The 121,896-nt window shown below is 42.6% G+C and overlaps 1 protein-coding gene across 3 annotated transcripts; it reads right to left on the reverse strand.

The window, feature by feature from the left end:
* Positions 1 to 10,855: 10,855 nt before the first annotated feature.
* On the reverse strand, positions 10,856 to 111,946 carry PDIA5 (protein disulfide isomerase family A member 5). 3 transcript variants are annotated; one of them, XM_064514700.1, is made up of 17 exons: positions 111,780 to 111,946; positions 100,740 to 100,866; positions 97,435 to 97,522; positions 83,878 to 83,961; positions 83,069 to 83,114; positions 76,697 to 76,789; positions 75,346 to 75,406; positions 71,410 to 71,477; positions 66,819 to 66,910; positions 66,638 to 66,709; positions 61,501 to 61,637; positions 43,739 to 43,809; positions 42,523 to 42,686; positions 39,806 to 39,936; positions 24,334 to 24,404; positions 15,094 to 15,228; positions 10,856 to 12,060 (listed from the first exon to the last, which is right to left on the reverse strand). In XM_064514700.1, the coding sequence occupies exons 1-17, from the start codon at positions 111,852 to 111,854 to the stop codon at positions 11,980 to 11,982; spliced, it is 1,596 nt and encodes a 531-aa protein (XP_064370770.1). In that variant the 5' UTR covers positions 111,855 to 111,946; the 3' UTR covers positions 10,856 to 11,979. The 3 variants fall into 3 exon arrangements, 2 of the variants coding, with proteins under 2 accessions (XP_064370770.1, XP_064370771.1); XR_010389939.1 differs by lacking the exon at positions 24,334 to 24,404; XM_064514701.1 differs by lacking the exons at positions 24,334 to 24,404; positions 39,806 to 39,936.
* Positions 111,947 to 121,896: the final 9,950 nt, after the last annotated feature.

Consider the following 121,896-nt stretch of genomic DNA (forward strand, 5'->3'; position numbering starts at 1 on the left):
CAGAACTTGAGAAATTATATACACACCTATTAAGCCTTATATATTCTTAGGAAAAAAAGGTAATATTCTCTATAATCAGGTGAGGAAATTGGCCCCAAGAGGTTAGATAAATTGCATAAGGTCACTGACGGAGGTAGAGGCAGAGTCGGAAATGGACTTACAGCTCCAGAGCTCCTGACTCCCTCCTGGTGCACTTAAATCATACCCGTTATTCAAGAATTTGCATGGCTAACAATCCAGTTACATTTAAAATATCTTTCTTCCTGTCCCGTTCACTCCCCTAAGACAACGAAGCAGTAAAACTTTATTAGAGGGGCACCAGGCACTGAATAAATTAGTGAAAGCTGCAGTGAGAGATAAAACTGAGATTCCTAAGAACTAAATCCAGTCAGTGTAACGGCAAATAAGTGAAGCAATGCAGGTGTTTCTGAAAGAGGAGAGATGGATCAGGAGGACTACAAGGCTGGAATGGACAACATCAAAGGTTAAGTGAGGAAGCTGAACTTTTAAGGACTGGTGCCAAGTAAGTCCCTGTGGTGTCAAAACCCTCTGAGATGACAATGAGGTGCTTATTCATGAGTGCACCAAAATAATGAAATACAACATGTGATCGCTTACCGTGTCATCAGCCAAGCAAAGGTAAAAACCCAACAACAGAGGCATGTTAGCATGGGATTTATCCCATCGAAGTTTAATGAATTGCCCAGTGTGAAGGTAATTGTTGCTATCCCTCCTCAGTCACTGCAGAGGGAGCCAACATGAGCAGCCTCATTTAAATGTCTAGTTTCTAGATGAGTAAAGATAGAAGAGATAAATCCCACCCTTGGGCTCTAACCGCTGTATTTAAGGACAACTTTTAAATCAAGTTTCTTAGAAAAGAAATCTTCAACCTGAGGAGTTTGTAGTCGTTATGCTGTTCAGTTATGGAGTTACAGGAGACCCACAGAGGTAAAGGTCTGAAAGGATCCTCGAAAGGTCATGCAGAAAATTGTACCTTGATTTCTTTGTAGCAAATTAAACTGATAAACACTCAGTGGATGTGGAACATATCAGATCACTGATCCACTTTGCAGCCTATTTTTTAATGGGGAAAAGTACTACCGTGCCCCTTAGCCTTCTCGGATTTAGACTAATTAAATCCAAATCTGTTCATTCTTTTCTAAAACTTATGTTTACTAAACATCTTTATAATCCCATTGCTCCTTTGTCTGGATTTTGTCATTTTTTCTATATCTTTCTAAAAGATTGGTGCCCAAAGCTGCAGCTATTATTCAAGCCGAGGCTTTAGCTGGAAACCAGACTAATCATCCCCTAGCGTGCTTCCTGCTTCTTGTATAGTAATGGCAGTTCCCATGAAAACACAAATATATTGAATCAGTTGCTGTCAGCTCATGTTTGGTACAGCCACAACGTCACCACAAGTGCTTAAAACTGCATTAGGCCTCCTGGAATCAAGGTATCAGCTAAGAACTCCTGACATCCTAAAAATTCTGCACTTTGGAAAAATTGCATCTGATTTTAGAGGTTTTAGAGACGCCTTTGTCCATAATCACAAGGGCTAAAAATATAGTAGTTGGAGTGAGAGAGGCTTGCTAATACAGCATCAGCAGAAGTGTGAGCAAGGTCATAAAAAACATCAGCAGAATATACAGTTTTTTTCCTTGCTTATTTTTTTAAATGTTTCTCCACTGATACATTCTCAAGAGTCTGTACTGGATAGAAGAGGTTCTTTCATGGAGCAATAATGTTTAATTCTCAAGGACTTAGCAAGTCTGAAGCCATCTCATAATGTCACATGAAGTATCTCACTGGTAATAAATGCAGATGTTAAAATAGCATTATCCCTATGGCTTTTGTTGCACAAAGAATATCATATTTCTGAAAAGTAATCTTCACGCTGCATCTGAATTAGTTTGCAAAGCAAGATGTTGTTAATGCATTTTTATTTGCAGGGCCATCAACACTTTGGGCTTCTGGAAATAAAACAAGTGAGCTTTTTGATGATCATGTCCTGAGCCATTCCGATAGTAATGGTATCTCTTTGGAGCTTTTCTGCTTACTTTATACCTCCTCTGGTAGAGGACACTAATCTGGAAAGCCACATTAATATACTCCTAGTGCACATAATCCCTTTAGTTCCCTACATGACTGTAATTGAACACATTGGCAGACTTTGTTTGTATTTAAATATTTTCATAGAAGGGAAAGTCATTCCAAGATGATCACTTTATGAGGCCAAGAATTTCATTAGGAGCCATTTGAACAATTACAATAAATAAGAAAATCATTATTTGTTAATAAAATTGTACCGTAAATGCTTAATTTATATTCAAAGAAGTCTTAGTCCCTAAAGACATTTGCCTTTGTTTATGATAATATCCACAACAAACTCTACTTGAGTAGGAAAAAAAATATATGGTTTTGTAATCCAGTTAGGATGTTCTATCTGAAATTTAATTCAGAAGGATATAAGGGTTTCTTAGGATTATTAGCTACTGTGATATCTAATAAGATTATAATTGAATCAGATGGAGGTGGTAGCTCACTATAATAGAAACCCACTGAGACATAGGAATATACTAAGACACAGGTCTGGCAGGACGTTCTGGGTTATCATATCCAGTCATAACCACTTACTGCAGGCCACTGTATCACATAATCCGTTGCACAGATTTTGTGAGCTTCACATTAAAACTAGGTGTGTTTTTGTCCCTATATTTTTTACACCCTCACTAGGCAAGTGCGTAAAAATCATGTAATTTCTAGCCTAAATTATTCATGGCCAGTTTATACCCACTTATTTTTATGCCTGAATTGCCCTCTAGTTTTAATATTTTCCTACCTGATATATTTACAAAGAGCAATCAAACCTCATCTTGGCCTTCAGCTGCTAGGCCAAATGAGGCAGAGTACGCAGAGTTTCCTTTCAAAAGAGGTTTTCCAGCCCCCTAAACATCTTAGCAACCCTTCTCTGTACCAGTTTCAGTAAGAAGCCAGATTTCTTTAACCTGATGATCAGAATTGTACATATTATTCCAAATGAAATCTTACTGGGGTCTTGTACAAGGGCATTCATACTTCCCTTTCTCTGCTGGAAATGTCTCTCCTTCTGCATTTTAAAATTTCAGTTGCCTTATTCATGCCCACATCACAGTGAGGGCAAACAGTGAGGGATCTTCCTATGTTTTTTCTCATTTCTTGGAGATTTTTTTCTGCTGTTAGCTATCATACTATTTTTGTGACCTTACTCTTCAAGGACATTCATTTCTTGCTCTCTGCTATTCTGAACTTTCTCTGTACTAATGATACCTCCTAACTTTGTGACTTCAACACATTTTAATTATCGAACACCTCTATTTTCCAGGTGGGTTATAAATGAAAACATTAAATAATAATCAGTCCTAAGACTGATCTTTAGGGACTCTGGATAGTTCCCCTGTAACACAGCTCAGCTTTTCATCTGACACCCTGTCCACCTTGCAGTTCCTCTACGAATCTCAGACTTGGCCAAGCAGACGTAATTTTACACATGGCTCCTCATCAGCTACTTTACTGAAGTCCAGACAGCCAGACTTTCCCTCTTTGTCTAGCGAATTAATTACTGTATCAAAGAAGACTATTGAGTTACTCTGGTATTATTTAGTCTTAGTGCCAATGCCAAATGCTAATTCCATTTTTCTCTGTTTTCCACTGACTTTCATGTCTTCTATAATTCTTTCCTTTAACATTTTTTCCTAAAGCCTGACATAGAACACTGATGTGCACAAAGCAAAATATATTGTGCCTTTTGAATGAATTTCATGTTTTATTTGTCTTTGGCGTGGATTTGTTATTTTCCATCAATATGTATGTTTAACTAACAGGTAGGGCTGAACAGGGATTACGCACATACTGGATGCCTCACTGTGTTTGCTAATGAATGTATATGCATTCTTTTTTCATTACTCTAAATGGTGCTAGGACCACTTTTAAAAAGGATCAGACTACAAATTTAGCAGCCTGCTGTCACCGGGACATGGCACCATGTGGAACAGGGTCTTTTCCTTAGCAGGTTTGTAGCCCAGTGCAAACGTGATGTATGCTGCAGTAAACCAGAGGACAGAAGGTACGGTAACATGGCGTGTAAGGTGGTCACAGGTATAAGCCTGGAAAGAAATACAGGTTCGGAAGAAATAGAGAAGAGGTGGGGAGGATTTGGCCCAGAGGTACTGGGTGATTATTCTGGATAGAGATATATTACATATGGTATTGTCTTCTTTATGATTCATTTTTATTTTTAATTATGTGTTGTGTGCAGTACACAAATTGAAAGAAGAGCCAGTAAGAAACTAAATCGAGACTTGAATTTCAAGTCCATCACTGACCCACAGACTGTGCGTCCTTGGGCAAAATGCTTCATCTCTCACTGCCTCATCTGCAAAACAGAGATAACAACACTTGTTTTTTCCCAACCTGACTATTTACATAATAAAAGCCTTTCCATGCATGACAGTCTCATATATTTGAACAGGATCTAGCATAATGAGGGCCCGGATCTTGGGACCACAGTGCAAACAATAAGCAACAATTAAGATTACATTCTATCCAAAATATATCTAATGTACTTAATACCATGGTACCTTACTGGAGATACGTGACTTCACTTCATGCTGGACTCTGCTTCTGTTTTTCCTTGAAGTATCTCATTTTATTCTGCTCGTTCACATAGGGAAGGCTTTGGCAGAGAGGTAGGTTTAATGACAAGTGAGGAGTCCCTCTGCAGAGCTCCTTAATCATCTCCTGCAAGTGGAAGGGGTGATGGACCCCAGGCCCTACCACATCTCTCAAGAGCCGTAGCTCCCACAGGAGCTGTTGGAAGTGAAGCAGAGCCACATGGAGGCTCCCGTGGCCCCGTTCTCCTCCCACTGGATCAGGGAAGGGCTGCCTCGAAGACAGTTCAGTCCCTTCTGAAAAGGGATAAAAGCCTCTGCCCACATTGTTGTTTCCATATTACCACTGGGGGAGAGAGCATCTTCCAACCAACGCAACCTCTGCCGGCCAAGCCCGGAGCTGTCCTTTCCCTTGCTCTCTCAGTAAGCAAACCGTAGGCTCTTGAAGAGGTATCAGTAAATTCAGGAGATGCAATAGGAAACGTAGGACCTGATCACCCTGTTCCACACACATACAGTGGGGTACGATAACAAAATCCCCCCTCACTAGCGACCTGATGGCTAGAGGCTGGTATTTTTCATTATCAGGCTGCACATTTTCCAAGGAAATGTTATCTCACACAATGCAGAGGTTATGCCCAGCGTGGAAGGTGGCTTTCCACACCAGAATTTTCGGAAAGGGAGGAAAGAAGAAAGCTGGCAAGTATAATTTATGAGGCAACAGGAATGTGGTGCAAGGAGAGAAAGCACTCGTGCCCCTGCAGCTGGGAGGGAGGGCTACTGCTGGCCAGTCACGGGATATTTTTTCTGACAAAAATTCTGAGATTTTTTGCTTTCTTTCACCCCTGCCTTGCATTGTGCAACAGCCCTGTCCTTCCCTTCATCTGTTCCCTGCCTCCCTGCCCTGCAGGAAACATCCCACTGCAATGAAAGAGACCCCAGCTGCCCCCTAAAAAACCCCAAACCATCTCACTGCTCTCAGTGGACTGTCACATACACAGCCTATAGAAAGCCCTTCACGGGGGGAGCGGGTAGCTCTTTGCTGCAACCCGTGTGGTCAGGGGGTCTGCCCGAATAGTGCCCTTGTCAGAGGGCCGGCTGGGGCTGTGCTGCGATCTCCCTGCCCGCCGGGAGAGAAGCAAAGCCGGAGCCTGCTCTGCTGATGGAGCCAGGCACGTAAGCGTGCCGCTGAATCTAGGCCTTGAAGCGGGGTTGGCGCCTGGGGTTGCAGTTGCTCGGCATAAAGAGGAGTAAAAGCATGCATAAATTAGCAGCTCTCCAGGCCAAGTTTCTTGTGTTGTCCCGGAGTAACTGCCTCCCCATATGCAAGTGACAATTTTTAGTGGCTCTCTTGTGATGGCAGGCAGACCATTACATTGAATTTAACTGTGTAACACTGCTCTTGCAACAAAGACAGATATTTTAAAGTTCTCATTTCAGCAGTGCTGTTTTTCCCACCTCTTTCCCTTCCAAGTTTGTTACAAATGACAAAATGAGCAAGAAAAGTGCAGATAACTATTATTAATAACACACATTTAATAACTGATTAATGCAGTTGCACGTACTGTGCAAGGAAGATTGCGTTGCAATAGGGCTGTTGTTGTTTTATGGAAACTGAGACTAGGTATCAGGTGTCTGTTACAAATGTTAGGCACAAAATTAAACACCCACACACACGGGAAGGACCATCTACATGGCAGGAAGCATTATTCATTTTACAAGCAAAAAAAAGGGCAAAGCAGAGCAGTGACAAATGCTCTAGATAAATCCAGAGCTCCAATTTAATGCATAGGATAAGGACCTCTTTCTACAAGTGAAGATTTCAACTCTTGCAGCATTTCTTACTTCTCCATCATTTAGCTGTGCACATATTTGGCATTTAGAGTGTGACGGATTTACACATTTGCTACCAAATGAGCTGCAAGAGCTAATCAGCTCATGCAGAATTGCACATATTAATGAAGAAGGCTCTTTCTTCTGCATGCCTACAATGTAGACACCCACTTAACTGGGGCACCAGAGACTAATTTGTAAAGATTTTGTTCACACAGAAGCGTTTTTCCTATGATGAATGTTTGAAGGGAATCGCGTGATGTGGATAGGGAGGGAGCAGTGTCTGCAAAATCTGACTAAATGCTACTTGTTAGTGAGCGTTGGAAGAGCAACAGGAAGGATAGCTTATTAATGGCCCAAAGCTGCTGAGGATGATTAGCACTATGATGCTTTTCAAACACAGACAGAAAACCAGCGTTCCTTAAGCAGCACTGTCCCGCTGCGCATGTGGCAAGCGCTTCGGGCAGGGCTGCAGAGGACTGGTGGGGGCAGAAATCTTCACAACCAAGGACCAATTCCTGCAGCTGGGCAGAGGCACCTGCACACCCTGCTAGCTTTGATCATGGGCTCGCATTAGAGCAGTGACTCCCAAAACTTTGGGCTAACAGCTCAGTTTTTGCCAACCTACAAGTTCAACTTACCTCCTAAGAAACTAGTCTGGAAGTTGCTGCCTTCAATACAGAGACTTTTTTTTTTTTGAGCATTGCATACACGCAACGCCTGCCAAAACCTTGGCAAAAGCTGAGGCAGTTGAGGGTGCTTTGCTGGGAGTATTTCAGCAGCTCTGCTCAGTGAGGCATTCCAGCACTCTTGGCTGCCAGCAGATAAAATGGTATTTGGACCCATTTCCTTTGTAGAAACACCCAGGTACCCTCCTTCCTTAATCAGTAAATAAAAGCAGGATGCACAGAGAAAGCAGAGCATCTTCTCATGCAAGCCAAAGAAAATAATGGGAGAAATTTTGGTTTCGGAATGGTTTCCAATCATTTCCAGCACAGAACGCTTATATATACAACTAGATTAGCCAAAGGGCTGTACAGCCGAGGCTCATCTCTTCTTCTTCCCTCACAATTACACTAGAGCCACGACACACTCACTAATGCTGGGATTTCGAAGGAGAAAAAACGCCAGCATTTGGCCCTGGTGCTTAGCACCTGCTGAGAAAAGCTAAATCCTCCCCCCCTCAGTTTTTGGAATTCACTCCTGCAATCCCAGCCTAACATTACAGACTCAAACGTGCTAAAGCAGCCTGTTAAAGCTAGGTGCATGTGGGCAACAGTCCCAACTCTGCGGACTGTCATTTTGATCAAACAGTTTGTTTCCCAGTTTGTAAAACATGTATTTGTCAGGGGTTTGGTATTAGTCTAGGAAAACCACATATAGACCATTTATTTCTCTTAATATAGCACTGTCAAGAGTATGAAGAGTGATTTTGATTTTTTAAAAAGAGAAAAATAAATTTTGAAAACACCTGTGGACTGTAGTCACTGGGTTTTGACTTTTCTTTTGAAAAGCAGTACCAGCTTCTGAACTTGAAGTCGACCATGAAGCTATCCCGTCAAACTAGACTAAAGCAATTACTTAGAACTTACTCAGGCAGGGACTTGTATCTGCTTTTCTTTTACTGATGAATTAAATGCTGTAAGAACACAAGCCTATACCCCTGTAATTTTTTTGATCATTAGTACCGATCCATCTTAGTGGATGACTATTGAAGTGGATGACTACTGAGAGAAATCTAAACCAGTGAGATTTGGGGACCTAATCTGGGCTGAGTAGGAGTTTAGATAAATTCCCCAACTGTTTTACCCACTTGGGAGTTTTTTTCTGGGTAAACAAGTTTCTGAGATCCCAAATGTAATTTTAAATGAGGGAAGAAGAAATGGTTTCTAGGTTGCTTTTCTTGATTCAGATTAGAAAGCAAGTCTCTCTGAATCTCTCCTGTGGAAGTTGTTCCAGTTTGAACAAATAAGGACATATTAATTGGGTCAGAGATAGATGGACAACCTCTTTGGAGCGGAGGCCAAAGCATCTGTTTGGGGTGCTGGGGACTGGGATATAGACCTGTGTCGTATCTAGTTCAGACCTGGGACTCCAACCTGAGTCCTCCATATCCCAGAGTATTCGCCTGCCTGGGACCTGCCGATGCTCCCTTCTCCCTCAGACTGATGTGTTTTGGTCCACTCCACAGCTGGATGAAACAAAGCACAAGTCTCAGGCTCTTTCATTAAATGGTAAAACCATTTCCTACCAGCTGCATCCTAGTCTGCACACACAGCCTGGTCCTGCTGCCCGAGGAGCTTGGTCTGACACAACAGGTCTGCACCAGACCCACGGGCTATTTGTATCTCGTTTACGCCAACGCCGAGAAATGAAGCGATAGGCAATGCTTGCTCAGCCTCTCTGCTGGGGTGCACTATTTTACCCTTCTTTAACAAGAGTTGATCTGCCTGGGGTTAACTGTGTAGCAAACATTGAAGATGTCTGAATCACACCTTAAAGGGCTGAAAGACCAAACCTATAATTGCAAAAGCAGAATTTCTGATTCACTGCGAACCATTTGTTATCAGCAATTAAATTTCTTGCTGATAAATGATTCATGATTTGAAAGACCTGATTACTCACTTTTAACCATAGCAGAAATTCCTGTGTGCTTAATGAATGCCTTGGCTGTGCATTTACTGGAACAGGCTAGAGTCTGAATATGTGAAATAACCAACTGTTTAAATGCACAAAATAAGAGCTCTTAAATATAAGATACTTTTCATTCATATTTTGTAGAAACAGGAAAAAAATTTCCATTTTAGCTTAATTTGACTGATGCAAATAAAAATACAAACTGACTTCATTAGCAAATATAAACACTAACTTTTGCATTACTGGAGCACAGATTAACATCTGTGTAACTGAGATTCAAACCTGGTCTGCTAATTAAACAGCCTTGGAAGTAAAGCTTTTGGATCATGATATACTCTAGTTCACAGTAACTAAGGCTTTTGGTCAGCCATTACATGTAATCGTTTATGGTGTTCAAAATTATATTTTTCCAAAAACATTCAGACTATAAACCAGATGACTCATGACCCTTTAACAGAAGGTAAATTATTCTCAAATATTTTATATTTGTGCATAACACATGCTTAGCAAAAAAAAAAAAAAAAAAAAAAAAAAAAAAGCCCAAGTCCATGAAGTAATTAGCAAAATACTGAAGGGAAAAATGAGAATCCTTAATTTTATATTATGGTGTAACCAGCTGTAAGGAATTACAGGTCTAAAGCACAGTGCGTAATTGTCCTATCCTAAACATTTACTAAAGCCTGTAATTCAGAAGGATCCTGGCAAGTGATGTCACCACTGGCAAGCCACAATCTTTTTGCATTTCTTTGCAATTAGCACAAATATAGGCGCAGCCTACAGCTCAAGCATTTGGGGATACCGTATTTCCTTTTCTTAATTTCAACTGCTTTGACTCAGAGATCAAAAAAGTCTGCAGTAAGTTCTGGACTGATCATACTTGCTGCTTTGTAGTCTGCTGGTAAGCAAAAAAAAACCAAACCAAACCAAACCAACCCCCCCCAAACCTTTACTTTAAATCTAATGGCATCAATACATATTACTACTTAAATTCAGGGCAGAATGCATGGTACCTAATGTGAGGATTGCTTGAAAGAAAGAGTTACCACGATTCTTATGCAAAAGCACTAAACACAGTGCGAAGTAACTGTATTACGAGAAAAGAAAAAACAGCAAGAAACTTCTTAGACAGTTTCACGCTAGGATACTATGTACTACCAGGCAGACTTTTTTTGAGTGGAGAGACTCATCAGGTGCCTAATAAGAAAAAATGCTTGGCCCAGCTCCATCCCCGTTTAACTTGGTGTCGTGGCTAACAAGTTGGCCACCACACAAGGCCAGTCCAGCTACTGGTATTCTGCATTACTCACTAATGGCTTCAGCAGCCTAACGAGAGCCAAACATACAGCGCCATTAATCAGGCAAGATTGTGGAGGAAAAGATACCGCAGCGGAGATAAGATGCCTTTCACCTCCCGGCAGCACAGCACAAGGTTGTCCATTAACATGGGCTTCACTGAGGAACCAAACTAGCAAAAGAAAACACGACTGGCAGGCTGAGGAGCAAAAGGAAGATTTCGGACCCCCAAAATAGTTATTTCTTCGTTGTAAAAGGCTCTTTGATCCACCCACCGAGTGCCAGGGTGAGCGGCCCACGGTGCTGCACAGTGCGCCCGGCCGCCGGGCTTCCCCGGCACAGGGAGCTGGGCCCGGCCACGCAGCGCCTCGTCCCTTCCTACCAGCACCAGCTACGGGTCTGTGCTCGGGCAGCCCAGCGGGGAAGAAGCTAGATGAGGCCGATTAACAATTAATTTTTTTTTTTAATTTATTTGTAGTTCAAAGTGAATCACAACCTCCTGCCCCTCCCTCTCCCCTCCTATGAAGACGTAAGTACCTCCAGATCAACGTAACCTCTTCTTTAAGCATCCAGAACGTAACAAGTTTTGACTGCTGCTTCTAATACAGTTTTTACAGTGACGACTCTTTGTCAAAGAGAGATTCTTTATGCAAATCCTTAAAAAGCAAAAGGAAAAATCCAACATACGAATACAGACAAAATTTTCGAATGTAAACATGTAGCATACATAATTGCTGCATTATCAAAAGTATTATGCCTTTATCAAAACAGTCAAACATAACACTTTCCAACACACACTTCATATGGCCCAACCATAAATTTTAAGGGCGATCCTGTAGTCTATAAGGTAATTCCTCCTACTGTCATTTATCAGGGCATTTAACAATACTGATGCCAAAAAAGGAGGATTTAGTTTGAATCTTATCCGTGCTGTGCTGATTTCTGCACCATTAACTCAACACATTCTATAAAAGGTATGTAAACAGTCCTGGTAGAGAGACTAAAATAAAATCACTAAATCTGGACTGGTCAATGTTAATGTCTTCATTAACTCAGATACTTTATTTATCCCTGAGCACCTTAAAATTGTTCCCTCACATCTCACTGAAGAACGTGTAACTATTTCACAAGAACTGGAAAACTGCATTTGGATAAACTTGTTTCTTACAAGCCCCACTTTCCTTCACTGGTTTAAAAAACACCCCCCCCCCCTTTTTTTTTTTACATGTACTGCAATATCTTAAAAAAAAAAAATCACCCCATCAAACAACATCACCTACAGACACACACTACAGACTACAAAAATATTGCATAGGAGTGTCAGTGGGCATAGTCTCACAACATGAGAGAAAATGCTAAGTTTTCTTTAAAACATTATGGCAACATTCTAATTTATTTTCCTTTTAAAAATCAAGTGGTTTCATTTTATTTCAAAATTGTACAAAATGGCCATGGCTGTTTGTAAAAAAAAAAGTCTCTGTCTTGAGAGTATGTGAAGTCTCAGGTGCAGTAACAATAGACCTGGAACCATTCACAGTGCAGCGGAAAGCTTCCTTTGAGGCAGAAATTACAATTCATCCTTCTTCTTTCCTACTCTTTCATGGTCTCTTTCTCTAAGGGTTCTCATGAAAGTGATGAATCCAGACTCCTGTTTTTGAAGAAAGAAAAATATGGGTCATATTTTTAGACATATACAACCAAAACAATGCGTCAAGAACACTTTCAGCTTCTGTATCGCAGGCAGAAGGAAGCTGGCAGACTATAAACTAGGAAACAGTTATTGCTTCTGCACTGCCTCATCATGTGGTACTCTGGTCCAATGCTGCTCCATTGAAATGCAAGGGAAAAGTATCCACAGGCTCCAAACTCGACCATTTTTCATGAGTTGGGGTACATAGAGAAAGCGGCCCTGGAACTCACAAGACGAGGTAAAATCTGTCTCTAGAAATGCCATCAATGCCTTTTTGTTGAAAAAGCTCAAACACATTTTCGTGCTGCATGTGTCACTTTAAAAGCAGTTAGTACATCATTTGCTGGCCGTACACACATTTACCACTGCTCTTCATCCTGTAATAATTCTGCTTATGATTCTCTTCCTTCTCCATGCATTCAGATGAAGGGAATTATTTTTTTTTTCCAAGTCAATACCAAAATTATAGTCAAACAGTTTCAAATGTGGATGCCTAAATGCTGCCCTCTGTATTTTGACAACTTGCGATTTCCAATTTTCAGAGCTGCTGAATGCCAGCAGTTCCTGTGGTCTGACTCCAAGGAAAGCTCTGAGCACAGAGCACGAAACCTCACAGGCATTTTAAAAGGCTCAAAGATGTAACGGCGTGGGCACCCGGGTTTGAACACACTGCCCATTAGTACACAAACACTGTAGCTGTCTAGGCAAATAACACCGTGACCTTACCCAACGTGATGCATTTTTATTGTTAAGCAATCCTGAAACACACCTATCAAAAGTGGCAGTAAGGTAGGAAAATACAAAGAGGTAGAGAACAACAAACAGAAGTAAGAGTTTGACAAAAAAAAAAGAAAAAAGAAAAAAAAGAATGAGCACCCAGCTGGGAAGCTTTTGAGAAGGCTGAATGACAAAAGGCTCTTCTAAAAAGAATTCACTAATTTTACATTGAAAAAACTGAAGTGACAGCTTCTAGCCATCCGTCATTGGAAGACATTTGGCAATCACTAGATCCCAGGGGAGGACCCCACTTTTCACAGCTCTGGATCTGAAGGCCATTAAAAGCACACTTCAGTTAGAGGAAGCCCTGGCTCCCCCTTGCTCGAGTTGCTTGGGGTGAAGCGCCCTAAAATCTGCCCTGGCACAGCAGTTCCCTTGACGGTGTGGAGGACCCCTTAGGGGCTACCACGGAGGGTCATGCTGCCCCTGTAGCCAGGGTGCCAGAGCAGCAGGGAGCTGATGGCTCCTGCTCTACCTGCCCTGGCTCCTGTTGCAGCACGTCACGTTGCTCCCATGGCAGCTGAGGACACCACCTTCCATCTTCCCTGCCCGTGTGAAATTGTACTGCGCCAGCTGCACCACACTGAACATGGACATGTACCAATGTAGTGGCAGCATCAGGAACAGACCACAGGTCCCCTGGCTCTTACTGCTTCCTCCTGAGACCTTTGCAAGGTACGAGGCAGTAGGCTGAGGTGCTTCAAGTGCTGTTGTCATGCTGATGAAGAAGTCCCTCTACAACACAATCCTTTGACACAAACAGATGTGTGAACAGACCTAGAAACTTCCATGGAAGGCCTTCTGCTGAGTACTGCCTCCAGCACTACCATGATAGGAGGTACCAAAACCTAATTTAAAGCTGCAGAAGCAGAAGACCACAGGGCCCAGGAAAGCTGGAGAGGGAACACAGCTGTCAGCCACAGAGAGTTTGTGACATTCTCTTGGGTAATTTAATTCTACCCAATAAAGCATGCAGGGGATTAGCTAGTCCACTTTCCAACACAGGGATAACCATCTCCCAGCTACTGTGGCTTCAGAGCACTCCTGTCTTGCTAGCTTATCAGCCACAACAGATCCCTCCTTTCATATATAATTTCTGTAAGTATGAGCAACAATTACAAAGAATATTGTGGCTAGAATTTTACTTGTTGGCTACTGCACCCATCTTTACCTTTAAGAAAACACACACTCTGAACTAAACACAGTATCCATTAACAACGCCTGGATCAGCACAGTACAGTAATTATTGTGATCCTAAAGCTGGAGAAAAGTGGGAGGCAAAGCTCCATGAAGACTTCCCTAAGCTCCTGACTGCCAAAGTACTTGAGAATTTGGCTTTTTTCTTCACGTTCCTCTATAATTTGGTGAGCTGTAATAGCAGCAATGACTTTCAGCCAAGGCTCTTTCAGCAAATCATCACTGGATGGTTTGAAGACCCCACGTTTTATACTGTAGTCCCTAATCCCTCTAGGAGATCAATCACTGCTGAGAAGAAACGGCCCTCTAAGAGATTATGACAAAGAATGCACACAAATAACTAGATCGCTTCCTTATTCTCTGGCATTTTACAACCACAAAAGGCACTGTGCCATATCTGCCCATTGTACTCACGGCATTAGCTGGCCACAGGAGGACAAGAGGGAAATTTCAACCCATGGGCTAGATACCACAACTGGTTTTCCCACCCTGAGCTCCAGGAATGAATGAGATTCAGTGAGGAGGAGCTATTTAGCTTCCCCCAGTCTTCAAAACACAGTTTTGGCCTTGCTATAAAACCAATGGTCTGTCACAGTTTGGCAGACTGGTGGAACTATTAACATGTTTGCTGTATATAAGAGATCCAGATCCAGAACTGAGAGGAGCAACTTAAAGATTTTCTGGCCTTTCTGCACCCAACAGCAGCCCATGCAATGAATCCTTCACTTGGTCCACGTTCACTTGCAGGCTTCGGCTTAAAGAATAAAACATGCAACAAAGCATTTCCAAATCCACTCCTTTGTCTTCTCACGTTCCCAAAATAGACCAAGTATGTTCCTAACACAGAGATATATAGGGGTGTGGTACACAATGATTCATCCATGTAAGTTAGTAAAAGAAGCAGTTAAACATGTTTTCAGCATGACAGAAACACACTCTATCTTTCATTTGCAGAGGCAGTACAGGCAGAGGAGGCCTTCCTCCCTTTATCAGATGACATCTCTTGCTTTTACTTACCCCTCTCTCTCCAGTATATTTTTCCACAAATTTCCCATAGTTGTAATAGTTAAAGGTGGGGTAGCCATCAACCCCCTCCTGCTTGCACAGGTCATGGTTCTGCTCTTTGGCACAGTCCACCGCAGCATAGGCGATCTGAAATGCAAAAAAGCAGCATAAGGCAGGAGAAGACAAAGCAAGACTCCACTTTGTGGCAAAGCTGCTGTTGCAGCTTAGACCTAGCACTAGAAGACACTCATGTCTTCTGCCAAAAGTGCAACTGCTTTTGTAACCCCTCAGCTGTGGAGGAAGATCAGGTGGTTATCATCAGGTCAAGCCTGAACGTGAACATAAGGGCAGAGCTCCGTCCCTCCCGAGGAAGCGGCGCGCTGCACTGCCTTGCACAGCACCTGGCCTGCGCGGCTGCCAGGCGTGTTTGAGCCGCAGGGTAGAAAATCACCTTCCTAATCTCCACGTTCAGCGTTATGTTAGACTCCAAACAAAAAAGTTAAAGGATGCAACAGCAAAAACAAAATGGAATCAAAGCACGTCAGTCAGACTTCTGTCAGTCTGGCATGCTTTTCCTGTGCTTTGGTGCTAAGTGACAAACAGTGACAGGGTGACCTTGATAACCGTAATGACCCACCTAATGCAACCTTCTTCCTGTGACACGACAAATGCCTGGAGATGGTACCTCTTCTGTTCATGGACAATCATGGCTGATCACTTATGCAGGCTATTAACAGATTAATGATTTCTACCCCAAACACCTTTAGTGAACGCCACTCAGTTCTCCCAAGGTCAAATGGGGATGGGTGAGAAGCCAGAACGTTGTCTTCTGCATAGTGCAAAGAGGGAATTAGGTTGCTTGCTTGCAGTCTTAGCCTGGGTCTATATATTTCCTTTCCTACCTTTTTCTCAGTGTGTCCTTTGAAGTAGGGACTGTACGTTATGTACAGCCATTAGCAGAACGGGCTTCCAGTTCCTTTCGAAACCTCTAGATGCTACTGTCACACAAACAAACTGCTGGTAGGAAACGGGCTGCCATGCTCTCAGCCTGCTTGCAGCACAGCAGCCCCCTCCTTCCCTGCCTGCCTCAGGAGAGACAGCATGAGGAAGCACAGCCCTGGAGCCCTACAGTATCAGCTCAGGCTAACCCTAGTTTAGAGCATTTGACATTTGAAACCTGAATTATCAATTATTGAGAATAGGCTGCACTTAACATTTTTGAAGTTAAGGCAAAATGCAGTTCACAGGCTTTTACTTACAGCAGCCTAGCCCTCTGCTGTGATTTCACACTGACCCTTCCAACAGCAGATACAGCTCTAAACTTATTTTGCTGTTTATGCAGACTTGCCTTTGCAACCCCGCGGTATGCTTTGCTGAAGAGCAAGCAGGTTTAGGTACAAGCTACCTAAAGAAACAGCAAATTAGAGGAGGGATTTTTGCAATTGTGGGTTCCAATGTATCAAGTGCTAATTTCACAGCAACCACACCTAAACTTGACATTTCCATTCCACAAGCCTGCTTCAAACAGTCTGAGCAAAATACCTTTTGCTCGCATGACTTCAGGGTTGCAACTGAACTGTTTTTCCATAATTAAAAGATCACTTAATATTCCAGTGCCCTCCAGTTTCATGGTGACACTATCAAAATGATGAAAACCTGATCTCATTATCCTAGCAGCAATTAAAGAGATTTGCAAAGCCAACTTCAGTTAATTTGCTTGTTTTGTTTTGGCTTTGAAAGCCTAACAAGACAATGCTCAGTAAGATCTCACTCAGGTCTATCTTCAGTTGGAAAGCACTATATCAACTGTGCAATGTTCTTACCTTAAACATCTGGTTTCTGTTTTCCTGTTTTAAACATTAATAAGGCTATTACAGAAACAGGACTCTTGAGAGCTGTTAAAAATAAATATGATCACACTTTCCCCCCACCACCACCTTTTTTTGGTAAACAGAAAAACTCCTACTCATTCCAAGTCAGTTAAAAAGAAAGGTTAGGAATAATACACAGCAAAAAGGTTTCATCCAAGTATTTATGCCTTCCTGACCTTAGCAGCTAGCCAAAATTTAGAGCCCTGTGGCTTATTTCTGTATATAGGAAAACTTGCAAGGGAGATTAACATTTTTTGATGTCACAGTATTAATTCACAGAGAATACTGGAAGTCCCGGTTCCCTGAAAACAGGAAGAATAAATAAAACTGTTTTTCTCAGTACTCTAAACATTACAAGGGGAGAGATTATGGCCAGAAGAAGGGGAAGGTATATGTGCGCTCATCCGGATATTTGCAGTTGGTCTGAGGCACAAAACTGTCATGACCGATGACCCATCTGTTCTTAGATAATGCCGTGGAGATTAGGAAGACAAGTTACTAAGACACTGGAAGGAAGAGAAGCCTCTTTGTCTGTATGTCTGTGGAAACATCAAGACTGCCCTTGGTTGGGCCAAAAAGCCCAATTCCATTTATAAAAGGCTTTTGTGACAAGATTCCCCAGTGACGCCCAGGAGAGGGTACAGCAGAGGAACACTAAGCTATAAGCCACTGTCAACCCTGTTCAGCATATATTTGCTGTCTCAAAACAGGTGAGCGATGGAATATAAGAAGGTGGCTTCTGAACGAAATGCTTAATAGACTGATGGAGGTACAGCTCTATTCTGCAGCACGTGGAAATGAAGCTGGTAAATCTGCGTTGTTGTGCAGTGCGATAGGGCACACTGAACCCTCTCCAAGTCTGCCTGCAAGAGCCACATTAGCCTACTGCTATGCCTGCTTAGTAGATCCAACAGTAAGAGATGCATCCTACACCCAGGGTAGTGGCTGGAGGACATTCCCATGGTTTGTCATGCTCTGAAGCGTTCCTGATGCAAGCTCCCGCGCAGCCCCACAGACTCGCTGCTGCTCCTGCAAATGTCATTTTGAGCCCAGCTCGGCAGAACATTCATGTTCAGTTATTTTTGCAGCCACTGAGAGAAGAGAAATGGCAATTTTCAAAAAACTTGCGGCTCATACAGACCTGAGCAAAATTTCAGAGAGACATCTAATTCCTAAGACTGTATCCTGAGGCTGGATTTCAAATGCCTGCTGCCAACAGGAGCAGAGTAAGAGTACTTACGGGAGTTTGCATGATTATTTTAGAGTGGAAATGTTAAGGCAGCCTAAATATAGAGGTTGCTACCGTCTCTATGCACTCATTACCATAGCATCAGTTCTAATTGTCTTGCCTGTCTCACAGTGGAAAATCAAATACAATACATTAAAAAAGAGAAAAGTAATGCTGAAACACACTTCTTGCACCAAAACACATTTCTAGATTGAGGGCCAATTCTAATCTCAGTTCTATCAAGTTTTAGACAACTGAACTCCAAGACATCCAAGAATTTCAGCAAAGAGAACTGATGCCCTTTGCTTCATTCTGATTAATATCCACAGTCCATGAAAACAAACTCCACTCCTGATAGAAAAGTTTCTTACAACAGTTTCAGCTAGGGTGAATCACTTTATGACTACGCTGAAATACTGCACACGAAAAGAAGCAGCCCACCGCTCCCCAGAAGTGTCTTTGCTTGAGTCCTGTCTCAAGTGAGCAGTGATACATTGCAGGGAGGTTTTCCTCTCACTCTCAATCTTCTTATCAATGGTTAGTTTTTCTGTGTCATTAAAGAAGAACACTGAGTCAGGCACAAGACCTCTCTCACAATTTGGTCAAAGATTTCTGGGGAACATTACTCTCAGAAATAACCTTCAAATTTAACCCTCAGCAACAAGTTGCATGGATGTTCACTGAAAAGCATAGCTTAGCAAGAGCTACATGTGCTGCCTCGTAGAAACAACTATATTTTAACCAAAAATTTCAGACAGATTAAGCATAAGACACCCATGAAATGTATCCAGCAGCCAAGGAACTCTGCACCATCTCTCATGAATTATGTACAAATCTATCCTCATCAAGAGGAAAAAAATTCTACAAATCTCTGAGAGCAGGAAACTCTCCTGACACTGATGCAAGATGCTTAGGTACATATTTGTTCATTATGAAAAAAACAAAAAAATCAGCATAATAGGAGTTTTTAGAAGAAAAGCTTGCATTTCGAGTAGCTTTTGATTATTAGGGCTAACATTTAATTTCTTGAGCCTTGTTAACTTTCCTGTCCGGAGGAACAATCAACTGAAAAATCATTTTGAAATACAGAAAAAACAAAACAAAACAAAACCTGCAAGTGCTATTTCTGCAATACTCACAAAACTCTACAGTGATATGGATTCTCCATAACCCAAAGTTGCACTGCCTTAAATATTGACAATGCATTAAAATTCTCTTCCCAGAGGCTCTGCCATTCAGGTTTATCACCACCCTAGCCAATGACTGCAGCAAGAACAAAATAGTTATCAAATGAAAAGACAGTCAATTCGAAGACTTTGGACCGCAGAGGAAACTCCTTGGAGTACATCCAGCCCTTTTGATGTTACTGGTAGCTTCACACAACTTCTATGTAGCTTTACCAGTCAGGTTTTACTATGATACCAGGCTAGCATGCGTTTCTCCTGTATTTCATAGTCAGCCTAGTTCAACAGGACTGTAGCAACATCTGGCACTGGAAAATATTTTTGTCTTAAAAGAAAAGTCCTGTAGCAGCGTTACAGTTTTACCAAAGAAGTGGGAGCTCAACTGTAGAGTTGCCAACTTAACTCTGCACCGCTTTAGAAAGTGACTGATGTACAACAAGCTCCAAAGAGCTCTTAAAGAGGAAATAGAGCGTGGCATATTGTTCAGATGAAGTGGTCTGAATTTCAAGAATGCCGAGCTGTTGCAAAAATTCAGAAGTTTTCATTTAGGTACTTAAATAGAAGTGGTGCTCTGCTGAAAATGTGACCACTGATCTCTGCATGCCACAACTGTACCAGAAGGATGATACCTTATTTTTTCCATGGAAGTGTTAGAAGGAAAAAAGTATTTGCAGCATCACCTAATCACACATCAGGCCTCGCAGTTCCAGCAGAATTACAAAACAGCTCTTTGTTCTAGAGGGATCTTGGAGGTAAAGAACACAATTACATCTAGCGGTTCAAACAGACGTGTAGAAAATTGAAAGTGGGATCCCTTGACCTCTCAGGTAACTCCCCTTTTTGATTCTTAAATCCCTTTCATTTTTAACAGTGTGTCTCCCAATCATCACGTGATGATACACTAAAAACACCTCCTGCAATCCTAGTTGCTCTCATTAAAATATGTGCCACCACACACTAGTTTATTGATTCAAGGAAATAAATCTCTGCTGCAGCTAATATTGACTTTTGTTATGAAAATGGAAGTGAATAACTAACTGAATATTGATTCAAGAAAGGAATGATACATGATAAGCTTAAAAAAATTAAAATAAAAGTAAATTTTCTGCATGGAAATGAATGATATCAAGCAACGGTTTTAGAGCACAGTCAATTCCAGATGACAAAGTCTGTTGTTGCCAAATGTCTTAAAAGCATCTACAAATAAGACAGATGCACACTCTTTTCTATGATTACTCTATAGGGTTCTATTTATATTACCTGTTATGGATCCTAACAGCAGTTACGAGCTAGCCTGCTAAGGCTTGTTATGATTCGGCTACTGTTTTCAACATGAATGGCCTTGCAAACGCACGATTCATTATTAGATGTCCTGATGTACACTAGCAGCATCACCATAGCTGCAATTCATCAGCTGTTCTCAAAGTAGGTCTATTTGCAAAAGGAAGATCCATTAGTAGTCACCACAATGTGCACTACTAATGTTACCATATTTAATGAGTCTAATTACAAAGAAATTCATCACATGCTTTTTAAGCAAATACAGTTCAAATTCTTGGCCAAATTCAAACACTAACTCATTTGCACGACTCTGTACAGTGATTTGATTGGTGTCGTAATTGTAAACCATGTTTCAAATCTAAAAATGTCTGCAAAACTGGCGTTCCATATGCATTGGGGACTTACCAGTCTCATTACTGAATTGCAGCTCCTTGCTAGCAAACCAACTCACCCAGTAAGCTGTGCTCTTTCCAACAACATCTGCTACAACTGGTTCTGTACAAACTCACTATATCCCAATTGCAGTGCTTTGATTTAGATCAGTGCTTACACATGTGAACAGCCTTCTGTAGAACTGGAGAAGAAGGGTCAAGCAGCAGTCCCTTTTAGGAAATTCTGGAGATTTGTTAATGAGGGGTCTTGAAGAGTCAATAGCTTTCCTTCTCCAAATCCAAGTTGGAGCATCACAAATCAACTCCTTCAAGATGAACTTTAGGATCAGCCAAAAGGCAGAATGCAGATTTGTGAAGACTTAGCTGGTGCCCTTTCGTAAGTCTCTGGAGCAGTTAGGAACATGCCTTCACGCTCTTCAATCTGTTCAGCAGTGACAATCCTCACATTTGCATTTTCCGAAATACACCGGTCATTGCCAAAACTCTAGCTGTGAAGCACGGGCCAAAGGCTTTTCCCTAGCAGCTGTAAGCAAAGGCCACAGCTCCCCAAGGCAAGAATGCTCCAGATGCCTTTTTTTTTTAAAGGGTAACTGGAAGCAATGTGCTAACTGCTTCACTGGACTAGCCTCTTCAGCGCCAGTAAGACCAGGCCAGTGAATTCCTCCAGGTATGTGGAAACATGCAGAGCCCTGATTTATGCCAGAGCCCTCACTGGTTACACCCAGAGCTGTTTTGTAACAGCCACAGCCAGCTGCTCTAGGAAAGCACACAGACTCAGTATTTCTGCTAAAACCACCAGCAGTGACGTGGCCAACAAGAACTGACATTTGGGGCCGATGTTTTGAATGCTGCATTTTTAAACTCTGACTCCAACTGTGCAGATGACGGAAAAAGTACCCAGCATCACACACATCCCTACAGGGGTGCGGGGGGAAATTCTGCGCCAGATTCACCCTGCTACTGTGAATTTTCAGAGCCAAAGACACATTTTAACAGCTTTAAGTTCTGCTCATCTTCAAAATTCCCATGTAAAGACTCAAAGTCTCCAAAAGGTTGCCTTTTAAGATACCATTTATAACTATTAAGGGCTGGAATGTTTTTGACTTTTCTTTGGCTTCTGCAGAACTAAGTGTTTAATTAAAGGACCACCCCTACTGAAAAGATGATACTGTTTAAATGCTATCATGCTCTGTTAAATTGAAAAGCTTTCTCCAGAAAAAGAATAAAAGCCACTATTACAGACTAAAAATGAAAATTAGTAATATTTCCATATTTTCGAAAGAAGAAATACTACTTCCCTCTTCTTTGAGCAGCGATTTTATAGAAGTCTGAAATCCTACAGAACTTAACCAAAGTTTTAAGGCTCAAGTCAATTTGAAACACGGGAATAAGCCCAGTGCTGTTTGTGGGAATAGCCATGTGCCCTTCTGAGTTATAAATCAGTTTATTTTCTTTTCCACAAGGGCACAAACTGGCAGGAAGAAACACCTTGGCAGGTTATGGTTGCACACAATCAAATAGGGTTCCCTAGATAATCAGTCCCTGGCACTTTCGTAAGTCATTGGGGTGGAATAACATTGTTTTCTCTAACTGCACACACTGCTTTGAAACTGCACTAGCCTTAATATGCCCTACTGGCTCTCCTGTTCCAACTCATTGCATTTTATACCTCCCCACTTCAGCCTTAAACCGAAATCAAGAGTTGCAACCGTCAATCACAGCTCTGCTCTTTGAGTCCTTTCATAACCTTCTGCAGTCTGAACTGAAAGCTTCACGAGCCTGCACGTTATGTTCAGTAAACTGCATTATGATTCAGATTGGTTGTTAATACATCCTGGGGCTCTAATAAGCAAGTTTCACATTGTTTGGTACTTTTGCTACATCCCCTCTGAGTGAAATTTTAATGAGTTTAGGAAAGAGGCTTCATTTAGAACTATGAGAAAAGTGGGAAAACAAGGATCCATTCTTAAAGATCTTTGAAACAAACAAGTAACCGAAAGGTATCTGAACACATAAATTTATAGCAGTAAGAGAACTGACAGCTGTGTGCCTCTAAATCTTCCATGTGTGACCTGTGCCAGAGGGCACAAGTGATGGACTTCTAGTTTTATGTATTCGGTGCTACAAGAATGATTTGTCTCTTGCAAGCCTATGCATCTTGTGCGAGTTACAAAAAAGATGGGGGAAAAGAAAGAAAACCACCACAGAAATTCTTTCCTCTTATGGTAGCAGGCAGATTAATGTTTAGCTGTTTCAAAGCTAGCCCTTCATTTCCTTATTAAATTGCCAAATCTTTTCCATGCTACATCTAAATACAAGGCATTCGTGAAGTTAGAACAAATACTGAGATCAGAATGGAAATGGTTAGATAGCAAGCCACATGCTTCAGTACATTAATGAAAGACTCTTTCTAGCTATTTCTTTCTCATCATTTTACTGAGTGAGAAAAGCTGTGGAATTTCAAAATATAGCAAGAAGTGAAGGGAAAAAAACATAGTGGGGATCCAGAATACTTTTTTTTTTTTTTGATTACGTTTCATCAAAACTCAACCTGAAATACTTCATTGGAGAAGTATTCCCCAGAAGGATTCTCAAGTGCACGGCCATACAACTGAGCTATTACAGCCAAGCAAGTTACTATGAATTGCTGAGTTGCCATAACTGTGCAAATCCTTTTAGTCTGGCACAAATGCAAGGCACAAGGTAACATGTCAGGTGTAAGATAATGTTTTTTCTTTAATCCCAGATATGCATGCACTCAGTTAAAATAGCTCAGCTGATGCAAGGGAATTAACTTGTGTGCTTCAGGCACCAGATGTATTATCAAGGCAGAAGCATGAGGGACCTAGAAGGGCACAGCATCCCAGCCAACTTACATAAATATATTGTATTTATACAAGCAAAGATTAGTTATATGAATGAGGTCTTCTGGATCTGTCACACAGCTTGTGGTTTCTCCACACGCTCCATTTACAATTGACAAAACCTGACAGGTAACGGAGAAGATGTAAATTATCTTTGTTTCTCACTGAAAGATTAATAAAACTGTTTTGCTTTATAGAAGAGGATTCTCACACAAAGAATTAAACGGAAAAGACAACAAACAAAACAGAACAGGTTAAAAGTATAACTCAGTTTGACCACAAAAGATACAGCCCCTAAGATACAGATACACCTCTATTAGTTTAACAGCAATTTTAACTACAAGCCCACAACCTTATCAGTAAGCAAAGCCCGTAAAGTACAAATGGTGAAAAGGTTCTTAAATATCTCAGAAATGATTAACAGCAAATTACCTTTCGGTCTTCTTTAAAGACTTCAGCAGCAGTTGTAAAATGCGGAATGGCATTTTTACAGTGTGGGCACCCTGTTTGACACAGGAAGAAAAAACCAGCATAAACATTTGTGGTAAATAAGATACTGGGACAAACTCAAGACACACAGCATTTTTTTTAAGTACTAATTTTCCACTAATTCACCTAGGTAAGAGTCCTCCCGGTCTGGGAAGAGCAGGACTAGGCATCTGTAGACCATCTGTCAGCTATGTGAACCTAAGCATGTGTTTAAAATATATCTGACTCCAAGCAGTTTAAGTGTGTAGTTACAGTTAGGCAACATCCCATAGAGGGACCATCGCACGAGCATCTTTTCTCTATCTCTGGTCACCTAAGAGCACTGAAAGATAACTAGCCACAAATGGACAAACCATTTTCATGCTGTTGTCCTTCCTGATGGATATTACCATGTAGGTTATTACTGTTGTTGCCACGGATGCAAGCCACATTTGGTAACAGGAATAAAGACAGGGTGGTTGTGAACAGGAAGAGGGGGAGTCCACAATGAATCATAAAGGAAGTCGCTGGAAGACAAACTCCACATTAAAAACCAAGATGAGGGTTTAGAAGTGTTTGGGAATTGCTGGTTTTAGAGCCAACGCACTGGGATCACACGGGAGGAGGAGAAGAGCAAGTCCAACAGGCAACGCATCTTTCACATATAGAGGACAGAGATCCAGTCTCGGGCTAAGATTACTACTGTTGGCCTTTCTCTATTCCCTTTCTGTTTACTACAAAACGCATCAGCAGGGTTTGAAGGGACTGGCAGCCCCAGATGAGTTTTACAGGCAGCAGGCAAGGACCCAAAGCTCTGCATGGAAGACTGGCTAAGACCTGCTGGTACCACAGCAGTCTTTGCAAAAGGCCAGTCTGTCCCTTGCTTGCTTTCAAGTATTCTGAATTTATTCAGACGCTTTAGAAGCAGCTACCCAAAGGGAACAAACTGCTCTCTTGATTCAAGATCCAGATTTGAGCACTCTTAATTCAGAAGCAGTGCTTATTGTCTATGATTAATCTGAACTACTCTCAAAATGCTCAGTGCTAAGTAAGGCTTTGAAAAGGAAAGCACCTACATATTTGTAACAAATTACTCTTCCAAACTTAGCATAAAAAAAATTGTACCCAAGCAAACTATCAGGACACTTTTTTTTTTTCGATTAGATGCGGGGGGTGGGGACAAACTCCTGTCAAGCCTGTATAATTCTAGCAAAGGCACAAGTGTTCATCCTGCTATTATTTTTGAACAAGAATGAAACAAAGCACAGGTGAGTTGCTCACAAGCTCCAATTATGGCTTATGCTACTGCTGCTCTTCATTGTAAAATACTAGTAAACAAGTGGCCACATTATTTAAGTCAGTACAGAACAAACACCTTCTTTTGAGGCTTAAAGCCACTGTCTCATAAAATGCACCGTCTTTTCGGTGACGAGAAAAACAGTTATCTCAGCACAAACGCCGCACACCCCCTTTCACAAAGCATAACCTGCACATCCCTTTCATCACAGCCAAAACGCAATTGCATTGCTTACGTGCACTGCTTTGAATTTTTGAGTATTTTTTCTTCAGAAAGGGATTTTAAAAGCACTGCAATGACATACAAGTGTATAAATGCTACTGAAAATCTATGGAGTAACTAACGAGTAAATCCCACTGAAAGTCAAAAGGACAATTCGTAAGAAATTGAGGCACTTCTGCAAAGCCACGTTCACAGCCTCAAACTCTTCACGCAGCATGGTGACAGCAGTGGTCTATCCTGAAGGCAGCTGAGTTTCAGTGGGAGACAGCGCATGTCCTCTGCAGCTTGCAAACTATTAACTTTGTTGAGCAGTTTGGCATTTGTCAGAGAGAAAATGGTCAAGAAAGAAGAGGAGGAGGAGGAGGAGGAGGTTAACGCTCCAGGCTACCAGGCGCTGCTCCCATGTCCATCAACCCATTTTGCTGACCTGTTTTTTCTCCCACCGTTTGCCTGTCCTATCTGCCTGAACAGAGAAGCCTTTGGGTCAGGGCTGTCTCTTGACACATTTTATATAATACCCTGTACTGCGGGGTGACAGCCTTAGCTGGCCTGTTAATATTGCTCTGAGAAAATAAATCAAAATCGGTGACAATTCTGTAAAACAATTTCAGAGACAAAATATGAGCAAAATCAGGGTCCCCTAAAACAGTAACACTTCTAGCCCATAAGTTTAAACACTGCAGTTTACAGGAAAGCGTGCCCAACGGTTACACAAAAATGCAAAGGCTTAAACCTTTCAGAGCCCTCTTTCTACTCATGATCCTGAGCTTGAGATTTAGATTTCACCAAACAGCAACTTTCAAACCCTTAGTGAAAGATACTGCAAGAGCAATATAAGACTTCAGGTCTTCCTATTTCCCCACCATGCCCCAAAACCTTTGCAACACATCAAGGTCAACGGGTTTTCCAGCCTCCCATGCGCTGGATCTGTAGAGGACAGGGCATTTGGTAGATTCTCACTCTAAGCCCCCAGCGAAGCTACAGCAGGTTAGAGCTTGCTGTGAGCCACACTCTTCAAGGGGGCCCAAACGTGAAACATCAAGCATGTTCTTTCAGACACAGAAAAGTCCAATTGCTATTAAAAAGGCAAGTGGGCATTTTACAATGGCCAACAGATGGCCATTCAGAAAGCTGCCGGAGTGCCAGAGTTTTAGCTGGTAACTTCTCAGAGGAGTGCCAGCAGCTGTTCGATGTCCCTTCCATCCTAGCAAGCAACCACTGCTGCACAGCGTTCAGTAGGTGGCATCAGAAGGGCTTTGAGCACAGCTCTCAGCAAGGATGCACATCTTTTAAGGCCAGAAGGAAGCATATAATTATCTAGATTGTTACGGTATTTTGAAAAAGGTAGGGCAAAACCAAATATGTTCTGAGGTTGTGGTCAACAGCACTACACAGAGGAGGTGAGTGCTGTGAAACTGAAAACACCTAATAAAGGAATCTATGTTCACAGCTTTACTTGTGCTTCTCTGATCTCCTCCTTATCTTCCCATTCTGATACCAAACTCCAAAAATTACCTTCATTTACTGATCTGAAGCTCCATCCCTCCTCCCTTCACTTCTCATTTGGCCCAGCCTCCTTTCTTTACTGCATTGTGGTTGCAAAACCAAAACACAACCATATGGCTTTTGGCAGCGTTAACTCCAAGTCCAGTAGGCATTTTGTTAGCCTTGGACATCTATTCACAGAGCAGATGTGAATGCTGTGCTGTATTCCCAAGGAGTTTCAAGGAGTCACCAAAAAAAGAGGGAAGGAGCATATCATATGGAATAGCAGAACTTCATCTGTTACAACTTAAAACGATTGCCAAATGCAGAAAACACTTGGAAGTCACCCAATTCAGTCATTCTATTTAAAGCACACATGCCAAAAAAAATAAAAGCAGAGGTTGATGTCTTCATTTTGACAGACGGAAAACTTGTTCTTCCCATTCCCTTTTCACACCCACTATCACACATTTATTTTAAGTGTTAATGCTATCCTCAAGATTTGAATGTGAAAAGAAAGGAAATATACAGTGCCTGGTAGATGAAGAGAGGAAAGCGTATATGAAGATAGGAAAGTGTGCAGATCTCTTGGAAAGCATTTTCCAGATGGGCTGCAATGGAAAGCGATTAAACTGGAGGCACCTGAAGGTGCAGGTAAGGTGTCAAGGATCAAAAGGGTCTACCTCCTTCTTGGTGGTACGTACAGGACAGTGAGTCACTGCAGACTAAGGAAGTGGGAAGACGCATCCCATTCCATTGCAGTTAGATAATTCGGTTGCTAAGGTAGAAGCACATGTTCCTCTGAGGCCAAGAGGTGGACTTCTACCCGAGCAGCTTTGGAAGTAGCACCGAGTAGTCTGGGAGCAGAGCCCTCCAACGCAGGCGCCAGTGCTTTGTATTACCAATTGTTCTTTATTCATTTTTAGATCACTGTCAAATTTGATCTCATCAGGGTTAACAGCAGATGTGAACTGAACAGTAATTTCCTGCACCTGACTTGAGAAAGCTGAAAGAAATCTGCTCTTAGAACATCCAGCCTTTCCACAGGATCCCAACACTGGCTCTCAAAACCTCTAACCGCTCTTGAAAATCTTGAGCTATCTTCATTTCCTAATGCAGAAACACGCTTGCATTGCCTGGCAGGAAAACAAGAGAGCCCTGCTTGAAGTCTCGCGCACATGCAGTAGCACGTGTTAAGGCTATTCTCCATTCCTGATCTGCAAATGATACAACTTCATTACAGCTCTGGCCAGATGTTCTCAACTGTCTCTGCGCCCGAAGTTTTGCACTTCACTGGCCCTCCTGTTCGGCCTGCGGTGCACAAACACGACGGGATCTGCTCTGCCTGACCACTGAAGCCTTCCAGGTGACCAGGGCTGTCTCTCTAAACCACAGGTCCATGGATGTGTATAAGAACACATGCAGTAGGAGGGTTCTAGGTTTTACTTAACTTTGTACTACAAAGCTAAAGTTTTACTGCAACTGAGTATTTTCTACAGGTTTTTTTCCCCACCAGCCACACTGTAAATTTGGTAAGGCACACTGTGGTACAGTCAGAGGGGACAGTCACATTTTCTGACCTTGAAAACTAAGTAGTTCTGGACTTATTTAGTATATGAAAAATACTGTTGCTATGAGTAAAAATTTGAGAGGAATGGCTGACGAGCAACAGACGAGGGGAATCAAGTAAGTGAGGCGGCTTCATTCAGACCCATTATCACTGCGGGCTGGACAGGGAGTCAGGTTAAATCTCTGCTAACTACAGAGGCATTTAAGAAGGGACAGTGTTTCATGGAAGCTGAAGTGATGGAAAATACATGACCCAGCTTATTCTGTGTGGATTGAATTTACTGATATCAGGAACAACTGCATGGTACAGCATCTTCTCACAACATTTTGAAGAAGGAACAAATGAACAGGCTTTGATTTGAACACAGAAAAGCACTGAAAGAGGCTGGCATAGAAGCAAGATACATCCTAATTGAACCACAGGCTTGAGGATGCTGAGAAATACCAAATGTCAGACTAGGAGCAAATTTAAGAACTGCAGGGTAAAGCTGGATGGGGTTTCCAAAAACAACACCACAGAAATTTTGTGCAGATGTTAAAACAAAGCCATTACACATGCAAATAGAAAAATTTACTAAGTACTAGTGTCACCTTGCAAACTGATTTTTGGGGGGAAAGGGAGACAAAAATCAGACTGAGGAAAAATAATATAAAACATTTGTCAGGTAAGATAAGAAAAACGCAAAACTGATATTAAAAAACAAGTGCACAGTGCCCTCAAATAAGAGTAATCAAGCATATGTTGTGCTAGTAATTCATTAAAACTCCAGAAATAATGTATCATATCCATAATTGTAAACATAACTGCATGCATCCCTGTAACTGCATGGCCCCATGGGATGCAGATGGGATGCCAAGAGGATTTTAAAGAAATGGAACAGTCAAGTGAATAATCTGCATGTCTTTACTAGGTTTAAATGGAGATTTTTTCATTGGCCAGAGTTTTTTTTAAACCAAGTGAAGTGTGAGGAGGTGACAAAAGCACAACAGAAAAACTTAGACATTCTGAAAACTCCAGTGTAGAAAAGTATTAGGACCAGATGGCAATTACAAAGATGTCTCCAACACAGTATGTGAAACAGATGCACCCTGTTGGACAATATTCACCTTATTAAATTTAAAATAAAATTGTGCAAAATTTTCAGAATTGCCTAAGGAATCAAGTTCCATATTGAAAAGACAAGTTTCTATTTGCTTAAATATGAAAAGAGGCCTTTAAGTTACTTTATGCTTTAATTTGAAATTACAAAGCCAAGTGATATAATATAACCTCTCTACATCTGAACAATAAAAGGTTAATTCAATTTTCTTAGAAAAGTGGAATTTGTATTAGCATAGCACATGGAAGAAAGGTGAAGCTGTTTTTAATGAATATAAATCAAAAGCTAACAATTTGTACAAAATAGATAAAGGAAGAAAATGGACATCAAAGCAGTGTCTACAGCCAGCGCAGCTAGTAATGATGTTTTAAGTATATAAGGCGCTTTAGATATATTAAAAGCAAAAGAAATCCAAACAATACTAGCAATATACCTTTAAAAGAAAACGATGAAGTTGTCAGAAGGAACTTCACTGAATCCATAAATGAAAATATTTAAGTAGGAGTGGAGAGGGCCTCTATGCCTTCCATCTCCAAAATACTGTTTGCAGTTTTGGGTCCACAAACCAAGAATGAGTTCAAAAGTTGGAGGGTGCTTAGGAAAGACCTGCCAGAATGACAACAGGACTGGAAGGCATGTTTCACGGCAAAGGAAGTCAAGAAGCTCAGAGCATCAACAGCTTAAATCCAAAGGCTAAGAAGTGACAGAAATCAAGAAGAGCTCGCTAGGTGACAAAGGCCACATAGCCTCCAAAGCCAGCTGGGAGCTGAAGCCAGTCAAATTCAAACAAGAAATTCACGTTCCTCATCCATTTGATTTGGAAGGGAACGGTTTTCTAAAAGCGATGCTTCCACTCTGTGGCTGTCTGCCTGATTCGACCGCAGCCTGCCCTCGGGCAGGACCTGCTCCAGAGGTGATGCGGCTCTGCTGTCCCTGTGCCGGTGGCAAGTGCCCGGGTGCCCATAGCGTGACATCTCTGCCCTAAGGCCAGGCAGTCCCTCCTGACCCCGGCTCCATCAGTACCGAGTAGGCATTTCGACTTCAGAGAGCGCTAGCCCATACCTTTGGTACACCATTAATATGTAAAATGTACAACCTCACCCACCTGGTTTCTGTGTTTACTTTTAGCATCTTGTAACATAATAAAATGTGATAACTAAAGTAGCAAAGCTCCGTGCATTTATTTTACATGAAATGTTTTTCAGATAGATAGATTAAACATGCATAAATTTTAATACAGTAGACTGCTTCCATAAAAAATTTACTAATTTTAACCGTTAGTATTTTCATAGCAAAGTCCTGACCAACTCCTCAGAGGAGGAGATCTGAAAAGCTACCAATCTGTAAGACCACAGCATTTGTGCTGCCTGTGCTCAACCCTCTGCACGCACAGGAGCTCTTCTCCCCCGTCGGCCCCCAGCTGCCTTTAGCACCTCTCAACGGGCGATCTCAAAAATGCTTTAACCAATATCAATTAATTAAGCCTCAAATTGCCCCTAAGAGAGACAGACATGATTATCCCCCTCTTTCATTACAGCCAAGGTTAAATGGAGTCAGGAAGAGGTTAAGTGACTCTCCGGGTTCAAAATTGTCTTCGACAGGGAGCACGGCGAGAGGTGCTGACTGCGGAGCCACACGGACCTTGAGCGCTCAGCGCTGGGCAGGATGGAGCCCTTGGCGTGCAAATTGCAGAGGGGGGAATGACTTGCTGATTCCCTGCCCTTGCTCGAAATAATCACCATCTGAATAACAGGGGTAGATAGGGCCCTCCATTACTGGTTTTCAAATGACTGCAATTCCGCACAAGTGAAAGCGGCACATTGTACAGCAATCACAGCAAACGGGAGCTTGCAGATTGCAAAGCAAAGCCTGTTTCCATTTCAAGAGTTCCAAGTGATTAACTAGAATTAAAAGAAGAATATTACTCAGTCAGTCAAGGAAAGACAGGCCATAGACAGTACCTGCAGAGATAAGAGCTGAAAATGGATATACTGCTTAAACCAACGCAATTCCTGTGGCCACACAAGTTATTGTAACCACGGGAAGATTTGAGAAAGGCATGTGGAGATGTTACTGAAAGGTTAATTTGCTTTTGTTCCACCAGTACAGAACGAAGGGCCTTTTAATGAGTATCTGGAACCAAAGCTCATTTTATGACATGACCTGACACATAACATAATCATATTTCCAAGACACAAGATATTAATAATTGAGAGGAGGATTTGTCCTTTGATCTGAAAAAGGTCATGAGGTTTTCAGTTAAGCATCAGGTCAACCAGGGCTTGCCTCTACTCTCAACAATGACAGGCAACCTATACCAATTTCACAACATGCTGGTGGTCCTCCCCATTCCCCCCAAGCTATTTGAACTTTTACTTCATCAACTTTGAAAAGAAACTTTATATTCTGGTCTGGACTTTGAGGGAAATCTTTAGATAGATGACTGAAATGCAGCTGGCTCTCCTTTGGGGTATCAAATCAACTAGATCTTTTAGGTTCCTTTCAAACCTATTTCCTGACTTTATAAGGGAAAGGGGGGTCATAACCACTTTCCCAACACACACACACCACAGAAACCCCCCCCAAACGACGACATGCACTCAGCTTATACTGAAAGCCAACAGGAGCGAGGGGTCCAATTTACTTCAGTGCTTTTGAGCATCTTGGACAAAAATACTATTCTCCATAGCAGAACTGTCCTGCCTGCCTCCCAACCATTTGGGACAGGAATGACACACCCTTAAGTGGTCTGCAACCATGTGCCTACTCAGAACCCCCTCTTACTGGTCTCCAAAACCCTACTCAGTTAAAAGTTTGTGTAGCACGAAACTGGCAGAGAAATCACCTACTGGCTGTTGGATTTTCTTAATCCTTGAAGAATACTCATTCACAGACTGAATATAACATGCACTGAATAAAAAGAGCCTTCCCTATGCGCTTTCTCTGTGCAAAGTGCATTAATGTCACTTCTGTAGCATGTTGTGGGTATACAGAGGAGAAGAGGGATACGTAAACTCAAGTCTTTAGAAACCACAGCCTTAGACACGAACAGCAGCAACAGCATCATCAGAACAGAACAAACTGCAAAGGTGAGAAGAGGGAAAAGATCCAGTCCCAAATCCCTGGACTGTTTTATCCACTGCAAAAGGCAAGGATAGAACTAATTGCAGTGAATGACAAATAACATGACAGCAACTGGCACTTGGCACCAAGCAATCCTTTAAGATGCAAAGCTGTACAGCAAGCAACCAACGGACTGAGGATTAAGAGCAATAGTTATATCCAGAACAAAAATAGCATGTCAGTCCCAGAACACCGGGATTTTCCAGATAAACTCTGTCACCACCCAGCTGGGCACAAACCTGAGGACAGCAGTGGTAACTGCAGTTTTAGAGCTAGTCTCTGCTCTGAGCACTTCTGCTACAGCTACGCGCAATCCAGTGAAGTGCCTCAACTTCTGAGTTAAGGGTGGTTAAAACCTGTTCGCCTGGTACTAATTAATATCCTCAACACAAGCACTAGGGCTGGCAGCAGCTCTCACAGCCTGATTACAAAGACCAGTCTATAAATTCATCCTTTACCAAACCCAGCCCGTTAACGGGCTCTGTAGCATCAGCACTGTTTACACTGACGGGAAGGCACGTCGCTAGCATGAGCCTGCAGCGAGAGCACCACTAATACCTGAGAGAAACCAGGCACAAATCGAAATTCTGCAATGCCAGCCCACGCAGGATCTGAAGCCTCATTATCAGAGGGCCCAGACCTAGCTTCTCCCTCAGTCAACAACCAGAAAATCCTTCCTGCAAGGGTTTTTGCCTCAAAATGGGATTCTTTCCGTTCAGCATGTTTTAAATAATTTTTGATAGCTTAAGCTTCATTTATAGGTATGCACATTTTGCTCATACTCTCTGATAGAGCCTTCTAATGAAAACTTAACAAGATGTGGTTGCAAATGAAGGGAAAATTGCTTGTTGTAAGCCATTCTGAGGCTGTTACAGGATACTGACTTCATCTGTGTTGCTGCTTTGTTCAAAAATTACTGGGAGGTGGGAGATCATTCAAACAAGTGTTGCTTGCAGTTCAGTGCATTTGGACCTACTAACTACTGCATATTTTAGCCCCTCTGTGCTTCCTATGCCATCTAGATAAACTATAAACTATGCCATCTAGATCAACTCTCAGTGCTGAGACCTCAGCCGGCGATCTCAGGCCCATCAGTCACTGGCTGAAGCCTCATGGTCAGTCTAAATTATTCTGCTTCGTTACAGCAGTGAGGATTAGCCAGAACACAACCGAATCTCACCAAACCCTCCTGCAAGCGGTGCAAAGGCAGGAGGGCAGAGATGGGGTGTAGCCAGCTTTGTCCCAGCCTACTTCGAAATGGGAGGAAGGAAAAGAAAACATAACTGCTTTGTTAAGAAAAGCTTTTTGATCAGCTCATGTTAGAAGCAAGCCAGCAGGGCTGGAGGAGCAGACAGGACCTGTCTGTTAGCATTAATAACCAAAATACTATCTGCGCATGTTGTGCACACAGGGCAATCCACTCTGGCACAGACTCTCAGCTAAAAGCTCTTCTGATATCGTATATTCCTCGATGCATAACCTGGACACAAGAAACCGGGAAGAAGTTTTCTTTTGCAAAAAGACAGAAGGAGCATACCAGCTTACAGGAATAGAGTACCAGGATGAACAACATTTTGAACAAAACCTGTGGGTAAAAATGAATGCACGTTGCTGTAGCTTTCAGCATTTTATGTACTACTGATTAGATGCACAGGGATGGGAAGGGCTGATTTATAGTTTAGACTAAAAAAGAGTTCCCTATCTGATTTCTTACTGTTTGCTATCCACAATAATATCTATCAGACAGTGATGATGCCTCTCTGTCAAGATTCCTACTTGACTTGGAGCCAAAAAACAAAGTTTACTTTTTGTCAGAATAATACCCAGTTTTTTTAAAAAAGATTCAAACATCTTCCCAAACTCTTTTGCAATGTTGTCAGGTACAAAACAGATGAAGTGCCCTCGTTCACTTCTTCCACCCTTAAAAGAAAAAAAGCTTACAAAAAGTTAAGCGAAGAGCCAAGGAGGCATGCATGTCCTAATTGCACATCTATTTGTCACCGCACAGCCACTAACTCAGTACAAAAATACCCCATTAAAATCATCCTCAGTAAGGTTTATATCCTGGGTGTTCTTTGCATAACCCCTGTGGGTCAGGCTGCACCAGAGAATAACCTTTTCCAGCTGACAAAAATAATTTCAAGTGAAGTGAAAGTTTTGCTGCAGAACAGAGAGGCAAACCAGAAAGCAGCTCCCAGCAACAAGGTATTTATTAAAAATATCCATTCTCTGAGCCCTGTTGAGTCCCACAAATTGAAGTCCTTTGGCAAGTTAATAACATTGGCAACTGCTATCCTTACAAACCATTAAAAGGGAGCATTTTCCCCCTATTATTTCTCATTGCTGCTGAAAAATTTTGTTTTTCTAAGAACACTTACCTTGTGCTTTTACAAAACTCGGAACTGAACGTATTTGCTCAGCACAAAGCCCTTCCCCTAGAAGTGTCTGATTAAAAAGGCAAGCAACTCTCCCCGTCATTCAGACCCGCTAATTACTGGATTCTGTTATGATACAACTACTGCTCCTGACACGGGTGATTCATTTGTAGCATCGCTGGAGGTAGCTCTCTTGACACAAAACAATACAAACGTGTTTTCATGTTGGTCTTAATTCTTAAGAACAACCACCGCTGGACAGCTATTTACAGAAAATGATAACTAGATGGAATGGGTAAAAAACACCCTTTAAATTTGAAAGTCTAGTGCTACTGTTCCTAGAATCAACGAATTGCTGAGGATGGGAGGGATGTCTGGAGATCGCCTAGTCCAACCTTGAACAATTTGCATTTCTCTATTTCACTGAAAAATGCCGACCTAGATTCACTCCATTACAACTTTTTCCTTAATTCAGTTTGAGTAATGCAGCAAAAACATCCCCAGCTGAGCAGACACTATTTACTGCAATTTCTTTGCCCTTTGTGATTCTGACAACTAATCAACAACTGATTGCTTCTGTTTTGCAGTTCTCAGTGCTACAGTAGAAGCAGGTTAAAATCTAATGCATTCACAAAGTCAAGTCTCAATTATCTGGGGTAACAGAGTGGAGAGAGACCACATAAAAGTAAAAATGCAGAGAACGAAGCACATTCAGATAGGCTACATGAATAAACAGTGAGGACATAAGAGAAACAAGAAAGAAAAGTCAACCTGTTGATCCCAGAAACAGCACCAATTCAAACTGGTCAGTCCAGAACCCTATGCATTTAATGCTGCGGGTCTTGAAACAAGCACGGGACGTAGCCCCATGGAGTACAGCACTCTCACCTCTGGGCTCAGCCGGGTAAGCCAGGGGGCTAACATCACACTTCTCTGGGCTGGATAGAGTCTCATCAGTTTGGCCCACTTCCTGATTTGGTCCACAGCCCCCAAAATCCAGTCATCCACACACCAGGCTGTGTGCACACCAAACCAAAGTCAAGGCTAGTTGGCTCCTCTGCTCTTTTCTGGACCAAGTCAATCAGTTACAAAAGGAGACTTGGAGTAGTTGGTCATATCCACTACTCCAAGGGCGGGTCTACAGAGATAATATAGACACAAGTCCCACAGAGTTTAGACATCTCTTAAAACACCTCTCGAATGCTGGTGCAACAAGCCTGGTGCTCTCAGATGCCCCTCAAACCCCTCACACCAGGCCCCAGGACACATAACATGCGCCTGTGGCACCATACTTCCCTTCAGCAGATTGCATCATTGCTCTCATTACTATAGGCATTTTGAACTCAGGGATGAGGAAGGGGGATGACAATCGCAATCAGGCATTACAGTGCATGGAAATGCCACGGGAGAAGGATGCAACACAAAATCAGGAACATTATTCTCACTGTGGACGCCAAGTCCATGGCAGTGAGATTTTTCCAGTGATTTCAATGGTTTTGATTCACATTCACAGTCCGTAAAAGATTCCCCAAGCATCAGGTTTAATCTTTACGCTTTGACCATGTTCAGGGGGATGGACTAACAAGTTCCCCATCTTTTCCAGTTGGATCTAGCAGTATTCTCTTCTGGAGCTAAATCACTGCAAAGCACTGCTCAGTACCATTAAAGCATCACTCAGTTCAGTCCAGAGTTATCTGCACAGCAGCAGATCGATGGTTCTCTTATACAAACTAAGTGATTTGGGCTGGAAGTCGCCACAGAAAAGCCAGATCTCATTTTAAGTTGCATGTAAGAGATAAATCAGTGGCCCTTCCCTAAAGGTTTGTTGCTCTAACTGAAAGCTTTAAAAAGGTCAGAATATTCAACTTACTGCTTTAAATTCTAATGACAGATGAGAGATACATTTCTTAGCATAAATATTTATATATAAACACACTTTATATACGCATGTATACACCCCCCCAATCTTAAAATATCTCAGCATATGTGTAAGTGTAACAAACACTGCCATAGAGTCACAAGTGAATGGAGTAACATACTGTGAGTCTGCATTGACCTAAGATGTGGATCTGAATAGAAAAAGAAAATTATTGGATATAATGGGACCTGGCAATTTTAGCAGTGCTCCTTCTGCACTAAAATAAGCAAGTTAAGACTAATTGGCAATGTAAGCTCGAAGAGGTCTCAGGATTGAGAAAATGATACACAAAAGCTAATCTATCAAATTTAGCAGGAGGCACATTATCACTGCAGAAAAGCAGAAAAATAGAATGATTCGTACTGTTCTATTGCATTAATAACTATTTCACAGAAACCAGAGACTTAAAATATTCGTTTCCTACTTCCCTCTGCATCCAATAAAGGATAGGCTTGTTGCACTCCAGCGTTTGTGCGTGTGTGTGTGTGTGTTATACTTTGCACGCAGGCACTTTTAAATTTAGAGAGAACAAATGTGACACATCAGAAACTGTGCATGACCCACATACAGACAACACAACAGCAATGCTGTCTTAGGAGTTGTGGGAAGTCCAGAAGTGGTGGTTTCAGTTAACATCTGTCTTGCATATAGGTGGTGTCATGCAGCACTGTATCCAAAGCAGTGCAGGAAGAACACGCCTGAAGGGCAGTCTCAATGAACCCAACAGTCCCGCATCATGCAAATCTTGCTCTTACAGCCCATTAGTACACACAGGGCAAGCCTGATCTTTATTCACTACTCCTGGAGTAAGGGTGGAATTCAACCTTCAAACAATGGTGTCATAATTTGCCCATCAGGCAAGTTGACTCATGCTTTCAACCCTGAGAGCTACATATTCATTGCACTTAGTGTCTTTGTTATAAACCCTGTCCATAAAAAAACAGAAATGACAAAAATCTTAAGTGCCTTAAAGAAATGCAGCTGAAGAACAACAGAGGAGTAAGAGCTCTCTCTTCTCCATGGAAAGCATCTCATGGGTAAGGAGAACTCGAGAGACAGCAAATTTCTAACTCTTACTGTTTTGTGTACAGTCATTTGCTTTTGCAGCTACAGCTTGCTCTTAACCAGTTGAGCTCCATGAATCAGAAATTCCTGGCACATGGGCAATTTTTAGTCAATAGATGGTGGGAACTGGAGTTGAGAAAGGAGTAAGTCCCTTTCCCTTTTCTTTTACAACCTTCCAGAAATCTCCCTTCTGAATTCTACCCCTCCCTTTTCTCCACATCCCACATCCAGCAGGGCTTTGCAGGAGCCCAAAAGCATTCATGTTTAATTCTCTAACAGAAAAGCAAAATAAAGGGCTGACTGATTAAAAATTAAGGGCCTGAGCCTTTTTTTCCTTTCTGGAAAACCCCTTCATTTTTATGGGAACAAGTTAGTAACTGCTGTCTAAAGGTTATCAGTGAATTGCAAGGATGGTCGTATGATGGGGAAGCATTTTGTTCCTGCAAAATTAATCTATTTAATATCAAGTGCTGGATTTATCTTCTCCCTTCGACAGTCCCCTCAAAAGTGAAGAGCCTGGATTGAACATGTCTTCTTCCTCTAGGACAATACAGAAAAATATAAGAGACATTTTGTCTAGTTTCGGTAATAGCACGGGAATCAGAAGGAATATCCAGAGACAAATAGTACCTGCATATGGCATATATCTAAATAAGTCATTTAAAATGAAAGGGGGAAAATCATTTTCCTCCCATTCACCTAACTTATGAAGGGCTTGATTCAAAACTTCACTGGAAATATGCTCAGGGACTTCAAAAAGGCAGTGTGTGGGTGCTGTATGCAAAACAGTTTGGGAGGGAGAAACTATGCCCATAATCCAGGTGGTGATTTAAATGTAGATTTATTACTGACAAAGTTCCATCAAAATTTGTTCTCGGCCTGTGGCGGACTGATTCTCCCTGAACCACTATATCGATTTCATTGCTGAAGTGCTGCACTAATGAGCCAGGCTCTGTGTGTCCATTGTACTATTATAATGGATCACATTTTGTTACGCAGACCATAAAATGCAGCAGAGGAAAATACATTCATTTTCTTTTTGTTTCCCTGCCTGCTTTAGTGTCTGCATTAGCACAATAACTCTTTAAATAAACACTGTGCATTGTTTTGTTTCCCATTTAAGAAGATTCATACAATAGCATCAAGGATGGTCCCATGCAGCTACATTCAGAATTGGCCTTTTACCCCTACATAGTCTGGGGACAGTGAGTGAATTAATTCAGGATTATATAAGCTGTAGGGTTTAATCAAACCCAGACCACACAGAGAGGTTTTTACTCACATGGGGCATAGAACATGACAAGGGTATGCTTCTTCTTCTTCAAGGACTCCCTGAAATCTTCTCCAGCAAGGTGGATAACACTAGTTTGTTTTTCCTCCCATGCAGGCTCAGGCGGAGGTGGTGCTTCAGGACTAGAAAAGATGGGGGATGAGATTGGTTTGAAAGTGTTTCTGAAAGCATGCGAAGAGGCATCGCAACCTGGTCACAACTACTATGGGGGAACCAAGGTAGAATAATCCTTCAGGCTGCCTCTGCAGTAGAAAAAAAAGCGCTCAATATTTCCAATGCCAGGTAACAGCAAAAAATGCTGTGTGTTAATTTCTGTACGTCAGTAAAAACACAATTTAAGTGAGCCTACTCAGGCATATCAGATGGCAGAATAAAGACTTCCTATATTGCATCCATTATCTGGCAGGAAGAACATTGCTCCTCTATTACTTTGTCCAGAGGTATGAACTAAGAACAGCAGGTAGGGGGAATCAAAAGGCAGCTGACACAGGGCAGCATCTTCCATTCGAACATTTGCTGCATACTCTCTTATCACTATCATGCAAACTTTTATAAAGAATATCATGACCTTCTCTTGAATTCTAATATTAAAGTATGGATACAAAAATCAGCATCGTTCCATTTGGAAGACTGGGGGTAACTGAACTCGAATATTTTATCTTGATAAAGAGAATGTCGGGTTTTCAATTATGACTGCACATACTGACTAGATCAGAGCAACGCTGCACATCTAGAGCACCTCTAACAAAACTTCCGCTATTCACCAGCTCACAGACTTCTCTCAGACTCATTAAATTCATTCCTGCTGTATCTTAAATAAGTGATTACTTATATAAAAGCACCAGAATGGAGCCAAGGTATAAAGACCTTCATATGTTGCCTTGGTAATAAATTAGCTTCTCAGACTTTCCTGTCACTTTGAATGACACCATTTTAAGTTGTATCAGGAACATAAAAACTAAGTGGAGAAAACCTCAAATTTTAAAGTTCTATTCAAGGTCATTTGGTGGACAGCCATCATATTTCCATCAATACTGATTTGCCCCTTCTTAGAAAAAAGAATTAGGACAGCTAGTCCAAATCGCCACATGAACACAGTTAGTGCGAGCTATCATCGATTGCAGCTAGTCAGAGGTGTGATTTCATCTCACACAGACCTCCCCAAGCCGGCCTGAAATCAGCTACTCAGATACCGATAACACTGTAGTGAGACAGTGCAGAGTACAGACACCACAAACAGACTGGGGACCAGAGCTGAAACCTGCACTGCTGTGACTAGACCACTCATCTGGAGAGGTTTTTCCACAAACGTTGCTTTATTTCCACCTTGCACCCCAGACATCCCTTTTTCCATCAGGTTCAGCGGAGCTGTGACAATTTTACCCCAGGTCAACAAATAAGGAGCCTACTTTATTTCTATCTCTAGTTGGAAGAGCAGCTAGTGGTTAGGGTGCGAGACAAACCTATATTTCTCCCTGTGTTACTGACTGCCTGAGGCTGCAGACAGATGTCTTCCAGTGGCACGGCTGGATCTGGAAGAGATCACCACCGCTGCCCTCTTCATCACTGCTTCTTTACCTGGACAGCTACGTGTGAGCTCTGCTTAGCCCACTGGAGAAAACTCAAGTAGCGTAGATCACCAACGTGAACAGGCAGCACCAACCTGGCTGCCCAGCCCAATACAAATTAGCTAGCACTCAAAACGCTCCAGCAAATGCCTAGGGGAAATAGGACAGTGATTAATATCCATTACTGACAAAGCATTCTAGAGCCTGAATAAGCAAAGTGGCCAAGGGAATGCTGGGTGCAAATGTAAAAAGCAGACAAAACTTCCCAACATGCTACAAAGATGCTCCCCGGCTGTATCTCTTACCTGATTTGAGGCACTCAGAGATGTAGATTAAAAGACAACAACGACAACAAAGAACAAACAAAACCAAACGGGGGGTGGAAAAATTAGGATTATATTCCTCATACCAACTACACTTAATAGTTAAAATAACTTTAAAATATCACACAACACAGATACAGGTTTTTTTCATTGAATAACATGGAAAATATACTATGCTTACAGCACTTAAACGAGTTACATATTTCATTCCAAAATACTTAAAAGAGAGAATTATACCAGCAATTTTCCTCTTTCAAATAAGATTATTTTTATCGTACATCAAACAATTCTGCATATTATAACACACCTCCCAGGAAAAGTTAGGAAGTACATGAAAGCTGCTGTTTTGTTGGTCTCAGTGGCTTTCCTTTAGTCCCACATATAACTGGCCATCTATGCATTGACTCTGAAATTGCTGGAGAGGGAAAATACAGCTACAGAAATTCAGTAGCTAAATAGTGAAATCTGCTGCTTAATATAAAAATGGAACAACAAATATTCTGTTTATTTTTCAGAGGCATTGGTATGCCTTCCCCAGAGAGAGGCTTAGGGTATATTTGAAAAATATTTATTTGGGGAAAGCATTACCAGGACAACTAAGAAAAACCCCACAGCAAATAAAGGATTTGGTGTATTAAAGACCATAATTATCATACATGTTTGTATGGCTTTGGATACTGGAATTCAATTTGGTTTTGTTAGCAAGGGATTTAAGCAGTCCATGAAGCCAGGTTTAAGATTTACTTCCTTGCAAAAACAATCTTTAGGAGCCAATAGCCACGAACCTGAACACCATCTCAGACTCTTTAATACTCACTTTAGCAGCCAGTCGATGATCTTATTCTTTGTTCTGAGGTGTGGCAGAGTGTATTTCTCCTCTCCATCCTTAAAATACTTCAAAGTAGGAAATCCTGAGATGTGGTATCTTTCTGCCAGTGCCTTGTTGACGGTAGCATCTACTGCTGCAAGGACACCTGGACTCTAAAACAGAAACCACCACCTGTAAATCACAGCAACACACTCGCGCACAACTGCGCACTCCAGGGCGATCACTTACAACATAGCTGCCTTCATTTTCTCAGGCACATGCTATAGGTGCACAGAAAGACATTGCGGGCCGATGCAACACCAGGAAGGGTTATCTTATGATGCCAGTGTAACCTGGGTATTACCTATTCTCTTCCTCTTTTCTGGCCAGATTTCCCTGTCACACAAGTCACTTTGTAAGAGCCTAAGAGCTGCTCCTGGGAGCGGCACTCCCTCCCACCAAATCCATCCACTTCTTCCAGAGAAAGGAGCATTGTTGAAAGTTTATTTCAAGACAAACCCACTTTTCTCTAACTTGCAGGCATCTTTACATCAGACACCTTTACAGTCAAAGGAGAAGAGACACTCCTGGGAGGCGAGATTCTTTTTTGCACATCTCCCTCTTCTTCTCCAACAACTATAAAGGGAATGCAGGTATCTCCGCAGAAGATACCTAAGGTTTGGGGCAGATGGTTCCATTTCTGTTCCTTCGCGGCATATACGGAGTGAGACTGAATCAGTAAGAGTAATAATCATGTTACCAGGCCTCTGTTCTCCACCCAGTCATGCTGATGGAGCACTTATGATGAAGCTAGTGGAGTGACACAACCATAAGACCTGGATATTTGAGGGATGGACCCCCTTTGCTTTTTCCCCCCAAATCTAATTCAGAAATGAAACCCTATTCATATTCTAATTCATAAATAAAACCCTCCACACTCAAAGTGAAAAAAATCCATTTTGGATTTGATCATATTATGTATAAGGCCTACAGCAGAATACATAAACATTTTTCAATTTTGTTTTCATTCAAGACAGAATGTTCTTTCTAAAACTTTGGCAGGGCTCATGCATTAGCGATGAGACTGTACTTTGGAAGCACATTTTGAAGGGTCCTGTGGGAGGATGAGAACAGCTGAATTTGTTGTAGGGAGGAAAGTCACTTTTATTACTCCAGTTATTTATTACTGATTATTTGAAGGATATAATAAAGAAAATTAACTTACATCACTGGCTACATGGAGAAACTCTGCAGCCTTCTCATATTCTGGTTTCATTTTCTTACAGTGTCCACACCCTGCCAAAAAAAAAAAAAAACAAAAAAAAACAAGATACATGTCATGGTTATTCATTGACCCATCCAATCATTGTCAAAATCCAAAACCATGTGGTAGAGATTTACTGGAATTTAGTATGAGTTTACTTGATTCAGTTTTTAAGCTTTAGTATGATTTAGGATCATTTCCAAAGTAGTCACCACAGCTTAAGCAAAGAATTTAATTTATTAAAAAATAATAAAGCCCCCTGCATTCACACCCACACTTTTTCCCTACTAGAACGTACTATGAACACAATACTCATCAAGATCATTACTTCTAGCATGCTCTTGGGCAAGACACAACCTCACCTATTTCACTTTCCAAATCCTTTTCTGCATTAAATAGAAACAACACAGACTCTCACGTGACTTGCTCAATTTAAGCTGAGGCTTATACTAGCACAGCTTAATTAGGTAATGTAATTTGAATTAAACTGCACTGATAATAAGCCCTACTTTATATTGGTGCAGCATGTCCCTGTAGCAAGGATTTGCACTGATTTAATCACATCAGTGTAATTACACCACCACATATGTTCTCAGCATAAGCAAGGCCTGTAAAACTGAGATAATGGTGCTTTCTCGCTTGTGCGAAGTTCTCCAGAGATCTCCCATTACTTCATTGCTAAGTGCTGACATTACAATAAAGTAAAATGAATGCATGAGTGAGAAAAACAGATTTAAAGTAAGTTATTTGGGTGTAAATTAAACTGCTTTCATCTGGTGCAATTCCTTCCAAGGCTTCCAGGCAAGCTGCACGTTCAGGAGTGGGTGAGATTTCAGCCCCAACGTCGAGCTACGCTTGAGCAACGACGGCGCGGTCTTGCGCGCAGGCGCTGGGGGCAGCCTCCTTCATCGCCCTCCCGCAGATCCCTCCACGCCCACCAACCACCACCGCGGTTCCCGCAGCCGGGTGCCAAGGAGGACGGGGCAGCGCGCGCGAAGAGCTGGGGCTGGCTCCTGCAGGTGGGCTGGCGCTGGGGGCGCGGACAGCTGTAATTAGACGTGACCCAGCGAATGCAAGGCGTTCGCCGGCCCCTCTCTCCGCAGCCCCTCGCCGTGCTGTCCTCCCTCGTTTACAGCACTCTGCTTTTCTCTCTCCAGCTGTTATGGCTGGAAAGCGTGCTTGAAAGCCCACACTTCAAGGAACTTTTGAAAGCCGTATCTGAAAATGCAGCTAGAAATCTGCTTCAATACTGCTTCAGCAAAAGTGGTTTCTGAGGTATACAGGCAACAGGGCTACGACTATTTTTATACCATTGTATAAAGGAAAATAAACCAAAGACTCCAAATCTCAGTGCTGCTTTGATTCCCACTAATGGGATGAATGACAAAGTCAGCAGACACAGACCTAAATCTGAACTCAACCAGACGAGCCCGAACTCAGCCAGACAACCATGTTTTATATAGCACAAGTTGAAGAGTATTCACAGCCTGGAAGTGACAGGACATAAAGGTGCAACTTCTCTGAAGCAAAAAGGGACTTCAGCAGAGCTCCAGCCACTACAGCGCATCACAAAATACTTTCCGGGCATGTTTATAAGCACAGTCATTGCTGCGACAGCAGCACTGGGAAGATATAACTGAATAAAGTCTATAAATCCCACCTGAGAATTATAGAAAATACCCAAATGGCTTGTCCCGCGCTGAACTCCAGTCTGAACACTAGCTGAGGTCTGTGCTAGTCAGGAGTTTGGGTAGCGACTGCAGCATTAAAAAGCCCACTTCCTTCTCGTGAGCAAAACCAGGGTTTTCATGTGGTAGAAGCCGCAGAACAAGCTGATCTCAGACGCGCTGGGAGAGTTGGAGGACGACGACGTTTTGCTGGGTTTTTGCGTGGCAGGGAGAGCACAGGTGGCCAAGCCTCAGGTGACAGCCGCAGAGGTGAACTCAGGAAGAAGCTGGAAAAGGCTGAGGACAACTTACTGTCTCAGCACTGCTCTTGGTTAAGAGCATGGAAGTGGGTGGCAAAACGATTTATTTGCCACCCACAGAAAACTTGCAGGCATATGGCTTTCTGGAATGGGCTGACAGTTCCCTTTGACACCTGCCTGAATTGGATTTACTTCTCCTTTTAGGATCAGGGGACTTTATTCATTTTGTGTTCTTTCCCACTTATAACAAAGGTGAAGTTGACTCTATCACAGCTCAGACACCTGGGACATGAATCACAGCTCAGGTACCTGGGAACTTCACTGAATTAGCTAGCTCAGATTTGTTAGAAGATTTTTTGCGGGGGTACCTTTGCCTTGGTAGATTTTACACAGTGCGTCCCCCACTGAGGATAAACGTCACGCTGTGTGCTCTCGCTACTGCATGCGCACATGACCTAAATTATATTCCACAATCATTAATATTAGATCTGATCGTGCAAAAGCAACCACCCAAGCTTTCACCATATCTATGCACTGAGGAAGTGTGTGTGGGGGGGAAGTTAGGCACACTTTGTCACAGAAATTAAACAATCCAAAGCATTTGAAATGCATGTTAAGGAATATCTTGGAAAAAGATATTCAGACCATAAAGTATCACAGCTCTGGATTCTTTCACAAACGTTACATTAATACAGTGCTACGGACTTCCATAAAGCTTACTCACTCACGATGAAGGGGAAGAAAGATCTGGTTTCTAAAGATGTTTAAATACAGACTCAGGCCCTCAAATCTTTCTCATGCAATGCTTGTTCCACCAATGACAGAAAATAGCATGATATTCTAGTCCAGAAAAAAACAGCATGTTCCACTGAATCTGAAATGGGAAAAACAAATCCCAAGAGCTTCTCCCACAATTAAAATGTTTACCTGGCCATCTTTAAGAGATTTTTGCTATTCCTTTCTTTTGCATTCTACTGCCTGCTTTCACCTACCATTGAGAGGAGCGGCGATTTGAGTTAAAAGTCAGATCTACACACTGCAAATCAATTCATCTCTCCTATGATTATTTATGCTACATTTCAATGATCTTCTGAGATTACCATTGAATTCTCAAGCCCAATGAAAAAGTCATTTAAATGAATTCCAAGGTCACTACCTTTCCTTTGAATGCTACATTACGCTGTTCAGCAGCAGCTGTATACTTCTGTGCTAACCTCCTCTGCTTTCAGACATTCTCCATTTATAATAGGGAACATGAAAATAACAATCCTGCAGATGCTCCAATGTGCTGCTTAAGGTCTGCTGGGATTGCGGATGGAGGCCCACAGGTTTCGCAGCGAGCACCTTTGATAGGTGTGTTCTTAGAAGATGCATTGTTGTGTTAAGTCTATACTGGCATTAAAAGGAAAAATCTAAGAAAGGGAAGTGATCTGTTCAATCCTGGCAGAGAAAGAAGGTTACAATCAACAGCAAGGATGTCCCACGACCTCCTGTGACCACTGAAGCCCTCCAGGTCTCTCTTGGTCAAGGCTGCTGGGAGCAACCAAGGGACAGTAGGGAGCTGTAGGCAACTGCACAGGAGGCTGCCCATGGCCTCATTCTCTGCTTGCAGAACACAAGGTGCTCTCCCACGAGGTGAAAATAAGAGTTACTCTTTGTCCTGGGGGATGAAACCAGTCCTGGGCTCAGCTCCTGGCTCTGCAGGTTTGCTGAATGATTCTGGACACTCTCAGTACATCTTACTTCACTCACACAGAAGGACACCCAAGTCTGCATGGCTCCATGGTGCCCAAGGGGAAAAGAGTACACAGCATAAGTGTAAAGCAGCTATATTACAAAACAGGAAAAAGCTTACAAAAATCAGCGCCAGGACATCTGGTAGAAGACAGCCTCTTGCTAATTGTTTTTAAAACAGATGCCTAAATGAAGTAAGAGTTCTTGTTTCCCATTTCATTTACAATCAGTGTTCTTATTTGCAGCACACAGCCAGGCAGATAAACAGCTCCTTCCTTCCGCGCAGTTGCTGTCACATAGCTCAGCTGCATCCCCAGAGCGGTGGCAAGCAAAGGTCTCCAGCTTGTTCCAGCACAGAGATCAGTCGTCTCCCACCCAGAAACCCACCGCAGACCAGAGGACGCTGCTCAGCCTGCACTTTGTCCTGCCCAGAGCGAGGCCGTATCTGAGCGCAGAGCCAGAGGCAAGCGTGGACAGTGCGATGCTGCTTTTGAACTGTGAGCAGCACACGGACAAGAAAACGCTAACTAACGCGCCGAGCAGCTCGCATCTGCACAGCTCACTACAGGAGTTACACCAGTTGTACTGACTAGGGTGCAAATAAAGGCAAATAAAATTTTCAGTTTCAAACCTTAAATCAAAAGGCTGAGTAGCAGTTTCTCTTCCAGCACAACGAATCACACACAGATGCCAGGATGGTGGTGGAAGCAGCAGAGATGTAAGTCGCGGTTACTGGCCCGCCACCGTAGGCAGGCAATCAAGGCAGAGGACCATTATTAGAGGACTTTGAGTATTTCAAGTCTTTCCTCTCTAGGAGCAGTGTAACAACAAGCTCACTGCCACACTTTCCTCCTCACCTGTAAGCTATGTATGTAAGCACACACCCTCCTCTACGGCAGCTTCCATAGCTTAAAGACTTCAGGGACTGAACTCAGTCTCTTACACAGAGAAACAGTTTTCACTAAACAGAAATGCAGCTTTTTCCAAATAAATACCTGTATTTGTTCATGGCAACCTGTTTGGCACCACTGTAGAGACTCACAGTACAAAGCGCAACTGCTCCAAACTCTTGCTGAAGTGAGCAAACACTTCTATTGTTAAAAATGCAAAGTTTTGTCTGAAGAGGACAGGCAGAAAACTGGTCAACCATCAACTAAGCTACTGCATATGCAGTCTTACTGCTGTCCCCAGAACATAAATCTCTCTGCTTCTTTGTCATTTATTGTTTACTTCTTTCAGGATATTATTCCTATATAAAAACAAACACCATGCTTTCAGTCACGTCTTCTCATTTTAGCACAACATTAGCAGAGGATCTGAAGTGAAAGAAGGTACGTGACAAGCAAGAGATAAAGGCCAACATCCAGGTGACTGCAGATAAGGAATTTCTGACATGAAGAACCCTAGAGACAAACTAAATTGCAAATAAAGATTTTAAAGAATCATTAAATTTCTGCTATCGGCAGGCTGGTTGGGTACTGCTATCACGTACCAACCATTTATTGTATCATGCCATCTCCATGTTCATCTACAGCTGCATACTACAAATACTTCTATTAACCTGATGGGAAAACATAAATTTGAAGCCCAAAACATGTCCTGCATTCAGCAAGCAGGTCATTGGGAGTTCAGACTACATTCATGGAAGATTTACGGACAACTTGGAAGAAAAAGAAAGACCCCCAAAACTTCAGATCCACCTCAGTTCCCTAAACACATAACACAGGGGTATCACTTCGATTTCTCCATTCTTAATCCCAGAGCAGTGATTTCTTAACACAGCAGAATAGCCAATGCTTGTGTGTACCCCATTTTTAACTTTGAATCATATACCTATACACATAGAGCAACAGTAGGTAGGGAGGATGGGGGGAAAAAAATACTATTCCTTGGAGCTAGGGCAAGGACACACAGTCCCAGCCTCTACATCACCTGTGCAAGAATACAAATGTATTCTCCTCTGCCATGAAAGTCCTTAACACGCAAAGATTTCTTATGCATCATATAACAGAGTAGCTCTAAGGTTTGACATGAGACAGCTTACAATTCTTCTATCATTGTAGGAGAGCATAAACTATAACGGCTGCAGATTCCCTTGCATAATTTAACCTTCTGCATTGCACACATCTGACAGGAAATCACCCACAAATTTGTCAGGAAAGGAGGCTGCAAATAAATGCTGAAAGCAACTCTTCCTTCCCATAACCATAGGTATGCATGTGGAGCTGTGCTGCTTCCACACCTACTTAATAGTTACAACGGTCCATGAAACTTGATTGCTGTATATATAGGTCATAATCAGATCCCCAGGTTTTTGCTTACAAGTTCACCTGATAAAGGATCAGAGGCTTAAGAAATTTTATGTATACTTCTCTCTCTTCATATCTACTCTGAAATATACTTTCTTTAAAAAAAAAAAAAAAAAAAAAAAAGCTCCACCAAACCATCCATCTCCCTCCCAAGGGCAGCACTGCCCTCCCAGGTACAATTCCAGGGGACTTGATACTTGCATTGAATTCAAATATTCATCAACTAGATGTGTATGCACACATACACAAACTGCTACTGTACTTTAAAGAGTAGACTTAATTTGACCAAGTATTACATTTCTTAGGTATCGGTGACAAGCAAACAGCTTTGTGGTTTTACAAGAGACCAAGCCTGTAGAAGCTCAGCCTGGAAGGCAAGGTTCTGAGCAACTAAAAACATGGAATTAGAATGAAAACACTTCAGCAGTTTAGATTAGTGCAGTCACATTACATTTACGCAGTTGCGGCCGAACTGTTTGGCTGCGTGGGCTGCACAGTCCATCCTAGCGACAGGAGAGCAGCAGGGCACCTCATCCTCACCTATACCACCAGCTGCTGGGCACGACCACGGACTCACAGCACACTCAACCTGCACGTGCAATGATCTGCGCAAATGCAATGATGCCCAGTACTCACGCACACACGAGGAATTCCCTCTCTGACACTCAGACCACTGCATTACGTAAGATAAATAAGATCAAACTCAAGAGAGAGCTTAACCAAATGTATCCTCCAGGAATCCTTTCTGCATTCATGCCATTTTCACAGCTCCAGCAGAAAGGCTCCCTTCAGCCAGCAACAGACCGTGGCAGGGGAAAAATCAGAACAGAGAAAGGTGAAATAAGAGCGGATCTGCATACAGCTTTCACAGGATTTAAAGGAAGATGACTTTTATGACCTCCTGCATCACACAGGACAAGAAAATTCATTTCGATGTTCCCGCCTTCATTTCTGGTCACACTGGACCATGTCTTTTTTTGACGTAAAGGCTCAGGGGAAAGGGCAAATGTACTCCAAAGCTAACTTCAGCCACTGGCTGCTACCTCCCACAGCTCCCTAAAGAGTTACGTGGAGACAAATTTCTGCTCTATATTGCCCTCAGAGAGTGGTCTCTCTCTGCATTTAACTCTACAGGGAGCCCTGGCTGAGCCAGGTTCCTGCAGTTAGCCTTTGAAAAATACACCCTCCTCTCCCATGGCACAGACTCCAGCACATGTCCAGGAAAGCTCTTTAAGGCTAATATTTCTCTTTAAATAAAAGAAACAAAAACAAAAAAGTCATACAGTCCCTTATTGCCACTCCAAATCTGGCTTCAGCTTCCAGCTACTGGAGCTTATGCTACATGTATATAGCCGGTTAGTCAAAGCTGTATGGTGCAACTGGTAGAAATCAGTGTTGGGAGAGGATGGTACCTCCTACTATCCCCCTTGGGTGGGAAAAGCAGTGAAGGAAGGTGGATCAGCTGGCACCAGGAGATATGAATTACACTTCCTACACCAGCTTGGAAGATCATGGCCCTGAGTAGGTGTTGAAAATCAATCTTCCCCTATTGAAATGCGAGAGACTACAGCATGGCTGCCTTAAGATGAAATCATCGAGAGTTCATGAAAAATACCACCAGAAGGCTTCCTTCTTGATTAGACCATAATTATTCCACATCCAAAAAAATAGTCCCCCTGTCGAACTCCCCTCCCCCCCCCCACACACTGCCAGATGATCAAGAATATTTTGCCTTAGGTAGGGAAAAGAAGCTGTACTGCCTTCCCTCATATTCCTGCCCCACTAAGAAAGATTTTACACTTTAGATTTAGTAATGACAACGTCACATAAGGGAGGTTAGACCACGGAGTTGTGACTGTCCAGCTCAGTGAAACAGCACAGCAAGCAAATGATCAGCTAGGATGCAATTTGTACAAAACATCAGCTAAATGGGTGCAATACAGAGATCTTGCTAGGAAAGCTAACTATATCCCAAAGCCAAAACTGAAGATTTGGGGGTAGGGGTGTTAAAGCAACATTCACATTGGCCATTACTAGAGTTATCAATAAGAGGAGGCAGCAGGAAGGGGCACTATGCAGAACATGCGCTTTTTGTCCAGAATCGGAGCAAAAGTAGTTGCCAGCTGAGATACATTCACCTACCTCTCAGAAGTGTGGTGGGATGCTCACTAATCACAGTCAGGACCCCAGAAGATACACCCCCACCATCAGCACAGTACATTGATATCAAAGAGAGGGATTCATATGTGAATAACTCATTTCTGACAGCGCCACTTGCCAAGTCATCATCCGAAAGGGCGCAAGGAACAGACAGACAGGAAAGCAATCCTTCACTATAAATTTCTCTGCTTGCTATTTGCCCTTTAAAGTAAGTTCCCTACTCTCCCTTCCATAGGATAATAAAAATTCAAGCCATAAATTATTAAGGAAGATAAACTTGATAATGAAAACTCTGCTGGTAATGTTTCAAATAGCAGAGATATTGTAAGGCACTTTCCAAATGCGAGCGCTGCACTGTATATTAAGTTCATCCAGGCAAGGAAATTAATTTATTTCAGAAGAAATAACCCTGGCTGCTTTAATTCTTAAAACTAATTCTCACTGTTAACAGTCATTAGAGGCAAGCAAAGTAAACCTATAGAAATAAATTCCGCTTCACTCCTACCAGAATTTAAGGGCTTACAAACACACTGGGGTCAAGTTTGCGGGAATAAAGTCATCCGGTCCACACACACACAGAGACCACAGCAAAAGCCCAAGAAAAATCTCAGCGCTCCGGGTAGTGCCTCCATACTTCATGCCCGTTTCATCTCCAGTCGAGCTGTGCATGTTCAGTCAAAACAAACACAACATCACCCTACTGAGCTGACGTTAATCCATCAATAAACAAGACTTTCACTAGACAAAAAGGCAGTTACAATTACAGCAGTCCTTTAAAGACCACTCAGATGAATAATTAAATAATCTGCTGAAACATCCTAAGAAGGGGAGGAGAACAGGACGAGTCTTCCTTCTGCCGCCACCTTTCAGTTGACCCCATGGTTCCCCAGGAGCTGGAGCCAGTCCTCTGCACTAGTCTCAGTTAGACAGTAAGGACTTTTTAGGAGAGAGGAAAAGCAATAGTAAAGGGAGAAATGAAGCAGCAAATCCCCAAAGTAACTGATGTTCCCTTCACACCACCTGCCACACATTCACAGGAAGATTTTTTCTGATTAGAATGGTCTTCCTAAATGTCTTCATTAATAGACAACTAATTGCTCCCTATTGGAGGCTGGCAGGCAGCAATGCATTTTGAACAAATCTCCCAAATTCAACAGAGTCTAAGTATCTATGGTTCAGCTCCATTCTCTCCTCCTCTACTACCCTTCTGCTTACTCTTACCAATTCCCAAAATTGCTAATAAGCAAGTTATTCAAACTCCACTTCCAGTCCCCTCGCTGTCTCCAGAGTGGCATGGTGACACATGCAGGTCACATTCCCACTTACAGGCAGAGCGGCCGCAATAGTGCTGAAAAGCTGGTTTCGCTGGTCTTCCCGTTGTGAAGCTGAACCCCAGGAAGCCCAGGCTCCTCTGTCGTGGTCCACGCGTGGACTTCAGCCAGGCTGCAAGCCATCAGCCCTAGTGGCGATGGCTGCATTTGAGCAGGGCACTCTCCCTGGCACACGTGGCTCTTCCTCAACACGGCAGCCAAGCCTGTTTGTCTTCAACAAGTCAACGAACGCAGAAGACACAATCCTACATCCTTCATGTCAATCAAGTCTTTGTAATTTTCTTTTTAGTTACAATATGCCCTCCCTAAATAATTATTGCAAAAGCAGAGGCTCTCAGAGTCTATACGTAGACCACTACATAAAACTCTCACACAAGTTGAAACGTCATCTCTGCTTCTCAGATTGGAAACAGACAAAGATCTAGCGAGTTTGGTCATGGTTTTATAAATTGAAGCAAGGGAAGGGACTAAATGTGTATATCTCCAGGCCAAGGTTATCATTTTTATCACTGGATAATCCTCTTTTATGACTTCACTCTGCTCAAAGAGCACAAAGTACTTCAGAATGACAATCATCTTATACAAACTGTATGCTACACAATCAAAAGACTGACAGAAAAGAGACAACAGACTGTCTCTACTGTCCTCACCCCTTTCATTAGGTATCCCATCCATTTTTACTGCACAATCTAGTTATTAGAATTTTTATACTCTCCTCTTTATTTACATTAAGTACCACTAAAACCCCACATTGATTTTTATTTTTAAACCCTCAAGAAATGTAGGTGGGAGGGTCATTAAAAAAAAGTTACTATGTCAGGTTCTTCATTCTCCTGGTTTGCTGCATTTTCAATAACTCCTGCTTTAACATGTGTGCCTAAAAGCCCTGCTGAAAACTGTTACTGTAATTAGTTTAATGAGGCACATCATTGCATGGAACTGTTTACATTCCCCAAGATTTCCTTTGTTGATATTTAAATACGTATACTATCAAGCAACACCCTGTTGTAGATTATATGCTTTTAAATATTGATCAATCTAGTCTGGGTTTTACAGTCCTTATCTTGCTGAAATCAACAGTCAAAACTTGTTCGTCTCACTAGAAGCAGAATCAAGAGCCAAGAATTTATCTGGTTGATGTGAAGAATCTCTCTGTTCTCGGAGCGTGCCGGTAAGGGTGTTCAGAGTTCAGCTAAGAAGTATATACATACAATGAACAGAAAGTTGGCACAATTTATGCTTGTCCAGGAATATAGTTTATTATACATTCCATTAAAAATGCATTAAGGCAACATTAAAGTTAAGCACCTAAGGCATGCAAAAAGTCAGAAAATGCTATGCCTGAACTGAAGTATATCTCTTCCTTTCACCTAACTATCCAGACTCTTAAAACAGCAATACTCCTCATCTAAGTGCCCTTGCACAGCAATTCAACCTTGAAGTGATCAGGGCATTGCAACGGGTCCCCAAACCATCTGGTGATATGCACTTTTCCACCAAGAAACGATACACAGTCAGGCCCTGCCTACAACCTAGGTGATGGTCCAGAAGGAGTTTACCTCACTCAAAGCTTTCTCCAATTACTCTGAAAGCAAGGACAGGACTTTCACTGGCTCTGCTAGGAGCAGGATCAAGCCCACAGCAAGCACCTTGACATGTGCATGGTCCCTGTGCACAGATCAATGGACCAGTAAGTATAGCTGTATCAGGTGGGTATGGCATCTGGCAACCCTACAAATATACAGCCTTACACACTACAAATTTCCAGTAATCCTTTCAGTCTGCAGGTACTCAGGCACAAAACTGCTTACCTTCATTTTCTTCTCTGATTATAGCATTACTGAATAATGGTCACAAGTATTTTTAAAGCACTGTCCATATGAAAAGTCCAACTCAAAAAGCAGAGTTCATACATGAGATTGGATTGTGAAGGCTTATAAAAAGACCTTTCAGGAAACTCAGAAACAAACTCCTGAATGAGGGCTACATCCTGTCAAGCTTTCAACTTAACTCCCTGCCCTTTTGTACAGTTAAAACACACTTTGAAAACACTGGTCTTCTCCATGTCCTCAGTGCTTCTATAATGTAATAAGCCCTTCTCATATGAAGCTGTCTTCAACCAAGGAATGATCAAACTTATAAAGCTGAAAACAATGGCAAAGAGCACAAACGTGCTACTGCTGACACTGCTCCCAGGAAGCCGAGACCTGCCCACATGGACATCAGTTAGGTGCACACCTCTTTTCTGAAGCTGCCTGACTCGGCTGATGCCAAGGCTGAGGTTTGAAGACAGACCTTCGGTGATGAAAGACAGTCTTTTCCACCTGAACTAAAATGATACCATCAACAAAGGCAAGTTCAGGCTTCTTATGAAGAGCAACCACTAGAAGATGGCAAAAAATTAAGGAGTCTCCTAGCATGGGTTCTAACAAGGACAGCTTTCCCCGCTATCTACTTTTTCCTTCATCCTAGAGGCTGTACACTTGAAGGCCAATAGCAGAAGTTGTTCAACCACAGAATATAGCCAATCGTTTATTTCAAATTAATAAGTGTGTCAGATATGGCAAGGACAAAAGAAATTAAAAGGTATTTCCATCCACTCCACATTCAATGCTGTTTATTTGGATAACCCAAAACTCTTTAGCCTCCACTGGCATCAACTACATTGCTTTCCATGGGGGGGGGGGGGGGGAAGTGTCTTAGACTGAAACATGAATCAGCATGGAAAAAACTACAGAGGATTTTATTTATTTATTAAGGGCTGCCAGTATCACACTGCTGCTGACCCGTGCTGGAAGGGCTATTTAAGTCCTGCAGTAAATTAATTCTTCAGCCTTTTCAACCCATGGCCCTTCTGTAGAGGCTGCCAACAGAGATACCAATTAGTGCTAACTGCAATGGTAGCTTGCTTTCACAAGGAACCAGTTGGGGTCTGAAAGGGAGACTTATTTATAGTTGCAACACCCAGCTAAAAAAAGCAGATTTGATTTTGTGTGCACATTTTGGTTTGCTTTATTTTAAATGTAAAATGGGCAATAGCTTCCCATATTCTAGTCTCTCCACACGCAGCAGTAGGAAACAAAACCAAGTTCACTGAAACCAATGATGGTACGCTCTCAGGGAGACATCCAGCCTGCTACCTGGTTAGAGGCTGGAGGCCCTCATCTTGTATTGGGTTAATTGGCTGGTATTCTCAATAAGGAGCCCACAAAGTGGCTTAAAAGCTTGAGTTTTAATGGATGGAAGGGAGGAGGGAAGGAGAGAAGGGTGCGAAATGTTTTTCAAAGCTGAATTGATAAAACAGCTCCCAGTGCAATTAAAAACCTGTACAGCTGAATACTTGGCTTTGGAAAGCATCAACTGTGAAATTTATCAGGCTGGTTTACAGAGGGAGAGAAATTATCTGAGGAATTTCATGGACATTTCAACAACAAATCGAATCCGCAGGGCACTTTATCATCTCAAGATTTATTCTTGCTCTCCTTTCCACTACAAGGGAGCAAGAAGAGGTGCATCAGAGCTGCATCTCCAAATCAGTTTCCAAGAACAAATTAGGGAGAAAAAATGTGGGCCAAGTATTCCCTGCCTTCCTTTCTTATCAGGGAAGGAAAACAGTGACAGCTCCAGTAACACACTAAGGGCATCAACAACGTTTTTTCTAACCCTAGGTCCGGCAACTGCAGGTTACATGATGCCTCTGAAGAAGTCCTATGAAGAGAGCTGGGTAGAAGACAGGTTTAACATGAATGTAAGCTTACCTACAAGGCAGAAGTGTTGCAGGAAAAATAATCTTTCTGTTTAATCCTTTAAAAAGCAAATGTGCACTCCTGATAACAGTAGGGCCATGCTGCCTTTTTTTCTCTCCATTACCTTTGGCACCACTACAGGACCATGGACTGTTATCTCTGATGTGGTGTGATGAGGGAAAAAGCAACCCTGAGCAACCAGAGGTTCCTGATCACTCATTACCAACAGGGACTGCCTACTAAGATCTGCACTCGCTGAATATAACAGAGGAGGTTAGAGCTCATGGTGGTGCCAGGAGGTTACTCTACATGAGGTATGGGAACAGTCACACTCTAAAACGTTAGCAATGTCATTTGTGTTAACAAAACATAATGAAAAGTAACTCCTATGCATGAAAAGTAGACACTTAAAACCCATTTCTGAATTGATTTTAATTTCAATCCCCAACTTTAAACATCCTTCAGCAGCATCTGAATTGACTCATCAGTGACTTGGTTAGATGTATTTTGTGCAAGACTCGGAGGTGCTTTGGAGAGAAATGCTAGGAAAAAAGCAGAAAGGTAAATTTGTGGAGCTTTTGTTCCTTTGACAAAACCCAATCCAAAAGACAGCAGGTTCCACTAATCTGGCAAGTTTTTTGACATTACCTTAAAAATTGCATTTCATTCAGCAAGTAGGTTGACATGGACAACAGGAAAAAAAAAGTGCTTTTTTTGTGCTCAAGTGTTTTGAAAGTGTAAGTTCCAGCAAGTCCCTATCTCACTAAAGCACCTAACAACATTTGACTGGCAATATAAATCAAATTCAGAGATATTCAGAACCCAGCTCTCATTTTGGGCATCTAAATAAACTGAGCAGCCTACAGCACGGACATCGAGAGGCACATATGGACACGGAGCCTTTATTTTCATTGCTAACAGAAGACAATAAGTTGCATAGGTGCCTCTATTTATGTCACAGTACATAAATAGCTTTGGTTGGTGTGATCCGATTCCAAAGTTGGGTGAATCCATGCTAATTCACAATGATACATCTTCTGCCACGGCCTCAGAAATAGGTCTGTTACCATAACCATGCTATCTTGTGTTAGCAAAAATGATCAATCCATGAAACAATTTCAAATCCTTTGGGGGCAGGGACCACTTATTTGTTGTTCTTTTGTACAGCGGTACATACCAAGAGATCCCAGTTGGATCCCATAACCAAAGTTTCTGGGTATAACAGCAACACACAAAGACACACTTCAGAAGTCTGCAAGACAGTAAACAACTTCATCAGGTGTTACATGTGATGAACGGCTATACTGAACACATTCTCAGGATGCCCAGACGCATCCAGGATAACAACATGCCCACCAGCAATTAAAAAATTCCAGCAAAATGCTTGAATTAAAAGGCGCGCAGCAATGCACGCTCCTCTCAGAACTAGGGAGGAAGAGTGCCTTCGGACTCACAGCTGGCTGAGTTATCATTTACCTATTCTAAATATTCAGATTTGCAGAGCATCCTCTTAAGAGCTTTAACAAAGGAGTTTCAGAAGGTTAAAAATCCTGCTTCATGTCCCAAGTGACCTGCAGAATGAAGCGGGATGAATTCATCCCATCCACCCACACTCACCCACATTTCTCAGGGCCAGCAGTAACGACTCAAAACAGCCTATCTTCTATGTCACGTCTGTTCTAAGTTATTTCAGAAAAGCTGTAAAGTCTTCGATATCAAGAGGCGCAAGCTGCATGTAACAGACTTTCCTGATACATTTAAATCACACATAGCTGCTCTAGCTGAACCAAGCTACACTAGTCTGCACTTCATGCAAAATGTGGTGACATCTTTAATTGGGCTGGTAAGTGCAACTGATTGTAAATAATTACAGTGTTATCCACAGGGACGAACACTGGGAGCCACAGGCATGGAGACACAGTTGGCCATAACCATCACTGTGCCTTATTCTGCAGGTAGGAAATATTTTACCAGGGATGTGTTTGGTTCAACTGCATCTCCAGTGCTAAGGTGGGGGGGGGAGGGGAATTTCCTAGACATTTTTAATGCTACAGTCTATTAATGCTTTAGCCATCTGACTATGAAACTGTAATTAAAGCATCAGTGCTATAATTCTGCCTCTAGCAAAACGAACACAAGATTTATAGTATAGTTAAAAAAAAAAGTCACGTGTACCCTGCATGGTGACACAGAGTTTTAAGTACTTGCTAATTCCAGGCCAGTGCTGAAATCCCCTTGCTTATTCTTAATTACATAGGAGTATATCCTGATTTCTTGGCCTATTTTGTATGTTTGTCTCAAGATTTTTTTTTTTTTTTTAATACTTAATTTTAAAAGAAGATACTCTCACAGTCTAAGTTTTATCAAGGTTAAAACAAATAAGATACCCTCTGCCTTTACCACTTCTTTTACTGGATTAATTTATCTCCTAATATTCATAAGGTGACTCCACTAGCAAATTTAAGAAGTGCTTGGAGAAGATCTTTTAATCATGGAGATAACTGTTTATGATAGCTGTCTGTTGTTAATTAGTCTGCAAGCCCACTCGTTGCTGAGGATGCCCGGAGAGGATTCTCACAAGTGCAGATCTCTTACACATTTGCAAGCTAGATTCTGCACGTAGGCATGCCACTACCACCTGCCTCTCTCTAGTAGAGATTTTCTGAATGTAAATAAAATGTATTAAGTTGCTTATGCCCCAAATTTTCAGGCTGCATTTAAGATAGAGTTGTTCTGATAAGGAACACTCTTTATTCCAGTTCTGAGCAGCTGGAACATGTTATCAGAAGATTGCAACAGCCCAATTCAGGCAACTGGTTTCTTTTGAAACATTTGCCAGAAGTACTACTGTACCTTAGCACAGACTGCCCCTTAGTACAGAATGAACCTACTTACAAGTGCCCCATCTCTCCAAATGGGTCACACAGCATTGTTATCCCTAAAACAGTATTATTCTTTTTTTAAAAGACATTAGAAAAACCCTAAATATTGTTCAGATTCTTAATAACTTGGATTTACTAGAAACTTAGCTATAGCTGTGTGTATTTGTTTATTTCTAATTTGACTTCCAAAAGGGATAAGGGTGGTAGGACCAACCTGTTGATTTCTGCCCTCCCTCCCCCCCAAATACATTCCTCAACTCCTTTGCCCCTTTTCAAACTTAAAAGCTGGCAGAGCTTTCAAATACAACTGAATCCCTGCAAGTTTACAGAAAACTGAGGCTAGACAGAGAGGATCCTTTTCCCAAACCACTGTCCGCAGAGGGGGGAAGAAGGGAAATTCAGCAGCTGGGTTTCTGTTTGGCAGCAGTCGCCAAACCAAACCAGCAAGCGCAGAGCTCCAGACGAGCAGCAGCCTCTGCTGTCTCCTGCACGCCGGGGGCACACGGAAGCCTGGGGGAAGGAAGGATTTGGGTAACGAAGGGTGACTCCCCAGCAAACCAGGCTTCACCAGTTCTGCTACTCGTGCTTTGGTTTTCAAACTAGGTGTTTACGTCCGGTCCCACTGGCACTATTAAGCACAATCCAGTTGACACGGCAACAAAATAGCAGTCAGTTGCCTGCTTCAATGGATCAAACCCCTAGACATTTCATTAGGCAAAAGTGAAATTCATTATGGTATGTTTTTCGAATCAGTCTTATGGGCAGATCTTCAAAAAAGTGCTAACTCCTAGTGGATTAAAGGGAAGCAGGATTTCAGCCTCTGTGCCAAGACCCTCAGTTGTGAGCATGCAGTCTGCCTCCAGAGCCCTAGCCTTAAATCTGTGACCAGGAAAATGAACATCTCATCTAAATGCAACTGGCAGCACAGTGCTAAGAGGAGACAGAAGCTATATACCACCCAGCATAGCGGATTTGGGTCTGAAGCTTCAACTGCAAGTACAAAAAATTGGTAGGGTCGGCTATGTAGCTGTAACCAGTTAGATCATTAGTAAACAAGCTTATTAATGCACTCTTCCACCCTACAGCATACAGGAGGACAGCCTAGTTGGAACAGCTTAATGAAGGCAGTCTCTCAGGGCTACCCACTGTGTTTGTCTTGCTCAAGGTAAAAGTCTGAAGTCATCAAGAAAAAATCAGCGCAATTCATTTTCAGCAAAACAGGAAATAGTATCACTACCAGCTCTGCATTGCAGCTTTCAAAAGTCCTGGTCACTTTACGAACTTAAATAAAGCACTGGCATACTTCAGCGCAATATATAATGACCACGACCCCTTATATTGCCGGAGAACAGAAACTGCAGCAGAGGAGTGAAAAGTGAGTCCCTCCAGTGCTCAAAATGAAGCATTAGCGGCCACAAACAAGGAAGGGTTCAGGAGCTCTTAGTTCTTAAGCTCTGTCCTAAACTTAAAGTCAGCAACTTCACAAGCATTTAATGCCTTGTGTACAAGAATCAACACAAACAAGAGAAGCCTGGACCCTGGACTCGTGGCTTGGTGAAACCTGCACAGAAAATCATCATTGATTTTATTAGTAAGCATTTGGATCAGGTGTGGAATAGAAAAAGCAAACTCACACGGTGCGTGGAACATCACCAGCACAGATGAATGATCTTTTATAAACTTGTCGAAGTCCTCATCAGTCAGGTGATAAACTACATTTTCCTCATCTGCCCAAGGAGTCTCTGGAGCCTGTGGCTGAGGTGCCTGTGGGCTGTAAGACAAATAGATACAGCTGAAAAGCAGCTCTTTGCTGCTGAACAGCAATCATTTTTGCAGGTAATTCTGCAAGAAACCACTTTGTGCAAATGCCAATGTATGACATGCTCTCCCTACTAAACAGCTTCTATAATTGTTCCCACTCAGAACTGATAAGCGCTGAAACCTAGATAAAAATAGAGGAGGAAGAAAAAGAAATCCACAAGAAGCTCATAAGGACATATCAGAAACGGAAGCGGATAGAGTGGGGAGATAAACAGACTGCTTTGTTATTATATTATAAAAGTCAGATGCATTTTCTATTACTCTTTTAACCTGCTCAGCAGGATGCTCCCTGGTTTCACAACATTTGCACTTACTAGTTCACAGGAGCCATTGCAAATGAAAGAAAAAGAGTACCGAGTGAAAACAGTCAATCTAACCAGCCACCTTGAATACCTACAGCAGGATTAGGGCTGAGAGAGAAAATGAGAGAAGCAATGTTGGGACCATGAGCTAGCTGTCTGCAACCGTCATTGGAGCATTTCCCCAGGAATATATGAGTTTGTTCTCAACAACCCTATGACCTGGGGAAGCATCACTGTGTCCTCATTTGGCAGCCGGGCTTGTAGGGCTATGGACTTGCAGGCCTAATTCAGCAAAGCTACTCAATTGCACGCTTCATCTAAAAGTGTGCCGCTGACTCCATGTGAGCTTAACTATCTTTGATGGATCAGAGCCAGAGCTTAAAATGACTGCTCAGAGACACACTGGCAGATCTGGAAATTGAACCCAAGCTCCTCTGGACCAGTTCAGTGCTCACCCTGCAAGACGATTGTTCTTTGCTTTTATTAATGTACATTAAAAAGAGAATTTAGCAGATACGAACTAAACTACACTGATTGGGCATTTAATTTATTAAAGTACTGTTTGCATAAAGTACACCCAAACATAGGAACATTTGGAGCCAGACTATGAAGCTACATTATCCTTGCCAGCTGTAGTAATGAGTCCCAAATACCCTAAAGGAATTCCCCAAATTCCTTGGCAAAATTCAGGTCTGGATGCGGTCCCATCTTTGGTGAAAGCAGATTTACTATTTTTGATTAAAATGTATTATTGTGTTAGCTGCCTGGAACAAGGAATGGCAAGCGGATGGTAATTCATTTATCCTGCCTTGTTCATTTCTAGGCTGAAAGCCTAGTTTGATAAAAAGCAGTCGAGACATATACAGACGAGAGAGTGAATTCTGTTGATGTATGCAGCAGGTATGATTCAAGAATATTAAGCAATCCATGCAAAATTGAGATGCACACCTCTGATGCTGCTTATATGATAAATGAACCAAGAAAAAACATCAAAGCAGGGATCAGAGCTGTGTTCTGCCAAGCAGCCTACAGAGGAAAAAGAGGCAGGTCCCTGCCCACAAAAGCTTACTGTCTAAATGGCAGAGGGAACCCACAGTGCAGGGGAGTGATGCTTCAGGAGGCTGTGGTCACAACGTTTAGCCGACAATCAGTTTGCTTCTTGCCAAACCTATAGGAGACAGCAATAATCTGTAGGCATCCTGACAGAATGAGGGCTTTCCAGATAGTATCATGATACTTAATGAATTTGGGAGGGAAGTTTGTTTCTTAAGAGCAGGCAGAAAGTGATGAACATGGACACAGTCACCATAATGCACTGGGAGAAAGTTGAAAGGAGGGCCTGGCATGACCTATTCCAGTAAGGAATTAGTAAAAGAGGGCACAGAATGTTTATTCAAATGGCCCAATTTAAAATGCTGTGCATGCTAATAAACCTACACAGGAGCTGCTAAGAAGTACAAGGCCTGGAGCAGACAATAAGCAAAATCTAAAATGTCATTTAAAACTGAGACAAAGCAAATTCAGCACCTAAAGACCAATATAAGATGACAGAAGTCTGGAAGAGTTATCAAGAGCTAATTAAGAACAAAGAACAAGTACTTGATTTAGCTGAGTAGTTGATGCTAAGAAAGTGCCCAAGAGAAGTTCATGAAAAAAACCCGAAACAAAATAAAACAAATCCCAGCAAAACAAACTGAGCATCTGTTGAAGGCTGCAAGAACCTGTGTGGCTCGCCTGCCATCCAGACTGATACAGCTGTGTAAGTAGAGTGATTTTAGGAGAAGAATTGTGGTACATACAAGATAGCATATTTTGTGTCAATAGTGCTGTGTGCTGGAGCAAGACTGTATGATGGTTTCTCTCTATTGCCTCCTAAAAACATCTGAAACTTCACTAGATAGTAGCCAGTGTCTATTAGGAAGATAAGAGGGGTTAAGTATCTGTAGATTGATGCGTTAGGGCACTTTAGCTCCAGAAAAAAGCCACCTTCAATAAGTAGCAGAAGAGGTGTTGGAGCCCACCAAACTACCAGGTCTTGTTCTGAGAGAAAAGAGCATGAAAAAACTGTCTGGCATCCTTTCCATATTTTAACTAATTCTAGCCTTTATTAAGTTATATAACTTCTTCTTTCCCCCCTCCAAAAAATTAGCATGGACTAACTGCTTTCAGCACTTAACCAGTACCTCTTTGAAGGAGAAAAGGAAGAAGGGGAAGATGGAAAACCGTTGCTCCTTTGTGGTGCATACCTAGTGTCCACAAATAGTTCATTTCACAAGGCTCATCTTTGCTGGATTCGTTTTTTCTTCTATATGAAAGAGCATGTGTCTGCACAGCATAAAAACACCGTGGTTTTGCTCGCCACAGACTGCAATGGACGCTGGCACTGCCATACACCTCTGCTGTTCAGCGCTATCAGTATCTCTGCTCATCAGATCAGCATTCCTCTCCAAAGAGGCTTCCTAACAGGAGCAACAGTCTTGGCGGGGGCCTCTCTCTACCCTCCGGCTTTACCAGCTCTGAAGTGCCTCTCACATTCAAAACAACAGAGTTTGGGACACCAAGAACTACCAGAACTCTTCCCGACTACTCCCAAATATTCCAATATTCCCAAAGTTTAGAGACTGGCTATTAGATCCAGGATTTTGTCTTGGTGCATGTCTAATGCATACAACTCCTGCCTGTTTCACCATACTTCTGTGTTTTTCTGAAAAGGGAGCCAGTTTCCCCCATTCAAATGGAAGTGAGAGGACAATGATCAAGACACCACTATTACAGGAAATATCAGAATTAAATATTATCATTTCTATTGAGAGTTATCTGGTAAGCATTTTAATATTATAATGTTCTGAAGCACAGAGCATACACCCTGCAGCTATCTAATTACAATCTTTGGCTTCCCTAAAATCCTTGCCATACCATTTGACAACTTGCAGTGCAGATTCCTCAGAGTAATATAATATTATGTATGTAGCTGATTTACCCTCTGTGCAGTTTTAATTGCAACATCATTTACTGGCAAAATTCAAGCATGCATAATTTCTGAATATGGTTTCCTTAAAAGTTGTATCTATTATAAAAAAACAGGGGCAAGAGAGCTACTGCTCAGATCATGTTCTGGGAAACTAATAAGCCTGCACTGAGCACTAAGTGAGGACAAACAGCTGTCTTTAACTCTGGACTGCTGAAATATCAGCCAAAGCCCACAGTGGCTTGTTGGCAGAGATTATCATTGGAAAGAGCTTGCAGCTGTTCTGCTTTGCCTCCAGTAGCTCTGTTCACTTGCTGTCACAGCACTGATATAAAGGCACTGCATGTTACAGGGATTATCTGGATATTATGTGGGCAGACAGAGGGGGAAAACTCCCACCCTAAGCATCTAATATTTCACATGTGGTAGCCAAGAGATAACCACATCCTTGCAGAGCAGAAAAGCGTAATAAAGTACAGGTGATGAAGTCACATATCCTTGCTCCAAGGGCTGATCATCTCCTCAGCGTTGCTGCAGTTGCCATACTGATCATTCATGTGTGGAGGCTAAATGGCCTAGAAGAGGCTTAAAGACTAGTCAAATTTCTCCTCTTTGATCCACGGGACAGTACTCTCCTTCAGCATTCGTGCCTCTGATGCTAACAGGAATACTACCATCACTGCACTCTTGGGTGCCGGCATACTGGAACATTCCCAGTCCTGAACCAGTTAGCTCACTACTGCTGAAGACCCCAGGCTGCCTGCAGCATGTCCCTAGCCTATCCCCACTAGTAAAGTGAAACACATTCACTCTTCAGCCAGTTTTGCTAAGCGATATGGTTTGCAGCTGTCTGTTCCTTCTCATGCTTTTGTTTGCTGTATTGGCCTCATTTTAAAATTATTTCCTTGGCTGCAAACAAGGGAGGGTTTCAAAGATGACCTAAGGCCCAAGAGCCAAGGACCGGGGCTTCCTGCTAAAGGCAGTTCGCAAGCACCACGGTATCTAAGCACTCTCCAGCTGCTCTATCAACTTTACAGATGATGTGCTCCTTCGCATCAACTGAAGATCAACTATACATGCACACACTATTCTCTCCCTCTCAACTGCTAGATCCACAGGCTCATTCAACACCCGAAATATTTATGACTGCAAATAGCTGCCTTTAGGTAGAACAAGATGCTTTCAACACCACTTCATGTCATGACAGGAAACACAGCCTCCTTTTTCTAAAGGACTTGCAATGTGAGGTGCCTTGATCTTCTGCTTGTCTTTGAGACACTCTTAAGGCTCCATCTAAAGGTTGAAGAACCAATGAGAACTGATCACTTGATATATACGTTCTAACAGATCAACAAAACCCAGACCTTTTACAGGGTATCAAGCTCAGGCACCACAGATCACTGGACATTTAATGGAAATGAGGTCCACATTATCTGCATTTATTTTGGTGCACAGTCCCCTGTTACACATGAAATGCAACTGAAAAATGCAAGGCATACATGCTAAAAAACAGAACTTACGGCAGTCTCTCTGTACTAGTTTAACCAATCTCAGTGGGGTAGTTTTGTTTGCTCTCCTGAGCAGAGGGAATGAGGGAGAGATGGCTGTTCCTAAACTGTTACATTCTGCAAATACTGAACAGTACATAGGAGGTGGAGTGCACAAAGTTCAGTGCCTTACTTTTTCAGCCACTCTGCTATATCTGTCGCGGTAGCACCATAGTTCTCAAAGTGGAACAGGAACTTTCCTTTCCTATTAAAGGAACAAAACCAGTTTTAGTACTTGTCCTGGAAGATCAGAAGAACACACAATTGTAGCGTTGAGTGCAAGATTTCTAAGGTAGGAGCAAAACATAACTGACTCAAAATAGCAGATTGTAGGATATCCCCGGACATTGTATTCTTCCTTTATCCTTTCAAACTCAGCAGAGTAAACATTCATCCCTGCAAGTACCTGAAAAAAACAAAACAAATCAAAACCAGAACAGAGTCATATTGATTCTTACAACATAGTAGTAACATTACAACTTTAAAGAGAAGTAAAAACAACTGAGCCTTGGGCAGATACTGATTTCATTCACGTTGCTGCAAAGGACGTGGGAGGCTCTGTAAAATGCACCGAATTTTTTCTGATTTTGTGCAAGGGAAGAAAAGGCAACATTTGAGTCCAATCCACAGAAAGAACACACCAACTAGCTTGTCACCCCTCCTTGCCCTGTCAGTATCCCCCTCCCCCCCCTTTTTTTTTATTCACTCACTAACAGAAATACCAAAAGGAAATTCTCTCAGTAGCACTGCATTAATACATTAACTTACCTGGCTCACAGGGTGTTCTGACAGTAGGAATTAGCCTTGTTCCACAGATGTGGAAACAGGGCCATGGAGGTGCAGGAACTTTTTAGAGTAGCAAGTAAAACACAAAACAGGGCTCGCCTTCCCTTTCTCCACCGCCATCCAGCCCATCCTCCAAACATGCCCTCACCCCTCACCTGAAGTTCAGGCTCAGAACTACTGCTCCCTATCCTATGCCCTATCCAAATGTCTCTCAAAGGATCTTGACCCTGGAGATTTGAAGACGGGACTGGTTCTGAGTTTCTGTGGGTGCAGGATTCACACAGAGCTTGTCTGAAGAGCCCATTGCTGAGATATAACTTCAAGATTAACTTAGTTTTAATGACATTGATGACCTAAATAATTTTAGTAGCAGGTTCTTAATCCAAACTCCTCCTCTTCCCCCCTCCAAAAACAGGATTTTCTCCTTCCAGCTGAAATACCATATCAGAATTTAATACTAGGTTCCTAACTGCAGCAAACTGCATAGACCAACCAAATGTACTCGGAGCCAGCACAAAATAAATCTTAGAGCATAAAATCCTCATTTGAAGGTCAACCTTTTCTAAGAATGTACTGTAAGTCACAAAAAGATATTTTGTTTTTTCTTTCCTATCCTGAGGAAGTATAATGAAAAGCTAACTCAGAGGACAGGAGTACAGAAATATGATTTATCATGGCTGGTCAAATCTCTTAATTTGAATTTTCCTTGCAATTCTAACAACCAAATTGACTTAGTTCATGAGATACCTATACCCAATTCTCCCCTTCCCTTTTCTTTTATGTCACCACTTGAGGACAGGTGAACGCAATAGAATCAAGACACAGCGGTTGCTTTATATGGTAAAAATTAGGATCATTAACTAGTTCCCTCATACACATCAGCTTACCAGACACAGCATTTACCTTGAAATTTCAGAGGATTTCCTGGGTTTTACACGGGCATTCTTGGACATTTTAGATGCTCTGCTACAGCTTCTCCTTGTCCAACAGAACTGCTGTGATTGATCTAAGACAACAGTGTGTCCCTGAACACCAGATTCCAGGTTCTTGACTTGTATCAATGTGAGCTTTATGCCCCCAAGGACTCTGGTGGAGGCACAAAGCAAGTCCAAACTTGCTGTAATGATTTCCTTAGGGTTTCCTAAAACAAAACTACCTCTTCAACCCCTGCCCTGCCTCCCCCCAAATCCCATTACAGTGGAATTCAGTTTAATGAGTAAAGTTGTGCCATTGCTTTCGCTGGCCTATAATGACAGAACCATGTAACATCAGGCTGGCAGGGACCACCAGAACCAGGCTGGCAGAGACCATGAAAACACACCTACCACCCCGAGCCAGAATCCTCCTTATATACCTAAACCGCTTCGGCTAGATGTTTAGCTAATTTGCTTTTAGCAAATGACTAAATGACCTCAAATGCAATTTAAGCCCATTGCCTCTTAAAATATCCCCAGCAGACATGAGGATCAGTTTATTTCTTTCACCTCTGCAGCGACACTCAAGATATTTCAACCCTTCTCCACTCTCCACCTAACCCCCTATAATCCAAATAATCCAAATCCAAATTCTGAACCTTTCTTAGCTGGGCATGTCTTCTGGGCTCCTGACCGTTCCTGTTCTCCCCTGAACCCCCTTCTCACTTGCTTCATACTTTTCTTGATGGGATATGTCCAAAACTGGTGCATTATACCAGCACTTAAATCCTTCCTAGAATGCAGTTCAATGACTAGTCAAATAAAGGAAGCCTTTGTTTAATCATCTGAAACAAGAGTAGGAGCTTTGTGCTTCTAAAGTCTCAGATTTCTACCAAAAAAAACAAAGACAAACACCAAAGCAGAAAAGCACTTCAGTGCATCCCCCAATCTGTCTTTGCCGAGTAAAGCACTCTGGCATGCTCATGAAGTCAACAGGAATTAAGCAGGTGCTTAAATGCTTTGCTGACCATCAACTCCTCCCTGCACTGGGGCCGCAGTGTGCCAGTGACAGAGTCATTCACCAGAGTCCACCCTGTTCAAACCACAGGCATCTCTTGTCTCAAGGATAAAATAAGTCATCCTTTTCTGCTTTGGAGCTGGTCTTTTTCCTCCACACTGGGTGTAATTTAATGCAAATTCTAAGCTTAATGAAACACTACAAATGCCATCCAGCTTTCCTTTCAGTAACAATACTGACAAGGAACGACCAGTCCCAAAAGAACGTAGCAACCAGCCACAGGTACAGTTCACCTTTCCATTTTTACAACCTATTATGTAGGCAACACTCTATTTCATTTCCCAGCTATATAATAGCAAAAATCACTTTTGAGTCTGGCACCTCCTGACAGTTAATGACAGATCAGGATAAAAGGCCAAACCCTCCGCTCAACCAAACCAATCATAAACTTTCCAGCAACGCCTGACCTGGAGGTCAGCATCACTTTAAGAAAATCCGTGGATAACCTATGATGTGTACAGTGCATCTACTTTTAGAAATGGCAAACTGAATACACATCCCACTCAGGAAGTGAATTAGGTCAAATTTAGACCAACAGACTGATTTCTGTGCAAGAAGCCGGGGGAGTGGCATAACTGGACTTTCCTCTGAACTGATCCTGCACAAAAAATACCCTGATGCAACTCATCCCTGGCCTGCATTGCGTCCAGCACAGGTATTGCCCTGTGCCAGTCTCAGGGCTGGGCCAGGGCCCTGTCACTCAGCTGGGGAGAATCAGGCCAGATCTACAGAGAGACCATTCCCAAGAGCAGGAGAAAAGAAACAAACTGGACGAGACCTGGAGCTTATACTCTCTGGTCTGAATTCAATAAAAATGGAACTGCATGTGGCAAGGCAAGAGATAATCGAGAAATACAGAGTTCTTTGGCATGCATTCCCTCTAGCATTACCTGTGTAGGTGATTATTTTTCTAATTCCTGTCCCCTCCAAGCCTTACGATGTACCTGCCCTGCAAGACAGGAACAGCTTTCCAAAGGACTCAGTATACCTTCCACTGCAGCGAGATTTAACGTGAATGCTGCCTGGCCAGATCAAAATGCTCTTGAAAATGTCTTTGAGGCTTGTACTGTGCCCTAAATAAATCTGAACAACTCCCACTGAATTTAGCCCTAAGCAAGCAAGGATTTAGAGAAAACACTTCTTAAAAAAGAAAACAAAAACCCCACACAAACAGCTAGTTGGGAGAACATGGGGAAGTCTGACAACATTCAGTGCTTATGAGATGTGTTGACCAGGGCTGCCCTAGCAATGAATCTCAGTGCTTCATCTTCAGCCTCATCACATGCTCCCTCTCCTGAGGAAACCTGTAAACTCTGACAAAGTGAGTGATAACAGGTAGAGTCAGACCAAATCCAAGTAAAGCCATGAAACAGCAATCATTTCTTTTTTCACTCAAGTGTTATTGGTGTAAGTTGTAAATAAAACACATTACAAAATCTTGAATTGAGTGCCTTTGACTTGCTTAAAGAAATCAATATGCCTTATTAGTTCAAACAGATAACTCAATTATTGTGACTGCTAATAGATTTAAGGGTCAAAACTTATTTTCATTTCAACCTGCTATGAATACCAACTTTGTTGACACAGCTATAATAAAATTTCAAGATCTATAAATGCTCATGCTCACGGGCTAAGAAGCTGAACAGTAGCTAACGTGAGAGCAAACCCCCCCCGCCATGACACTATGATTCTCCACTGAACATTCAGATTAATTATTACTGTAAGGGCTGCCATCCTAGATCCCTCTATGAAACAGCAGGCCCAAAAGCTGATCAACCCTAGTATGGTAAACATTTCCTTATCTGTACCTAAACGAGTCCAACAAGACTACAAACTCACAGATTAGAAGCTAGATATCTATCATAGGGTCGGAGTCACAGTGTATTTCTGACAAGTACTCCACTGGATCTAAAAGAATTGAGTAACACCTCATCCTCCACAGTTTAAAAAAGAATAAAAACCAAAGAGACTGAATCCTGAAGAGATCTGGAACAGCCTTTTGTTTCTGTTTTTGTTTTGACTTGCTTAAAAATTCCCCACTTTAAATATTTTAATTTTTATCATTAAATACTCAAAAAGTGTTAAAAGGACTTTTTACATTTATATAACTCTTATCTTCTCACTTACATATTTACCCTTCAGCTCTGTGGCTGCCTGCTGGTAGGACGGCATCATTCTCTTACAAACACCACACCCTGATTAAAAAAGAAGAAAAAAGTAAGTAATATGCAACTCTATTCAGACTGTTCTACAGGATCTCACTGTGTTCCAAAATATAATTGAAAAATTTTTAAATATAAAGATGTAGGGTTTTTTTAAAACATATTTCACTAAATATTTCAGATTATTAGTTTCTAAGGCAGTTACTTTTCGCTATGTACAGCTATTTTTGCATGTTCTCATGCTATTCCATTTCGAAGTCATTTCTCATCCCAGTTTTGGGAAGAATAATACCATCTCATATTCCCCAGGCTCTGAGCTGAGCCCACAGTGAAACACAGGATGAAACTCGCGCACATTTCAAAAGTCAATGAGAGGCGTTGTGCTTGTCAACTCAGGCAGAAAGCTCCGTGCGTTTCAAACACGCACTCTAATGACCAAGTCAGAATATGGTCTTTAATTGGGGGGGAATGAGGTACTTCAGATTCAGCCTAACTTAAGTCTTTGAAACTCAGCTGAGACACATTTAGACACATTAAATAAACATCAAAAGTTAGGCAGTGCTACATTAATTGAGGAAGACAATAACTCAGAAGCAGCAACACCCCTTGTAAAACAAGAACTTTACGTGCTGAGGAAAAGACAAACGGTGAGTGAGGAAGACTACTGATGTATAGCTGGAGCATGCTAAAAGCTGTCTGATGACACTGGAACGCTAAGCAGATTAACAATAAATCACCTTGTAAGCCAGCAGGTTTTACCCTTGCTAAGTAAAATATGTATATACGTGTTGAAAGGGGAGAAAGGGCAGAGAGCATAAAACAAAGGAAGCAGCAGTCAAGCACTTAAATATATTGTAGAGACTCTTGGGTCTACCATGGGACAACAGTCAACACACATTTTTCAGTGAAGAAACAGCTGCAGGAGTTTTGAAAATATCTTCCTGAAAGGAGGAACATATTTTGCAACTACTGGTTAAGGATCATATCAGCATGTCTGGGAGGAACATCCTTTAATCAGAGGAAAAAGAATCCTTATTCCTATGGTCTTTCCACTTTTGATCTCTCTGCTCAAATGGCCCACAAGGTTAGTGCTGGTTAAAGCGATGATTTCTTGGTGGGCACAAACCACTCAGATGAGGTCTACCAAGATCCTACGACTTCATCCAAACCACTGGACAGACATCAGAAGATATGAGTTGTTAACACTACATCTTCTGAAGGCTCTTTGTTTCTGTTCTCTTCAAGAGCCCAAGGCCTCAAACACCCCCAACTACTCATCTCCCTTCTCACTTGCCCTCTTCAACCTCCTACGGTTCCCTGGATTCCCTCCTGGAGTACAGGCACGTACTAGCCTCCTCCATCCAACTATCACCCATATCGTCCTTCTGTTCCCAACTCAGCTGCTGCTTCAAACTCGCCGATTCCAAACCCACTTCAGTACAATTTCTCTTTGCCCATGCACTTCTCCATTATATGGTTTGGACCTCTATCAAGCAATATATGCCCCTATATGGCCATTTAAGGGTAACTTCAAAAACCTCCCATTTTCATCTGTTATTTATTCTTGCATTTTGACTTTTCCTTTTTAAATCACATGCATATTAGTTTTTCAGTATTTAACACATCCATTTTTAAAGCACTGTTTTCAATGACATTATAAACAGCTCATTTTTGTTGCTAAATGCAGACCATTTCCTGTAGGAGCCATCTTAGAGAGTTACACTACAAATAAATCTGAATGCCTGCAAGAATACCTGATTTTTCATATTTAGTGCTGTCTGACTTGATAATATAGGCCAAAAAGTATAGTGAATGGTCTCAAAATGGCAGGTAATATCTTCTAAGGAAAGCATGCCTCTGCTCCGAGTAGTTTCACCCAGACCAAGCATTCCTGAAATATTAAAGAAATGACATTTACGTTTGCAGTCCCTTTCACCTCCCTCTGCACTGGTACATAATGAAAAAGCCCACTTCCTATGAATCTGCCACAGTGAATCTAAAACCCCTTGCTTCCAACAAAGCTGAGAAATAGTGCAGCTGTCTTGCCCATATCCTTCTAGACAAAGGCTCCGATGTCCTCTCTTGCCAAAGATCTCCCTGACTCACCCATTAGAAGTAATAAGCACAGCAGAAATCCCTTTAGTGACTAGCCTTGATTTGCTACTCCCCACTATGAGAGGTTACACCTGTACCAAAACACAGTAACCCATAACCTCAGCTTACCAAAGTCAGTCTTTTAATGCAACTGCTAGATGCCTTTTGTCTTGAGTAAGTGGAACAGAAGTAAGAAAAGAAAAATTGGACAAGAACCAAGTCAGATGGTCCTGTGTGTTAAATAAAAGATGAGGGAGTGAAGAACTGTGAAATCAGAGGGGGAAAAAAGTGTTACAAGTAGACTTCCTTCACAGCAGTTTATAAAGCAGCAGAAGTATTACAGCACTGAAGACTAGCAGGTATTTTGCCACTTCAAAAGATGAGAAACTGGAAGGAGGGTGTCTGGGGGAATGGTTCAAAGAGAACGAAGGGTTAGGTAAGGCACATTTCAGGAAGAGACTTAGTTGTGGAAAACAATTATTCGTGATGTGGGTAAACTCTGAGAGCACTCTGGGCTGGAACTCTCCCTAAAGGGACAATTTATGGGCAGAGCAGGCATATCATCTCCCGCTGATGCTAAGGCGGCAGCAGTGACTGGGAGTTACAGTGCACCGTGCCAGGCCACACAGGACCACACTGCTGCAGAGTTTGAAGGCAGAGAGCTGCAACAAATTTAATTAAAGGAAAAGACATTCTATTTGTGATGTATCAACTAAGTCTTGGCTACTTCTGGCCATCTTGGCAGTACTTAGATGAGACTAAAATGGGTAGAATGGCTTTTCAGGCTATAATTACCAAGGAAATTCACTGAGTAACACCAGAAAATGCTGCCATGAGACACTCTATAAGAGAAACAACTAGCAAATTGCCAGTGATGCCTAACGTCAACTTCACTATCAGGGCAGAGCTGGGAGGCTTTTCTAGCTTAGGTCACACTTTCATTCCTTCCTCCTGGCTCCTCTGCTTTCCAGCTGAAGAACAACTCTAATGCAATAACTCACTTTTAAAGAGCTGGAAAGCCTCTTGGTTGCCAGTCACAAAGAAATACAAAAAAAGCAGTTGGAAATTTGCAAATAAGTGGCCAATGCAGTGACAAGACAACAGCAATGCAAGGTCAAGGTAACAAAAGAAATTCAACAGCTCCAATGTGTTCTTTCTTCCCTGCTCTGATGAAACCTCGCTTGCTTGAAGATGCTTCTGCCAACATGGGGAGGAGCCTCCAGACTGTCTCCTGAATGGAGCAGGAGAGTCTCTTCCTCCTGAGCAGTGCATTGCTTCCTCTGTCTGCAGTTAGGCAGGACACACAGAGCTTCTTTCTGAACCATGGTCTCTTCTGGAGATTTTTTGCTTGTGTGGAACTAGCTTATTATATACTATGATCCAAGCTGCAAAAGTAAAAGCCATGTGCTCATAGTTCCATACAGGCCAGAGGGCTAGACAGACCTTTTAAGATTTACATGCTCAGCATACCTTATTTCTGTCTAGTACAGCACAAATTTAGAAAGGACAAAGGAGATACATAGATAGATATAAAAAGTGGCAGCTTGAAAGAACAATGACAGAGTCATCATCACAAGAGAAAGAGGCAAGACTGGGATAAACGGAGAAAATACTGATAGTCTAGAAAGCAAGAGATGGACAGCTAGGGAAAACTGACGACAAACGGGCAGAACAACACAAGGAATTGAATGATAAAGATGAGATAGGATGAGATTAGTGAAAGAAGCACACAGGAGGTCACCAGTCCGACACTGACATCTCTCAGTGGAGACAGGGAGATGTGAGAGGACGTTGCTGGATTACTTACATGGGGCATAGAACATCATCAGAAGCGGTTTGTCTTCCTTCTTCAGAAGCCTTCTCAATTCCTAATGAATGAACCAAAGATAAGTTATCAATAAAAACAGATATATACACAAGAACACCTATTATTACTTGTGTTAAAATTTTAAAAGGTAAATATATCCATCAGTAGCACATAGGCTTGTTTACTAGGGCAGGGGAAGAGGGGTTATCTTTCCTAGAAGACAAGATTTGAGTTACTTTTCTTTGTTCAATTTTAACTGGGAAGGAGCTAGCACAATTTATTATAGATTCAAATAGTTACTAAATATCCCAGACCAGTATCTTCAGTGTTCAGATGCAGAAGTTGTACTACTTTGTCGATTCTAACTGAAGAATCTGTGACTAGAAACATTTCTTTTCCTGACTCCATTGTGGGGGGTGGAGGAGTACTCTAATTCATGAAGTCAGACAATAATAAACAAAATAAGTTCACCTTCCACACTATGAAACCTTGTCAGGGCTATGAGAAATCATGAGAATAGATTTTTCAGTACCAGCATGGCACAGAAGCCAGATAAGTTTTAAATTGAACACAACCCTTGCAGGGCTAGTAATAAGAGTACAAAAGGTGAACATTAAAAATTAATCTTTCTACAAAAACTGAATGTCAAAATAACTGTTCCTAATATCAAAAATGAAAGCTAGAAAATTGAAAAGGCCCTTTATGAAATACCAGCTAAAGTCCAATCAATTAAAGTTTTAAAAAAATCAATAGATTAGAAAACTGATACAAAATACCAAGCTGATTATTAAGGAGAAAATAATGGTCAGCTCTGTGGTGGCACTGGCTTTTTAAGGCAATTTTATCTTATTCACTGCTTTCCTACTTAACACTGAGCAGAAAGTTACCGCAGAAGGTTAAATCACTCAAGATCTGGATTCTTTCTGTTCCTACCTGCTCCAGACTTCCTGAGACAACCTCAGGCACATAAGAGACTCTAAGGTTTAATGACAACCTGTAAGACCAGCATTTTGCCTCCAATTTGCACCTATCTTACCAACAGCTGCTACGCTTTCCTGAGACAAATGGGCCTCTTCCACCACAACATCTGTAATGCTTTGATATTTACTGCGTAGCTGGCAGACTAACACCATGACCACATGCAGGGGTGAGGACGAAAGGAAGCAGGAGACCTTGCTCTGTATTATCATAATGCACAAATTTTCTCAAGTCACTTAAAACAATTTGGTTGCTTTAAATTTCCCTTCCAAAGAAAGGAAATAATGGTGCTTCATTAGGAGTTCACATAAACATGCACACTCCTTACACTTCACAAGTTTACAAAACACATTGCGTCTCTCCTCTGATGTACCTTTTCACTGTCAACATGCACAACGTCTTTGGCTTCGGGATCCTCCTCCCACAATGGAGCACCTTCTGGATCCTTGAGAAAGGCCACCATGGACTGTAATGAATAGAAAGAACAGTTTTTAAAGCAAACAATGAGAACCATGAGACCTTTCATCCCAAATCCATCCTGTCATGGGAACAATAGTCAGGACTCTTTCCAGTCAGTGTCTTTGCTATTCTACTCTTACACTCATCTGCTATACCACAGATGAACAGACTACTTGCTGCTGAACAAATAGCCTGGGGCATATCTTCCTCACAACTGATATCCCACCTCACCAGTGCCAACTTCCACTGTAAAACTGGAGAGAGCAATGTGGAGGTAGATCAGCACACAGGCAGCAGCTTCAATGATCCTTCAGACTACAAGAGGGCTCCTTCAATGGTACCAGAGCTGTAATATTTCCACACCTACTCCCCAGCTTAGCAGGAAGTATTTCTTTCTATGTAGAGGTCAGGTTCCCGTGCCCTTCACTGTTCCCAAGTAACCTTTGAATTCAACAGGACTAGTTGGAGGGCACATTGCTTTTGCTCAGGGCGAGTAACAATGAAATCCAGACTTACAGAACAAACTGCTTATTTGGTCAAAAGAAGAATAATCTACCAGCAGTTCCCCCTGCGACCCATTTACCTAGCAACTGCACTCAGTGGATTTTTATGTAGGAGTGTAACAAGGAAACATGACAGGAGAAGGGGGAAATATAAGACCCTATGTTTCTGCAGCTCCCATATTCCACAAGCAGAGTACAGGCATACGCATACTTTATAACTGCTCTGCCCAACTGACACACAACCAGCCATCTCTGTTTTGGCAGATCACAGATATTCTCTTTGTCATAAAGAAATACTCTCGAGCGATTCTGATTTCAGACTGAGCCTGAGGGAAATCCCAGCCCTCCGAAGTCAGCGAGACTCCCTCCATAGGTTCCAGTGAGTAGCATTTCCCCCCATTTCCAGCTGTATATGGGAACTGCAGGCTCAATCACTGTTATCCTCAGATGTCTGTGCTCTAGGAAGCAAGCAACTTAGATTTCTATGTTCATTCACTGCTTAGTCTAACCCTATTTCTTTCTCTGTGGTATTGTACGTAGGACCCAGTACACATCAAGTCCCAGGCAGGATCTCTGCCACTCCAGGAATGCAGAGAGGTCCCTGAGCAGCTTCCTCCATTGTAAGAGTAGGGGGACGATACTACAACAGCACTGAATGAACTTGGAGTTAGAGCAAAGAAAGAGGTATGTTGTCCCATTCACTGAAGTCTTTTTCAGCCCATGCGACATTCTGCCAAAGCAGCTCCTGTTTGAAAAGCACAGTTGTGTATACACTAACACACACCAAGAGCATCCACCTTAAAGCCCATGTTTGCACTCCACTTCTCAGGGCAGGTTAGCAGTGCACCTGGTGACACACACCACCAAAACAGCCTCAGAGATACTTCTGCCACCTCTCTGCCTTTGGTGAGGCTGCTCTGGTACAACATCCCAACAGCTTATCAACTGAGAGCTCATTTTCCTGCATCTCAGTTGGTTCTGCAAGACTTGGTAGGATTCAGAGCTTACAGCGAGATTCATTTATTGCATTAATGTTTCTGTCTACTCACTCAGCTAATACTGAAGAGATTTGTCTTATCACAAGAGGCAACGTATATTAGTCACTAGACAGCAAGCAAAGCACTTAATGTCCCCCGTGAGAAGACCTAAGTGCTGAGTTTGGTGGTGTTGGAACCACAGACACTTTGAAGAGAAGAAATTTATTTTAATGTGGCGTTAACAGAGAAAGGAGCTAGCTAGAAAAAGAATCAAGTTATAGCTGTAAAAAGCACTAAAATTACAGGCATTAACATCCCAACCAACGCTGGAAGAAGACTTAATAATATATGGTGAAAGGAGAGAAGAGGACAAAACGGAGGAGATACTCTACATTTAAGAATGTTAAATGAAGTTCTGCTCACTCTCAGTCCGCACAGATCTCAACTATACACAGAGGGGGAGAGAGAGAGGGGTCAACATTTTAACAGCTAATGAGTGCAATTGACTCTGCTAGTTTCAAGAATTCCTGTGTGCCAAGTTCAGTCATGTAGAAACAGATGTGGTTAGAGGATGGGGGATTAAAGAGATTTAATTCATCCAGTTTCTCCCTCTCAGCCAAAAGAAAAAAACATTAGATGTGTAATGTCTTCTGGCAAGAATAGGCAGTATACTGCCTTGCACTCATTACTCTGCTCTGAAGAGCTAGCATTTCATCTGCGCCTTTAAATAGGGAAAAAACCCACCCCACAAACAAACCTCAACATTTCTAATCACAGAAAATCAACAGGCCCCAGGCTGCTGGGTTTGAGTTCAGGGCAAGGTCCAGTCCACAGCACAGCAACCCCCACACGGAGGAAGCAGCTACACTTCTGTCGGGCTACAACGCGTATGGGACCAACAAACCATGCTGGGCTGCAACTCTCTGCTTGAACCCACGCAACGGCTTTGAACTTTAAACACCGACTCAGCAGAACCCAGGGACATGCCTTTGTCCAGTCCACTCTGCAAAAAAAATCAAGCAAGTTTTAACAGCAGTGTAGCTGGCCATACTATACGACCTGGCTGTTAACCTGGGAGAGGCAGAGGGCAAAAATACATCCCTGTACTTTTCACTCCAGCAAAGTATAATGCAGTAGGGATGCTAATAACAGACTTCTCTTGATTTCACTCACACATACCCCCCCTCTTAATTTTGAAGAGCAACCTACAAGAGCAAACTTGAAAAAGACTTTAGAGCAGGACTAATTTATTGGGTTAGTCTATTCCCTTTACTAGTACTAAGCGGATTTGTATTTTAATGAGTTTTCTCCATTTTAGGAGAGAAAAATTTCCCTGTACTCTATCCTCCTGGAAAGGCTTCAACTTGTAATAAAGACAACCTGGCTACTGGCCTTCTGCAAGTATGGAAGATCAGCAAGCAGTGCAGCTACAACAACGTAACAACAGACATACCTGTTAAGACCCCACCTAAACTCAGGTCTCCAACAGCAGCTGGCTGCAGATACCTGGGGAAAAACTACACTAGGATCATTCTTATACAACGTATACTAGTATGTGTTCTCAATTTCTAGCAACCCGTAAGTAAATTTATGGACTCGGCATCAGCTGTTGTATTTGGACCACCATGCTTGCTAAGGGACCTCTTCCTTATGGTTTTCTAATCCTGTTTTAAATACCTTTAGATTCTCAGCTTCCACAACATGCGGCAATAAGCTCCACAAAGGAATTCTGTCATGTAAAAAGTACATCTGTTTCAAATAAATAACCCCAAATGCCCCTGTTTATCCCCAAGTTTTGAGAAAAAAACAGGTAATCATTCCCTTTTTGACAGTACTCACCACTGTACAAGTATCTATCATAATTCCCTTTAGTTGTCTTTTTTCTAAACCCAAGCATCCTAATGCAAATATTAAGCCATCCATATCTCTGATCATCCTTACTGCCCTTCTGAAGTGCTTCTCTGCCTGCAGAATAGACAGGGCAACCAAAAATCTCATACAAGGTACAAGGTGAAAGAACCCAATGGATTCAGATAGTGGAATAGCATTTTCCTGTTCCATTTTCTGTGCCTTTTCTATTCATTTGCTTTTTTAACCATGGCTAAGCACAGGGCCAAGGATTTCAGAGCAGCCACTGTTCTGACTGGTAACTCAAAACCCAAGACAACTGTATGCTACTAGTCCAGCACAGGAGGAGTTCTGTTCCTTCCTTTCCATGTTCATTGCCCTGCAAGTTACTACTCTCATATTGACAAACTACTCAGTATTGTGAGAACCCTCCCAACTTTGTGCAGAAGGGTTTTTTTTTTAAAAAAAAAGAAAGAAAGGAAAAAAAAAAAAAAGAACTATGCCTGGTAATTTTGTATCAAACTGCCATCTTGCTGTTCACCTCCTTTATCAGATACCCGGAACAGCTCAGATCCTAACAAAGGTCTCAGCAGCAGGAGGTTCTGACTACTAAATTCCCCCCACTGTGCACACTGAGCTATTCCTTATTCCTCATCTTTTTAACAGTTAACCCACAAGGGGATCTCTGCTAATTACATAAGGATTTAGTTTAAGAAATGAAAAGCTTTTCTCAAAATCCAAGTATACTATCAGCTGGATCAGCCAAATCTACGCAACTGCTGATTACTTCAGAAGAAGCCTTTCAGAGTTGTGAAGCACTCCCTCTTCAGAGCTGCGTCCATTATTCTCCAAAACATCCTACTAGTTAGTATGTCCAGCGGATGCCACAGAAGATCCGAGTTTTCTTGCCATCAGCTTGCTGAATGATGTGAAACAAATCCTTTAATCTCCCTGCTCTTCAGTCTGTCCACCTGTCCATAAAAAGGGTATGATACTCTGTGTAACTGTGTCGCTTTGCTGTTCACTATATGTCATGTACTGAGAGACTCTTAGCAAACGCAGCTGAAGGCAAGAGAAATGTCACTGCCTGCGCACAAGACAAGTAGAGGACATAGTATAAAAGGAGAAATAAAGATAATATTCAGATAGCTGTGAGCAGCAGAACAAGTAAACAATCAAAGGAGTTCAGTGACCAGTGCCAAGTTCGGATGCACTACCTAATCTGTAAGTTATTGGTAGCTGGTTTCACAGGAACAGTTAAATTATGAGAGAACAGAGCTCCTGGAGTGTGCGTGCACGCAGAAGGAGGGAGCTTCAAAACCCCTCTTCCACCTGTACTGGAATCACACCTCCCTGTCCACAGGCTCACCCCAGAGCTGCTTCATTTTCATCAGCAGAGAGGAAACATGCCTCAGGACATGAGGGAAGGGGAAAATGCTCATCGCAAAATAGCAACTAAAAGAGTAAGTGACATGGTTCCTGTCTTGCTGTGATTGCATCTTGGCCAAAGCACTCCTTGGGGCTCTGCAGGTACCTTCCAGTTGGTCTTATCTGTCATGAAGAATCACAGCGCTAATTCCTGGTTGCAGTGCTTGACAGAGGGCAGAAAGGAGATTTCAAGGAGCCTTCAAACCACCCAGATTTAGGCAACTAACAAGTCTCTCTTGCTCCATCAACCACCAAGAGGGAAAGAAGTTTATTAACTGCATCTCCTCATTAACTACACAAGGAGCCTCAGAAATTTGCTGACTACGCTGGGTATCTAACATTGCCCTTCTTTGTCCCAGGCGAAATTTCTACTGCAGGAGATAGGAAGATATACAGTCCTATTCTCCCAACCTCATCCGTGCTCCCTGAAGCCTGTATAATGCATAATTCAGCCAAATACAGGCTGAATAGCTGACACAGCCACTATGCATTTCTGAGACAGTTCCCCTGGACACACATCTACCCCACAACAAGTTTGGCTGTAAAAGGAAGGTACAGAGAGCATGCTTAGGAGCAGCCATTCTGAAAGACTCAGATTCACACAGCACCTCACACAGGTCTTCCTTCATCCCAGTTTAAACCTTAGAACAAACCAAAAAAGGGAAGTGAATGTAATTATGTCAGCCTGGGTTGACTTCACCAAGTCTCCACAACACTGAGGATGGTGCAAAGGCCGGGTTTGTTTGAGAGGGAGGAGGAAGATAAAATGAGAACTCTGCATCAGAGCTGGGCAGAAACTGTTTCTGCAAGCCAGGTCAGCATAGGGCTGCAGGTTCATGCAAGGATAATCACAGCACTTCGCCAGCACCTCCTATGAGAAGGTCATATACTTGCTGCCTGTTTACCGTGCTTTTAGTCTATTGTTTCCGCAATCATTACAATCTACACATTCAGTTCAACTTGCACATCTTTTTCCTTCCCTTGCCCTCGCAGAACATTGCTTCCTGTTGCTTTGTGTCAAAGCTTGAAGGAAGTGGTCATTTTATCCCTGCTGCACTCAGGGCATATCCATAGGAATCTATACTCTGTAATCAGATCAAAGATACGGCCACTCAGCTCTTTTTAAAGTTTATAAACACAAAGACCTAAAAACCCAGAACTCCTCATCAAAATGCAGTCCAGCTAATACTTTTAGTTATACTGCCATCAATAGCATCTTGTAATCAGAACAAACAAAAAAAATCCCTATTTGTTACCAGCCTGCAAGTAAACTGTAATGTAGTTTGTGAGCTGAACACAGGTTCAGTGTTGTTAATAATACTTAAAAATCCAGCTTTTCTGGATCTGCGGTTGGCAGATGCATAAAGACACAAAGATCTTTAGGTCACTCTGAAAGCTGTTTATGATGATTAAACCCCTCCCCTCCTGTCTTCAACATGAAACAAGGTACCAACACCCATTTTTAATCCACAAATGTCTCCCCCATATCTAGCAAAGAACAAAAAATAATAATCAAATATTTAAATTTACCTTCAATGTGACAGCTCTGTTATATTCAGTATGAAATGCACCGTCCCTGTTGAATAAGGAGTGGAGAATAGTGTTAACTTACAATAGTGTTACTGGAAATCATACAGCTGTTCTCCCAGGTATCTCACTAACCAGGATAAAATCCTGCCAAAGCCACAGAACTAAGCAGAATTTACTGTGCAGCAATTTAAGAAAAAAAAAAAAAAGTGAGGAAAAGGTGAGGGTGAAAAATCGAGTGTAAAGCAAACAGGTCTCTAGAAAATTTCTTCTCTGAAGCTTTAACAAGAACATCTACTAAGAGCATGATCTTTGGAGATGCAGCTGCTTGGTGTCTTACATTTGCAGTTACTCCTATTATTTCCAGGAAGAAAGACCTCCTGCTCTCTCATTTCCCTTGCTTTTCTCCAAGTACTTTGCAAGAAGTACTGTCTCAGGTCAGGACAGGAGGTACACAAAGTTGAAGCAACCTGCCCAAGGCACATGCCAGCAGGCTAGTGCCAGAGAAAGCAAGAGCGCTGAAATCTCAGGCCTCAGCCCTTTCTATTGGGTACTTCAAGTCTATTAGGCATCTCTCCTAGGCTCAGCTCATGCTTTTTGTGTACTATATTCAACAGCAGAATAAATTTATCTCAGCTTCTACTGTAACATATGCTTACAAACTGAAGAAACAGCAATCAATTTAAAATGTCAAAGGGTACAGCAAAAATCAAGAAGCCCTCATGCTGCAGTAGAATGGAGCTGCGAGGAGAATGAATGGCCTAACAGGGGCATGAACAATTAGGAGCTACAAATCCCAGCCCAGCACTCACTTATAATGGAGTAATTCCACTCCTTTCTCCTTTGAATTAGGATCTACTTTCATCTTCTTGCATAATTTTCGGCTTTCAGTATCACTGCAAAAAACACATATTGGAAGAAAAGTGGTTACAAAAAAAGATATCAAATGCATTCAGTAGTGAAAACTTCTTACTTTGCTTCCTCACCAGCAATTAGTTGCAGCTAATGGTAATTTAGAAGCTCTTCAGCTAAGTTTGTGGGACAAACATTGTCGTAATCTGCATTATCCAATTTAAATTTGCAGTTTGTTTGGTCAGGACAAGATGAACTATGTTAAAACCAGTTCATGGTCATGCTCCAAAACCAGGCCCTGCCCAGTAGAAAAGGAATCCATGCCAGCATATCTGATTACCTCACTAGACTTTGCATCCATGAGATTAACAGAAAGTTTAGAAGTCAAATTTTCAAAGACCCATAGGGGGTGGGGGTGTCAAAAAGCAGCGTTTGTGAAAAGACTCAAAGAAAAAGAGCAGGTCAGCTTTTGTATCTGGTAGAAGGGAACTCTACAACAAAAAGAAACATCTTCATGATCTCTTCAAGCCCAGAGCTTTCAGATGCAGAGTGGCTAACTTTAAATAGGTGCCACGGAAAATAAAAACCTATTCAAACTCTGGCTGGCCAGCCATCCCATTCACTCTAGGTACAAAGGAGGCATTCTGCAGCCACATCTGACAAGTGGAGTAAAGACCCATCTGTCACAGCTCCCGGAAAAGAAGGCAAGTAACAGGCAGGGAGCAGACTCTGCTGAAGGTGATTTGTAAACTGGAGTGAATTGCTTCTAGTACAATCCGGATTAAACTAAGGAAAAGAAGAGAGAAGGGCCATGGGAGACTTAGGTGGGCAGGATAAGGGTCTAGGAGACCTAACTGCTGTCTTAAACGAGGTAGAAGTGTAGCTATAAGGATCCTTCAAACTGAAGCAAATATGAAGGAACTCAAAACCAAAATGAGAGGAGTGAAACAGCAAAACTACTAAGAAAAAGAGGAAGATTCATATTGGCAAGTCTATTCTTTGCACTGACAAACAGCAAGACTAAAAAGCTTGGAAACTTGTTTCCAGCAGGGGACAACTTGTACCTTTCACACAGATAAATCAATCTAGAAAATGAAAACACTGAAAACCCATCAAGTTTAAACTGATTAGAGACACTTTAGAAAGCTGAGTTGCAAGGGTTGTAAGGGCCCAGCCAAATTACATGCTGGCAGCTAATTCTCCCAATGTTCTCCAGCTGCCTTTCTGCAAGTGTGAGGAACAACAAACAGCAAGTTAGCAGTGTGTTGCACAGGAGAGAGTGCCTTTTTGGGGACATTTCCCAAATACTTACTGTAGATGGAAATGAAGATAGGGCCTATGGGCACATACATCAAGATCAGAATGGTACACTGAAGACTAAAATTAGCATTTTAAGGAACTAACAAAGCATGCAACTACTTCACCAGCAAGGAGCACCTGCAATCTTAACAGTACAGAAGCATGTTTATCCAAGGAGTCTTGCTCAATGCATGTTCTGCATTTTCAGAGTATAGGCAAGGCCAGCCATTGTAACCCATACATGCTTTCTTTGCTTCCCCAAGAGGCTGGAGATCCAAGCAAGGACAGATTTTCCTATGATCTGCTGCATCTTTTTTTTCTCCATACTGCAGTGGAAGATGAAGCTAAAACATGTCAGCTCTCCATTGAATAGCATAAACATCCTCCTTGCAACCAAACTAGGTTAGAAAGCGAACAGCCTTGATTTAGACTTCTACCCAGAGGTTGATTTGCAACACACAGTTTGTACAGAAAGCCTGTAATAACACCAAACACATCAAACCAGAACATCCAGTTTCCTCTCAACTGCAGTCCTCCAACTGTCCCATGCGCTAAATCAAAGGGACTGGAAGGTCACTGAATCTCAGAGGGAGCATCAGTTTATCAGACTACCTCCTCATCTTATCCCAGACACAGATCTAGGGACATGAAGAAAAACTTAGGGCACTGCTGGAGTTGACTGTTTGGTGTCCAGCTGAAATCTGTTGACAAATACCACAGCCAACATCTGTAAATACTACTCTAGACACTCCCAAATGTTTCCTATTCTGGACATGTATTTGTCTAAGCTGACCTATCTTTGTGGCTATTTCAGCCTTGTCAAGAAAAACGTTAAAGGGTAGTCCAGAGGAACAAGTACAACGGCGATACCTCTGTTGACATGGTCTGCCTGACCCCGTGATGTGAAGACACGATTTCTTGTTCTTGGAGCTTTGTTCTGGGACCAACAACTAGAGGACCGAAATCTGCATTAGGACAAGTCTGTTGCCAGTTCTGCCACCGATTCAGTGCAACTTCAAACTATGTGGGGGAAAAAGAGGAAATTTTCCTTATTTGTCATTTAGAGACAAGGCTTACCCATCTTAGGACAGTTTTGCACGGGTTATAGTTGAAAAAGGCTACAAAATATTACTACTCAAACAAGATGTGCATGTGAGCAAGCAGCTAGCAGCTCTTACCATTCCAATTCCAACTCCTTTCCTTGCTCACATGCATTTCTATTAAAAAAGAAAGATAAGAACAGCTGTTTCACCAGAAAGAGACAGACTCTAAGCCTTCCCTGCTTTCAAGATTGCTCCATTTGTAGAGATCCATGTAGCTGCCTGAACGCACATCCATTATCACAGGTAAGGAAAGCAGCAGTTTGCTCCAGTGTGTGTCTCACTATTTATTGGACAGATTCTCTGCAACAGTGCATTGGGAATTCAGTCTGTTATGCACTGATGCAAGGAACGGAAGAGGAGCAAATCCCTAGAATAGGGAACGTCTAAATATGTATCATTAAATTTTTCATGCATCAGTGCAGATTTTTGCACATGCCAGACCGACCAACTCAGATGCTCCACTAATTTTTTTTATGTTTTTGTTTGGAGTTTTTTTGGAAAAAGCAGAAAAGGAGATGTACAGAAATAGCAATGATGGATCTTTTCTGCTTTTTCATCTGCTTTCACTCACAGGCAGACAAAACAACAGTAACCTGCAAAGAGCAACCTGCTCTGATGCTACTTGGTAATGCTTCTTATCCTCAACAAGAGTAAATATCAACACAGATGTAATCTCTGCTCTGAGATTCACCTCCTTTGAACCTCAGCCAACAGCCTCTCTCTGAAGACGAGTTCCTCACCTCTCACACGGGAGAGGATAATTAGGATTCCAGCTCTCACAATTTAATTATATCATTTGAGGCAGCAGAGAAAGACTTTGCTATAAAGACAGTGGGGATGGGGGGTGTGAAGTAGCCACCCCCAAAATCAGGACTCTACCACCCAGGCCAAGACACTAAAGTCAAGGTATCAGGCTCAAGAAATGCTGGCTTGAGGGATGAGATCAGTGATCATATCCCCAGTAATGGGGCTTGGCTCCCTCCTGTCATTTCCATCCAGAGCAATTCAATGCCAGCAGATCCCTGCTGTGCTAGTGCCGAGGGGCTTTGCCTACTGGGAGTCCTACAAATAAGCCTGATTTCCATGGAGAATCATCCAAAACATCAGCCTATTTGCAACACAATAAAAGCCCTAGCCAGCAGCCATCTACATGGTAACAAGGGCAAGCCTTAAGCAGGGTAGTGGTCTGCAGAGACAGGGTAGCATGGCTTCCTTCCAGTGCCACAGACACCTTCCCCACGCTCCCCTTTCCAGCTAAACCCAGGCTCCAAAACGCGTCTTTCCTGAGGCAGCAAACACATAAGGCAGCCTGTTAAACAGAATGATAAAACGAATGATCCAAGACGACCTAACTAAGCAAGAAGTCTAAACACCAACAAAGGCGGTGTGGACCGCAGATTACTTTGCCCTTCTGCACCCACATCCCAGTCTGCTTTACTGGGACAAGTTTCCGTTCTCTGGAGGTTACAAGGGAGCTGGCAGGAAGCCCCTTCTGCACTGCTCCCCGTAAACCTCTGGAGTCCCCTATCAGCATTAGCATGCATGAACAACCACCTTGCCAAGCCAGCCATCTGTCTTTGGGGCAGGAGGAAGACAAGGGACTTGCTACGGAGATCTCAGCTCCTTTGGCCCACTACCAGCAAAGCCAGAATCCAAAAGGGATGTGCCATGGGCGTTCCTCAGGGGCAACGCAGGATCCTCCGCCTGCACAGGGCTGCCCGCAGGCCTGGGAGCTCACAGCTGGCAGCCAAAATGCTGGAGAATCAGCAAGACATACCGATGGCTGCCCTCGATGGCAGAAGCTACCCAGGGAAAGGTTTCTGCAGCAGCGTGGCACAGCAATTTGGAGAGAGACAGAGAGAGAGGGAGAACAGAGGCTAAAGCCAGATAAGAGGAACAGAAAGATAAGGTCCAGGAGTTTGGCTGCAGCAAGTCCACGCAGGTTTCTAAAAACAAAACCGTGTTTGCTGGATCCTGGATAAGGGACAGTGCCTGGAGGTGGCAGTGCAAAACATCCTCCTCAGAGCCAAGTCAAGGATTGCCCTGGCAGGTGCTGATGGAGCAGGACACGACTGAACATCCCAAGCACCATCCTTTCTCCTAAGCACAGACAAGAGCTTCTGCAACCCCCTCTAACATATTTGCCCTATCTTGTAACGTTGACCACTGGCTTCTCACCAGGAAAGGAGAACAGCCCTACAACCATACTGGCCTCTGGGGAGGGAGGATCTGACTGTCAAATCTTCTCTCAGGAAATAGCAAAAATGCCATCAAAAAAAGTTTGCATCTCTGGTTGACAGCGTTACAGTGCTGCATGCACGTGCCATGCAGCTGCATCACTGAAGATGGTGCTGGCATCAGCTAACACTTTGCAATACGGACCAGACCTCTCTTTTTCATCTGCATCCCCAATGTTCCCAGGCACAAGAGAAGCAATTAATGAAGACACTATGACAGCACAGATTTAACTAAGGAGGTCAGTAAATCTGCCTGCATAAACAGTCTTGCTTTCGTATCAGCTTATCGCACAACCACAGGTGAACCACAGATTTTATCTGTTCTATCTGTACATGTCTCAATTCGAAACAGGCGACTAACAATTCACATAAATAATGCTCTGTCAGTCACTTACATTAGTTGCACCTGCAGACTCCACATGACTGAGGCCCTGCTTTATCAATAGCTGTACAAGAAAAGCACTGTCAGTGTCTTGAACAGTCGGAAGACGTAAGACTGAACAGGTAAGGAGGAGGAACGGGACAGAGAGCAGGGTAACACAGCAGAACAGTGGCAGGGCTGCACATAAAACAGTATTTCCCAATACTGGGAAAAGCTTTCGATACTAAAAGGAAGATATTGGTCATGGGTGTCATCATGTTATCAGCGTGCTCTCACTTTTGCCTCTGTTGTTTAATTGCTTTTAATTTCTTACGTTATGGTGAAAAACATCATACAGATGATGCAGAATAACTCCAGTTATAACTCCAGGGAACTACAACTGCAATTCAGACTAGCCCTTAGAACTGAATCAAACAACAGGGTTTCCCGGCCCAATGCACAGCCTTCGCAATGCCCTCTGGCTATGTTCCAGAGAATGCCCTCTCCAGACAACAGGCTGATGAACATCCTGAGAAAGCATGGAGCTGAGATCCTGCCAGACAACTAATTGAGCTTGTGACCCAAAAAGCAGCAGTCAAGAGGGGTGTCAATGCCAGAAATTTCCTCAAGCCACATAAAAATAAAAACCACATTCGCACTAGCAAATCTAATCTGAAAGAGGAAGTCATTAACAGTTAGTCATAGTCAGATTTGCTCCCACAAGGTTTAGAAATCAAAAATGCAACTCACTAGCTGTTCTGTTTTGGACAAGGTGGGATTCTGACCACACTCCTTCCAGTTATCAATCCCACTCTCCAACAAAGACTGCGCGATCCATTTACATTACAGCACTCGTGTACTTTGCTGACCAAAAGAAGATAAACTAACCACTGCAAAGCCTTCCTCCCTTCAGACCGCAGCCATTGCTTCCATATCATCCTTTCTCTTCCTTCCCAGTCTGGGGTGGCAGCTGCTACAACTACTGCCGCTTACAGTATGTCACATTTACAAGGCTCCTCATACTCTGTAATGAACCTAGACCTTTCTGTATCACTCTCAAGACAGATCTGAAAAAAGACATTAGAAAAAAAAACAAAAAAAAAATCACTTCTCAGAAACTGTCAGCCTAGCCTGCAAGAGCACTTCTCCAAAGAGCTGTGCTAAGCAGCCGCGGGACGGTAATGGCTTACATCCTCTCAAACAGAAAGCACATATGCAGCTCTTGGTGCAGACAGGCACTTAAACCCCACTCATCAGCACAGTACCTAAGAACCTGCAGGCAGAACCCAAGAGAGATGGGCATGGAAGTAATAAACACAGGAAGCTTAAAACACAGAATTTGTCTTCAAAAAACAACACAGCAATTTGCCACCATTCTAGGTTCCTCGTGGAGATTAACTTACAAAAGTAGTAACAATAGCAACAGGTTTCCATAGCAAAAAATAAGCGAGCCTCTAAAACAATGCAGTGGATTAAAAGCTTGACTCTATTAGGGGATGGGGGAGCAAGAAAACACAAAAAAGGAAAAACTACTGCTGGAAAGAATCAAAGATTAGGATTAGCAAACTGACAGGGCAGTCTCACCTGAAATTAAGGCTTGGTTTTTTCCCCCCAAAACTCAGCAGAAAGGCCCTCTGTGACCCACAAGGCTATCATAGCTTTCTGCTCTGAACACTCCCCTGAAATGTGCCAGGACTGCAAATGCCATAATCTATATGCTGTGGAAACCCAGCACCACCAGTCATCCAATAAAAATGATTCTGTGTGCCCATTAGTCAATTAGAGCGCCCAAGAATCTATAGGAACCAGATCGAAAAGAAGTATTTTCCCAAAATTAAAACTCAGGAGATTAGTCCTCCTAAAAGCAAAAGCGAGCAAAAGAGCAGAAAGAAATCCAAGATAGAAAGGTAACACAGGTATCACCGGACAAAAACAATTAAGAAAGGGAAAATATTATACAGCATAAGCTCCAGCCCTGCAGAAAGTCTGGAAGTTATAATGAATGGTATTTTCCATGGAGACATAAATTAGTAAGGTGCACTCAGCAACACACATGCCTGCACAGAAATACAGCGAACACGTTCAAAGGAGCTACAAAGGCTATGCAGGAACTTCCAGAAAAGCAGAACGCTTGAACTATCTTCTTTATAAACAAGAAGCCTTCCTCATTAGACGCTATCCAGACCTCATCTAACCCATGTAATCAGGGCACAGGAGGATATGGTGACACTGTCCTAATCTGGGACACAGAGGGCTAACACTGTATCTTTGAATTCACACTAAACTAAGCTCTACGTGAAGACAGTTTTACAATGCATTATCCACATGCATATGAAAGCTGTAGTATACTGTACTTTGTTTTGTCTTTTATGATTTTTAGCTAAATTATGGAGGATGTTTTAAATAAAGTATTAAAGGGAAGAAAACTGAAGTACTTTTGATTAAATCTTAGCTCATCTACTATTCATTTTAGCCTGAAAAGCAGCAATGTTAAAGATTCACAGTTAATTAGCAATTCTAGGCAAAATAATCATGGAATACATACGGCTGGCTGAAACTATGACGTGAACCCGGTCTTGTACATGTAAGCATTCCAGGGCTTTTAGGTAAATACTCTATATTTCTGAATTAGTGCAATACACCCAACTCTAAATAGGTTTACCTTTGGCACTGAGAGCTTGTTTCAAGAAGGAAATTATTTCAGAATGAAGCAGCACTTCCTGAATGGTCACTCTTATGGTAAAACAGAAGGGCTTTAACATGAACTAGCATTAACCGCACAGACAGGTTACAATAGAGACAGGAGGAGGAAGGGACTGAAAATCCATGCTGCAAAGGCACAGCTTGCCTCTATAAAATGCACCCACATGAGGATCACGTTGCCAGGATGACGACACTTGCAGAGTGATCCTTGTGCATACCTGGCTTGCGACCTCTAGATGGGCTGCAGACCGCCCCCAACACCACTCTCTGGGCTGCCACGTAGCATTACTTGTCACCCGCTCCTGAACAGCCGCTGCCCGTCACCTGCAAGGCGGCTGTAGCAAAGGACACAAATCCAGACGCACAAGTCTACCTGGACATAAGGAGTTGCATCAATGTGAGACCACTCCTTTCTTCTTCCTTTTTTCTCTCTCTCCATTAGATCTGGTCATTTTTATTTGCAATTTCAAAGCTTTTCATCAGCTTTAAAATTCAGCTATAAGGAAGAAAGATGAGTAGACTTATTTTCTTAAATAAATCCTACTTCTCATCGGTTTTATAAGAGTGAAGGTAGAAACTAAAGAGGAAAATGACACTTAATGTCATCTGTACCAGTAGCCTTATTCGTAAAATCTCTCCCCCCTATTCCAAGGCATTAACCAAATTCATTTCTGATTGTGTGTGGGTAAAGTCTTTTTATATCCAACACATTAGAAATCTGGGGAGCAAGATTTCATCTAAAAGGCAGATAAACATGGAAACTGGGGGAAATCCCAGGAAAGGAGACGTTAGATTTAACTCTCCTGAGCCAGCAGATGTTTAGCTGTGTAGCCTTGAAAGGGCTGCTTTTCCAGCCAAATGACCATTTGGGTGGGATACTGAAGAAAGTATCTCACCTTTACGGTAAGTGTCACAGGACTGTAACAACTACAAACAATTATTAGACCTGTGTCTGCAAGGGGACAAAAAGAGTGACACACGGGACGTGAAAGCAAGAAAAATGGGATTACACCCAACAAAAAATTAGTCAGAGATTTTGGCCAGATGGCATTTCCTCTTAGTAGCAGTTTGATGTGCTAAAGCCAAGCACACGCGCTATGACAGCAGATGGGAATCGCACAGCTTTGTCTGCGTTAGGGACCTACATTAAAGGTAACCATGCAAGTCTGAGTAGGGAACAATTACCCAGAGCCAAGGAAATGGGTGCTTTTATGAAAATACCAGCTTCCACAACCAGGCAGAAGTTACTGCTAAAATCAAATTCACTAGCGTGGAGTTACAATTAACCACAGCTTGATTTTGAGATTATACAAAACAATATACTAACACCTTCTCTTTGCAGACATCTTCAGCTTTCAACTCCCTGTTTCACTTTGGAAATGGTAAATTCTGAAAATGAAGCACTTATATTTTCAAAAGTTGTATTGGACTGCTACTAAAAATAATTCAATAAATAATCCAATCCTCTGCTTGCTTAAATGCCTATCCCAACAGCATCTGAATGCACTAAATGAATAATAGTTAGTTGTGCTGCTGCAGCATTTTTCCTTTCAAAATTCTCCAAACTCTTTACAAACACTGACTAATGAATAAGGCAATATTTACCCAGTTGCCTGGAAAACAAAGATATACGGTTTTTCAACAGCACAAAATAACAACAGTGAATCAATGGCAGAGTCAGGAACAGAAACTGGGACTTTCAGCTCTCATTAACAGGGTGTCTCTCCGAACATGAGTCCCAGTACACTTGCTTGTCAGAAGCCTGATCCATCTTTTTGGGACATCTGGAGGATTTAGAGCTGCAATGTTGTGCTCTACCAATGCTACTAGTCAGCCTCAATACAGAACTGAAATACCACATATTGCAGGGAGGAAATAAATAAAAGGTAAGAGAAAGCTCTCTGTTTAAACTGACACAATAGTAAAAAAGTAGAAATTGCACAGATCAGACATTAACAGAGATTATTAATTCAATATTCTATTATCTCTCACGCTACTGTTCAGTCAATATCAGTCACCTCAGCAAGGACTTCCTAACTAAAACATGGGAAGGCTAAAATAAAATGTATTTTTGCCACATCATTTGTGGCTCTTTTATTCATAATTGAAATAGCTTCACATTTAATTACATACAGAGCCATGTATGCTATCTCAGCAGGCAGGAGCAAAAAGCGACCACTTTAATGCTGCAAACCATTCCAGTGCTGCCCATTCATCTTCAGCAGGAGTCACCTTCCATCTGCCTGAACGAACAGATTTAGATCCCCGGTGGAACAAGGACTTCTCTGCAACATCGCGCATGGAGAAGTTCCCAAGTGCGTCGTGTTCAGCATGGCCCTGCTCCAGCACGGCACTTAAGCACAAGTAAGCCTAACTGCACGGAAAAGGCAGGGACCTGGCACTTCCCAGCCCCGGCACTCATAGCTGAGCCCAGGCACTCTGGGGGACCTCTGCTATGTTGCAGCACAGCTAAAAGTAAGTGGCAACCTCTTCTCTTCCGCTCTGTCTCACAAGAAACCACCTATTTCCCCAGAGTACACTGGAAGACTAACCTCCCTGGTCTTTCTGAGGCCACTCCACCTGGAATTGAAAGCTCAAGTCTAACCTCCAGCTCTGACCACAGACCAGCAAAAGCCAAGAAAAGGGAATGTGGTTTCCATGTAAGCCAGCAATTCAGGCAGCCAGCTTCCTGCCACAAACCTGCACGCTCGCCTCTGCTGCATGAAATACAGAACACGCTGACCAGACTCGGCAATTAATAATGCTTTTCATCAGTGGAACAATACGTTCTTGAATTCTCCTGAAAATTAGGGGGAAAAAAGGGAATTATAAGAAAGAAAAAAGCCTAGCCAATAAAGAAGAAGAAAAAGACTGCTGTCATCGCCACAGGGAAGCAGAGAGACAAACCACAACTCTGCATGTATGCCGACCTTGCCAATGCTCGGAGCTGAAGGCAAAGAAGTCCGCTACAGCGGGGTGTGAAGAGCACAGCCAAAATTCCCTGCGAAATATTGCTGCCAAACAAGCCATTTCTTGTCAATATTTGTAAAACAAATTGAGCCTGTGCTGTAAACATCCCTGCATCTGTGCGCTGTTTGTTTCAGCATGAAGACTTGCAAATAAGCTTCACAGCGCACTTGCACTAGGAGAATAGCTTGAGCACCTCTGGTAGGACTCAGCTGTTCAGAGTCCCCACAAATGGCCCTTTGTGACCAGTGGCAGAGGGCACTACTGCAGCCTTTCAGGCTACTGCTGGGACAGGGGAGGCAGCAGTTCGCAGCCACCTGTAGAAAAATTAAGCAATAACACACACACACAAATCTTTTAAACTTTTTTTTTGCCTTGAAAGTTACATCAGCACATACTAAGAGGTTGATTTCAGAATGCTTTAAAGGTATAGCAAGAAATCAGCCAAAAACCTTGGTTCAGATTCGGATCCTTCTCGTCTGCATGTATCAGGACTTCCTTTGTCACAAGCCAGTCTTCCAGCCCACCTCACCCCATCCAACAGGTTCAAAAATCCTCGTTAGGATATCCCTCTGCAGGAGGGCTTAATGGAACAGAGACCCCTGAAAAATTTATTTAGTTGGACAGAACATTTTCTTTTTTTCAGGTTCTTCCCAAACAAGTGATCTGAAAGGAAGCACTGCTCAGCCTTTTAAAAGCAAATTGCATCTACTGCCATGTTTACAGCATCCTCTCTATAGCACTGTTTGTCACCGAGCAAACAGCAATCCGTCTTCCAAAGTACTGGAATCAGAGCAGATTTGAGGAATCTACTGTCTATTCCCAGGTCTGCCAACCTCTTATAGCATGACCTTCACCAGGCTGCTTCACTTCTCTAGGAATAACTCATCTTTCACTGTGGATGGGAAGCTTAATTGGATAATAATTGCCCAGAAATTTATGATGGTCAGACAAATGGCAGTGCAGGTATCAAATTTCCTATGAAATGTATTAAAGCCTGGAAGAGACTTTAAAATACATTTCTCGCAAGTAATTTCCGTAACAAAGTTTGTTTTAGGTGCCAACACTTGGCAAGAAGGAAGAGGGAGAACGTATTAGGACTTGAGGAACTGTAGTTTATTATACAGCAAAACTAAGTAATACCTTTCCTCCCCCATCACCACCACTTACAAACTCAGGACCAGAGACTGACCTGTTGAATTAAGTGCCAAAACTTCCTTGGATTTCAAAGAAAAGCAGTACTGGATCTAAACACTGAATATTTTCTTCCCAACCCAGAACCAAAAATAGACATTAGAGATGGTTGTTTCTTAGTTGTATTATAGCAGCATTTTGAAGGACCAGGACAGAAATAGCCTCAACCATTCCAGGAGTTGTACATGTGAGCACATACACACATGCGCACAGTAAGCAATGAGCCCCACAACATAGAGGCTGTCTACAACAAAGGGGAAATAAAAGACGCAAAAAGGTAAAGTGACCGTTTTACAGTCAGGGAGGCCAATTAGAGACTGAAGTCAAGAAGCTGGCCCAGAAGCCTATTCACTACACTTACTGACAACCTAAAATTGTTTATCAATGCTTCGGTTAGGCAAGGAGACTGGATTTCAGAGGTATGCCAGATTTCCACACGGCTTTCTTTTCTTCAGGGTCAATATAATTTATTTGCTGGCTTCTCAGCAGGTGGGGACTGGTACAGGCTTCACTGACCTCGGAGGAGCAGCCCCGCTCTCTGCCAGCTGATGACTTGGAACATTGTCCCCATCAGCCGGGCAGGCTGGAAAATGCCTGTGCTTTTGGACTAGCCCAGCAGAAGGCACACAGAAGGCAGACACATAGGACTCCACAGGACAGCTATTTGCCTGGGGGCAGGAGGAAGCAGGACAGGTTAACTAACAACAAGAACACATTTATTGGTGAATCCAAGTTACTTACTCTGGGTCCCTGCTTTCTGATGGATGGGGGTGGTTTCAAAAGTGTGTTTTTAAGGGAGCTACATGCTTTTCAGAGATGACTCAGATCCGTGCACAGGATACCACCTGCTCACACCATGGCAAGCCACCCAAGCGCACAGGTAGGCAGCGACCTGTTCCTCTGGAGAGCAGGAAGTGGAATTTGCCACTTGCTGGCAAAGCTCTCAAGCTACAGAGAGATGCTACAACGCGCACGCTGAAACCACAGGCAATGCGTTATTGGACAGAGCCACAGCAGAGGCTTTCAGATCTGCAAACCAGAAAGCACACACCTGCTCATTCCTCCCTAACTAAGCAAACACTTACAAAAACAAGTCTCCCTGCCTTCACACTAAAAATCATCATGAACCTACCAGCACAGGGGAAGCTCCTTAAAAGAGAGCACATTTTATTGAGACACACTAGTGGGTGGACACTTCAAAGCCAACAAAACAATCCTATTGTTCATGCGACATTTGCTGCTAGAGCAGAATTGCACTGCCCTCCAGCAGAGCCACCACACATGGGAGTCCTCCTCCTCCCTGCTTGTGGGAGAGCTGGAATGGTCACAGTCTCCATGCTGTGTGGCCCCCATGAAAGCAGATGCTAGCTGGGGTCTCCAGCTTCTAGCAGAAAAACGTGCTGTCAGAGAAGAAGTGACAACAGCCACAGGGAAGAAATGATCCCCTACCAATGGCCTGAGGGTGGAAGAGAGATGGTCACACATAGGTTCCCTCCAGTTATGAAGAAACTGCGCAGGGTGATGTGGGTTCATTTTTAGGCAGCAAGATTCACAGCTATCAGAAAAAGCTAAGTCAGCAATAAAAGCCAAAAGGGGAGAGGGGAAAAGGGAAGAAGAAAACAAACAAACAAAAAAACCCAGCGTGTCACATACCCACAGTCTATCCAGCTGATAGTGCCTCGTCCCTTCACCTCCTGGGCCACACTGGACAGTAACCTGAGCGAGCTATCCGCAGCAGCAGCTGAAAAACCAACAGCAGCATTATTACTCCAAGTAGAAAAACACTACAGTTGCACTCCTTTGTTCTGAAGCACTGGAAGAACATTTTCTCAAGTTTGAAGAAACCAGTATGAGAGAAATGAGTGAAGTCTTTCCTAACCTAGAAGGAATGCCAGCTACGACTGAAGTTTCATGGCTTTTTCCCTTCTCCTCCTTTAAGAACAGAGTTATATCTTCAGGCAGACATCCTGACCTATATTTATGCAGCCATACTGTGTCCTCTCCCAAAAAACAGCTTCCATCCATCACCGCCTTTTTCTCATGGCTGGGCATTAACTGATTTGTACCACTGTCTGGTAATTAGAGCACTTCATTTAAGACCTGCCTCTGCTGTAAGGGCAAGTCTTTTAGTGTTTCTGACAGCCTCAATTCCATCCCTGTAATACACAGATACACAGTACACTGTTATGCTCCTAATATCCCTGGGAGATACCGAAACCAACAGCTGTGAGGAGCTCTAAACTGTTAGCCAAGAGCACCCAGAAAAGGTCCTTCCAAGAATATATAAATATCCGACTGAGATTTTTTTTTTTTTTTTTTAAACAGTGCCATGCCACCTGTGTAAATTTTGAAAAACATTTACAGTCCAAAACACTGTTATAAAGTGGTATTAAAAATAAACAGAGGAGAAAAAAAAGGAAGGAGGGCTCAGGAGAGAAAATACAGATTCAAACAAGTATCAATTCCCCCCAAAATATAATAGAAACTATTTCCCATCCCAATAAACAGGAAACAGAAATTCAGAATCTTCTCCAGATCCACTTAAACACCACTGCTGTTCCACAACTAGTAAAAATATCTGAATATAAGAATGGCTATACTGGTTAGATCAAATGTCCATATAGTCCAATAACTTGTCTCCAACAGGGGAGAAAGTGAACGCCCATGGTCAGATTAGAAGAGCAAAGCAAGCATGTCATGATAGTTCCCCTTAAATAACCTCCAGGCCTCCACAATTTATACCTCAGTCTTCTGAGCCAGAAATGGTTTTTTTATTCAACAGCCCTTGCTTGGGCCTGATGCCATCAGAGACTCCAGCCCACACACATTAGCTGTCAGGAAACTCTCCTACCCCCAGTGCTGATCCCATGCAACTGCCACCTCTCCTCCAACACAGGGATGTAGATGTGCGTGGGAATATTTCGTATGTAATTAGAGCAGAACAGTTTGACAAACATCCTTTAAATAAAGATGGCAAATTAACACAAGTTTTTGGGATCAGACTCCCTTAAGACTCACTAGCTGAGCAACCCTGGCAGGATATCCATCTGGTAGGATGAACTAAACATCTCCTGTAAATGAGGACATCTCCTGGAATCAATGAATTTTCTGCATGAGGTAGGAATATTGATCTAGTTTTGCTCAACTGAAAAGCAAAGACCTCTTTCCAACAATATGATCAGTTGTTGGACAACATCTCATCACAGCTGGGTGATGTATACCTGGGATTAGAGCTGTGCCTCTGTTCTCATCTCTTTTTTTCCTCCCCTCTTTCTTAACTGGGTGGCAGTAAGGCAAGAGCTTTCTAATTGTGCAAGGATCACTGTTCTAGAAGGAAACATTAATCACACAGCCAATTCTGTATGCAATGCTTTAGGCTGCTAAAACCAACCAATTAAATAATAAAAACAGGGAGGGGGAAAAAAAAAAGAAAAAGAAAAAGAAATCTCCACAACATGGCTTTTGAAGGATGCCCACAGGGCAACATTTATTTGATGAGTGTCAGAGCCAAAATGTTCTGGTTGTCCTACTAAAAATGAAAGCAACTACCACTGAAAACGTTAAGCATAAAAAGAAAAATTTCCCTTTAAGAAGCTGAATAATACAGATGCTTTTTTATCTAAAGTGTTCCTTTCAAAATCAGAAAGTGTTAGAAACTCTTTTATGGCTTCCACTTTGAACTTGTTACTACAAAATCATTTGGCCAAATTTGAGCACTCAAAGTTTCCGATTATAACAGAATCTAAATATTTTAACAAGAATTAAGTCCCATACTCTCATTCTAGTCATTTCAAAATAAACACATCTCTAGGAAATAAGATTAATTATACCAGTATCTCCATGTTCTTGTCGGCAAAATTCTCTTACCTCACATGTGGGGGAGGGAAGGGGGGAGAACACTGGATCACCACATACTGCTACTATTTGCCACACTATAAATCCAGAGCAATTCTACCGATGTCATTGTGTTTGCTCGAGATACAACCATTGCACAGGCTAAAAGGGAGAACCCAACCCCCAAATAAAATATTATCTTCTATTGTTTGTTCTGCAGGAAAGAAAAGGAAACAACAACAACGCAAAGCCTATACATCCAAACAATATTTTAAAAGGCAACTTAGCTATGACGTTTCCTTTCTGCTATTCAAGGAGTTCCATATCTGCAACAGCATTCTCCACTCCAGTGTGGAGCTTAAAGACCAGCTCTTTATTTTACATGGTGCCAGAAAACATCCCCCACAAACAAGAGGACAAATGAAAAAAGGTACAGCAGGAGAAGAAGGTACATGAGGTACAGAGGACAGAAAGGAGCAAATGACAGAGCAAAAAGAAGAGACAAAAGAGTAAAAATGAACAACTAGAAAAAATAGCCTGAATGAGAGAGGACATAAAAAAAAGATGCAAGGGGACAGGTGGCAAGAGGTGAGATGTGCCATTTCTCCCTCTTACACAAGAGGCTTATTTTTTATTTTTATATTTTGTTAAAATTGAAAGACAACCATGGGATCCCCAAAGACGCCAAAGGGAAGATGGTTTCATTCTTGCATTATAACTTTCGCGAAGCCTTCCAGTGCCACCAGGAGATTGAAACTTGCAAACTACTATGACAGCTATCAGCCTGAGCTGTGTGTTTATTACAAGCAGCCATTTTTTGGAGACAAAGCCAGAATAAAGTACATTTTCTCCAAGGTGACAGTGCAATTAGAAGACCAAATTAAGAGCCTTCAAATTCAAAATCCCAGGAGTCTGGGTTAGAACAAAGGCCACTGGTCCTAAAGAAGCCCCTATGCTATAGTGTACAGTCATATAAGACAACAGTGGACAAACAATAAATGCAGGAGAAAAGCTTAGTCATTCAAATACGTACACAGCTAACTGAAAAGGTGCAGAAATGTTCACAAACGCATGCAACCTGCTGGGCGGAAAGAGTTGTGACATTCAGAAAAAGGAGAACTTACCAGATTTGGAATATAGCACTAGTACGTTATTCCGCGTCCTGAGAAGCTTCTTGAAATCCTTGTGGTCGCTTATTTTTTCTATGAGTGGGGACACCTTCAGCGAGGACAGGAACGGCGGCAAGAACGCCTAGAGGCACAAGAAGCCAGAAACGTTAGTAACGGCTTCCACACTGAGAAACAAAATGCAAAGGCAAACTGCTTTTGAAATTGCCTTGACCTTTTTGACAGTCTTGAGATGCACTTCCTTAAATAAATTATCATATTGATTTGATCAGCAAAAGCCAAAAAAAAAAAAAACCATACACATGATTTATTGGAACTGGAGCAACATCACTCCCAGAAAACATCCTTAAGTGGAAAGATGAGATGAACACAACATCAAGAAATTTGTTTTTGTTTAAGAAGTCAGCTGCTTTACAAGTTTGTTCCTTAATCGGATAAGAATTCCTACATAAATTTAATATACTGTCGCAACAGAAGCGGCAAATTACCACTTTGAAAGTACTCTTGCTCCTAGATCTCCTTTGCAAACCTGATCACGTACTCGCACCACAGAAGACAGAGCCACAGAACTTGAGTAACCAGCTCAAAATGACATAGGGCAAATGAAGGAAATCAAAACAGAATGTATAGGTAACGTGGTGCCCACATGAAGGCACTAGCAACCACAGGCCCCAGCTTTGGCTTCCACTGGCCACATTTCCACTGTCCTCACAGGCAAGTCATTTAATCTCTCTGCACCTCGGTTCTGCACCTATGCAAAGAAATTATTTCTTTTGTTACACCTTTTGCTTTGTTTAGATTATGATCTCTTCAGAATAGAGTCCATCTTTCACTCTACTATAAAGTAAAATTCCTAGCACAATATGGCCATTACCTCGGCTGGGGATTTCACTACTCATTTGTACTGCAATAATCTTCAATAATAATAATCTTATCCATCAGGCTATGCCGCCTCCCTTCTGCACTGCAACTATTTCATACTAATGGAATGATTATAGGAAGTTTAGCTGGAGAAATTATCTAGTTTACATTCACCTTACAGTAAAACCGTAACACTTAATTGCTTGGCTAAAAGCTTTAGTTCATTTGCCTAACACACAAGAGGTTCAGCATTTCCTTAATTATAGTACTAATTTTTACCATAGCTCATTCCAACCGGGCTGTAAAATTTGTGTCCAGGGTGAAAAAGGAAGAGCCCATTCTTCCTGCATTTCATGTATTACAGATTGCAGCATTCAGAACAAGGCACTAAGCCAATCAAAGTCAGAACACTCAGCCCGAGGCACTATATTTCATTACAAATTCAGTTATTTGCAAACACCACGTTGCTGAGGCACGGAAACAAAACCTGCATCCTGTGAAACATATTTGGCAAGTGCCAAAAGTTTCTACATGCTGGATTGGGAAGAGGGAGTTTCAGAATGCATGCAGTGCAGTGAAAAAGCTAAGCTGAAATGGCTGCAGTGCTCAAAACTGGCTCAGGACGTGTTTGGGAATTTGAAGTTATAGACGATATTACCATAATGTAAAATATAAAAGCACAACAGGCTGCACAGTCTTAGAGTGAACGAGTTATCCCACTACGCACATAAGACTCCCAACACAAGAGTCCTGTTGATTAGATGATCTAACTGTTAAGAGAGGAAAAAAAAAGTACAACATTTGCAAGTCAGCCACTACCTTCAGTATAAATGTTCTTGATGCTTTAATTCAACTGGCAGACACTCATTCTTTTAAATCCAGATGTCCAGAGCTCAACACTTCAGGCTGATGCATGTGAGTCATATATATATTTCTTGAGATAAATTCATGGTGTTGCCAATCAAAGGAGACAAATATAGTTGTGCTAAGTGAGGTGACACACACATGCAAATTCAGGCTCAAAGCTCACTGCAATCAGAGGCTTTACAGCAGGGATTAATCCAACATGGACTTTATGAGCAGATCTCTTTAATCCCGAATTTTTTTTTAAGAAATCGAGGTGAAGAAAAAAGTTTTCTAACTTCACATCAGGCCTACCCAAGTGGCTTAGAGTTTTATGCCTGGACTTACAGAAGGCCAAAATCAAACTCTGCTCAAACCAAGGATGAACACAAAGGAAAAGAGCTGAAGGGGGTTTTTTTTTGGCTTAGAAAACTTGAATCAAATAAAGATATTCTAGTCTATGAACTCACTGCTGAAAAGAAAGAATTGAACTAAAAAGGCTACCAAGGCCATTTCCAAAGTGACACCAAATGGTATTATGAACTTTGTTTAAAGCATCCATACAGGTTTACCAATAGCTTGAAAGTACACACACTTCATGTCTTTTCCAGATGGAAAGGCTGTTTAGACAATTTCAGCATTTTTTTTTTTCTTTTAATGGCAGAGCTATAAACCTTTTGGAAAAATTGGATTCTGGAAACAACGACAGCTCTAACTACTGCCTTCTCTGCGTTGCCACTAACAGGAAACTTGCTGTGCTGGTGGAACTGCAGGGCTTCAAGGGAGAAGCCCCTCGCTCTGCATACATCCACTGCTACTTTGCCCGATTCCCCCCATAGCTATCGATACGCATCATTCATTTACCTCCAGTGTTCCTGCTGCACCTCTCACTGATGCTACAGTTTCGGCCAAAGCACACTGGAAAAGGCATGATGTTCACAAGCACGTTGATCAGCCCTGCTGAACAAATCATCATCTCCCTCTAATTAAGATTAACGTTGCAGCCTCTCCTGGTTATCAAAAACAAAGGTCCAAGCTAAAGGCATCAAGTTGGACAGAAATGCACTGACTGCACATCTAAGGCTGCTGCAGCAACACGGGGGAGGACATCCGCTGAGCCTACAAGCTCACCACCCCCCAGTAAACATTTCCACTACACTGTGCTGGCAAAGCCATAAGGATTAACTAGGTCTATATTCTCCAGCTCTCTCATGCTGGATTAACAAAGATCCTACCTGGGCATGAAAAAGAGTTTTTCCTCAAATCTCCCAGAGAACACCTTTGCCACCAGCTCCGTTGAAGGTAACCAACGGCGAGCAGTCATCCGAACGAGATGCCAGGCCCAGAGCCACTAATGGTGGCAAGAGCATAAAATTAAGGGGGAGCTGGGAAGCGAGACTCCCACAGCGGGAGTTACGCACCCCTCTCCCACAGAAGAGGGACACCCTGCTCCTGCACGCTCCCCAGGCAAAGCAGCGGCAAGGACAAGGCTCGCCTGCCTATACTGCACTGTCCGACTTCAGTTGCAAGGTATGACTCACGGGTACGTTTACTCCACACATTTTGCAGAAGTCTCTGCAGAAGAGCTCACCAGCAAAGCAGCATCCTATCAAGCACATGGTATTTTGTTTAAATCCAGGACACAGGAGGAGATGAGCTCATAAAAAAGTCAGGAAAGGTGACAGGCTCTCCTGGGCAAGAAGTCTCTTTTTATTTGCTTCAGGAAGTGCTATATCCACACATATGGAATTTTATAAATAAGAGACAAGCTAAACTCTCTTGCCACTTCAGCATCCTAAAGCTTTAAGATCTATTCACAGCAATCACTGAAAAGCCAAGAAAGAATCCAAATGCTTTACCTGACTGACTATTTCCCCAAGAAGCTGCCTGCCTTGGCACCCTTTAAAGTAGAAGGTGTATTAAGAACAACCCACAAAACATCTATGCCCTGCCTTCCCTGCGTCAACTAAGCTGACAAGAAATTGCAATACAACTGGAGAAAGGTCTCTTTCATTTCAGGCTGTTTTTGCTCAGTGCCTAGCATGTTGGGTCCTCACCCATGGCTGGATCTGTGAGCTGTAACCACAACAGCTACCCGATGTCCTCAAAACCAAGCAGCTCTGGTGGAGACCTCAGAGAAAGGCACACCTGGGGCCGACTATGAAATGCAAATTTGGTCACACTTGTAGTCTGCGGATTTTCCCCAGCTCAAGATCTCAATCTGAGTTTATTTTCACAAAACTATTGTGTAGGTCGCACATTAGTCACATGGTTGTAGTGTCTGAGCTAAGATGCATCAAGGATTGTTATGTAAAACCTGGGTGAACCAAAACCTTCAAGACAGTCAATTCAGAGCTGCTGAGATACACTATTTGAATACAAGATACAAAAACACGTGTGCTCTAGCTCTGTCTCTGCTCTTCAAGTCAAAGCATGTTTTTAGATGTACAATCTTGCAAGTTAGGCGGAGGAAGTCTCATCTGTCGAAAAGGTTTAGTTATCCTTTCTTCCCCACACTCCAGCAATTCCTTACACGACTGCAGGACACGTGCAAGCGCTGAACAGCAGCAAAGCACCCCACAGCCCCACCCAGGGTAGAACTGGCACCCAAGACATATCTGAGTTTTCAGAAAGCCGGAGAAAAAAAGAATACAGGCAAATAACTATGTTAATTACACTTCCAGGACTGATACTTTTGAAAAATGTAGTCCCAGGCCAAGTTTTCCCAAAATCATCAAGGATCTAAGAGAGAAGAGTTTATTTCTCAAGTTTTTACTTTTCTCAATCTCTTTTCACAATGAAAAAAGAGAAAATCTTTCAAGAAGCCATAGAAATATCTTTCCATATATTCCATTTATGATTAAATTTAAGTGTGATAAATCTTAATCGCAGTTCCCACACAGCCCAGTTCAATTTGTGAGTTGTCCCCCACAAAAGCATCCGGACAGCAGTCTTTTGCCAAGGATAAGCAGAATATCTGGATGAGAAATTTTATCAAAAGCAAGAAAAGTACAGTTAAAAAAAACACAAATCAAAGTTGAACAAAAAGGAACAACCAGAGGAGCAGCTTTGTGCACTAGACAGAAAAACTGTCCTAATCCAGTAGCAATACAGACTCCCATTTCCAACTCAAGAGCATGAAATATGTATTTCCTCAGACACAAATTATGCATTGAAAAATATAAACAGATATGTGGCTGAAAGTGCCTGAATTCATACATCAACATACAATTTTTATGTGCACACTAACACTTGCATGTATAATTAGCTAGACAATTTGCACATCATTCATCAGGAATAGCTGGAACTGTTGCAAACCATGCTGATTCCAGCACAATTGCTCCTGGGCAGGAACACAAGCTTACCCCCACCACAATTTTAAAAGCCCATTTTAGAGCAACATATTGATTTCAATTTCTGTCTTAGCTCCATCACCCGCTGATGTTGTTCTTATTTTGGGACAACAGCATTCAATCCACTGTAAATATGATCAATGAGTAACCCTGTATGAATGAAATGGACTGTGCCTGAAATGGCCAAGGCATTTTATGGGAATTAACCTGAACACCAGATCTGCCTCAAAATCCAAGCACTAATGGAGATCACAGACTTTAATTTCATAATTAATTTCTTTAGGAGGGGAACAGTTCAGATTCTGGGCCACACCATTCTAAAAAAGTGTCTCACTTGCTAGATCAAAATGCAGAAAGAAACCTAAAACAGACAAGCAATTTCAAGAACAAGACTGGATCTCACCTTCCCTATCTAGTCTCCTAAATAAGCCTTGCATTAGAGTCTGTGCTTACCTGCAGAAAGCGGGTTTGGAGGAATATCTGCACAGCAGTGACTGCAGCTTTGTGAACCCACAGCCCAGCCAGCGGCACGGCCACGCTCCTAGGGCGCAGGCAGCATGCACTTACTGAAAATACCAGGTCTAAGGTATCTCCAGGTAACTACAACAGCAAAACAAAGCTGTTGTCCCCCTTCCACATAATTTGTTCTAACGCAAAAATACAAGGTGTTCAAATCCAAAGCCCCCTTGTTTACAAGAACCACAGTTTGCAGATGTTTTATCTTCCTTGTTCATCATACAAACCACACTTGACCTTGTGCAGTAATTGCTTGCTTTTCACTCACCAGCCCTCCCTCTGCTGCTATTTACATTCAGGGTTGTGCTGCTTTGATCACTGAGCCATTTGTAACAAATGTCTTCCAAGATGGATAGTGATAAGTAGGAGAGCCCCCTGTTTTCATTCATGATTAATATCCAAAATAGCTCTAGAAACATTTTAATTAAATCAGATGAGGGGAGATGGGGTTGCCTCTGTTAGCTAGTACTTCAAGGTGCTGGAACTTCAGGAAAGCCTGCTAAGACTTTAATATTTGGGAAGAGGGGGGCAGGGGAAGAGAAAAGATGACACTTGGGTGTCAGACTTCAGTGGTCACAACTGAAGTAGCCCCTACAGTCCCACTGGGAGCATAACATGGTCTCTTCCTAACCACAACTGCAGGTGCTCTCAAAATACAACCTGCTGACTGCTTACAGCACAGAGGCCACAGTACACGGTCTGCAACCAACTCAAGGAGCCATCTACAAGCTCAGCGCAGAGGGGTGATTCCAGGGGCCTACAGCCGCGTGGGACAGTGAGGAGCCATCCAACGGGGACTCTGAAAGATGAAGAACTTTTGCGTTAAAGACGGACAGCATAAACTAAAAAACAAAAACAACCCACCACCACGTTCTTGCCCGATACAGATTTACATTTGTAGACACTGCTGTTGGACATGTCTTTTTGTTTTTGTTCAATTTCTATGATCTACATGGAAAAATATGCTCTTATTTGCCATATAATTCAGATCAATTAATTTACACCTCTAGACATTCAAGGAATAAAAAACCCCAAGAACTAACATTTTATTGTGGTGGGCCATAACTGAAAGAGGCAAGTGTCATATCTTCTTTTGTTCAAGAAGGAAGGCAAATTAAAATCCTGACAAAGAGTGTCTTGGTATTCTTTAAAGTTACTGAAGAATGCTACAAATAAGGCATTCAACTTAATATGGTACTTGCAATGTTCACTTTCCAAATATAGAAGATAGCAAAAATACCATGGCGACATCAAGATTTGACTGGTCTCTACTGTTCATATTGTTCTTAAACACTGGTTTTTAAGGAATACAAGCCACAGGCATAATAGTTTGTATTAAAGGTTGTTCCAAAGCTCTGCCTAGCCAATTAATTATATGGTTTATCATTGGTTTTAAAATGCATAGTGAAGGAAAACCTGCACAACTATTTACTAATTAATGGCTGACTGTAATACAGTCAATTACTAACACTGACAAAGAAATTTCTCCTTATTATAAATGTGTAGTTCAATTTCTCTTCAAACCAGGCATTGGTGCAACATATTATTTCATCAACAGCCCGTTTAATATATGTTTCAAATATCACTTCTGAACAAACACATTTGGATAACTTCAGAAACTAATATGCCACGTTATCCCTAACTAAAAATTGGGTTTGAAGAAGTATCATCTATTGAAGAAGCATGTAGGAGAGACTATAAAAAGATAACAAAACCATTATTAATGGGACTTTAAAAGAAGAGAGGGTGAAAAATGGCACCTGAAAGTCCCTAGCATTTTATATTGCACTTATGATCTTCAAAGCATTGCACAAATATTAACAAAATTAATCTTTGCTGTTTTCCTGCCAGGTGAATAAGGAGAAGAAGCTTAATTTAAACAGCTGGAGTAACATTCACAGAGAGAGGAACTGGTCTGCCAGAGACCAAAGGGAGGCAGCATTAGAGCTATCCACCATTCTCAAGTTCCCAGATCCCGCTACACATGCTCACGGTGTGTGAAGGAGTCTATTCCCAGTCATCCAGCAAATACACTATGTGACTATAAACTCCCAAACAGAAAGGACAACATCAAGGCGGCCACAAGCGAGATTGCTTCCGTTATCTTTGTTCTGCAAGCACTGTAAATCACTGTGCCCTCCAGATATGCTACCAGCTACTCCGAGCTGGCCAAGTACTGAAACTTAAGACTTGCTTTGCTATCACGGTTCTCTCCCATTCATGAGCTTCAAACAGCGGCAGGATCAAGGTAAACCATAACTTACTTCCAAAATGACCCTGTCCGCATCCAGAAATTTAAGGCAATGCTAGTTTGCAATTCTGGTTGCAAATTGCATCGAGTTTTTCCATTCACAAACCTCCAAACAGCCCTGCGATGAAATGTTAGTCTCATTACCCCCATTTTATTGATCAAGAAACTCCATCACCGCAAAGCAAGAGAAATGGCCAGTGGTGAGCAAGCAGCAGAACCAATACCTCTTCTACAACTGATTGCCCATGACATCGGGAAGGTATCCCTGGGCAGAAACATCACTTTGGATGACCCCACCACTCTTGAGGTGGTATCTGAGCCCCTCTGAAGTAAATGGGAGCTTTGGCACCAAAGCCAACAAATTCAAAAAGTCATTCCACAAGGCATAGACCCAGGTGACAAAGCCAGTCCTGAAAGCCAAGCTTTGATTTGGGAGAAGCATCTGAGAGGGCAGAGTATAGCCCATGTGACAAGGTTTACAAATCCGTAAATAGAAAACTGAGACAAAGTAGGAACAATATTTTTGCACGAAGGGGGACAATAAGTAAGGAATTTACTATCTGCAACACCCTCCTTTGACTTGCGGAAAAACACTTGCCAAAGCAGCGCCTGCTGCACACACAGTGCCTGCAAGGGAAGAGGCACTCCCAAACTCAAACCCCAGCCCTGACACCCACCTGACACCAGGGAAAACGGCATCTGAGAGCTCCTTTAAAACCTTTCTTTGAAGAGACCAGCTTTGAACAGCACTCAGGTCAAAGGCATTCAAGTAGCCTGGTGCCTCCACAAAGACAGCTTAAGGACTTCCTGAAAGCTGGAAGTTCACAAAACTTTCTTGACTCAGTTTTTGCCATTAAACCAACACTCAGATGACTGACTGATCTTTGCCGCGTTGCTCTGTGATAACGTTCGGTCAATGTTTGCAAAGCAAACGTATCCTGGATGTGTAACTCTGCTAGCAGCAGTGGTTGGCCTCTGCTAGGGAAAGGACAGTACCTCATAATTTACAGGAAATGGAAAATCCACCTTGCTGGTTGTGAAATTCATTCCCAATGCCTGCAACAGTAAATTCGGTCCTTCAAGCACGAGACTTAGTCAACCACTTGACATACCAAATAGGGAAGAATCTCTGAAGTTAAACCACAACTTCCCTATGACTCACCAGCTCATTCAAGAAATAAACCTTTACAGCAGGCAGAGATTACTACAGTATCTTCCTCATTGTGTCACAGATTCACTATGATTTAGAAGATCCCGAAGTGTTTAATTCACCCAGCTTTGTAGTTTTCCTTTTACAAATGCAGGAAGTCTCACGCAGATAAGGATTTCAATTCTCAGAAGCCACCTCTTATTTTGAGTTCCTACTTTAAAGATGAGCCTAATTTTTCAGAAGCTCTAAGCACAAATATCTGATGTCCTAACTGCATCACAGGCACACAGCACTTCCAGAAAAATAATCATATTTGGGCACCTGAAGAATTTGGTATATTAACCTAGACTGTAAAGATAGCACCTCTGTTCTACCAAACAGCTTATATTACCTTTGCTTTAACTACACATACCAAGTATATCCTGGCTTAACAGCCTCACTGACTTTGCAAACATTGACTTAAGAGAAAATCTAAAAGCAGGCTTTGCAATGTCACAGCTGAGGGCTATTTTTTTTAATCCTGAAGTACAGCGAGTTACATATTTCGAGATGAAAAATCACACCTTCAAGTGCAAGATAATGCAAATTGGAAGAAATCATTTAAACTACTTGTACACAGCAAAGGGGAAAGAATTAGCTGAATCAACAGCTCAGTGAAGACATCTGCTCAGCATGCAACATCACAGAGCAAATAAAACATCGGGGAAAATTAAGAAGGGGAAGAGAGAATAATGTGGATAAATTATAACGGCATGGTATAATTTCTCTGACGATGGCAGGCTCGCTCTGCTCATCTCAGAGATTACAGGTCTGCAGTACGAGAGGTCCAAAGGAGGGCAATAAGAATGGTTAGAAACGAGAGATTCACATGAAAAAAAGATTTATTTTATCTGGAAAAAAAATCTTTTAATCCACAAAGATAAATCACAACCAAACGCTTACGTTGACAGAAAGAGAATATTACAGTAAGATAAAGTCCGACAGTCTCAGTGGACACAGAGGGAATGTTACAAATAATTCCTTGTGTTTAGCTGTTTAAAACGAAGGGAAATTCAGTGTGCTTGTAACTCCACTTGGACCACAGCATATACTTAATCCAAGGAATACAGCGCCACAGCACCACCGAGGAAAGTATTTTACACCTCAAAAACCAGCCCCAGAAAAGCAAAAGCTGCACTAACCTCTCCAGCTGCACTAACCTCTCCAGCATGTTAGGAAAAGTTCAGTGTGACTTCAGTTTCTTAAATCTAATAGGTAAGTTACGGATAGCAGAGCCCCGTGCTCGCAGACCACGCTCAGGGCAGGACAGGGCAGGGCAGGGCAGGGCAGCGCAGGGCAGGGGGGGGCCGCCCGCGCCCGGCACCTCCCGCCCCGCTCCCGGGGGCCCGCGGGCCGGGTGGGCGCGGGGCCGGGTGGCGGCGATCAGCCCCGCGCCCGGTCCGTACGGATTAGGTGGCTACTGCTAGGTCGCCCCATTCCGAAATGCATTTCAGAACCGTGCGCGCAAGAAAATTAATGTGATTTTTCATTAATTATTAACTGTTTGGCCGGGCAGAAGGAAGAACGGCAGCTCGCGGCAGTAAAGTAAATAAAGGCGTGCTTTGAAGCGTGCCCTAACCAATATTTTAGGTTGTATGTGCTGAATTCAGGAGGGGGGGTCGGGCTATAAGACGCTGCTGTAAGTCACGAAGTCTTTCCGCGACACCACGAAGGCGCCCGCCGCCCCGCTCCGCGGAGCCGCCGCCCCGGGGGGGGGGAAGGCAGGGTGCCCGCGGCCGCCGAGCGCCCCCCGCAGCCCCGACCCGAGCCCCGAGCCCGGCCCCGCGGGGCTGCTCCGCCGCCGATTTCCCCCTTTTTTTAAAGGGGAGGCAGGGAAGCAGCGCGGCCGCGGCAGGACACGCGGCACCGCGACCCCGTGGGGGGGGGGGGGGGGGGCGCGGCCCGCCCCCAACTTTCGCCCAACTCCGCCGGCCCCGGCCCGGGCTGGGGGGACGCGAACCCGTCCGCCGCCGCCGCCGCCGCCGCCGCCCCGCGGGTGGCAGCGCGACGCCCCCGGCACTCACCGCCAGCCCCAGCAGCAGCAGCGGGAACCGCCCGCGGCGGCGCGCAGCCCCCGCGCCCTGTCCCGGCACAGCCATCGCCGCTGCCCGCCGCCGCCGCAGCCGGACCCGCCGCCGCCGCCGCTGCGGGCTGCTGCCACGTCTGGCCGCGCATGCGCGCTGCGCCCTGCCCGCCTGCCCGCCCCGCGGCATGCCGGGACTTGTAGTCCGGCCCGCGCCGGGAGGCGGCGGGGGGGCGCGGAGCCGGGCGGCGGTCCCTGCGGCGGGGCTCTGCCGGGGCGGCTGCGGCTTTGCCGCGGTGAGGGAAGGGGAGGGCGGCCGCAGGCGACACGCCGGGCTCCGCGCGCGGCGGTGCCCCGCGCCGCTGCCCCCGCCCGCCCTCGCCCCCAGCTCGGCCGCAGCCCGCCGCGCTGACGGGGGCGCCGCGCAGCAAGGGGCCGCGACCGCCGGCGTCCGCAGTTAGAAAGCAGTTCGCGATTTGTTTCAGCAGCGCTGAAAGGAGAAAGAAAAAGTTCCATCCCTTCTTGAATGCCCCGTTTGCCTCCGCTCGAGGACGAGCTGTACGGTTGCTCTTGGTGCCGTGGCCTCGCCCCGCGCCCTGGACAACCCTCCTCGCCCACCGCCTTGTCCTCGGTGCCCTTGTCCTTCTGTGCCGCCCTTCCAGAGCTTCTGCCGGTCTTAGATCTGGGGCAAGAGGCAGATAAGGGAAGGGAGATTAAGGGAAGGGGGGAGAGAGTTAGGCAGAAGAAATGCTTAGAAACAAGGACCTGTTCTCCTCCTAAGCTGTTCTCACTGGTTATCGTTAAAATCCTGAGGCAGAGCCCGGCATGTCCTCACGCGAGGGCGGCAATGCCAGAGAGCAAACAAACACAGCGCGCCCGACCAGGATCTCTTTGTGCCACGTTCACTGTAATCGCGCTATTCAAACGAGCGCTGCATCCACACGAGCAAACGAGCCTGCGCCCCAAGTTAGGCACAGTCAGGGCGCCGGCTCTCCCGCGCGAGGACATCGGAGACATCCCGCTAGTAATCCCCGTGTCAGAGCAGGTCGGTCGCGTTATAATTGGCTTCTTGCAAACAGAAGGATTCTTCACCTACAGCCCAGCGGCCGCGTGAAATTCTTCCCGGGCTCAGGAACATCAAAGGAAATCAAAGGCGTCTTTCGGAGTCTGATCCTTACAGCCGACTGTCGCCTGAGCATTAGACTAAGAGGTTGCCTTCAAGGGAGCAATTTGTAGACCCATACAGCTGACTGATCACTTCAAGCGGTGATCATGAAAACTGAATACCATTGACATTAACAAGTCCCCTGGTGGGGATTAATTTGGCAAAGCAGAAACACACGTAGAGGAAGTTATTACTATTAACATTTACACTTTTGTGGCATCTTTTCTGGCAGAAAAAGTGCGCACTTTCCTGTCACAGCTGGATGACCTTTAGCAGATCATTTCACAATTCTGCGCCTCACTTCCCATTTGCAGAAGGCCACAGTTAGCCTGCCTTAAAATGGGGTTAGTAATACTTAGCTTCCCTGTAAAATGGCAGTGAATCTACACAACTGCAACAGCCCTGGAGACATCAGAAGGAGTTTAGGATGGGGAAAGAAGCACAGCTGGAGAGAGACTTAAGGCAGGAAAGAAAAAGGCAGGAATCTTTTCACTCAACAACAGAAAGACCCAAAACAAATCATCCTTTTCCCCCAGTATCTGCACCCCTATGGTATACACTACTGATATCTATCCACACTCCCATGTTTGTGCCCGCAGTCCTAAAGACTGTACTGGCACTGCTGGAAGGGTCCACTGTGCTGGTCACTGCCATCACTGGTGCCAGCTTTCCAGTCTACAATAATCAGCCTAGACTAGAAATCTAATCTAATCTAGACTAGAAATAGGTTTAGGGTCCCCAGTTGAGCCCATTTCAAATAAACTATCAGGAACAGATAATCTCTTCCAGATGCTGTTCACATCAGATCCCTAGCCTAGGGCTGAAAGGCTTCTTCATGCAACTACCCTGACTCATCCTTACCTCTAGTCTCAGCTGGATATCCAAGCCCTGAAAGACTGTTTGAATCCTCCTGTGACTCTTTTGTGTGGAAAACTGTTACATCTTCTGACGCTTCGTATCACAGTCATCGGCATTAGACAATACAAAAGTAACCTCAATGTGGCAGATTTTCTGCGCTGTGTCATTGCCATACAGGATGTGCTGCCATTGTGGCAGGGCAGGATAAAATGCTGGGACATAGTTGTTTTGTGATAGGAGTACATTTTTATCATAATGGTAAGAGGAAATGTTCTCAGGAAGAAAGAGAGAAAGGAAGAAAGAGAAAAGAAGGGTAAGTTTTTCAAACTGTGTTTCAGAAAGATTATACAAAAAATCCAGTTTCTGAAACTGCCATTCTTATATACAGAACAATATAAAAAGGGTATCCATGTGATAACTACAGCTTCTTTCTTTCAGTTCAGCCAATAATTTGTATTGACATGACAAGCATTGCCAAAATTTAAAAGACAAGATCACTGAGCATCTGTCTCAGGTCAAAATAATATATCAAGTATCAGCTGTGGACAGGGCTTTACACAGTGGCAACTACTTCATCAATCCAGTCGTGCATTGCTAATGAACTCATTACAGTGGTATCTGAGTGTGCCTCCATTATCTAAGTTTTACTTAGTATCTACTTGACATTATTATCATATGCTGCTTGCATAATACAAATATACAAATATTTAATATTTGTATATGGCATCTCAAAACACTGGGAAAGCATTCATTAATTCACTGCTGTGAGGCAAGAGAGAATTACTGCCCCTGGATTATAGATCAGAAAACAGTAGTAGAGAGATTATATAATTTGCCCAAGGCTATAAAGCCAGACAGTTTCAGATCAGGATCATTTCCAACGTCTGTGTTGGGACTGCTAATCCCTACTTGTCTATCTAAATTCAAACATCTATTTTACCAAGAATAAAATACAAAACTGGACGGACAGTAAGTATGTCTGTAAGGAATTACACCCTCCACATTTCCTGTGTGTTGCTGCTTTATTTGAAAAGCTTTTTTCTTTGTTCCCTTTTTAACCTGAACAAGTCTCTAATGGCCTCTCAGCAAAAGGTAAAATGAGTCACCTTTACTGCAGAAATGACAGCAGAGCATCTGGGAAAAGATGCAAACACTCTGCAAGTCAAACTGAACCCAAGGGCAATATGGTCAATGCTGGGATCCCCAAACTGCATAGCATTTGCCCAAAATGAAAGCACGATTCCCTCACTGTCTTAAATTCATAGAGTTCTCCTTCCTTCGAGCACTCTTTCTTCTTTAGTTCAGCTCCAGCCAACTGATTTTGATCTGTGGGCTTAGCTCTTGTGAACTGAGCTTTGTGACATCTGTGTCATGGCACTGATTACATGAGCTGGAAATAGACATGAGCTGGTTGCCATCAACAGATTGATGGTATCATAGCCCTTGGCTCCTCATGACCTTTCCAACAGCTCTTCTGTACATGACGAAAAGGAAAAGAGACAGGACCAGCCCCTGTAGGCCTTCACATGGGAGTAGTCTTCGAGAAGAGGCACAGTTGTACATTGCTTTTCTCCAACTGAGGTCTGTCAGAGAGAGGAGCCTGAAGTCAGCTTTCCAATCCCACAGACTCCTCAGCACCTGACAGCGGGGGCTGCAGATAGAGCATATCCATGCATATGAGCTAACAAACTCCACGGAGGATCGGTAGCACACCAAAATAAGAGATACAAAGGTGCAGCTGTTATGTATAGGATTGTTTCTTTGGTCAAACATTCCAGTGTTACCCTTTTGCAGAAATCCTTTTTACAATATTTTGTTAACAACCAAAGTATATCATGAGTCTTAGGGGTTGTTATCTGTTATACAGTTATGCATCTGTGCTTTTCGCCTGATTCGCTCACTGCAGTCAGTGGGAATGGCAAGAAGGCAAATCAAGATGGAGTTTAGGCCGAACGCTTTTGGTCGCAATACTCTGTAATATTCTGTAAGGTTATATGGCTGTACATGGCCATATAACTCAGTACTTCAATTTTCTGCATTTTACCCCTCTAGATTCCTGAGGTCTTGAAGGACGGTGAACTTTTTGTACAGACCTTGCACAGCACAAAGAAGAAATACACACATGCTGTGTACTTTCATGGGAGTCTTACTTTTGTACTTTATTGTTGTTGTTTTCTTCAGTCTAGAATCCAAGTACTTTTGGACCACAGGTAGACAGATGCTCTTTATATATATGAGGGAAAAAACAGTAGGTACTGCAGGAGTCAGTTAAAAGTTGAGTACTGATATTTTCCAAATATTTCCTCCTAGAAACTTTCCATTACAGTTTTTATTGCTTTCTTTAAGACTGAGGTCTGCATGCCCCTTTACATTTAAGTGGCCCTACTGTTAAAAACACTGTAGTTTCTTTCATTGAATATCCAAAGCTGGGTATAATGTGTTCCTGAGTAACTTAAAAACCTTCTATAGTATGGGCACCTTGCTGGCAGGTAGTGGATAATTTATGTCTTTCAGTTACCTGCTGAGAGAGTGGTTTAAACAAGATTAAAACAACTATTGGAGTCTGGCTGTTGTGCAGTGACTGCAGCACTACTGCATGCTTCCAGTGTGTTGCAGTCAAGACAGTTTTCTAGTGATTTGCAGAATCTTTATAAATATTTGCAGGCTGTTTTACCTGTAATGCATCATCACAAAAGGGCTGAACAACAGGCAAATTAAGAAGGCTGAGATTCAAATCTGAATCCACGTACAGCTCAACCACAGCTTTCCTGCATGAGGATTTACACATCATATGATCTAGCGGGGGGCCAACATCTCCACCTGTAAAACAGAAATAGGTACATTAGTGGGGTTTGGATAACACCCCTTGGATTGTGGTGCAGCCTATATGCCCTAGTAACAGGGGCCCAGCTGGTTATTTTAGAACAATGTAGGTTTCTATTCTGCTGGCAAAATGTTTGTCTTAAATATAGAAGTTCACATATCAAGATCAGTTCTGCCATGCTGTTCAGAGGTACCCCATGCTAACAGCCAGCAACAGAGAAGTAGATGGGCCTCCTCTTGTGAATAGAAAGATTATGCCTCTGATCTGGGTACACAAAATATTCATGCATATGAAGGACTAAATATAAAGATAGGTATACAAATATATTACCAAAATATTGGTTGGTGTAAAACAGTATTTGCCCTGCTGGCCTCGGTCTTCAATGGAGCTATATCCATCTACAGTATCTGAGCATCTTTCTCCATATTATACCCAAAAATGTGGTTTTAGTCAACCATCAGCATATATTTGCTGCAGATAATGTCCTGCTAGAATATTTTTCATATACCTCTCCTGTGAGAATATATCCACTGTATACGATATATACATATTCAGTACTTTTCCCTCTCTGTATGTAGATAGATAATTTTATATCTGCTTCTTTTTTTATACATGAGTATACACACATGCACACATACACATGGCATATATTAAATTAAGTAGATATTTTGTGGAGGTTTCTATGATTATATGTAATCACAGTAATTACTGAATCTATATGTTTGATATTTTTCTCCATTTTTTCGGTTTTCCTGGAATTATTTTGTATGATTAAAGGACTGTCTGTCTGAGCTCAAAATCAGCAGCCACAATTAAGCATATGACTAAGCAGTCACTAGGTACTGCATGCCATAATGCAAACTTCAATGAGAGGGATTTTCTTCCTGAAAGACCTTCTCTTTGCAAGGGCCACTACTCTTAGCCATGTGAAAAGATGTACTTCATGGCAAAGCTGGTATTAAAAAAAAACTTATGATCAAATCCCTTGGCTTTCTGCAGTTCTGTAGTAACAGTAATTTAGCAGTTCAGTAAGGAATTTACTAGGTCCTTAGAATTTTCTCTCTCTAAACCCCTTTCCCTCTTGCATATTGTAATAACCCATCCTTCAGTAAGGAAACACCACAAAGAATGCCGCACAGGAAAAGAGATTGTGGAAGAAACAGACAAACAAGAGAGAATAAGGTCTCGCTCCAAAAGAGTTTGAAGGTAATGGATTGACTTCAGCAGGCTTTGGCTCGAGTCCTGGCTGTCAGGGAGAAAAATCAGTAACAGAAGAAGGAAAACGGCGAAAACAGCAAGAAAACAAAGGAGGCAGAAGGAAAAAATACAGAAGACAAAAGGAAGACATCAGAAAGGGTAAAGGATGGAGTGCCAAGTGAAGAGAGGCAGAGGAGTGCAGTAGTGGACACCACTAAAGCATCAACAGAAGAGAGTGAGAAAGAAACTACTGTGAAATATCTATCGAAGAGGTTGTGCGGGGAGAGAGGACCAGTCGCATACACAGATGCAAAGGAAACAGATTTGCTCCTGGTTTTTAAGCCAGTTGTTTATGCAGCACAACCTCAACACCACCAGTGACAGAGGCTGCAACTACGTTTACCTTTTGATAAGCTTTATGGCATCCCCCAAGACCCAGTTCCTCTGTTCATCCGGGCCAGCACTTCTTTAGGGAATGTCACAGCTCCCAGCTGGTGTATACATTTAAGTTTCCCCTACAGGGAGGAGGTAGGTATGCATCTGGATTTCACCTTGATATGGAGCTTGGCTCATGTGGAGATCAATGGGAATGGAGGGAGCTCAGCACCACAGGTAAACTGCAGTCTTGCCTCTTTAAGCCTATCTACGCAGCAATATTTTAATGTGGGTCTTATAAGCACAAGATTGTCTTGTGGGTCAAGAACAGAAACAGGAGTTAGGAGACCAAATTTCTGTTTTATAGCTCTGTCACAAGGCTCTTGCAATCATTAGTAAGTCAATAAAGTATTATTTTTCTCAGTTTCTCCTCTTGAAATATGCATAAGCTTGATGATAGGGGGTTCCTCAGCTGCCATTTGTAAAACACTGAGATTTACAAACAGCCTCAACTGTGAAACTCTCTGGCGGGGTCTATGGTGAGATTGGACCTTCCTACTATGGAGGATCATGGTAGGATTTGCCTGTTCTTTCAGATCATCTTTTAAAAATACGATTTATTTATTAAGATACTTAGCAATAGCTCTCCATAGCTCCAGATACCGTAACATAATAATAAAAATAAATCCCTGCAGCATTGTAACAACATTCAGTGGGAACTCTGCCAGCCAGGTGAATCTTTTCTCTCTCTCCATTATCACTGGTGTCCTAACTGCCTGCCCTCTCGAAAAGCCTTATCAGACAGATGGTTGCAGAGGCTGAAAAAATGTTTCTCTCCTCCTGGGGTTCAGCTTGAGTCTCTGGAATTGCAGTGTGGCTCTGGGACAACCAAAGAACACGGTTCCCTGGATCTAGAAAAGCGATATGGATCTCCAGACAGTGCCTCACTTCCCCTCACCTCTCTGTGGCCTTAGGAAAACGCTGAGCAGAAGAGCCAGCCAGAGACTCCAGCTGGACATAGCCAAAGCCAGGATCTTTGCACATGCAGATAATGATCTGGATTTTGGACTGTAACACCTTTGCTCCATCCTCATTTGCTGCCTACTCCAGTTCTCTCATTCCTACACAATATTTTCACTTCTGCTTCACTTATATCCTCTTATTCTCTTTTCTCCTGGACTTCCCCTTGCCATCATTCCCTGTAATAGCCATTTCTCAATTACTTCTCTTTCCACTTAGCTGACATCTTACATAAGATATCCCCCTCACCCCTCCAAATAAATATTTAAATGAATAAGGCCTTTGCTGTCCTCACCTTGTTCCCCTTCTGTATGTGGTGTAAGCATTGTCCCATCTCTTGCTACTCAGACCGTCAAGTCTTTGCGCCAGAGACTGTTACGGTGCTTCTCAGGGGCCGACTTATGGGAGCTGGCCTTTACTCACAAATAAAATAAACATCATAAATAATTATGATTCGGAGTTCCTTCAGCAATGATTTTCTCATTGCTCTTGATCTTGGCTCTTGTATATTCTGGCTCCATCAGCTATACATGAATAAAAATAGGCAGAAGCGTCTTTAGAAGCACAGAACTTTCTATTAGTTTGTACAGTTACCATGTTGTAAGTGGAATCAGTAACCACACCAGCTACTAAAAGGTACCCAATACAACCTAATTATTTTAGGTATGCTTCTCTTCACTAAAATAAACTGCGTGAGCAGCAATTTTCTATTCTGGGCACCTGCTGCAAGTTTACTTATTCTGGGAAACTTCTTGCAAAATTATTCAACCATCTCTTGCAAAATTATTCAACCATCTCTAAGCATTAGGCCTAGTGTCTGAGGAGCCTCAAAAAATCCTGACTACCTTCTCTTTGAAAAGCTCCAGTTCCTTTCTCCTTGGGAGCAGGCATCCAGCCTTCATCACAGAGTCATGTCCTTTCCAGAACCTGTGCAGATTTGTCCAATTTGCCCAAATTAAATTCAGATTAAGACAACAAACCAAAGCTGTAGTTTGCACATACGTAGCGGCAAGTGCCTGGATTCTCAGGGCTAAAACCTCTGACAGCTCCTGCAGCACAGCCTCGCAGCTGCACAGGACGGCTGAGCAGCCCCCTCCTCCTCAGCCCCTGTGTGTAAGCACGGCCACGCTCCTGCCACTCACACAGAGCCAGGCAGCAAGCTCCCACCTGCTTGCGGATGTTGCTCCCGCTAGCCTTGGCCGTGCTGAGACTTGGCAGAGCTGAGACTGCAGAAGCCGTTCGGAGCTCCCTGCAACCGCGTTCGCAGACAGTCTGAAGGAGAAGGCAGCCTGGTCAGCATGGGAAGGAAACAGAAGCAAGGGAGGAGGGAAGGAAAAGGATTGGTTAGGTTTGGCTTTCCTTCTTGTGCAAACTGCTTAAAAGAAACTTTTCCCACATTATGCCTAACCGTTCATTTATCCTTTTCTGGGTATCCAGCTCGGTATCGCTGATCAGATTTGCAGAAATGCTGAGCACTTTTAAGAGAAACTGAATTCAATAGGAGCAGTGCAGTGAGTATTTGCACTCTATACAGCTGACTATACTGAAATACGAGATTTTAGGCAGGCAGACTGCACACTCAGAATAGGGAACACAAACCTGTATTCTCTCGTTTCAGTTCCCTGTCTCTGAAGTGGAACAACATTCTTTTTTGCCCTACTATGTATTGGAAAGAGAAATTTATCAATGGGCATAAAGCACTCAGGCTCTTTAGTGAAGAGCAACATAGGAAACATCACATGATAGAGAATATAACTTCCATCCAAGCAATCTTTGAGTAACAGACAGTAAGGAGGCGAGGGGCATACATTGAACATGGAGGCTAAATCAAAATACAGATACTGAGTACCACCTATCCTGTGCACTGAATGAGGAAGGAGATTGTGGAAAAATGCAGTTTGATTAAATATTAAAGGCTCTATCCTAATGCTTGTTTATCTAAGAAAACAGTTTTGGAGGAAGCAAGCAGAGGCAAGACAAGGAGGTGTTCAGGGACATTCTGGCAAGCCTAGGTAAAAATGGATTAGGGACCTATAAAATGGGGAAGTTAGTATGATGCTCTTTGTTAGTAAGGTGCTTTGAGAGCTGCCGGTGAAAGAGGCGACAAGACTTAATGCATTCTTCTTTTCACAGGATCTGCAAGGTCTTAGAGAGTGACTCCAGAATACCTCATACGATGACTCTGAAGACAATTGCAGTAAGTGGGAAGTTACTTTATTTCAGGGGTTTTGGAGCAAAATCCGTGAGCCATCAAACCCAGTTTCATTTTACGAAGCGTTTTGATGTCATGAGCTGTAGACCCCAGAGACAAAACCACGGATTGAGGTTATTAGGGTGACATAAGCCAGGATCTGTGTTTGGTTTATTTTTTAAACAAGTTGTTTCTTGGCAGCAACCCAGAAAAAAAAACAATATATATAAAAATAAGAGGAAGGATAGCATGGTAATAAAACAGCCACTGAAACTAGATCTGTGCAGACAGTGGAGTCTGTGAAATATAAGATCAGGACAGCACTGAGACACTAATAAGGCATTGTCCAGCTGAACTAGTGAAAAGCAATAGAATGAGGTTTAGCTGAGGCTGACAGGGTCACCGCAAGCTCATTTCCCCACATGCACCACAGAAGGAACATAGCCAAAATGGTGACTTTTTTCCCTTCTGTCAGTTATAAAGCAGAA

The sequence above is a fragment of the Dromaius novaehollandiae genome, chromosome 7 (assembly GCF_036370855.1).
Source record: "Dromaius novaehollandiae isolate bDroNov1 chromosome 7, bDroNov1.hap1, whole genome shotgun sequence".
Taxonomy (NCBI): domain Eukaryota; kingdom Metazoa; phylum Chordata; class Aves; order Casuariiformes; family Dromaiidae; genus Dromaius; species Dromaius novaehollandiae.

Coding starts and splice junctions, on each gene's coding strand:
- PDIA5 (XM_064514700.1), bottom strand. CDS start 111,854: ATGGCTGTGCCGGGACAGGGCGCGGGGGCTGCGCGCCGCCGCGGGCGG. Junction 76,790..83,068: donor ACAGAGCTGTCACATTGAAG/GTAAATTTAAAT, acceptor TATTCATTACAG/TCCATGGTGGCCTTTCTCAA. Junction 24,405..39,805: donor TGTCATGTTCTATGCCCCAT/GTGAGTAAAAAC, acceptor TGTGTCAAACAG/GGTGCCCACACTGTAAAAAT.